Here is a 142,500-nt window from a genome sequence, read left to right as displayed (position 1 = left end):
TGGCTCGATGTTATTGAAAGTTTGGCCAGTTTGCATTTTTCATAATTGTGGATCAAATTAAGTTAAGCGTGCACAGTCGATCCTTTAATGAACAAATAGGCCTAGTCTACACCCTCAGTTGATCATTTGCTTTAATGCAAATTATTAATAATGAATCCCAATTGGTTTCATATTGAACAGAACCCAGGTGATTCTTTTTGACTAAACAGTCAAAAATTGCTGTCATATGAATCATTTTCCATCATTTTAAGTTTTATGGCCCTAACCTTTAGAAGAAGCGTCATATTGGAAATTAATTAAATGAATATAGCACCTTTAACGAATTAAACTTTTCATTTTGGTGGACAGATGATGATATTTAGGTTATTGTCAAGATATGACAATTTCTGCATTACTCCTTCGTGGCAGGTAATAAACTGTTATTAGTACACTGTCTCGGTATTCCGGAGAGCTGTTTATCCTAGGTCTGATTGATTTGTGTGATAAGAGAGCGTGAGTGGTAAGATGAAATCTCCTAAAGCCTTGGATAATGGCATTGCTTGCATAATCATAGCGTCATATCAACACTAATGGCTCCTCGCGGAGATTACATTTTTTCTAGAGGTCGGTTTATGTCATAGTGGGTTTAATGTCTCTGTTTTGTTTTGTCTCTTTTGCAGCTTTTGTCTCTTTTGCAGCTCGTGTCACCACTACTCCCTGCTAGACAGATCGCGAGCAGCCTGGACGCACCAAGCCCCCAGCGCACACAAAGCAGGCCACTTGCAACTCTTTATTCCAACGCTGTCAACTTTATGACCGAGGCCACTGTCGACCAGCGACCTGTTGCTCTTTCGTTGCAGCCAAGTTTGGGTGAATAGGTTTTGAGCAGGACAGTATGTCGCATCGCATTGCTTTACAGCATCCCTTGTCATACTTTGAGTTGTGACCCTTCAACTGCACCTATGGCAATCAACCTAATTGGTCGATTGGGTTGGCCTATTTCAAGTGGGGACGTGCACGACAAGGTTCGAGACGCAAATAATAGTGTATTTACAATAATCAGAAACTGAATATTTATCAAATGCTGTCACACCTACGTAATTTGTTAAAAGCTGACGTGATGCCCAGCAGTTAACCGACATGGGACAGATGAATTGCCTTAAATAGCGATTAATATGATAGGATGGTCATAGGTAGCAACAACAACAATATCATCAGCATCACCAGCTTCAGCAGCAGCAGCAGCAACAACAACAACAACAAAATTATACCAAATAAAGGTATTGTAGATTACCTTTGCGCTGCTACGTTAGCATCCACAACTCCGACATTACGCACCCAGGACCGGACCGGATCCATCTCCTCTCCGAGAGTTCTGTCTTTTATTCCGCTAACTTCTCTTATCAGGTGCTCCTGGATCCCGAACATTTAAAATGTATCTTAAACCAGACGGTGCAGTGTCATGTATTATTTTATTATTTTTTTTAACTCAGACTTAATTGGTAAGCAACACCACTTTGGGGGAAATAATGGAGGATCCGTTCCGGCGTTCCAGGATGCTACCGCTCCTGGCCAAGAGCGCTTGGACGATGAGGTGTCAGGGCTGCCCAAGGAAAATAAGAACCTGGTAGTTGTCCCCGGTCTTCTACGCTGTTTAAACTTGTTACTAATGGTAAAAAGAAGTCAATTTATATATCTTCTCTTGGAATGCAATCATTGTCCACGCGTAAGGTAATTTCCAGTGTCAGTTCGCTCGCAAATGATCACCTGTTCTTGGACATATATACGAACTCTTCGACAATTCCACGCACACCAATGGTTGATGTGCAGGCGAAGCAGCTCCAATGGAAAATTGGAGACAAATCGAATCAAACAGATGAAACAGTACCGTTTGCGCGAATGAGGGGACCAAAGAGCTTGCAAAACTGTTCCCCTGTCCTGGAGCATGAATGAGTCCCTCTGCTGGGATAGAGTAGCCTATGGAGGAGGGGCTAGACTGCCATATGCGAGACCGATTGTAGAAATGGATGCTGTTCATTGGTGTAAAAAGTATCCGTTGTTTGGACTTCTACCAGGTTTAACATCCAGTGTGCCATGATTTCCGTGGCTCTCCAAACTTTTCTCGAGTCAAGTGTGACTACTGCATATCGGACCTGACAAAGCATCTAAGTAAAGTAGCCGATGTAAGGGCCAGGCGTGCACCTGATGAATGATAATCATTTTAACCAAAGTAGCCTAATCAAGTCAAAAAGGCATACAGCTTAAAACCAGTTTGATGCTAGCCTTTCTATAGGCTAGTATTTGAAAAATAAATCGTGTAGCCTAAAAATCATGTCAGGTTAAATTATTTGTTTATTCTGTTTGTGTTTGAATATGCTATAGCGAGGGATATGCTATAAGAACCCAAGGCTTTATCCCTGAAATTGAATGCAATTCTCATTCAGAATTGCTGATTCATAGTCTTTAGTTTGTTAAAGTTGTATTTAATAAATAAATAAAAAACAGTAAAAAAAAAGCCTGATAGCTTATATATCGGTCCTATTCTTGGAGAAATACATCGATTTTAGGAAGTTTCCCAGATAAGAAGTCTGCTTGGAATTGTAAGGGTACCGGCAGGCTATCTATAATATAGCCTACATCGAACGTTTTAGTTTGATTCGTGGTATTTTTTGTTGATAGGCTAAGTGCTTTAAAGTTCTTAAAGCGACAATCCTGAAAATCCAATTTAGTGTTTTCTATCCTGTCATCTTTCCACACAAGAGCGCACCCGGCAGGCGCGTCTATTCAACAAGCCCGGCTCTCGCGCTCTGTCTGCTGGCTCTCTGAACAATGCACATGCAGTGATTGAAAGCAGGGATTCAACTGAGGAGGCATCGCATCACTGTCATGCTAAACAATTGTCGTCTGGTTGGTCTATCAATCTCCACTAGACACTGTTGCTGTGCTGATCGTCTTTCACCCTCATAGGCTACAGGGATCCGAGTCAAGTCAAAGCCTATTCAGATTGATCAACAAGCTGTTTGATTCTTTCCTAAAAGACCGACTATTATAACTAAATAACTTGAGTTTAGCCGGCTAGGTTAATCTATGATAGAATGTAGGCTAGGCGATAACCTATTCGTAGGCCCGGCCTATTGCATCTACAACTAGCCTATTGGCCTATGCAAAATATAGACTAGATTATCCGTAAAGATTGTTGCAAATAGCTGCCTGTTTGACTGACGGCAAGGCATTTTTCTGATTTTTATGCCTTGGCCCCATGGGTGATCTAGGTTAGGCTTTTTAGGTTCGGCTATTTGCATCTTAAAATGTAGCAAAATATTACTTTTCACTTACTGACATTTAAGCTTACATGAAGGCTATGCTTTATAGCCTACATATGGGACTAATAGGCTACATTTTCCAGAAACTTAAAAAAACAAAACATCCGTCGTTATATGTCTCTGATTCTGTAGCCTAGATGAAAAGGAAAGTTTTTTCAACCTTAGCTCTTTGCCCCTTGCCGAGGCTATTGTCTCTGTTTGGGGCTCGAGCGCCCGAACAATGAATGTAAATCTCCCTTCGATCCCGCCTCAACCGACCATCTGCCAGCACAGAGTCAGATGTTCTCCCAATTATAAGAACAGTCTTGCGGAATCCTTGCCCCAGAACCTCGAGCCCCATCCCAGCCCCTATCCTACCCCTGCACGCACGCTGGCTGTTTGATTGACAGCTCTGCTTAACCCAAAACCAAAAATCAAATAACCACAGATGCTGATGGAGGGACCACACATCTCATGAGAATAAATTCCTTCACTCCCAATATAGCACAACTTAAAAACATTTGGAAGCTATTCTTTATTCAGAGCTAGCTACTTCTTCAAATTATTTAAAATTAGGGCTATGAGCTTTAGTTTGTGTTCAATCCACTGTAGCTTATCATACCCGTCCATTGCTTGCCATAAAGCACCGGCTAAATTGACTATTCCTTTAGCTACTTATATTTGTGTAATATCAGAGACACTAATTTACTCTTCAAAATAGGTAGGCTAATTTAACATAATTATGCCCTTCTTTTCTCCACTTCCTTCCGGATAGTTTGGTGTGGTTTGCACATCAGGCACACTGAGGTCAGGCCTACACAGTTCTCCACAGGTTCTTAGCCTGAGCCAGCTTTTTATTGTTGGCACTTAGCCTACAATAGCCTAAATGTGACCTCACATTCACCAGTATGAGAACCAACTTAATGATGATGCCATATTGAGGAAAAAATGAATTTACGTGCTTTGAAATATTGTAACCGGTACCCAGCCGAGAATAGGGATTAGTCAAACCACCTTGAGCGAGACAAACGGCTTTCTAATCAATTTAACCCGCTGAGTCGGTCAGCGCGTGTTTATGGGGGGTGGGGCGAGGAATCAGTGACTGCTAAACCGAACAATAGGGTATCGTGTGCCACTCGTCCTCTCCAAGCATTCCCTCGCTCCCACGGGAGTACCAGCGCCACTCTCTGTGGATGGCAGTCGGTCTACGGAGGTCAGTAGGGGCGTGTGGGGGATGGCCTGTAGACACAGCAGCTGGTTCCCGTCCCTTCCTTCCACAGCTCAGAGAACAACGGACTAGCCTAATGCGGCCCACCACGTCCATATCGATCGCCATATATTGCGCTCATTTATTTGTTTACTTATTTAAGTATGGCAGCGGAGTCCCTGGGGAAAAGAGGCAACTACAATTAGAGTGGATCCACTGCATCTTCTGTTCTCTTCGCGTCTGATCATTAGACGGGTATATTTTTGTATAGGCCTGAAAAAATGTATTTTGTGCCGTAGGCTATTAAGTCCTTGGAGGCTAGGAGCATATCCAAATGTTTTAGGCTACCAAAGTGTGTAGCCAGTTGGCATTGTGACAGTGTGATTAGGCCTATTCAGTGTCATGTTTGATTATTTTGCTTGTTCTGTTACTATTCTGAACGAAATGCTTATTCAAATTTAAAAACATAATTTGCATGCGTGGCAGGTATTGAAAGAGTGGTAAGCTCTAGTCCTATTAGGGTAATGCGTTTGTCATATGAATGAAGCCAATCGTTTGCCTAGTTATTCTTCTGTTCGTGCACTGCTAAGATCAACACAAAAGGCAAGTCAAGCAGTTTGTTAGGACTCAAACAGTGCCGTCAGAACTTCAAAAATGTAAATGAAGTGGCATCATTATAACAATCTTGAATTGAGAGGACTTTATGTGATTTTTTTCTATTATGAAATGAATGATAGACCCAGACCCATACAGTTGCGTTGATGGAAACCCCGCTGTATCCCTCACTTGAACGCTAGAGAGGTGGGAGGTAGGCTAGGCTATATGTGAGGTGGAGCCTTATCGCCCCCGTCTGGATCAGATAGGTAAACGCTGTAGATTTACTCATGATTCAGATAGGATAAAACAACACAGTTAAATATTGCAGAATATGGAGTAGGCCTAAGTAGACTACAGGTGTAGGTAATTCATGACACAGAGGCAAATTGGTGCATTTGTGTTGACATAGCCTATGTAAAATAAGTGTGCTCTCAATTGTAACAACAAAACAAAACTTAATTATCGTATTGTCACATATGCAAACTTAATATGACGGACAATAATGAGACAGCCAATGAGATGCGCTGAGATTGACATGCGATCTGTGTGTATAATGAATCCTACAGACAAAGAACCATAGGCCTACAGTAAAGTCCATTGTTTCAACTTCTTATTTTGTACATCACATTATTAATGTTTTAGGCTATATTGAATATATAGAACACAACACACTTCTTTCTTACTGTTAGATTTGTTTTTATTTTGCTAAATGGGAAAAACGTTTTTAAAACGTATATATTTGGAATGAGGAAGAACAGTATACATTTCATGCATAATAGCAGTGTAATGGCATCCGTTTAGAACGTTCAAAGTATACCATAAATGAGCTGAAGGTATATTGACTTCACTCTGACTCGAATAACAGATGTAATCCGTTTCAAAAGCTTTAGTTGTAAAAGTTTCAAGATTACACAGTCACACGGTAGAAAAGATGTATGCTCCCATGCGCAGCTCTCAACTAAACTCTGCCATGCGTGACGTCATCACTAATTAATAACTAAAAGGGGAGCTTCTGGATAACAAATTCCATGTAGGCTATAACTAAGCACTAACTAAAAACAAAGAAATGTAACTTGCATGAAATATGTTCTAAAATGTACATATTGTGGCTTTTACAAACAGGTTGAACCATTTCAATTAAGACCCTATTATGTTTAGAAAGGAAATCTAGGCTAAATGCAATACAATAGATTACATCACAGTCATTTAGCAGACCCTTTCATCCAAAGCGACTTACAATAATTGCATTTAATGTAGTTAGTCAGTGTGTACTACTTGCCAGAACTCACAAGTGCATCTCCGTTCTAAACAAGTGACCAAGAGCATAATAATACAATACTGACTTTTAGATTAACATCACCTGAATGTATTTGGTGTGTAACATTCTCTTCATTGTACTAACATTGCACTATAAAATCAGCTACAGATTATGGTTAGGGTAGCACATAATTTATTGCAGAAACACAAATCAACAACACAAACACACACCGCCATTTCCGCTTTAAGAGATTCCATTAATTAGTTGACAGTGGATCTCAGATAAGCCTGGAGGCATTACTGTGCTAAAATCCTAGTGCATCTATCTAGCTAATGGAATGATTGTGTGGTAGGCCCACATTGTGTTGACATTAAGCCTATGCCAGGGATGAGTACACAGTATGTACTGTAGCCACGTGGTACAGTCTGGAAAGAGTGGTGTAGTAGTGTTCTGTTAGCCTGACGTGGTTTGTTCCACACAACAACCATCTAGGAACTCTTTGTTCTAGGAACAAACAACATCTAGGAACTCTTTGTTTGGAAATGTACAGGCACTTTCAAAACTAGGCCAGGCCCAGCCTGGTTTATGTGTGGGGCTGGCTTGTTTCTGTTCAGGACTGTAGGGCGGAAGCTAGTCATGCCACTGAAATAGCTGTAAACTGAAATGACATGAAATAATGTCTGATAAATGAAGATGGGTCTTGTCGCCTGGACACATCAGTTCCAATGCTTCCAATGGTAATCCAGCACAATAAGAGTGGGATAGCCAGTTAGCTCATGAGCTCACAACTAGCAGCAGCTTCCATAACATTAATGGTAGCGGTCAGTGGCTAAAGCAGTTACACTGATGATAACATAAAGTCATCCCCACCGGGTCTTAAACCCCGGTCTCCCAGGTGGGAGTACAATGCTCTGACCACTACTCTACTTGTGCAGTGGAGATTGGTGGGTTGGTTTTGGTGTCCTTTTTCCAGTCCCTAGTGTGGGTTGGGGTTAGAATAACGGTTGGGGTTGAGACAGGATCTGACCTATAAGGCAAGGGGTAAAGGTTGGAGTGAAAGGATGAACATGTAAGTGATGTGATTTTGGTGTGCTGGGACTGCTGCCTCTAGTGGTGCCAACAGAGAGATGCAGGCCAACATTGTCCGGAGTAAGGGAGGGAGGGAGTGATAACCGGACAAACGCTATACTAGGTGCGCTGGCTTACAGCCACGCACAAACAAAAACCTCAGTGATAAAAGGGCAAATCCTCCTGATTTTGTAGAGCAGGAATCGTCAAGAATGTCGAATGGATGTAATATGTGCAGAGAACGACAGTTAGTCATCCAGGGTCACACCCAGATTCCTCTCAGTCCGAGTTGGTGTCACCACTGTGTCGTCAATGGTGATGGCCGGGTCGCGGTGCGGGCAGCCCTCCCCTGGGAGGAGCAGCTCAGTCTTGTCCAGGTTGAGATTGAGGTTGTGTGTTGCCATCCACTCCGAGATGTCAGCTAAGCATGCAGCTATGTGTGCCTCCACTTGTGTCAGAAGGGGGAAATGACAGGACCAGTTGAGTGTCATTGGCGTAGCAGTGACAGGAGAAGCCATGCGAGCGAATGACAGAGCCCAGAGATGTAGTGTAGAGGGGGAAAAAAGGAGAGGACCCAAGACAGACCCTTATCAAACCCCCATAGTCAGATTATGTGGTTCTGACATCAACCCTCTGCATGTCACCTGGTAGGCCATCAGGTAGGATGCAAAAAGGGAGCGTGCATTGGTAATGTTTTCGGTGCCATGTATTCACTCGTTAGTTTATTGGTTTGTTAGCAGGGTTACGCAAAAAACTACCTGACTGATTTTCAGAACTTGTGGAGGGGTGTAGTATGGACCAACTTAGAACCCATTACATTTTGGACCGGATCCGAATCACAGGGCGGAGCCACGTAGAGACATGAGGTTTGGACTGAGGTGTGCGGAGGAAAGCCCAGAATGCACCGAACTGTACTCGGGACCAGGTTACAGCCAAGTATAGACGGGTGAGACTAACCAGCCTATGCGATAATCTTTCTAGAGTGAGGAAGAAACCTGTTTATTTAAGTGAATATGTATCTGATGAGGAGAGTGATGATCAGGTACAGCTTGATGTGTAACATACCCCTAACAGTCAGAGAAGAAATGGTCTAATGTAATGAATGATGAAATTAAATCGCTGAGAAAAAATGACACATTTACAGAACCTTTGAAGTACCGACTCCGTGGACGTAGTGGACCCATGTTCTGCGGCCTCTGTTGACTCTTTTAAAAGTCATCTAAAGACTCATTTTTTCAGACAAGCTTTTGTCTAACCTCCTGTGTTTTTTAACTGGTTCTTTGTCCTTGTTTTTTGTGTTTTATGCTTTTTGCCATTGTTTTTATTTATTGATGTTTTGTGAAACACTTTGTGACCCATGTCTGTGGAAGGTGCTATATAAATAAAATGTACTTACTCTGACCAACTTACAGTACCTGAGAATAGGATTGCAGGGTATATGTGATTAAGAAAAAAATGGATGGATCTGACAAATACAGTACAAGGTACATGTACGGAAGCTGAAGGATACAGTCAAAAATGTAGACTATGAGGAGACATTTTCTCCTACTGCTAACTTTACCAGGATCAGTGTGCAAAAAAACAGCACATAAAAAAACGGATTTCACATCAGATGGATGTCAAAACCACCTACCTACATGCACCAATAGATGTGAGATTTTCATGGAAAAAACGGAGGGTTATGAGGTGAAATCTAGTACAAATGAAAAGTTGGTGATGTACCGTATAAGATAGAAAACCCAGGACTGAGGAACCCAAATGCAGGACACAAGACAACCAGAAAATGCAATAAAATTAGTCTTTAATGTGGGGAGCCAAAGGGGTAGGAGGAATGCGGGCAAGGCAGGTGGGAGAGGAAGAGCTAGCCGGGCTGGTCAGCTAGGCTTTGCAAGCAGACAGGTAGGCTGGCTCCCAGGCTGGGAGGCAGTCAGGTCAGGTGGGTAGGCGGGAAACAGGATACTGGAAAACAGAGGAGAAAAAACGTCAGCGAGCTAAAAAAAAAAACAGAGCACTAAGAATACTCCGACTATCAGAATAATCTTGAGCTGTCGGGAGTGAGACCGACATGTAGCACAACACAATGAAATGGAAATGAGCAACTGGAGTCATGCCCACCACACACACACACACACGCACACACACACACGCACACACACACACACACACACACACACACACACGCACACAGGAGAGTGAGAGAGAGACTGGCCATGGGCTGAAAGGGGTAGCAGAAGTGGAGAGCATGACATTAAAACTGTTAAAACAGTCAGGCAGAAACTGGAACAAAATGTTGCAGAGACGTGTTTTGGACTGGGGTGTGTGGGGGTAGAGCCCGGAGTGCACCGGATTGCCCCCCGCCAACTGTGACCCGAGGGGGGGCGCTACAGAGCCGGCCAAATAAAGCCAACCATTCACCTCCAGTCATTTTTGGACTAGGATTACACAAAATTAAAACAAAACTCATAACGAAGCCAGCTACCTTTGTGAGGGTACCAAAGACACAGGGTTTGGACTGGGGTGTGCGGTGGGAGAGTCCAGAGTGCACCGCACTTCCCCCCCATTGGCTGTGACCCAAGGGGGGCGCCACAGAGCCGGCCAAATACAGCCACCCATTCACATCCAGTCATTTTTACCTCCGCCCCAGCAAATCACAGCCCGGACAGCCATTCATCTCCATTCATTTTTCGGACTAGAATTACACAAAAACTACAATTACCAGACTGCTTTTCATGAAACTCGGTGGAGGGATGTAGCTTGGGCCAATTTAAAACCCATTCAATTTTGGCGTGCACAGATCCATGAAATGGTGGGAGGTCTGTGATCTCTGAGCACCATTTCTAGTCTTGGTATCAATTTTATGTGCGTGAAAATGTCACAGAACAGGTATATGGAGGAACTGGTTCAACATGCAAGATTGTAAACCTAGAGCAAAAGTTCAAATTTTGGAGTGATTCCAGAAAATACAGTGAGGTAGCCTAATCTGCCTGACCATGTGTACAAGATCGACATTTTTGTAATAAGTAAACTGTCACAGTACTGTATTGAGCCAACAGAAGAGCAAAGGATTACTGTAAATCTTGCACTGAGATATCTGAAAGGCACAGCTGACAAAAGAGTTGTGTTACAGGAAATATGAGAATGAGAACTGTGTCTACAGAAGTTTAGTGGTGCAGAAGGCTGATGTAACCGACATTATTATTGTGTAAGCCTAAATGAAAATGGTCTTTTGGTATAATGGAAAAACAAAAAACAGCGCACTTTTGCACTACCCACATATGAGGTAGAGTACACAAATATTGTTATCATTGCAATGCAGATAACACAGAAATGTATATCACCATATCACCAGGGGACTATAATCCCATACGAGTGCTGAGTAAGTGCATCGAACAAATCAACGATTGGATGTGCCAGAACTTTCTTCAACTAAACAAAAATAAAACTTTAGTAATTGTCTTTGGAGCCAAAGAAGAATGATTAAAAGTCAGCGCTCAGTAATGCTAAAAATCACAAACGAAGCCAGAAATCTTGGTGTAGTCATGGACTCAGACCTGAATTTCAAGTCACATTAAGACAATTACAAAGTCACCCTACTATCACCTGAAGAATATATCAAGGATGAAAGGATTTATGTCTCAGCAGGATCTGGCAAAACTTGTCCATGCGTTTATCTTCAGTAGGCTCGACTACTGTAACGGTGTGTTTATAGGTCTCTATAAAATATCGTTCAGACAGCTGCAGCTGATTCAGAACGCTGCTGCTCGAGTCCTCACTTAGACTAAGAAAGTGGATCACATCACTCCAGTTCTGAGGTCTTTACACTGGCTTCCTATCTGTCAAAGAATTGACTTTAAAATACTGCTGTTGGTTTATAAAGCACTGAATGGTTCAGGGCCAAAATATATTTCTGATCTGCTGCTACGTTATGAACCATCCAGACCTCTCAGGTCGTCTGGCACAGGCCTGCTTTCTGTCCTCAGAGTTAAAACAAAACATGGTGAAGCAGCGTTCAGTTTTTATGCTCTACGTATCTGGAACAAACTTCTAGAAAACTGCAGGTTTGCTGCAACTCTCAGTTCTTGTAAATCAAGACTGAAGACTTATTTTTGCTGCTGCTTTATATTAAATCAAATAATTATTCATTCATACACTGCACTAACTTTTATTCCTGTATTTTATTTGTCCTGCATTTTGTTTTAAATTCCTTTTTTTACATTTCGTTTTATATGACCTTTATATACCTTTATATGACCGTTTTTCTTGCACCTTGTATTGATGCTTTTAATGTATCATGCAAACCACTTTGAATTTCCTTGTTGCTGATATGTGCTATACAAATAAACTTGCCTTGCCTTACAATAGTTTATGTATCTAACTACTAGAAGGTATTGACAGAAGTCAGAATGCACCACCTACGGTCTATGAGGATAGCCAAGATGTAATATCATTACAAAAGAATCATGTAAGGAAACAGAGCTGTGTACGCATCTAAAGTATAAAGTATCACTTTTTAAGGTCAACTGTGAATGATGGAAAAATAAGTCTGGAGTATTTCCCACAGACCAGATGGTAAAGATGTGAGGACAAAAACCTTCTTATGTGTAACATACCCCTTAGACTTTGTTACAGGTTATGTTTGGAGACTAACCATGTAAGTGAACATTTATGATACAAGGTTGAAAACCTTATGTTTTGAGTTAAGATAATGTGAGAGAAAGTGAGGGTGTTGACATATATAAAATAAGTGTTCTCAATTGTAAAACTAAATCTTTATTACTATATTGTCACATTGCAAATGAGTAAATGCAGGCCTGAATGATGGACAATGATAACAGCCAATGAGATGTGCTGTATGTATCAATAAAGTTCCCTTTTTCTACATTGATTCCAGTCAGAGCAGAACTGATGCTCCCTATGTGTGTCTATTCCTCCTTAACGTTATAGATATTCAATCCGGTCTAGCACTCGGCATGCACGCCAGAATCGCTGAACAATTAAAGACTAAAGAAACATACCATTTATTAACTTCCAAAGTTAAAACAAAAACAAAGACAGAATAATTTGAAGGGGGTCACATTCATTTGAATAATTTACTTAACTAGATGTTATCATTCACATTTATAATTCATTATTTCACAGAGGAGCTATAAAACAGGCCAGTTCCTGTTGTTAGTCTGAATTAGAATGTTTTAGATACTCATTCTCATGTTCATCTCTCTGTAATGTCAACTAACACATGCATCATTAATCTAGGTGAGTGATTTGTTTAAATCAAGATATCAATGTAAACAAATGAATACAAAGCTAAAGAAAACTAATTTCAAATAACTTAAAAAAATGAGTGTACAAAATCATTTAAAAGCTATCACAGTTCCCCAAGGTAAAAAAAAAGATTATATTTGTATTCCATCAGTACATTTGGGCGAAGTATTTATCATGTGGTATCAGTCCATACCAAATCTAGCTTCCAATTGTCAGGCATGGTGATCTGAATGTTTTTAAAAGAATGCCAAAGAGAATATGATGACAGGGAGGAAGGGACAATTGTTCCTTAGACCCTCCAATTCCTCTGTTTCTTTATTCAGTAGTTAGCAAGTATTAAAAAAAGAATAATCTGTTCTATGTTCATGGAGCTCTGCCCCATACGGAGGCTTGACTCCTAGTGGTTTACCCTGTTGCCTTGGCAACATTGACTGAATACATCTGTCAGCCAATAGAGTACAGGTGTCTCCTTCACAATGTCCCTTCTTAAATTCTTCTCTCCAAATTTTTTCATCATCGACTGTGTTAAAGGAGTAGTAAAGGGAAAATGCATGTTTAGCCCTGTTTTAAGGTTATTTATGATCATATACAATGGTTCAGATCAAAACATTGACAAAACTAGCACTTTTGAGAAAGTCTGATAATTGCTCTACCACCATTTTGGTCATACAATGGATGTTAAACACTAAATTTCAAAGACAAGAAACTCACCGAGGTGTTATTTGGCATTCTGACATAATTCGCCATGAAGTAAGATTCTAGTTCATCTGGAAAGGGTTTTTTAAATATTTAGCATAGAACTATTTAGTCGCAGCACATATGTGTGTAAACGTCCGCAAACTAGGTAGCCTAGCAATAATAAACAATAACAATAGCTAACGTAAGTAGTTCCCCTTCCTGAATCCCCTCTGCGAATTGATCTACACATCGGTCGCTTCAATACAAGTCAATGGATTTCATAAAATTATCAATAAACCCCTACAGGATTCATACTTTGCGGCGAATTTGATGTCAGAACACCAACGGACACCAATTACCCCCTCGGGTGAGCTTCTTGTCTTAGAAAGCGAGAGTTTAACTTGTTTTTGAAAGATTTTTCAAGTTGCCCACCCACATCCATTGTATGACCAAAACGGTGGTAGAGCAATTATCAGACTTTCTCAAAAGTGCTAGTTTTGTCAACTTTTTGATCTGAACCATTGTATATGATAAGTAACCTTAAAACAGGGCTAAACATGCATTTTCCCTTTACTACTCCTTTAAGATGATCATTGATTGAAGAAGCATGAAGAAAGCTAACTTGACACGCCAGATGATTTGTTTCACACCGTTTGGAAAAGGGCAGGCACTTAAAAAAAAAAAAATATAATAATAATACAGGCAGGTGATTGGATGAATTCTGTTTGTTCCCAAACTGATCTCTATAAAGCTTGTGCAGACTGATCTGTGGAGAGAAACAGATTGTGACCTCGCAAGATCAGGATGGTCTCACAAAGCTAAAAGAAAGCAGCGAAAAGAGCGAACCTGAAGAGCACTTGTCCTCCCCCTAAAGGCCGTTCTGAGGACCCGCTGCCACTGCAGATTTGTGAAGCCTTGACCAGCACAAATTCTGTGTTGCGTGCATGGGTTCCTAGCACTCCAGGAGTGTGTGCTGCCTGCTTCCTCCTTCCAACCAGCGAAGAGAATGTAGCAGGTGGCCTTCTTTGGTGAGGAGGATCTCCTTCCAACCAGTGATGTCTTATCGGTGATGACCTCCAACCAAGGGTTCTGATCTGACAATGACGAAGCTGAGGACAGCACTGAGGGTGGCAATGTTAGCGGTGAGCCTCGAGGCGATGCTGCTGACCTCCCCACCCACACATGTTCGACCAGGATCTCCCCTGTTCTGTGAGCATGGTAGGGGATCCAATGGTTGAACCACACCTGAGTGGGATGCCTTTCTTCAGGTGGGAATTTCCTGGCATTCTAAAGAGGGCGGCATCCTCTTTTGCTATCCCCCTTCCACCAGTCAGCCCCCCGTGGGGCTTGCTACATGCAATCAGTCCTGCTTCGTGCAGCAAGCTAAACTCCCTCAGCGCCGAGTTTCCACTATGCCTCACCTTGATGCATTTGCAGAACCTGGCTTCCTCCCTAGCCAAGATTACCGCAGAGCCCGGCTCCTTAACGGCTGCGGAGGCAGCAGATTTCCAGAGTGTTCCATTGTGCAGCGTTCTTTAGTCATCGGCGGGCGGAGAGCCATGACCAATGCCGTGGTACAGCAGAGGCACTTGTGGCTCTCCCTCATCACTATGAAGGAGGTAGACAGGGTCGATCTGCTCAACACCCCTGTGTCCTGCTCCACGGTGGCACTTCGACCGCCTAGACAAGGACAGAAAGCAGCTAGGCATCTGCTTCTCTGACATCTCAAGGAAAGTGGAGACCAGCGCCGCACCAGGAGGACTGCTGCCAGGCCCGCGGAGTCCAGTACCCCACAGATGGGTCCTGCTGCCCAGCCCAGAACTAAGCCCAGCACTAGGCTTGTCACGGTTGTCGGTGTTACGGCAGACACCGTGTATTCACAGAGCCATTACTTTAACACTGCCACACCGTTGTATTCCGCACCCACCATAGTTTTACCTATTTAGTTAATTTTCGCATATCAGCCGTGATCGAGCCTGCGATCAGACCAAGGTAAGATATAAACATTAGGCTACACTTGGTCCTTCTTTATAATCAGTATTTGTTTTTGCCATATAATTTTTCAACATACTAGGAATTTCCTTCGGCATGGTGCATATTCCTAGTAGACTATGTTGAAAAACTAAATGGCAATAAAACAAATTCTGATTATAAAGAAGCACAGGATTGAATAACGTTGATCTTACCTTACTCTGATCACGCATTTGCAGGCAAGCCGTGGAGACATACCAAATTCAAATTGGCTACACGACAGGGCTGTTCAACATAAGGCAAAGGACTAAAGATTAAAGTAAGCGATCTCTTATTGTAGGCTAGACGGTGTTACCGGTAATACCCGTGTTGGTTTTAGGCCATCAGTCGGTGAGAAAAAATCCACACTGTGACATCCCTACCCAGCACCAACCGTTGGCCCGTATTAGCCGATGTTTCTTCTGCCTGGGGGCAGAAGAAATGCAAACAATGACTAGCAACTGAGATGCCAGTCTACTGTTTGCCCCCCGCCCTTAGTTAGAAGTGACGGTGGAAGTGCTTGTATAGGGCAAGTACTCAATAAAGATGGAGTTCAGCTGGCGCTGAAAGTATTTGGTGTAACAAGCTTAGACGCTCATGAATGAAGAGTGATTACAGAAGAATATTGCAGGGGATTTTGGCGCTTTTTTTTTAGCGCTACCCACACTTTTAGCTGTGTTGCTCATTCCAAGAAGGTACACTCCTTACAAGTTGTACCTCGTTGTAAAGGTGACTAATCAGGCTTTTCAACGATATAAAAGACAATACCAATTGGTATCAATAAAGGGGAGAAATAAATGACCAAATTAACATTTCCGAACTATTTTTTGAGGAGTTTTAGAATAGTCTACAGCCAAACAGGAGCATTCAATAGTAGCTAGCTGCCCTGCTTGCCCCTGCTCCCGGCCTGGACCCTCAGCTCTGTCCCCGGACCTCCTGTCCACTCTACTTGCCCCTCCTCCCGGCCCGGACCCTCAGACCTGCCCCTGGACTCTGAGCCTCTTCTCCCCCAATCTTCCCCCTGCCTCTCCCCCCTGTGACTCACTGCCACTGCAGCCCTCCTACCCTGCTCACCTCATCACCCCCAGAGACATTTGTGCACACCTGTTACGTCCCCAAAGTAGTGTGTCCTGTGTCTTTTGTTCTCTGTTATGTTTCTGTTCGTCTCCCCCATGTGTTCGTCAACGGTGTGTGCAGTTCGTCCCCAGTTTCTTGTGTCCTGTTAATCATCGTTGGTCTACCTGTGTCCAATAATCCTGTGTCCAATCATCTACCTGCCATGTGTGCCCTATTGTGTCTAGTGGATGTCCATCCAACTGTCTATATGTAGCTCCTCCTGTCCTTTGTTTAGAGTCATTGTTCTAGGTAAAAACATCTCTCTTGGTCTTAGCTAGGAGACGCAGTTGAAAAAAGCTTGTCTTTACTATAGCACTGGGCCAGGTTTCCCAGAAGCTTCTTTCGTTAAGAGACTCTTGGGCCATTCATTTAGAGCGTTCTGAATGGTCAACTGGTCTGGGCAAGCTCTCTGATTGGTCAACTGAATGGGCTAAAGAGCCTCTTAACGAAAGAAGCTTCTGGGAAACCTGGCCCAGATCTGTTTATCAAATTTAAAATCACTGTCAAAAACTCCCCCAAGATTCTTCACAGAGGAATGAATGTTGGAGCTCAAGGAGCCCAGGGCATCGACAGAGCAGGCTGAGGGAGCGTGTCGTCCAAAAAGGATCTCGTCTTAGACTCGTTAAGATTTAGAAAGTTAGACCTCATCCAAGACTTGATGTCACTCAGGCCAGTAATGGCTGCATACAGTCCTTGCCTTTGGACCGTAGGGGCAGATAGATTTGGACATTGTCAGCGTAGCAGTGGAAGGAGATTCCATGCTTTCCAAAAATAGAGCCTAGAGGCAGCATGTAGAGTAAAAATAAGATGGGGCCTAGGATAGAACCTTGAGGGACTCCACAGGTCAGAGGGGCGGTAACGGAGGAGAAATGTCCTAACTGCACTGAGAAGCTCCGATCAGTCAGATAGGACTTGAACCAACTTAGGGCAGATCCTGCGTTGCCCACAGACTGCTCAAAATAAAGTGTTCCTACTGCATCACTTCTAAGTAATTTCTCATAAACAGCCCCTAAAATAAAGTGTGTCCCTACTGCGTAATTTTCATGTTATTTCTTGGTAATTTCTCATAACCAGCCCATTAAAGTGTTTTCCCTGCATGTCTTATTTTTATTTTAAGCTACAAAAAATTGCCAATTACCTATAAATGCAACTTAAAAACTAACAGTAATCATTATAAAACAATATACCATTTTCAAAATCTCAGTCCTACATTGCTTATGAGGTCTGATACCTAATGTATTCAAACCACTCAAAGTGCATCACTTTTTATATAGACAAGATAATGTTATATAAACACACAAACACAGCACACTAAAGTAACATTTATATAATGCTCAAATATCCTTGAAAAGGCATCCAGCCACTCCTTCTCTGTGTTTCCTTGCCAACCAGTGTTTCCACTCAATGAATTTCAAGTTCATTCTGAGAGCTGCCGGTGTGCGGTAACTGAACCGGTAGATCGTCTCCTTGTATGTGCGCCAGGCTCCCTCAATATGTTGGCTGTGTGCCCCTCACACTGGACAAAGTGCCGCCTATGGTTCACCTGGTAGTGACGTGACCGTCTTATCCCAGATCAACCTTTCTCATGTATCATTGTTCTTGCTGAGTCAACAGACATAACGTTAAGGCACGAATTGTAGCCAGCCAGCCAGCCAGCCAGCCAGCCAGAGAGCCATAGGCTAAAGTTAGGGCAACATTATCAATTAGCTAACTAGCATTAACTTACTAGCTTGGCTGCGTTTGTTACTGCGTTTACATGCGTTTCCATGGCAACAGGGTTACTAGTTAGGTATGACATTGTGTGTTCTCGAAATTGAATTTTTACCTCACATATAAACACAAAACTGCATTTATAGCTCTGTGTCGTTATAACTATCTATCAAAAAATTATAATTCCATGGACAAATTTAGCCAATACTTAGATTTAAAAACTCCTTCGCTCTGCCCCGCCTGACAGTCACCAGTGTCGGCCATGACAGCTGTCCTGAAAATTTTGCTGAACAGTGATGTAGCATGCTCCGATTTCCGGAATAGCATGCTCTGAACTATGCTACGTTTTCACCGTTTTTTTTCGCCAATATAGCAGGCGAGGTAGCAGGCGAGAATGGCAGGCGAGAGGTAGCAGGCACAGTTTTGATGTAGCATGCTGCATTTCGCCTGCTATATAGCAGGTAGCAGGCATTTCAGACACGGCCTGGTTCTATGATGCTAAGTCAACCTAGCAATGTTTGGCATCAGTCTGAAGCTAGAATCATGAATCAGTTGATTATGCATGTTGGGGAAATGTAATTAGGCCTGTTTTAAGGTTACTTATGATCATATACAATGGTTCAGATCAAAACATTGACAAAACTAGCACTTTTGAGAAAGTCTGATAATTGCTCTACCACCGTTTTGGTCATACAATGGATGTGGGCGGGCACCTTGAAAAATCTTTCAAAAACATGTTAAACTCTCGATTTCTAAGACAAGAAGCTCATCGAGGGGGTAATTGGTGTCCGTTGGTGTTCTGACATCAAATTCGCCGCAAAGTATGAATCCTGTAGGGTTTTATTGATCATTTTATGAAATCCATTGACTTGTATTGACGCAACCGTTGTAGATATGTAGATCAATCCGCAGAGGGGATTCAGGAAGCAGAACTACTTACGGTAGCTATTGTTATCGTTTATGTTGCTAGGCTACCTAGTTTGCGGAAGTTTACACACGTATGTGCTGCGACTAAATAGTTCTATGCTAAATATTTTAAAAAGCCTTTCCAGATGAACTAGAATCTTACTTTATGGCGAATTATATGTCAGAACGCCAACTAACACCTTGGTGAGTTTCTTGTCTTTGAAATCAAGAGTTTAACATGTTTTTTGAATGATTTTTCACGGTGCCAACCCACATCCATTGTATGACCAAAACGGTGGTAGAGCAATTATCAGACTTTCTCAAAAGTGCTAGTTTTGTCAACGTTTTGATCTGAACCATTGTATATGATCATGCATTTTCCCTTTACTACTCCTTTAAGTTTTTTTTTGTGGAGCTCTGCCCCATGGCTTGAGCAGCCGTATCTAACTACATTAACTGAAGAAAAAAAACATACACGCACCTGTGCTCAAGTAGGTCCGTTGCACCGCTGTATAAGCGGGCCTCGGCCACATATCTGCTCCTATAAACGTTCAGCTTTCGAAGACTAAGAAGAAAGAAAGAAGATGACTAGCTAGCGACTCACCCTCATCCCTTGGGGTGCCCCGGCCAACGCTGCCTAGTCTGCTTGAGAAGTGGTTGTGGTGCCCTCAATAGCGACGTGGGACATCCACTCTGCTTCCGCTGCATGGGGCCACAGCACGCCAGGGCGGGTCTGGTGCCGTCTCCCGACTGCCAGACCTGCGCTCAACTTGAGCCTCTGGAGAAGCTTTGCCGGGTGCACTTCTTCGACCTGCCCCCGAAGAAGCCTGCCGCTGAAGAACGAAGATTCTGTACCCACAGAGGGCGGCTCAGATGGGGGTGAAGATGTCGCCGTCTTGCTTCAGCAGCCAGCGCTGATGCTGTCCCTCACTTATACTTATTGTGTCCTGTGCGTGCGTTGATTTCTAATGTTCAACACACGGCTGTGGTCCGGACCACCCCCCCCCCCCCAGGTGCTGGTTTGTCACAGTCCTGGGAAGGGTGGTTTGCCGCTTTCCAAACAACGTCTTTCCCAATGGATTTGTGAGGGCATCTCCAAGTCTTACGAGACTGTGGGTCGTCCTCTGCCTGGGGCTGTTCGGGCACACTTTACAAGGGGTGTGTCCATGTCGGTTGCCCTGTTTAATGGAGCGTCTGTGGCAGACATTTGCGCGGCGGCGAATTGGTCGTCACCATCTCCTTTTGTCCGTGATTATCATTTGTCCACGTCGTCGATCTCTGTGGCATCGTCTGTGCTGAGCACAGCTGCCAGCAGGAGTCAGCATTAGACATGATGGTCTTTTGGCCCGGGGTAGGACCGTCGGGTCAGCGGCGGTCTGCTTCTGTCCCTTTTGGGTGTGGGAGAGGCTCGGATGGGTTATGTTCCGGTGCGTAACCGCTCCCGGTCCGGCTGTTCCCTCATGTGCCTTTCCTTGCCCTCAGCTGGGATTAGCTTGATTTGAAATCTTGTCTAGAAATTTATTTTATTGTAAATAATTATAATAAAATCACATTGAATTATGTAGTCTGTTATTCTCTTTTATGAAAATAAACTATAGTCAATTTGGCCTTTCTAATACCAATTACCGGTAGGCTCTCTTATCTCACAGTGAAAAAAACAACCATGTAGGCTATCTGACGCAGGCCTAATGCGGTGACAAAACGAGGAAGCCCCAGTTCACTCTAATGTTAGGGTTAGAGTTAACCCTAACCCTAACAAACAAAAAACAAAAAAACTTCAAGAACCAAAATGGTCAAAATAACTGATTGAATAGACTATCACAATGAAAATATAATGATTTCCAGACTCTGGAACTGTTTTTCACTGTTGTAGTTTTAGTTTTTAGGCTAGATTAGATCACTTCCATTATCCACAAGATACAGTAATGTGCCTTAGCCTACAGTACCAGTAAGAATGCCCTGATCATGTTTTTTGAGGCTGATACCGATCACAGATCTATGAGCCGTATCTGCCAATATACCGATACATCTTTGTTTTTCTTTTTTTCCTTTTCTTTTTCATAGCAGCTGGTATAGCAGTAGCCTACAGTTTCCATTGAAATACATTTCATCAATCAAATTGAGCCCAAAGTAGGCCTCCGATGCACATTTTATTTTTTCTGCCTCAATATTCACTTGTAACCACCATTTTTAGATGTCTTCTGATGTTGGTAGCCATGTAGCTATATAGTAATTCACTTCTGCCTGCATGCATGTCACACAGCTGTTCCATGTAAACAAATCAATTCAATAGTCAGTCGGTTTGACTTTGATCAGATAAAAAATAAAAAGTCTGCATGAAAGCAACCAGAGATGTTTCACGAACTAATGTACATAATGACTACTCAGAAATGCAAGAAAAGGAAAGAGTTTAAGTCTAAACAGGTTCTATGTTTAAGGACAGAGTTCTAAATGGACATGTTGTGTCCAAGTGAAAACAATAGCTCTTTTCTTCTGGTGAGCTAGTGTTTCCTCACTAGAAACAGGATTTACATGTGCCATGCAGCCCTCTCCTTATCAGACAATGGTGGCTATCTAGTTACAGTAGGCCTACAGTATGAAGATAATGTGCCATGAAATTCCTTAAAATGCGATAAAAATTGTTTAAAATGACAATCAATATTCCAATATTGATAGAATATGCATACAATATGCCAATATTCATACAACAAGCAAATTAATTAGATAATTACATGTTGTAAACTAGTGAAAGCATGCATAACCTAGAAATGGTAAGCATAGACCTCCACCCCTGAATGCATTTCGTGGCTCTGTGCACCCCAAAATTGAATGGGTTCTAAATTGGCCCATGCTACACCCCTCCACCAAGTTTCATGAAAAGCAGTCTAGTGGTAGTTTTTGGGTAATCCTAGTCCAAAAAACGAATGAAGGTGAATGGCCGCCTGGGCGTTGTTTGGGCAGTTTGTGGACCCACCCCGTGATTCACTTGGGCAGAGGTAAAAATGACTGGAGGTGCATGGGTGGTTGTATTTGGATGGCTCTGTGGTGCTCCCCTCAGGTCACAGCCAGTGGAGGGCAATGTGGTGCACTCCGGGCTCTCCCTCCACACACCCCAATCCAAACCCCATGTCTCTCGCACCCCCACATAGGGAGCTGGTTTCGTTCTAATTTTTGTTCCGGATCCTGCCCGTGATTCGGATCTGCTCCAAAATGTAATTGTTTTTAAGTTGGCCCATGATACACTTTGCGTAATCAGAGTCCAAAAAATGAATGGAGGCAAATGGCCGGCCGTGATTGGTCAGCCCGTGCACGACCCGTGCTTTGGATCTGCTTCAAAATTGAATGGGTGCTAAGGTGGACCATGCTACACCCTTCCTCCTCCACCACCACCACCCTTTCAGTTTTGTGAAAATCGGTCCAGTAGTTTTTGCGTAATCCTGCTAACAGACACGCACACACACACGCCACCGAAAACATTACCTCTGGCTCTGCGCTGTCCCTGGGGCGGAGGTGAAAAGCTACTGTCATTCAGCATAATGGGTGACGTTGTGGTATAACATGAAACTCTTGTTGTGCTCAAAGACTAAAGTGTGAGATCCTACATAGATTTCCTACATAAACATATTTAACAGGCAGTTCCTTGGCCACCTATATAAAGTATTGACCTTGACCTCTAAAGATTATCCTTACATTTCATATTTAACATGGCTTTTTATAAAATGTTGACATTAAAAGTATGCTTTTTGTGTTGTACTGAAGGACAGTGTTGTTACAAAGGTTACTAGAAGTTGAAAAGGTGAAATCATCACATATTTAAGAGATTTTTTCACCTCAACGACATTGATGGAGCGTCTTCAAAGCTTGTTCTTTGATATACCAAACACTGTCACATGATTACCATTATGTGATATGCTTTAAAATAGCTTTTTACCTTTGATATACTGAATGATATTGATGAAATGCAAAAGTCGGGACAAAAGTTATTCAAGTTTTAAAATATTTTTTAGATACAGTATGTTGCCCATTTTTCTACATTGCAAACACTAATACAATTATGCCATGTGTGTTCATTTATATTAAATTTAAGGATGAATTTCTACAGTTTAATATCACTTTTGTCATTACACATTTTTGACCGAGACAGATATACTGAATGACATTGACACTTTAGAGCTCAATAGCTCCCTTAATTTAAAGGTACCCAATGTAGCTTTTGACCACTAGTATGCGCTCTAGAGCAAATTTGAGAAGGTGGTCCCCGAAAATCGCATACTACGTCATTGCGTCAATACACGGAGCACATAATAGTGCCGTTTTACACATCTTTGTTGTTTTCAAAACATTAGCCAAATATCATTTTGAGAAAAAATTACAAGGTAGGAAAGACGTTCTAGTGATTCAACATGTTTATTAGACTACAAGGAACCATATAATCGAGGAATTTCTAAAATAAACAAAGAACGGATTGTTTTGATTCACATTTCATTGGGTACCTTTAATACTTTGCCACACGATTTCTGGGTCAAAAGACGGGTAAGAGTTATATTTATACATATTTATCTTTTTTTGTTAAATGTATGGCATCGGGACACCAAATTTACACGTCACGTCTTTGACCCACAAAATGCTTTTTACCTCAGTGTCAGGTGTTCCTTGGTTGGCAAGCATCCATGATGGTGTTTAGATAGTGAAGATCATGTGGCCAGAGAAGAAGCTGTCAGCGATGAGGCCGCCATTTCCACTGCCACTGTAGTTAGCCGAGAGCCACACCTGGTCTCCCTTCTTGAGCGGCAGCAGGGTGCCCCCAGTGGCGGTGACATAGCCATTCTCCGTTGTGGTGAAGGAGTGCAGCACACGCTGTCCATTGCGTCGGAGGTCCACATTGCCCGTGTTCTGGAAGATCGTGCAGTAGAATTCAAACTCATAGACGCCTGGCTCCACACAGGTGAAGATCCCCGTCTCTGTGTCATAATGGTTCTGTCCATTGTAGATGACCTCATGGAAGGGAATGGGTAGGTCAGGTTTGGGGTTGTCGTAACCCAGGCGTGTAGCAAAGGCTGATTTGTGACAGAGTTCGCAAGGGGGTTCATTCAAACTACGCGTTATTCTGGGTCCTGAATGAGGAGAGAAATGGTGTCAGTCACAATCAACAGCACTGTCGCCACAGTAACATTTAGGAACATGATGATACACGAGGAGTCCTGATGTTCAGTGGGAGGAGGAGTGGTAGAGAAGGGTTACCTCGTAGGGGTAGCCCTGTTGGTCCTAGTGCTTGTTTGTTTTTGTTTGCTTGTACCGATGGATCATCACTGGTCCCTGTAGAGAAATCACCTTTAGAGGTCAGTGTCATCTACCTAATGTTGACTGGAGTCCTGCAGTACTCTACTCAGAGGACATGAATTAGCCATTCAGTTGAAGAGATCAGTGAGGAGGAGTGCTAGGGTAATCCCACCTGCTACTGTTAAAAGCATGCATAAGTCTTTCAGCGTTGGCCTGGGAGAGAAAAGGTTTTACCGTAGCAATGTTTCTCAAGTGATAAAAACATGTCCTTGTCATATTCTTAATATGGGCCTCAAAATTAATATCTGACTCAAACAGGACACCTAGGTTTGTGACTTAGCATTTGATGTTCAATGGCAGTGTTTTTAGGTGCCCAGATAAGGGCTGCTGACCCATTTTCATTTAGCCAAGTTTCAGTTAAAAACATGCGGTCTAATTTACGTTCACATATAAGATTGTTAATGAGAAACGTTTGCCAGCTAGGGACCTGATATTTAGAATTGATATTGATATATTCTCTGGATAGAGGGACTGACTCTAGGCACAGATATCAAACTGTCCATTTGGTCTGATCAGAGGTAGTTACAATGTCGGAAATCCTGCCAGATCCATTTGTGTGCACTGGGTCAATAGGGTTGGGGAGATGGATCGGTAGAATTTTCAACACAATGTCAACGTCTGAGAGAAGAAGCCATGTTCTCAGAGAGCAGCCTGGCCCCCAGACGGTTTTGGTGGAGACGACATCGACATCACGTTTCAATAGGCTAGATCTCTCCCAGACCAGTTTGAAGTTGGAGATGAAGGGGACTCCTAGGGAAGCGCTGTAGTCCTGTAGCCAAGTGTGAAGCTTGAACAGTCTGGACCATCTCTCAGCACCCCTTTGGTATGTAGGGGCCCAGGGATGAGGATCGTATATGTCATACTCAGAGAGGACATGAATTAGCAATTCAGTTGAAGAGATTGAGCAATAGTGGTAGAGAAGGGTTACCTTGTTGCTCTGTTGGTCCTTGTACTTGTACTGATGGATCATCACTCTTCCCACTCCCTGCAGAGAAATCACCTTTAGAGGTGAGTGTCATCTACCTAATGTTGCTGGATACATGTCCTACTCTAGTCAGAGAGGACACAAATTAGCCATTCAGTTGAAAAGATCAGTATTATGTGCAGTAGGAAAATCAAAACATCCACTCACCATCTACCTTCCAGGGGCTAAGGTCAAATTCAGGGATTTGTGGACAGGGTGTGTACCCAGAACCGCGGGGGCGGTACAGGAAGGGTTTCTCTGGGACTTCGGTGATACCAGTGTTGTCACAGATGATGCGAGCCAGGGAGGCCGTCCTCAGTGACTCTCTCTGTGCCACGGTGAAGACCCCTTCGTTCTGCCACCACAGTCTGAAATGGAATTTGTATTGTTATTTAACTAGAAGTTATAGCCCTTAAAACTGGCTATAGTCCTTAAAATGCCCAAAGAAAGTAACCTACTGACTATGGATAGTGTGGATGTGTTAGAATAGGCTTCAGATTATGCTGTTCTCACTCTCCTGCTCACCTGTCTCCTTGACGGATTCTCTTAAACTGTGTGCCGATGATGCAGGCGAAGAGGGGCCCCACGCGGCCTCCGGGCACGAAAGGCTCAGCCACGCCGCCCAGCCACACGTCAATGTTCTCAGGAGTCCCATAGAGCTCCATCAGGTTGGTGGCCAACTCAGTGTTGTTCAGCACCACAGCCAGCTCCTCTAAAGTTCTGGGTTGTGACAGCCCGCAGAACTTACGCCACTTGAGGTAACCTAGAACAATAGATAAAGAATAAACAGAAAAATAGACCGAAAAAAAACAGTAAAAATTGCTGCCCCTCATGAAGAAGATCTCATTGTATTCAGATTCTGTTGTACGCAATTAAAATCGTGCTAGAATGTGTAGATGAAGCAGAGCCAGCGTCAGAGCTAGAGGGCGGTACCTGGAAGCCCATGGTCCCGTCCACGCTGCATGTTGAGAGAAGCCAGGTCTAGAGACAGAAATTTGGTGAACTGGAACAGGCGGTCCCTCAGCTCGTCAGACATCATGTGCTGCTGTGTGTTCAGCTTGGCGTTGCTACCCAACATTCCCCTCACGATAGGGTCCAATCCACCTAATGGACACAAGAGGCAGGTGAGGCCAGCTGTGGTAACAGCTTTTGAGGCTATATATTTATATATATAGACGATTCATTATTTGGAAATGAACTTGTGAATGTTGAGAAGAGGAGTTGTGCACCTTCAAAGACAATTCTCCAGGAGGTAAAGAAGGCCTTGTGCAGCAGAACGCTAGGAAAGCGAGGGTTCTCTTTGTATTCCTCATCCAGGCGGACAATGAAGGGATGGATAGCCAGGTGACCAAAGCGATAGGCGGCAGTTGCGAACACATTGGCGATACTGGGGTCGACATCCTCAGAGTAGCCAGGATAGGAAGACAGGTTCTGGGCAACAAAGTCTGGCCCCACAATTTTGGGCACGAAGTCCCGGTAAGCGATGACCTGAGAGAGGAGTGTAAGTTCCGTCATCCTACTGAGAACCATGTCAGGAGAAGTACGTTTATCACTGCAGCCATAATAGAATGGTTTCTGCGGCGTGAGACACCATAGCTCCTCTCATTAGCTCACCTGGGCGTAGGCTCCCAAGATCTTGCGGGCCTCAAGGTACAGAGTATCTCCATCCCACTCAGGGTTCAGCTTAGCTAGTTCCCGTGCTAGACGGTTGTGCTCGCGTACCATCATGGTGTGCATGGTGCTCAATTGAAGGTTCTCATTGGAACGTTCATCACCTGGGACACAACAAGAAAAGACAGTCTTCAGCTAGGGATTTCAGTTTTCTTTTTTTTTCTTTACTATAGTTGCATCAAACATAAAATCTACCATTGCTATGTCACTCATCTGAAGACTGGCTTAAAGTTAGATTGTGACTTCACCTGCAAAGAAGCAGGGCACCTCAGTGGCATTGACATCGTTGGTAATGCGTGCACGGCTGCCACACACGTTGACCCGCTTGGCGGCAAATTGCAGGAGCTCACGGCCATTGTCATTCAATATAGGGTTGACCTTCATTAGGCCCTTGTCGTTGGTGAGGTCCCGCAGTTTCTTGGCCTTGGATTCCTCTGAGCTGTACACCTGGTCCATATCGAGGAAAGCTGACAGGCCGTTAATCTGCTGACGCATATTGCTGCTGCTGCCAAACTGTTGGTCCGTGATGCCTGTGCCACAGGCTGGAGCTGAGCGGAAGAAATGGAAACACGAGAACTTGGCAGAACGGGGGTCACCCTCGGGGATCTGTTTCAGATGAAAAAGAGAGCAGTTCGGATTGTAGTCCATATCAAATCAAACTTTATTTGTATGGCGCATTTCATACACAGAGGCAACACAATGCGCTTTACAGAGAGAAATGGGAGGGTGGGCATAGGTCCCACCCCTACTGTACATATTCCAGAGGGAAGCAAAAAAACGGTTTCACTCGGGGGCCAGAAAAGTGTGTGTGTGTGTGTGTGCGTGTGTGTGTGTGTGCGTGCGTGCGTGCGTGTGAGTGTGTGCGTGCGTGCGTGCGCGCGTGTGTACTGTATAAAGTGGGGCAGCTGTAGCTCAGTTGGTAGAGTGGGTCGTTCAATGATGGAAGGGTCAGCGGTTCGAATCCCAGCTCCGACTGTCCACATGTCGAAGTGTCCATGAGCAAGACACCTAACCCCAAAATTGCTCCCAATTGGTGTGTGAATGGGTGAATGAGAGGCCATTGTAAAACGCTGAGTGCCGCTAAGGTGGAAAAGCGCTATATAAGTGCAGTCCATTTACCATTTACCATTAAAGTACTGACCTTAATGGGGAAGCAGGGCTCTGAGTTATCACAGCTCTGGTCACAGTTCATGCCAGTGCTGAAGGAGCGGATGCTGGGGGAGGTAGGGGTGATGGTCAGTTCGTGGTCGACCCACTGACCAAAGAAGGCAAACATCTGGGTGTAGAGCATATCGGTCTCCACATCACTATTGGCGGTGTGAAAAATACGGTTGGACACTTCCCTCACCTGGAGGGATAAAGAGAGAGATCACACTGGTGAGAGCCATAGTCAAGATGTATCGCTGCTTCCAAAGTCTGCCACCTCATCCTAAAAAGAAGAGTAGCTTTCATGAGTACTGGTCTATAAACTGACCCATTTCTATTCCTCTCTATTCATTTAGTCCTCATTCTCCTTTATACTGTATTTTGTATGTCCCTATACTGTATTGTATTCTCAATTGTATCGTTGTATGTGTGTAGTACTATAATGTACGCTCTATTCTATTTTGATTTGTAATTATATTGTGTCTCACAACTCATTGTGAGTGGTCCTTAACTTTTTATTATTGCACTTTTGTACTAATGTGATGGAAATGTTTGTTAAGGAGTGACACAAAAATAAAGATTTATCTATCTATCTATCCAACTTCGTGGACATTACAACTAGTACTGCTATGAAAAGGATATCGTACCAGAGGGAGCAGGTGGCCGTTGACTTTCAGCTCAGGGTCCCAGCCCTTCGGCAGAGAAGTGCCATCCTGGTACTCGGCAGGTAGCCAGCGGGCGAAGGGTGTGCTGGCACTCCCTCTACGGGGATTTTCCCTAAAGAGTGGAGACAGGATATCAATCAATCAAAGCTTTATTTGTATAGCGCATTTCATACCCAGAGGCAACACAATGCACTTTACAGAGAACAAGGGAGGTGGGCATACGACCCACCCCTACATATTCCAGAGGGAAGCAAAAAAACAGTAATCACCCGGGGGCCAGATAAGTGAGCTGCAAAAATTCTTCCCTGACCCCTCTCAACAAGGCGATCGAGCAAGCTCCTGGAGTATGTTTGAGATATGTTAGGATATGAATGATTTTGGTCTCAAGTGAGTTTGTTGGGAATGTTTATTTGATAGATAAAATGAGAATCCTAAGAATTGTTTCGATCTTAGAATTGCCACTATTTCCTCTCACATCACCAGTCTCACATCGGTGCTTTACACTGAGCCATTACAAGTGAGGTGAGGTGGTTCCTCTGGGGCTGGCTCACTTGTTGTTGCAAATAGCAGTTGGAGTGCGGAACTTGTGTACATTGGGCATCGTCTCACAGGAAGGACGTTCCACCCTGGCAGAGCAGCCAGTCATTTTAGCGATAGCCTCCATATTCTTCGGAGAGATCATGTCTGAGTGGAAGAAGCAGAGAGTCAGTGCTTGTAGGCCTGGGTTGAGAAGACCCACCTTCATGTAGTTTGTGCAGGTGTGGAGAATGTGAGGGAGAGAGGAACTGACCTGTGGCGTTGAGGGAGCGCTTGTGGATGCGGTGTTCCTGGAGCAGCCCCTCCTGGATCAGTCGGATCGCTTGCGCCATGTAGTCTGCAGAACGCACGGCTGAACGAGTGTCACCCGTCGGCTGCTTAAACAAACGCAGGAGGTCTGCGGGGCCGGCAGCATTTCTCTTTACTCGTGCTAGACTCCTGCACATCGTAGAGCCAGAGCAGGGACATGAGGACACAGTAGAACCTCTTCACTGGTGTGGAACCTGACTGACACGCATCTAGGTTCCACTCTAACGTGTCTACAGTAAAATAGACTAATGGGTCAGGCCAGCTGAAAAAGACACTCATGAATATTCTAATTCTACAGTGTACAAAAAGATAAGAAATCTGTTATCTCTAATTTACATATTTTTCACAGGCTTATCTTCTCTAGCCTGTCTTTGGCATCCTGATCATGAGATCTTACATTCTTTTCTCTCACTTGTGAATAACTGACTACCTCTCCTGTGGGAAATGTCAATGGTTCAGTCACTTACTCTCTTCTTGAGAACTCGTAGTCCTGGTCCACTTTTACCTTAGCGTCATTCACAGCCTTTTCGATTAATTGTATGCTCAGATTAATTTCTGAGGATGGAATAAGCAAAACGTAATAGCGAGAATTTATGTGATTCATGTGATTGTCAAAATTTGAAATGTGTACACTCAGTCTAATAAGTATTTTTAAACTTAAGAATTCAACTGCCTGCTAAAATCCACAAAAAGAATTGTAGTCTTCAGAATCAGACCTACATTTTCACATCGGGAGGAATTTGGCTTGATGGTCTTTCTACTACAACCCTTAGCTAAACATGTTTTAAAGTGTATTCATAGGCGAAATAATCTATGTTGTCTCCTCCCGGTGTGAAACTGCCAGTCAGTCTTTATGGCTTAAAAGTTTGAGAAATGGTACTAAGATCACTCACCGGAATTCACCTGGCTCAAGCACAGGCACATGCCCACGGCCAGGAGGCAGAGAAACACCTTCATCTCTGGACAAATAAGACAAACATAGACAAACATAGTTCTTAAGCACGCCTCACAAAATATACACTTTATAAGCACTAACCATTAAACAAGATATTCCATCAGCAGTAGGTTCATTCTAGATTCTTCACCAGATAGATTCGATATTCTTAGCCTATTGTTTAGTAGGTAATCAGGCTGGTCAAGGATCTGACCCAGTGATTGACAGTAATTTGTGTGACAGGCAAAGCCTGAATCAGTTATTGAGCACTTCTCAGTAGCTGGGCCAGAAGAGAAAAGAGCAGAGGAGGATATAGGAAAATAAACATGTTTTCGATTTCTGTCCTATAGCCTAGACCTACATCAGTTGCATATCAAGCAGTACTTTATATTACATGCTTCCCATGAATGTAGATAAAAGATTCAGAAATCAATTTAAGCTAGAAAAGGTCTATTTTCTGAAGAAAATGCTCCCACTATTTTCATATTTTCGACTGAAAGGAATTTCAAGACCACATAGCAGTAAAGGTAGGGCTATAAATGGTAGAAAGGTGGATTTTCACTTAATTGGTCACCCAGTTTCTGCAATCAGTTTGACACAATTAATTCATCTGCAAAACAGACTGTACATTTCCTTAAAAAAAAAAAAAAGTTTTGTCCCATGGGATCTCTCCTGTCCGCCTGAAAAAGGAGGCAGAGAGGAGAGGAAGAATCATGGCTAAAGTTCAAAAGGTTCAAATCAAAAAGGTTCATCCTCAACTCGAACCCTGATCTCCTGCTTGGGAGTCGCTTAGTCCACTACACTACCGAGGAACTTGAAAGTGTGGGATGTCATTGTGTTTTTGTTCCTATGGAATCTCTCCAGTAATTCCAAAAAAAAGGGGAAAGGAGAGTGAAAGGAGGGAGGGAGAGGGATGGAAAGGCCGAAAGTAAACGTAGGAATAAACCCACAGGCTAGCAGAGCATGTGGGTATGGTTTCCCAAAAACATCCCCACCGGGGCCTTGAACCCCGATCTCCCCGGTGGGAATCCAACACTTTCACCGCTACTCTACTTGTGCAGTGGAGATTGGCAGGTTGATTTTGGTGTCCTTCTTTATTTTTTCAAGAAGTACTACAACAATCCTCCCTCCTAAGCACTTATTATATTTTATTGTATTGGACTGTATTTTAGATTGCTATTCTTGCACTTTGCCTTCAGCACTAGATTATGCTCTTAGTCACTTGTTTTAGAAAGAAGATGCACTTGTGAGTTCTGGCAAGTAGTAGTACATTTGCTTTTCCTACATTAAATGCACTTATTGTTAGTCGCTTTGGATAAAAGCGTCTGCTAAATGTCTGTAATGTAATGACATTTTGGTGTGCTGGGACTACTGCCTCTTGTGGTGCCAACAGAGAAATGCAGGTCAACATTCAACAGAGTAAGGGAGGGAGGGAGGGAGGGAGTGACAACCCGACAAACTATGGTGCAGTGTCTTACAGCCACGCACAAAAATAGCACACAATGATGCTCTCTTGGACAGCATAATATGTAGGCTACCCCATCAACAGGCACACCGGCAAAATACAGCCACAGACAGCAACTCAGATGTGGAGCTTGAACTTGAAGGTAACCCCAGTTAGGCTATTTAATTAACCTAGCTATCTGATGGCCAAAACTGTTTTCATGCAGATTATGAACAGGCTTCCATCGTGGCTAGATGTAGTCGCAACCTGACGCGCCAGATGAGAGAAAGTAACAAAGTAGCTTAGCCTATGAGCTCAAGTGAGAATGGTTTTATGAGGCTAAAAAAGTTGTTTGTCTCAATAAATAGCGTACGTGTTTTTTTTTTTTTTTTATTAGCCTATTCATTTACGCCCATTTCTCTTGGTTATGACTCGCGTACGATAATTTTTAGCCTCTACACGATACTTCAACATTTCCCATCTGGCAACGCTGTTTCGTGCGAATAGGCCTCTTACCGCGAAACTAAATTGGACCAGCTGGGTAGACTTAACGCGTTCATAGCCACCATCATACCGTTTATCAGTTACCGCACGCATGGTTGACACCTTAATTGCGGTTGTTTGGTTTTACTCGAGCGAGCTAGCGAAAAGTTATCCTGGATATGTTGAACTAGCTTCGTAGTAGGCTACAGGGACCAGGGCAATGATTGCCAATATGACACTTTCATCTGGCTGGAGAACGCTTTATAAAATAACAAGTTGGCTAGCCCACACAGTAAACATGTCCAACTCCCCAACGCATGTTTCTTTTTGACAAGTGGAAACGTTAAATTCCATTTTTCAATGACAATAATCACACGTATGTTTGTGTAGCCCTAAAAATCGAGTAGCCTACTCTCCGAGTCTCCTGGGGCGTTGAAAGGAAACGATACAGGGCTACGAATGGTTAGGGTTAAACACCCAGTCCTTTAATAATGGTAAACCGACACGGGAGTCATACAACATCCAAAACGATCAGACCAGAGAACACGTTCTTCTCCCTGCCTAACAGATGTCTACCCCGAATTCAAGTCCCAAGGGGGACTCTCTACTGTATGAACTAACATCTCCAGAAGAGGAATAAGTGTGAATGTAACTCTATCCATAATAATAAAATATAAACTCACAAAATAAATACAAATGTAGTAAATAATCAATGACAGACAACACTACCAAATAATGAAATACAATAATTATATAGGGTTACATTTGTATAACTCTTGGTATTCTCTCTCAAAGTCAATATAAATTGCAAAGCTGCATCAAGTTTAGCAGCCAATTCTTCAGATTAACATTATTTTAAATATTTCATATATACCGTGTTAAACAAGTGCAATTATTCACACAACTCTCCTTCCAAATGACTAGTCCAAATGACTAATTTTAATAAATTATAGATATTGTTGAAGCTAAATCACCATAGCTGACAAAAAGGAGTCCAGACAAACAAAGAGATAAAGGGATTGCATGTTTACCTACAACTTCCAAGTCCGTTCTTTGCAGAGACGACTGATCTTGGTGAACCACATTCTGTTTTGGCATCATCCTTATATAGTCCATAAATTGCATGATTGGAGGCACAGCCCTCCAATCCTCAAGCAGGGCTTTTCAAGTAGCCTACTGGTGCTGTGAAAGTACATTTCCTCCTCCTTAGTTCCTCCTCCCTCTTCACCTGAAACATCTTTGACAGACAGGTTCTCCACTGTACCAAGAACAATTTAATCAGACAAGTCACAAGACAGTGCCGTGAGCATTCTGCGAGTGGAGGAAGAAAGTCTGAATATTACATTACATTACAGTCATTTAGCTGACGCTTTTATCCCAAGCGGCTTACAATAATTGCATTTAACGTAGGAAATGAAACCGCACACTCAAGCTCTCGATGCTGGGTGATTTAAACAAACAAACGTTTCAGCCTGGTGGCCCCCTGACATCACTAGTTGATCAGGGCATAGACGGATCATGAAAAAATGGGCCCCTGGGCCTGGACGTGTAGAGGGGCCCCCCTCCCTAGCAGCTCCCCCCCCGCCCTCCCTACCAGCTCCCCCCCTACAGCCTCCGCCGCAACACTGTTGTTCTCAGTTTGTTTTCTTTAAAAAACTGGAAATGTGAGGAACCTGCTGTAAAGCATCTGACTGCCTCTTTTTCTTTTCAAATCTTTCGTTTTGCTGCTCCGCTTAATACGTGACGGTATTCCATTGTACATGTACGGTTCTTTGTCAAGATCGAACAGATTGAGTCAATTGACCTTGTGACCTGCACCTGTGTGATCTGTCTCGAGTTCACAAACTTTAATAGTGCCCTCTATAGACTAGTTTTATAGCCTACTCATTTATCTATGGAAAGGTAGCCTACATTCCCACCCATTAGATTAACGAGTAGGCTATAGAAAATATATAGCCCACACAAGCTTCTCTTTTTTTTTTTTTTTTAAGACATGGGCCGATATAAACTGTTCAAAATATTAATGTTTTTTATGTTTGTGTAAGGAATCTCACCCTAAATTTCTATCGGTGTCCCTGCAACAAGAAATGCAAAGGGCCCCCTGAGGTCTTGGGCCCCTGGGCCTGGGCCCGGTAGGCCCGTTCGGTAATATGTCTTTGAATCAGGGGTGGGCACTATTTAAGGTGCGTCACCCATGGATGCGGTAAGACTTTGACAAAGTCTGCTAGGCCGAAACGTTGTCTATTTGATTAAATCACCCAGAATGGAGAGCTTGTGTGTGCAGTTTAATTTCTTTATCTAATATATTTGTTGACCTCATTTGTCACGCCGATGGCAATAGATTGCCTCATTAATATTATCAGGTTCCCTCCCTATTAGCATTTGATCTGACATGTTGACAAATAGCCTACTGTAGATGCTTTTGCCTTTGACACCAAATCCTCTGCCATCGTCTTGTGTAACCAACTCGCCTCAGCCCTATTTTCACTTTCCTTCACAAACTTTTGCAAACCATTTTAAACCTTTTTTCAGTTAGTTTTATGTTCGCCCCAAACGTCTGCAAACCTAAGCAAACGGTCTGAAAAGGTAGTTTGATGAATAAAAATGGACGCTGCACTGAGGGAAGTATGAATTGTATGATTGATTGAATGAATGAAGCCCTTTCACTTGTAACTAACCTTAAGGTTGAAGATTTACTAATGCTGGAGGAAGAAGAGGCAATCCTCAACAGCAGACAAGATGAAAAGGGGAAGTTTAACCTCGTCCGCCAAGAGACAGTTGATCCGAAGCAGCATATTAAATATAATCGTTTTGTGGTTGTCCACCGGCTAGTCAACCAATCAAATAATAATGGGGTGATAGACATTAGAAATTGCAGTATGGGCTAGGTACGAGCCAAGTGGCTCACAGCCAGTGAGATGTTCCAAATTACGTCAATGAACCAAAAATGTGTTTCACAGAGTATAAGCCTTAGGCTAGCAACGGAAAAGGTCATCTGAATATCTGTGTTGTGTCCAGTGGTTGTAGGTAAGAACATTTCCCAAGTCACACCTAGGCAGTTGTATGGCAGATAGCACATTTTGAGTCTGAAGTCAGTCCTTGTCAACAAGACAGACCAGGTGTACCTGTTACAAATCTTTTTAGTCTTGTGCCAAAAGGGTTTAAGTGAATCCCCTAACAGTCATTTTCATGCAACCAGTGGGTAAATCTTGCATGCCCCTTTGAAGGTCAAAAAGAGCTTTTTACATTAGAAAATATCCTTGTGAGTTGAGTGAATTTGAACCGAATCGACCCCAACCCCAAAATATTCTCTCAAAATGTATTATGCCGAAACAACGGTTACGTATTGTACAGTAACCCTAGTACTATGAGTGGAGAGAAGCCCCACAGGGCAAGCTCCTACTGACTTGAGAAACCCTAGCCAGCTACATTGACTGAAGAAAACCAGACCAGGTCAGGTCAAGCCTGGTTTATGGGCGGGGCCGGCTTGTTTCTCTTCAGGACTGGTTAGTAGGACGGAATCAGCTAGCCATACCACTGGAATAGCTGTGAACTGAAATTACATAAAATAATGTCTGATAAATTAAGATAGGTCCGCTAGTGTGGTGCATGATACAGAATAGTTACAAAGTACTCCTTCATTACCTTCATCATTACTTAATCATTATTTTGTGTACCTGTAAAGTCAGACATCATACAGAGTAGCATACCGTGTAGTCCTTCATTGCCTCATTACCTAATCATTAGTTAATCATTAGGATCCAGAGTTAATCAGTAACTACTCATTAACTAATCATTGGTTCCTCAGTAACTACTATAGTAGTCTCCAGTCTGTTCTCTAGTAGTAACCCATCATTATCTGCTATACAATGAGGGATTGAGAGTTAATCAGTAACTATACTCATTGGTTCATCAGTAACTACTATAATAGTCCCCAGTCTGTTCTCTAGTAACCATGTGTCTCTAGCCCTCTCAAAGGCCGAGTTGTGGGGTTCGTGGCATGTATAGTGGCGTGGAGGCGAGACACCGCCCGCTGGGGTCACAGCAGGTCGGGGGCAGTACAGTGACGTCTGAGCCACCCACCTGCACCCACCGTCAAAGACCGTTTGTCTCTAGCCCACTCAGGGGCCGAGTTATGGTGTTTGTGGCGTTGATAATGGCATGGTGGCGCCCCCTCGGGTCCAGTCGATATCTGACCTCTCAGAACCGATACTTGACATCAGACATCTGATACCTGACAACTGATAGCTGACATCTGACAACTGATACCTGACAACTGATACCTGACCTGTGACAACTGATACCTGGCATCTGATACCTGACATCTGACACATGACACCTGACACGTGACAACTGACAACTGAGCACATTTGCATGCACGCTAATAAACTGATCATTATCTGATTCATGGAATTACCAGATTATTCAAGCGGTCATGTAAACAGCATAATGCGATGTGCTTTATCGGATAAAAGACATTACCACACCTAGGCTTTTGCCCAATAGTCCGTTTTATTTGGTGCATGTATACTGTTAATCTGGTTTCTTTTCATTGTTTTATATCTGCGCGTGTGTAAATGGATGTAGATAGAATGCGAGAGGATGCAGTCACTGATATCTGACAATTGATACCTGACATCTGACAACTGATACCTGACCTCTGACAACTGATACCTGACCTCTGACAACTGATACCTGACATCTGACAGATTCTGCAGTTGACAGATTCTGCAGTTGCAGCGGCCTCAACAGTGACATGGGACATCCACTCTGCTTCTGCTGCATGGGGCCGCAGCACGCCAAGGCGGGTCTGGTGCCGTCTCCTGACTGCCAGGCCTGTGCTCTTCTTGAGGCTCTGGAGAGGCTTCACCGAGCGCACTTCTTTGACTTTGCTGCCGCCTCCGCCGGGGAATGACAATCCTGTACCCGTGGGAGAAAGAGCATGACTGCCGGATCGGCGGCACTGGGCGAGGGGGTATGCCGAGGTGATGGCCATGACGACTGTAGACCCTTAGCCCATCCCTCAATGGCCGAGCGTGCTGTCCCGGGCCGCTTTTGGCCTGGCTATTCAACGGTGGAGATTGTCTGGTAGAGGACTCTCTCCGGCAGTGATCAATACTATTCACAATGCGCAGGCGGCTTCCACTGCTATGGTCTACTCTGGCAAGTGGGGCTCTTTTACATGCTAGTGTGGCGAGAGAGATGTCGCTCCCGAGTCTTGCTCGAACGAGATGTTGGAATTTCTCCAACACCTAGACTGTAGATCATGAGGACGGTCTAGCAGCATCCACTATTAAGGTGTATGCGTGCTCTATTTCTGCGTGAGGGGTTTGCCAAGACTACTTACACTTGTGTCCTGTGCGTGCGCTTACCTATTATGTTCAGCGCACGGCTGTAGTCCGGACTACCCTTATGTGACTGGATCGCCCTCTGCCTGGGACTGTTCAGGCATACTCTACGAGGGGCGTGGCCACGTCAATTGCCCTGCTGAATGGAATGTCTGTGGTGGACATTAGTGAGGCGGCAACTTGGTTGTCACCGTCTCCTTTTGTCCACTGTTATCTTTTGTCCATGTCGTCTGTCTCCGTGGCGTTGTCTGTGCTTGGCACAGATGTCAGCGAGAGTCAGCATTAGACATGAGGTCTAGGTCAGGTCCGCTCCTGTCCTTTTGGGGCTAGGAGATGCTCGGACGGGTAATGTTATGGTGTAACCACGTCCGGTCCGACTCTCCACTCACATTCTTTTCCTTGCCCTCAGCTGGGATAAGCTGAGTGTGTGGGGTAGGGGTCAGTGCTTGGGCTGGGCCAACATTTAGTATGGTCTCACCTTGGAGCCCTGGCTTGTGTCCCGGATACAACACAGATATTCAGATGATCTTTTCTGTCACTAGCTTAAGGCTTATACTTGTGAACCCATGTGAAACACATTTTTGGCTCAATGACGTAATTTGGAACATCTCACTGGCTGTGAGCCACTTGGCTTGTGCCTAGCCCATACTGAAATGGCTAGTGTCTCACACCGTGTCATTATTTCTCACAGCTTTGAATGGCTGGCGGTTACACAACCACAAAACTACTCGTAGACATAAATAAATATTTAAAATGCTGCTTCGGATTAATTCTCTTTTGGCGGACAAGGTTAAAGGAGAATGCTCGTTTTTGACAACCTGGACCTTATTTACGGCATATTATAAGACGTTTCACCCATCGAGATAACTTTGGTGTAATTCGGAGGCCTGTAGAAGAAATGTAAAATCCAGCGCGAGCCAAGTATATCCATGTAATGGCGGTGGACGGGGCACTGTCAGCTGGAGCAACGCTTGCGCGCTGTGCGCATGCGTGCTGGAGCAAGTGGGGAAGCCATTTCGTATCATGACAATATCATCTTTGATGCCTTAGGTGAAACTGAGAACCCCAGAACGTATGTGGCACGAGCCTATCAGCAGTGGAGAGATTTCATGGGAAACGATCCTGAAGAGAACAAGTTGGAGCGTGCTGTGCTGAGACAAGCTCCAAGAAGGTATGCCTCAGTCCATGAGGAGTAAATTGGCGGAAGTGGTTGGCCTGGGATCAATGGCAAAGAACATCTACATTGATCATATTACCCATCAAGTGGAGCATTGTCGGAAAAAGGAACGTGCTTTGAAGGAACTAGATGCAGAATTGAAGAGGAAACTCACTCAAACCTAGCCCTTCTCAGTCCTGTTGTCGCATTCTGCTCGCTCATGCCAGACAACAGTCCTTTGCCAGTCCTTTGCCGGTCCATTCACTTTGCCGTCAAAATAAATCGGTGTCGGCCTAGTTAGGAGAGGTGCTCATATTGCTCATAGTGCTATATGTCAGATAAACATGAAACTTCACTTACCTAAGCAAAAGGGTCTATTTTAACAAATGCTGGGTTTTGAAGCCTCTGCGCTACCAGTAAATAACTTACTTAGACGCGTTCTGTCCGAGTGAAATTATTTTTCCGAGGTAGTCTTCTTCTGTGGTGGTGGCGGTGCTTTGAAGCTTCAATGCACCGCCATGAAAGCACTTTGAAGCTTCAAAGCACCGCCACCACCACAGAAGACTACCTCGGAAAAATAACTTAAAAATTAACTCTGACAGAATGCGCGAATGGACCGGCAAAGGACTGTTGTTTGGCATGAGCGAGCGGAATGAGACAACGGGACTGAGAAGGGCTAACTCAAACCCAGCTAATGGATGGAAAATGTTTCGTTTTGCAGAATGAACAACTACAGATTCGACAACAACTTCAACAATTGTCAATAATGCAACCTTCACTTTCATTCCCTGTTTTTCAACAGTCTCAGACATGGAGAGACATGGAACAGGCTTATTATTCATTCTGAAGAATTCAAAATCAATTCGGAAAAAAAAAAGCGGGGGGAGGTGAAGAGGAAGTCGATCACGTCATTGGACAGGCGTCAACAGCTCCAAGCAATGCCAAGAGTCATGTCATCAGATGATGACGACAGTCTACCCAGATCGATGTGAGCAGTTGAAGGAAAGGAGAAATCAAGCAGGAAGTGGACATGGCTTGAAGGTCAAGGAAGGACCTGTGCCGTGGAAATACGATGGACAGTGATGCAGGAGTCTACAGGTGCATGTAGGAAGTGAACAACAAGAAATCAGTGACAGTGGCAACAATAACCTTGACGGTGCAGAAGAACAGAGAGTCGACCCCCACAGTACAAACCACTATAAAGAGTGTTGACGGAAGATGTCTGGAAGGAAGTAATATGAATCAATTACTGGTGTGTCAACGATCCATAACACAACAAGTATTTCTTACTTCTCCATCATCCATTTTTGAGAAGAGTGATAACGGACTCTCCACCTACGTTTTCACCTCTGAGCCTGAGCTCATTCCTGAAGTTGAATGTTAAAGAAGCAAGCTAGTAGACTCTGGAGCATGAACCATCTTTTTGTTCAGATAAAAAATGTCATATTGTGTTTGGTTATTGATGCTTTTATGTTTAGTTATTGTGTTCTATGAATTTCATTCTCATAATGTTTTTGTGAGGAGTTGGCTTTTGGCCTTCTCTGCTATTGACCCCAGTCTGTGTTGAGTGTTATTTTTCAGGTGCCATGGACCCTGGGCACCAGGCCTTTGATGAGCCTGGATTACTCCTTCCTAGGGACTGCCTGACACCTATCGTTTGTCTATTAACCTTTTGTTTAATCTTTTCTCTCTTTCTGATATATGTTGGAACAGGAGATTACTTGTTGTTTAGCATTATATGTAATTTCTGTTTTCTTATTCAATCAAGCTTAAGGATGTCGCCTACATTTCACCTGTGTTATAGATTCAGGTGTGTGTACACGACTCCTTGGTTAGATTGTTCCGTTTTGTAATTTGGGTTTAGTTTCTTACTATTGGGGTTTTCCATTTTTTTGTGTGGAATTTTGTATTGATGTTTTCAGACTATCCTGGAGTGCATTGTGTGGGTGACCAAGGAGTGGTTGCCCCCACCAGCGCGAAGCTATGGACTGTGTGGAGTTGGATTAGGTCACGAATGACTTTGAGGGTCATTGATGGACATTCCTGGAGTGAACTCCCTGTTTCAGACGGGGTGAGCTTACCATCTTGCTACGGACATTGTTCTCTGGGTGTCAAAGAGGATTACGCCACCTGGGGGATTGATGTGTGAAGATTGCTCCACCATGTGACGGGATATGAGACAACGCTGAGGGCTGTTCTCTTTCAATAGGGGCTATGTGCTAGTAACCTCTGGCCCCTAGATAGCTTTGCTGCTGTGCGATTTGGTTGTTTGCATGCGTCTTTTGGATTTTGTTCTGTGAATTGTTATGTGTCGAGGCGTTAGGGCGCCTCGAAGGGGGGATATGTAGTATATTTTTACACTGTATTACATTAATCACATGTCTGTATTACTCTCATGTAGTAATCATTTTTATAGAATAATGAATAAACCTCAAATTAGTTTGAACTGTGTTAATTCAAGGCTCAACAGAGGGCCTTTGTCTTTGTCTCTGAGTCAGCATGACCTAATGGTCACCTCTGAAGTGATTACAGTTTGTAACATGATCCCAGGAAGTACCCCAGAAGCCCCCGTGTCTGAAGGGGGGCAAAGATCAGCTGATACATTGACCATTCAGAAGACTAGTTGATCTTTTGTGACCATATCTGGCATTGATGAACATCCCCTGTATGCAAATGTGTTTGTCATGCGAGTCCTGGCCTGGAGCCAGTTTAAAAGCTGAAGTCACGACACTATAAAGTTAGTATTGCTGAAGTTCTGACCCCATGTAATAACCGTTTTTTCTCCTGAAGTACTTTTTTACTCGAAATGTATTCATTTGAAATACACTGCAACCGCTACCATTAATGTTATGGAAACTGCTGCTAGTTGTTGTGAGCTCATGAGCCAACTGGCTATCCCGCTCTTATTGTGCTGGATTTCTTATTGTGCTGGATTAGCATTGGAAGCATTGGAACTGATGTGTCCAGGCAACAAGATCTATCTTAATTTATCAGACATTATTTAATGTCATTTCAATTCACATCTATTTCAATGGCATGACTAGTGATGTAAATGGATTCAGTTCCAGACAGATGTTTTCCAGAAGCCATCAAAGACGCTGGTGTTTGATAAACAATAAGCATTCTAAGGTTACAATAGCCTTGAGCCGTACTCTAAGGCAAAGAGAACAATACATTACATTGTTGGGTCTGTCCCAATTCAAGGGTTGCATCCTACCTAGGCCAGATTTGAAGGCTGCTACGTCACAGCGGGGCGACAAGTGCTGTCCCAATTCATTCAGCCTACGAAGAGTCCTCCGAATGCAGGATGCAACCCTTGAATTGGGACAGACTCGTTGTTGCCAAGTAAGCGGTCCAGACGGAAGTGCAGTCCGGATGATGCAGCTGCCTAACATTCAATGGTTCCGCCTTTTAAAGGGCTTAACACGTTATCAGAGGGAGGGGGTGACATATCAGATTGTGTAGACGACTGCAATCATGTATTGCAATAGCATCTAGGTCAGAATTAAACTGTTGCCTGGACAACCGCGGGTCCTGTGTCTGGTTGTGCAATTGCATCTGCTGTTTACTACTTAGTGAAACGACTGGTCGATCAATCAATCAATCAAAGCTTTATTTGTATACTGGTCAGTATAAATGCTGCCAGGAAACTTCCCTATATGGACTCAACTTCAGTGGGATCTATTTCTATGGCCTTGCAAAGGTCAGCAAGCGCAATCCAAAGGTGAATTTTGTATATACAGCACAAAACTACTTCACTAGCTTCCGTCCTACCAGTCCTGAACAGAAACAAGCCAGCCACGCACATAAGCCAGGCTTGACCTGGCCTGGTTATCTATTAGGCATATGTGCTGTGTTACAAAATGTATTTATCCAAGATGTCACATATTAATGAAAATGTATATGAATACTATGTATAAATAATATAAATATTCATAATTGAATCATTTCAACGTCTTTTTGAAAGAAAAACTGTGTAGCCTACAGTCTGTTTAACGGGCAATGTTGACATGTGGACTGAGCCTTTCTGGTTACAGGGGGGTCTTGTGGTAAGAGCAAGGGATATCTTTTTTATTGGCCTCCAATCATAACCACAGGTAGAATAAGGTTTAGGATTTAACCATAGATGTATTGATTTAACTCACCTTGAAGTAATAATCTCTGAGAACACTGTAGATGGCGCTGCAGGTCTCGGATGACATCGGTGGAATGGCCAACGTAGGCAAGGCTCTTGTAGCTGTCACCTAGTTGGATGGTTAATTTAATTAATAACTTTATTGAGCAATAGTAGCCTAACATTAATAGAATGTAGGCTATAATCTGATAATTTAGCAAGGATCTCTCAGCTGTTGCCAGGAACCGCAGGGTTATCATCAATCTCTCTCGTCCTGGGGAAATGCAGTCTCGGAAATTGGTGTTGATGTGATGGCGAAACAAGGCTTTCTGAAACTCCGATCCTATTAGGCACATTGTATTGCTCGAAGCCTCATCAAATGCTTTGTACGATACTGACACCTGCTGGCAAAGATAATTTAGAGCAGCCAATATCACTGTGCACCTGTTGGAGCGTTGAAACATTACTGATATAACTGATTTTGATTGACAACTTCATCACTGATTGTTTAGCTTTTTTTGTATTGTGGCAACCCAGGGGACAGGGAAGACCACACCTTCCAAAATGGCAGTGGAACACAGACCAGGGAAGCAAGTTGCAGAAAATATCCAGAGGTTATCCCTTTAATAAACGTAACTTAGTGTTACAAATGAAAGATCTCAAACAAAATCCACACATGAAGCAGCATGCTTTCTGCCTCACCCCTCTTCTCCCAGGCTTCTTCTGGCCTGGGTTTTCTAGCTTTTGGTGAGGGGACGTGGCTGATTGCTGAGGCAGGTGTGGACAATCAGCCCAGGTAGTCATTACTTTCAACTTTTGCAACACAGCTAAGATTCATTATTAGGCTAGTTAGCAACAGCATTGCATGTTGTAACGGAAGGTTACCAAAGAGTTTGAGTGTGTGGGCACCAAAGGCCAGGCAGACATAATCAAAATGCAAATATTTATTATGAAGATCGCAATTGGATACAAGTAGGCTACAACACCCTAGACTACCTAAGACCTCTTGGGCCTACTCCAGGAAACTGGGGGTAGGGACTGGCCTGATACCCTGGCCGAGGGCTAATCCGTTCCCTAACATATCTAGAACCTAAAATCGTCCCTATCTATCCCTGGCTAACAGCTGTACAGTCCCTATCCTATCCCTATTAATAATATTAAAACAATTCAAAAAGGGATCTCTATCATTCTCCAGTGCCCTCAACCAAACACACAAAGGAGGGGGGCAGCATCTCTGTGATCTCCCAGCAGCAACAGCACTTCCAGCAACCAACCCCCTCTGACCAAACTAACTTGCCTTTTGTAGTCCCCATAGGCGTAGTTTTAAGGTATGGACGCTATGGACATGTCCATACCAAAGCCACGGAAACACGAATTGTACCTACCAAAAATAATACAGAGTGAAAACTGTAGTTTTTAATTACCATTCACAACTTGCGAAAGCAAAACGGTTGGGAATTAAGGCCTGGTTGACAGCTGCGTTCAGCAAGCTATCCAATCAACAACGAGTAGCCTACTTTCCCGCCTCCCTCGCCTCTGTGACCCAGCGCGTGCCTGCCTCGCGTTCCCGCCTCCCTCGTCTCTGTGACCCAGCGCGTGCCTGCCTCGCGTTCCCGCCTCCCTCGTCTCTGTGACCCAGCGCGTGCCTGCCTCGCGAGCTCAGCAGCTCACAGCACATCGAGCATCGACTGTCGGCAACAGCGGGAATTTTGATTAGGCAGCAAGTACGATTGAAGTTATTGAACAATAGGGAATAAAATACGTTGACCGACAATTATTTTTCTGTACAGAGTTGTATCAATGATAATAGTTTGCGTCCTACTAAATGCCTATGTAAACTGTACTGTTAGTGCTAGCTGGTGGTGCAGCTAGTCAGAGCTAGCTACTAGCTATTAGCTATAACGTTAGGTCTCGTAACGTTTGCTGAGGCAGAGATAAGGTGCTGTAATGTTGTCATAACAGTTTTCTTTAGCTAGTAATAAATCAGTTTTGGTATAACCGTTGCAAACTCCTAGGTTTGAGCAATGACTAGCTAGGTTCATTCGCCCACTGAATTGCATAGTAGGCTAAACAAAGAGACGTACGTCTGGTTTGTTTATGCAATTCAGTTCAATAATACAAGTCGAGCGTAATTATGTTAATATTTCATATGCTACACAGAATAGGCTGTAGGCTACACGGAAAAGAGTGTTTCATGTCTGCAAGTAGTTTGATATTGTCAATCATTTCCCTTTTATAATAGATGGTGAGTGGAGGGCAAAATGCCACCAGAAAAAAGAAGACAAAAATGGACATTAGATTTTTGGGGGGGTCAAAGCAGCAGAAAGGCAGGACCAGGAGAGGCAGGAGATGCATCAGGGTAACAGGTGAGATTATAGTCTGACTCAAGAGATGTAGGTTTTGTGGATAAACCTTGTCATTCGTTGTCACATTGCCCAATCAGTGGCGACGGAAATTAATCTGATTCGGCCACCACCCAGATTCCATCCCGACTACGTGAAACAACAACCGAGTGTGTCCCTACCAAAGCTCAAATCAAACCTACACCCCTGGTAGTCCCACTCAGTAGTTTGGCCGGTTAACACAAGTGCTCTCACTCAAGTCATTATAAGCCCACCTCCCTCTGGGGTGTGGCAGATAAACAGTACACACGGCGCGGGGCCAGTATACTCCTTCCATGACACTGTCTTTGGCTGTTCGCATTACATAAGTCATTTAGCGGAAACTTTTATCCAAAGTGACTTACATAATTGCATTTAACATAGGAAGTTAGTTTACTACTATTCACCAGAACTCACAAGTGCATTTCATCTCTAAACAAATGATTTAGAGTATAATCTGGTGGATAATGTAAAGTGCAAAAGTAAATAGCTAAAAAAAACAATAGGTGCATAAGAGGGACAATCCTGGTAGTACTTCTTGAAGAGGTGAGTTTTGAGCCTATGGCGAAATATGAGCAGTCCTAATGTTGGTGGGCAGTTCACTGTGTGGCCAGGACAGAAAAGAGCTGTGGCCATGTCACAACCTCAAACCTTGTTCCATCTCCTAACTGTAGCAGTTAACAGGAGAACATATGCCTGCACCCGTTTTTGTATATACAGTATGTGTACACCTAGACCAGGGGTCTGCAACCTGTGGTTCTGGAGCCGCATGCAGCTCATTAGCCCCTCTACAGTGGCTCACTGGCTTTGACAAACATTATATGGAAATGAATAACTAAATAAATATATTACTATTAAATATATTTATTTATTTATTTATTACTAAAGATTCCCCAGGCAGAGCTGGTTGATGCTGCTAGGGAAAGGGATGTCTGGGGCCCCCTGCTGGAGCTGCTGCCTCCGCGACCTGACCCCGGATAAGCAGATGAAGATGGATGGATATTACTAAAATAAATGGTCATGTTGGCATTCAAGTTAGCTAACTAGCTAGATAGCAGCTAGCCTCGTGAGACCATCCTGATTTTGTGAGCTCACATTCTGTTTCTTTCGCAAATCAGTCTGGATACTCTCCATAAAGATCAGTTTGTGCCAGATCAGAAAACGATCTCGCCAATCAGCGTTGGTTGTGAGGAATACAAACAGGCAGAGTGGGTTTAAGTGTGAAGACAGTGAGGAGCAGTTGAAGTTAGCGCATGATAGATGGTGATACACAGATGGTTCATCCAATCACCTGCCAAGTAATTTTGGAAGTGTCTGCCCTTTTCCAAGCAATACCAAAGCAGATTTCCCAGATGATTACAGTATGCAAAGCAAACTATCTGGTGTCAGGTTAGATAGCAGCAGACTGCATAGAAATTCACCAGAATGCAGGAAATTTAGTGTTTGGTGCTCAAAATTTCCCCCTTGGACCCCCAGACACCCCTACCCCCCTTTATGTGTCCTCCCTGGGTGCATAGGCTACCACCACGCCTGAAAATAAATCTAAGGGGAAGCATTACCTTAATTTTAAGCTCAAATATGTTTTGCGGCTCCAGTCAGATTTTGTATTCATTTTTGGCCAAAAATGGCTCTTTTGATAGTAAAGGTTGCCGACCCCTGAACTAGACCCTCATTTTTTTCCATTTATCTCCTTCCTCCTCTTACTCCACCCGACCCCGACAAAGACAAATACAGACATGTTAGCATATAGACTAGAGGTAACAGAGGTGCATTGTTTCAGCTTTATTTATTAAATTACTAGAAACAGACACTGGCCGCGTTTCCCGATAAAGAACCTTCTTAAGGAACCCTTCTTAAACAACCCTTTGTATGGGAGTTAAGAAGTACTTTAAGTGCTTCTTAACTCGTTCGGGAAACCCGGCCACTATGTGACAGGCATAAGAAAAGAAAACATTTCCATTGTTCCTTCCACTCTTCTCCTTCTTTAGTCTCTGATCTCATCCTCCCGTCAGACATTTGATAGATGGTGCATTCTGGTACACTCTGAATTGCATGATGTGAACAGACACATAATGTACCCTACATTTTCCATCACTGGGAAATAATTGTTTTTTAATGTAGGGCCTACTTCTTTTTTTTTTTTACAGATGTGTTTTAGGTTTCGATATCTGTCTTTTATCCCTGTCTACACTCTTGTTTCTCCTTTGGTCTCACTCCTTCCTACTCTCTTTCTGTCCTCTTCTGGTCTCCCTTTTTCAAAAACATTTTCAGATGTCAGAATAGTAATTTGTCCTGCTGATAATGGATTGATCAAACCAAAGCCAATGTCAAAGTCAGATTTATTTGTCACATAGGCAGGTATACATTGTAAGTAAGAAAGAAGTAAAAATGCAGTAAAACACAATAAAAACAAGTTTTAAAATCAGTCAATAAATTTTAAGTTTTTAAATCAAGTAAAATGATTTTTAAAGAGTTTAGTGCAATGTAATCACATTATATTATTGTTAAGTTGCATAGGTCCCATACAAAGTCAAAGGCGAAATGTCTTTAGTTCAGTTATGGAGAATGTGTGCATCGCTACAGCAGCTCTGACCCATCCGTACACACATTTCTGGACGGATGAACTATGACTCTCAAGACTCTCAAATAATCAGCATTACCTCTCCCGCAAAGAGCTATATAGATAAATATTATATATAGATATACATTAAGTTTGTGAATAAGTTAAAGTGAATAAATATTATGGTGAATGAGTTTGTTTTTGCGAATACGCCCCGCATGATGTCAAGTGTTGATTTTACTAACGTCACCATGATCAAGAGATGGCCTATCATTTTTAAACCCGCTCACTCTCCTCACCTCATGATTTAGGATAATCCAAACGGAGATATCAATTATTTTTGCTAAATAGACCCTCAAATAGCCTAGGCCTACAGTTTAATTGGGAATCATATTTAGTTGGATCTGTAGGCCTACAATGCAGAAATTAGTTTCTTTAATGATAGGACCAACAAACTGCTGGGGTTAATTTGGAATACAAAATACAGTTGATAGCCTACTCGCAGTTATGACATTCTCATGAATAATAAGCTGCAGTAGGATAAACTGCATTTAAACTGATGCCGTTTTCAACTCTGCAGTCTCGCATGCCACAGTTTCATAATATAATATTCTATTCTCAGTGGCGTGGATGAGGATTGGATTTATGCTTTTTGCTTTACGAGACCATCTCGCCACTCAGCCACCACGCCAGTCTTGCCTTAATCCCTACAAGGACTTCTATTTCACTATGGGAATCACTCATTGTAATGGAACCTATATTAACTTCTTGAAAAGGAACATAATAGGTGACGTGTAAACGATAATCAGAAACGTCAAGAACCTCTAGATGTCCTTGATGATGTTTAGACAGTGAAGATCAGGTGGCCAGAGAAGAAGCTGTCAGAGGTGAGGCCGTTGCCACCATAGTTAGCGGTGAGCCACACCTTGTCTCCCTTGTTGAGCTGCAGCAGGGTGCCCCCAGTGGCAGTGACATAGCCATCCTGCCTTGTGGTGAAGGAGTGCAGCACAAGCTGTCCATTGCGTCGGAGGTCCACATTGCCCGTTCTCTGGTAGATAGTGCAGTGGAATTCAAAGTCATAGACGCCTGGCTCCACACAGGTGAACACCCCTGTCCGTGTGTCATAGTGGTTCTGTCCATTGTAGATGACCTCACGGAAGGGGATGGGTACGCCAGGTGTGGGGTAATTGTAACCTAGACGTGTAGCGAAGGCTGATCTTTTAGAGAGAGCGCCAGGAGGTCCCGGAGGTCCAGTCCTACCAGATTGTCCTCTGCGTCCTGAATGAGGAGAGAAATAGGGTGTCAGGCACAATCAACAACACTGTCGCCACAGTCACATTTAGGAACATGACGATACATGAGGTGTCCTGATATTCATAGGGAGGGAGGAGGAGTGGTAATGTGTAGGGTTACCTCGTGGCCCTCGTGGTCCTACCGGTCCTGCTCGACCTCCTGGATGGACACTGGACCCTGCAGAGAAATCACCTTGAGAGGTCAGTGTCATCTACCTAAAGTTGACTGGATACATGTCCTACTCTACTCAGAGAAAACAAGAATTAGCCATTCAGTTGAAGTAATCAGTATTCTATGCAATAGGAAAATCAGAACATCTACTCACCATTGACCTTCCAGGGGCTGAGGTCGAGGGCGGAGATTTGCGCACAGGGTGTGTACCCAGAACCGCGGGGGCGGTACAGGAAGGGTTTCTCTGGGACATCGGTGATACCAGTGTTCTCACAGATGATGCTAGCCAGGGAGGCCGTCCTCAGTGACTCTCTCTGTTCCGCGGTGAAGACCCCTTCGTTCTGCCACCACAGTCTGAAATGGAATTTGTTGTTATCTATCTAGAAGAGGCTACACTCCTTAAAATGCCCAATGAGAGTAACCTACTGAGCAGTTCTCACTCTCCTGCTCACCTGTCTCCCTGACGGATCCTCTGGAACTGTGTGGCGATGATGCAGGCGAAGAGGGGCCCCACTCGGCCTCCGGGCACGAAAGGCTCAGCCACACCGCCCAGCCACACGTCGATGTTCTCAGGAGTCCCATAGAGCTGCATCAGCTTGGTGGCCAACTTAGTGTTGTTCAGTACATTAGCCAGCTCCGCTAAAGTTCTAGGCTGTGACAGCCCACAAAACTTACGCCACTTGGTGTAACCTAGAAGAATAGACGAGAGGAAAAATGAATCAAATTGCTGCCACTCTTGAAGAAGATCCTCATCTCTTGAAGAGTCTCATTGTATTCAGATTCAGTCTGTTGTACGCAGGATGAATGGGTTTAAATCGTGTTGGAATGTAAAGTGAAATATAATATAGAGTACATAACATTACAGTCATTTAGAAGACGCTTTTATCCAAAGCGTCTAGCAGTAATTGCATTTAACGTAGGAAAAGCCCAAGAGTAGATGAAGCAGAGCCAGCGTAAGTGAGGGAGACTGACCTGGGAGTCCATGGTCCCGTCCACGCTGCATGTTGAGAGCAGCCAGGTCAAGAGCCAGATGGCTGGTGAACTTAAACAGGCGCTCTCTCAGCTCTTCAATCACCATGTTATCCTGTTTGGCTAGCTTGGCCTGGCGACCCACCAGCCCCCTCAGGATAGGGTCCACACCACCTAACGGACACAAGAGGCAGCAGACAGAAGGGGTGAGGCCAGCTGTAGTAACCACATTTGAGGCGATATATTGAATTAATTATCTGGAAATTAACTTGTGAATGTCGAGAAGAAGAGTTGGAAGGAGTCGAAGAGGAGTTGTACCTTCAAAGACAATTCTCCAGGGGGACATGAAGGCCTTGTGCAGCAGAGGGCTGGGAAACTGGGGGTGCTCGTTGTATTTCTCATCCAGGCGGAAAACAAAAGGCTGGATAGCCAGGTGACCAAAGCGATAGGCGGCAGTCGCGAACACATTGGAGATGCTGGGGTCGACATACTCAGAGTAGCCAGGATAGGTGGACAGCTTCCGGGCAGCAACGTCTGGCCCCACAATGTGGAACAGGTAGTCCCGGAAAATGATGACCTGAGAGAGAGGAGTGTAAGTTCTGTCATCCTACTGAGAACTATGTCAGGAGAAGTAAGTTTATCACTGCAGCCATAATAGAATGGTTTCCGTGGCGTGAGACGCCATAGCTCCTCTCATTGGCTCACCTGGAAGTATGCACCTACGATCTTGCGGGCCTCATGGTACAGAGTATCTCCATCCCACTCAGGGTTCAGCTTAGCTAGTTCACGTGCTAGACGGTTGTGCTCACGTAGCATCAGGGTGTGCATGGTGGACAGTTGTATGTTCTCATTGACACGTTCATCACCTGGGATACAACAAGAATTTTTTATTTTTTCAGCAGGAATTTTATTTTTTTACTATAGTTGTATGGAACATGAAATCTACCATTGCTATGTCATCTGAAGACTGTCTTAAAACGAGATTGTGACTTTTCACCTGCAAGGAAGCAGGGCACCTCGGTGGCACCGCTAACGTTGGTGATGCGGGCGCGAGTGGCACACATGTTGACCTGCATGGAGCCGAATGGTAGGAGCTCACGGCCATTGTCCGTGTACGCGGTGTTGACCTTCAACAGGCCCTTGTCATTGGTGAGGTCCCGCAGACTGCGGGCCTTGGATTCCTCCGAGCCGTACACCTGGCCCGCATCGAGATAGGCTGTCAGGGAGTTCATCTGCTCGCGCACGTTGCTGCTACCGAACAAGTGGCCTGTGTTCCCTGTGCCACAGGTTGGGGCAGAGCGGAAAAAAGGGAGGCATTCGTCCGAGTCATTACCAAAACGGGGGTCATTCTTGGGGATCTGTTTCAAATGAAAAAGAGAGCAGTTAGGATTGTAAAGTAAAGTCCGGTATGTCTATAATTATAGTGTGCATGTGTGTAGTAATAAGTAAGTAATACACATAATGTATATGTTTGTACTGTATGTGTTCTGAATGAAGTATGACACAGACCCCGATGGGGAAGCAAGGCTCTGTGCGATCACAGCTCTCGTCACAGTTGATGCCATTGTTGAAGGAGCGGATGCTGGGGGAGTGAGGGGTGAAGGTCAGATCGTGGTCGTTCCACTGACCAAAGATGGTCGTCAGGTGGGTGTAGAGCATATCGCCCTCCACATCACTGTTGGCGGCATGCACAATACGGTTGGACACTTCCCTCACCTGGAGGGATAAAGAGAGAGATCACACTGGTGAGAGCCATAGACAAGATGCATCGCTGCTTCCGACTTCGAGGACATTACAACTAGTACTGCCATGAAAAGGATGATGATACAGTTATCGTACCAAAGGGAGCAGGTGCCGGTGGACTTGCAGCTGAGGGTCCCAGCCCTTCGGCCGAGAGACATTATCCTCGTACTCAGCAGGTAGCCAACGGGTGAAGGGTGTGCTGGCGCTTCCTCGGCGGGGATTTTGCCTAAAGAGTGAAGACTTTTGTTTTGTTTTGTTTATTTGACAATTCAATTTAAAAGGACATCTACGTGCACAATTAAAAGAACATCAAGGATAACACCAAGGATAAATTCCTAGACTTGTTTCCGTTGTGGTCCTTGGTTGTTGGTGTGGTGATAGAGACTCCACGCACCTATTGTGTATTTTTAATTTGGTTTTCTTCGTCCTTTCAGCACGAGATTATGCTCTTAGTCACTTGTTTTAGAAAGGAGATGCACTTGTGAGTTCTGGCAAGTAGTAGTACACTGACTTTTCTTACAATAATTGCATTTAACGTAAGTCGCTTTGGATAAAAGTGTCACCTTATAACTGTAATGTAATTTAATGAGACAGGATATTTATGTTTTTTGTCTCAGTCTGTTTGTTGGAAATGTTTATTTGTTAGATAAAAAAAGATAATAATAGGAACCTAGGAATTGTTTTGATTTTTGAATTGTCACCGTTTCCCTTCACATCACCAGTCTTGCATCGGTGCTTTACACTGAGCCATTACAAGTGAAGTGAGGTGGTTCATCTGGGGCTGGCTCACCTGTTGTTGCAAACACTGTTGGCAGTGCGGAACTTGTCTAGATTGGATATGGTTTTACAGGAAGGAGGTTTCACCCTGGCAGAGCAGCCAGTCAGATCAGAGATAATCTTCAGGTCCTCAGAAGAAAGCAGGTCTGAGTGGCAGAGGCAGAGAGTCAGTGCTTATAGGCCTGGGTTGAGAAGACCGACCTTCATGCAGTTTGTGCAGGTGTGGAGAATGTGAGGGAGAGAGGAACTGACCTGTGGCGTTGAGGGAGCGCTTGTGGATGCGGTGTTCCTGGAGCAGCCCCTCCTGGATCCGTCGGATTGTTTGCTCCATGTAGTCTGCAGAACGCACGGCTGAACGAGTGTCACCCGTCGGCTGCTTCATAAAGCGCAGGATGTCTGCCGGTCTGGCATTTCTCTTTATCCGAGCTATGCTCCTGCACATCGTAGAACCAGGACAATTGGTAACACTTTAGAAAAACTACCCCTTATCAATAGTTTATAGATCATCTACAAACTGTTGGTTAATGAGTTATTAATGACTTATTAAATGTTTGATAATAGTTGGTTAATGATATAAAACTGACTTATGAACCACTTATGAAACTACGTACTAATGACTTGTTAAGTATTTGTTAATAGTTGATCCACCTACAGCTGCCCCCATCTGGCTTTTTATCAGGGGACCCATCTAAAGACAAATTAATAAATGTTTAGGAGTGAGTAAGAAATCATTATGTAAAGGTTAGTAAATATATTTGTTAAGACCATGCCAATAGTTCATAGACTGTATTGGGACGTTATTCTAAAGTTGCAACTATTCCTCATTTGCTAAGGTTTACAAATGCTATTTTATATTAGTTAAATACTAAGTAGTTTACTAATCATTTGTTCATGATCTATGAACTATTCATAAGGGGTAGTTTTAAATCATTAACCAAGTATTAACACACATTTAACAAGTCATTAATAACTCATTAACTAACAGTTTGTTTGTGAATGATCTATTAAAGTCACACTGAAATGAAAAAAGCATTCTGTCCCATTTTGGTTCACATAATTGGTCATAGTGTTCACCTATTCAACGACGTATGCCAAAAAAATTACAAAATTCTACTTTTGTTGTAATCTTATCTTATAAACATAGCTTGTTTGCGTCGGAAATACGTCAAACTACGGAAGTTAGATGATCTCAAACGTCCGTTTCAGTGCGACTTTAACTATTTATAAGGGATAGTTATTCAAAAGTTTTACCGGACAGGGACATGAGGATACAGTAGAACCTCCTCACTGGTGTGTAACCTGACTGACAGGCATCTAGGTTCCACTCTCAATATGTCTACTACTGTAGGCCTATTGTATCAAGCATTCCAGCAAATAGACATCCAAAAAACACAGCCTAGCTTCGCTATCCCGATCATGTGATCTCACATGCTATTTCTCTTCTATAGGCTCATGTGGGAGATGGCAATGGTTCAGTCACTTACTCTTTTCTTGAGAACTCGTAGTCCTGGTCCACTTTTACTTTAGCCTCATTCACAGCCTTTTCAATTAATTGTCGGCCAAGATTAACATCTGGAATGGGTGTAATAAGATCAACTTAATAAATAAGAATTTCTGTGATAGCCATTATGTCAACATTTGAAATGTACACTAATCTTGATAAATATGTAGTTAAGATACGCATTTCAACTGCCTGCTACTGTAAAATCACACTCAGAATCTGATTTATTAGCTAAGTAGACCTACATTTTCACATGAGGAGGAATTTGGCTCGGTGGTCTTTCCACGACAATGATTGTGATTAGCTAAACATGTCTCGCTGGCAACATTTTAATATATCAAATATTTAATATTTAATATGAAAAAAAAAAAGTTTTTGAAAATCTTTTTAAAAATATCTTCTTTTTTTTTTAACAAATCCTACATTCAATACTTCCTTAAAACTGAGAAATCTCGCTTTCTAGTAATATAGGAAAAATCCAATTAATATTTGGAATGTTGGCACTGTACTCACTGTACTAAAAGGGTAAAATACTAAAAGCATATTCATTTTTATATAAATAATCTATATTGTCTCCAGTGTGAAACTGCAGTCAGACTTGGTGGCTCAGGAGTATGAGAAATGGTACTAAGATCACTCACCGGAATTCACCTGGCTCAAGCACAGGCTCATGCCCACGGCCAGGAGGCAGAGAAACACCTTCATCTCTGGACAAACAAGACAAACATAGTTCTTAAGCACGCCTCACAAAACTTTATAAGCATTAAGCATAAAACAAGATACCAGCGTTGAGTTAACAAAATGATTTCTTCACCAGATAGATTTAATATTGTTAGCCTATTGCTGGCTAATCAGGCTGGTCAAGGATCTGACCCAGTGTGATAAGCAAAGCCTGAATCAGCTATTGAGCACTTCTCAGTGGCTGGGCCAGAAGAGAAAAAAGCAGAGGAGGAGATAGGAGAATAAAACATGTTTCTCATGATTTCTCTCTCATAGCCTAGGTTTATATCAGCTGCAAGCAGTATTTATTACATCATACATCCCATAAATGAAGATGCAAGATTTAAAAATCTATTTAAAACTAGAAAAGTAAAGCATGAAATATATAAACCCATAATCAATAAAGAACCAATCCACTTGTCATTGTGAGTGTCAATGTTTGAATGTAGTATCTAGCTTAATAATAGAGAAAAAGAATGAAAGGTACACAGTAAATGGTATTGAAATGATTATAGTGTATAGCATTAATAGCCTAAACTTGTCCTTGTCGTTTTTTCAAAGTTTGAATGTAGTAGGCAGCTTGAGGCAGAGAGAGAAAAAAAGAAAGAAAGAAAGAAAGAAAGAATGAAAAGTACAAATGTGACTGGTGCCAGTGTGATGTGCCACACATCGGCCACAGCCCTTTCAGACAAAATCATTTTGGGGTATATTATGAAACTCTTTGAAGAAGGCACACAATATAACAAACAACATTTGTAAGATCACCAAATACTCTTAATACGTTAGGCTGTAAGGCTAGGTTTTCAATGTTGTTTTTTTGGTTATACCACCAAAAGTATAAATCATATCAATAAAACGTAATAGCAGCAAGAAGCATGTAAGCATGTAAAGCTGCACTGAAAAAGTGTAAATAGTGATAATAGCTTAAATAGTTTAAGAGGAGACAGGTAGCAAAATATGGGCAGAATAATAAGAAGTAGGCCTATGCAGAGGAACAATAACATAATGTAACTATTATTTTAAATATACTGTGTTAGTGCAATTACTCACACAACTCAAGTCCAAATGACAAATTGTAATGAATTATATTGTTGAAGCTGAATCACCAGAGCCGACAAAAAGGAGTCATAAAGAGATAAAGGGATAACATGTTTACCTGCAATGTCCAAGTCTGTTCTTCACAGAGATGACTGATCTTAATGAGCCACGTCCTCCTTATAAGTTGCCCCAGATGGACGCACCGCCCTTCAATCCTCAGGCGGGACATTTCAGGTAGCCAACTAGTGCTGTGAAAGAACACTTCCTCGTCCCTATTTCCTAATCACCTGAAACATCTTTTTGACAGACAGGTTTTCCACTGTGCCAAGAAAACAACTAATCGTTGATGATCAAGAAAGATAACCACAACCATGTTAACATGGTGATTGTGGAGGATGGATACGACTTAATGGACAAAAACATTTACTGACAAATACATTGATCATGTCAAATGTGTGACATCAATTAATGTGTTAGTAATGTGTGTTTTTTCCTGATGAATGTAGTTCATCTTTGGAGTTATTCCAAGAAAATAGTATCTTCAAAGCTTTTCTTTCAATCATGTCTAATCTTTTGATTTGATTCACTTAATCATAGGTCTACAGTAGCCTGTCTCCGACCTTTCCCTTGAATGCATCCATTTTTTCTTGGGTCATTTGTCTTTTGTCAGACAATGGCAAAAAAAATTGCAACACCTACTAGCTAGTGAAGTAGACTGAACGGTGCCCAAGGCTTCAAGCATTATTTTGCAGAACTTCCTCATTATATGCATACAAAAGGTTCTGTTTGACAAGATGAAGTGAGCAGAAACTTGACGTTCAAATGCACACCCAAAGAATAAAAGGCTGCCTGAAGGCACTCCTCAACATTATGTCAGCAAGATTATTAGCGTGTGTTACTATTATTAAGATTCCACTGTTGTTTCAACTCTCATGCAACCTCAGAATGAAATTATTTGTCAAGTTTGTCAAGTAGAACTTGCGGGGCAATTAGTTTAACACCAGTAGAAACTCAACACACAATACACACAAACTGAGAAGAAAAACATAAAAACTATGTTTACCAAACGTGGGTGAGTGGGTGAGCTGGTTTGTAAATGTTGGTTTTCTCTAGCCGGTATGAGGCAGGAACCAGAAGGCAAGTGCAGGGGGTGCGTGCTGTCAGACCAGATGGATTCTGCTTTCCTTAACAACTGTTTATTAGATAGCCTATAAATCAGATGTTTCTGTTGAGTACCTGTGATACTGCTACAGACCTTGGTCACCTTGATTAATGCATTTTTCTGCTTATGATTTTTATTTTATTTCACTTTATTTAGACAAAAAAGCTTAAGAGAAGCATACCAACAGATAAAAGAAAAAAGAAAAATGGACTCAGTAGAAGATCTGTAAAATAAAATCATCAGAGACCTGTCAACCCCAAACTCCGTCAGCGTATAGTTTATAGTTACTTTATAGTTCAATATTCACCTTTACTTGCTATTAGTTTATGAATTGGCCTTAGCAAGACCCCGGGGCCGCCAAAGTGCTGAGATATCTCACGCAGCTTTAACCCAACCATGGTCCAACACTGTCCCAAGCTGAGCCTGTTGTTGCTCAATTTGTGTTGAACCTTTTGTTTGTAGGCCAATTTAGCCATCCTAGCCCTCTCACATTCAGGTTCCTTTTGTAAGACATTGAAAACAGAGATTAACTTAAATGCACTGTTGTGACTTATAAATGACAATTCCTGGGCAGGAGCGAGGTGGCCAACGGGAGCACCGGGAGTTTTTCCGGTGGACTGGCGTGCTAACTGGCCTGGACAGCATTATTGGCCTGACCTGCATCATCTGTCAGCACCCCCCCACCCCCGCCCATCAACAACTCTCCAGACAATTTATGATTTACAATCAGCAGACCAGGAAGTCCGCGCATTTCAGGTTTACAAAATGAAACTAAAAGTTTTCCATCTCACCGCGTCGTAAACCATGTAAACACCTAAAAATATTCAGATTGCGATACATTTCACAGGAGACTGGTAAGATTACACCCTGTGCTTCCCATCTCAGAAAAGTACATTCATCATAGTTTTTCAATGCATTTACGTATGCCCCCTTAACTTCCATTGTAGCCCAGTGAGAGCCTGCATAGAAACGGCAGCTAGCTCAATACTGGAACGATCAGTGAAATGATGGTCTCTATGTTTCAGGTTCATGGCACGGACCACAAATATGGCTAAATGTCCAAAATAGCACACTGACCCTTTAATAAAGTAGGCTTAAATAATGTGCATCATGTCTATCCTACCATCTGTCTGCCTGTTGATCATTCTACCCGTCTGTCTGTCTCTGACCTTCAATCTGTGCACCTGCACACTGAATGCTAGAGATGACGGTAGGCTACTTGAGAAGATTGCTAAACTGGGAAACTAAGTGACAGGAAAAAAAGATATTTGGGTAGTGTCTAGGGGCTGTAAGTAAGAAAATCACACCTAGCCAGCTGTATGGCGCATAGCACGTTTCTGAGTCTGAGGTCAGTCCTTATCAATAAGATGGACCAGGTGTACCTGTTACAAATATTTTGTTTAGTCTTGTCAAAAAAGTTTAAGTGAATCCCCTAATGTCATAATTTTAATCCATAAATCTTGCATGCCTGTTTGAAGGTCGAGAGCTTTTTAAAAACATTTTCATTTGAAAATCTTGTGAGTTGAGGGAATTTGAGCCGAATTAACCCCAACCCAAAATTTGTGTAAAGTGTACTGTGCAGAAACATTTCTCATCCTTGTCATGCAGTGATTCATTTAAATCTGTGCAAGCAATTTTGAGGTATGTGAACGAGAAAATTAGATTTGCATGTAGTGAGGGAGAATAAAAAGAGTCCTGAAGACAAACAATTATGTTTGGGAGGAGAAACCGGTCGAGTGTTTCAGTGAGGAAGTAGAAAAGATGCAGTCATGTGTGGCTCTTGAACCTCCTTACGTAGATAGAGGGAAATTCTTGTGTTTCTCAACACATCTAAAAGAAAAAGTCTGAAAGATAAAAGAGAATGTGGGTGTTGCCATGCTTTCTAGTAGGCTATCTTACATTTTAGAAGCATTGATGTACAGTCGTACTGATTCTTTCTGTGAACATCTTATTTTAAAACATGAGACAGGACCATCTTTGAATATTTCATACTATTACGTCTTTTTTAACATTTATTCATATGACTTTTTGTTAACATTTCATTTATGTGAATCATTCTGTCTCTATCTTTCTTTCTCCGAACTTTGGCTCTCTCTTTTTTCTGACGTTGTGTGAAGCACAGTCCAGGTCAGAAAGCATTATGCTCAGTAGACGAATCACTAAGCAATCACTGAGCACTCAACAGTAGTCCATACAGTATACAGTAGTATCTCCTGAGGCCTCATGCTCGAGCTGTTTTCTTTTACATTGTGATTTCGGGCTTCTGCCACGCCCATTCCTCGCTGTCCCTCACGCTATTCCTGCTCCTCACGCTCGTCACTAGACTGAGACAGACAAGGAATGTTGTCAGGAATGCCGGGTACCCTTATTATTTCTGTCTAAAAGCGTAGTGACATAATAGTTGATAATGGTGGAGCCTTTATTTATCCAGGGGAACCCGTTGAGACCAAGGTCTAATTTGCAATGGTGTCCTGGTTATAAAGCATTCAGTATTTCAAAGTCATAAAACAATACCAAAACATCATATAGGCTATCAATACATTTTACACATTCAAACTGATAAAGTCAAGTCAAATTTATTTCTAAAGCACATTTAAAAATGACTCATGTTGACCAAAGTGCTGTATAAGTCAAAGCAAGCAGTAAAAACACAATAAGAATCACAATAAAAAGGCTAAAAACAAAAACAACAGACAAAAGCATCAACACACAACACAAAATGACAGCACAGAAATAGACACTTATAAAATCACATAAAAAACAGTTGAGAATAAATAAAGTTTTGAGCCTAGATTTATGTTATGGCAACACTACTTAAAACATGCACAGAAATCCATGCATCACATTTGAATTTGCCCAGTGAGACTAAGGCCGCATGTCCACTAGGCACTGACGCACGAACCCCCTTTCGCATGCCCCCTGTCCCTCCCACGACTGAAGAGCTTGTCGGCGTTTCACTAGGTTTCACTTCCTGTCACCCGCCACCATTATTAGTTAACTCAAATGTGTCTGTAGGATTGTTAATATGTCAACGCCCTCTACACTCTGGTCATCACCTGCCTGGAGTAGCCCCAGCTGGAGCCACTCAGACAATCAGCACCCAAGTCGGGGGGAAAGGACAGGGGCATTGAACCCCTCTGGTCTGCTGTCTCCCCTCCCTAAAGTGTGTGACATCGCCATACAGCGTCTCAGGGTTGCCACACTGTTTATTGGATTTTACAATTTTCAACAGCAGGTGTAAAAAACAAACAAGTTCAGTCATCCAGGAGAGACTCGGAGTAGAGCCGCTGCTCCTTTGCGTCGAAAGGAGCCAGTTGAGGTGGTTCGGGCATCTAGTGAGGATGCCTTCTGGGCGCCTCCCTAGGGAGGTGTTCCAGACGTGTCCAGCTGGGAGGAGGCCGCGGGGTAGACCCAGGACTAGGTGGCGGGACTACATCTCTGCACTGGCCTGTGAGCGGCTCAAGATTCCCCAGGCAGAGCTGGTTGATGCTGCTAGGGAAAGGGATGTCTGGGGCCCCCTGGTGGAACTGCTGTCTCCGCGACCCGACCCCAGACAAGCGGATGAAGATGGATGGATGGACCCATCGACGCTAGTGACCAGGTATCTGTCACAGGCTCTAGACTTGTTCCGGTCACCATACAGGTACACAAGTTCGCCAGGCCGGATGGCGGGGGGCATGGCCACGCGACCAGAGGGCACCTTCGACTCCTCGCTGTATGGATGGTTAGTGGTGCGCTGTGCATGCTGTTTTAAAATGAGATCCTGGTCCTCCCGAGCAATTGCTTATGGGAGAACTGATCACGCTGAAACAGCATGTCACTGGCAGACGGGCCATGTGACCTCACGCAGCAGTTCAGACGGGCTGTGGCGACGGAGAGCAACAGGGTGGTAACAGCTCTACAGTTCGGCTCAAGATGAAGAATCTCACCCTGAAGCTCTTGAACAGGCCTCTCAGCCACTGGGTTCTTATTGACATTTTTGGAATCTGATAAAAGGCCTTGGTGAGGTCTGTGGCGATGATATATTTCCACTGAGCGATCAGGCGCAGGGTGGAGTCGATGTCAGTCATCAGGGAGGGTTGAGGCTTACTGTAACGGCCCACATCCGCAAACGCCGTGACCAGGCGGAAGCCACCGTCAGGCTTCTTGATTAGGAACGATGGATTGACGTACTCCACTGCGATGCTGACATCCTCAGGCTTCCTGAAGATGCCCATCCCCTCCAAGATGTCAAATTGTTCCTGGAGTTCATGCAGCATACCCCTGGAGTATTGAGGGACCCTCCCCTTGCGTTGCGGTGGTTGGACAGGCCCCATGTTCACCCTGGCTTGAAATGGGCCCACAGCGCCGTTATAGCTCTTAAACTGAGGATTGAATACATTGTCAAACTCCCTGTGTAGTGCATGGAACTTATCTCTGACATCAGGGGGCATTATGTTAAGGAACACTTTCTGTTCCTTCGAGCGACGTTGGGCGGCGGGGACGGTATCCGCGTCATCCGTAAAGCCCCTGACCGGGGAGGTTTTAGACTTGTTACTCCATACTCATACCACTCCACACCATCGACCAGGAAGGGAGCAAACTCTGTATCTGTTGACAATGTATACAGGAGATTCTGGCGCCAGTTCTCAAAGGAGTTCACAGTCTCGATTTTAGTTAAGCACCACTGTTTCGGAGTTCTGTGTGTATTCGCCATACTGCCCACTTAGCCTAGCTAGCTAATCCACTACGCCTCTGACGGCGGAAGTATCTCCACAGTGTGATTATCTTGAAGGAATAGGAACAATGAGTCCGGAATGTATATCCGTCTTCGGGTTGGCATGTAAGTCCTGTAAACGCTGTCACCACACCAGACATCAATTAATCACAACCACGTTATGGAATGCGGCAGCAGCCGTTTAGTGAAAGAATGAGAATCAAACCAAGATAGCCAGGAAGGAACAGAAACCCACTGTTACCTAGGCAACTAACAATAGCATTACTACTATACACATCATGGCGGAGGCAAATAGACCGAAGAGGAACATCCCAGAAAAAGACAAGAAACAGAGACCCCGTTTACACCTTGCATTAAAATGTGTCTCCTATCGAGATTGTATCTAGATAATGATTTAGCCTGATGACATTTTCACCTGGCATTAAGATTAATATGCGTTTCAATTATTTTCAACCCGATCCGTTTGAGATCTGATCGACTCTGTCCAGCTGACAATTGAACATCACATCCTGTTTGTGCTTGAATATGTTCATCTGACTAAATTGAGAGTAGACACTTTTGTCTCGTCTGGACTCCAACCTTTTAATGTTTTCTTGCTAGCTGCCATGGAAGCCTGCTCCTTGCTGGTCTGTAACCGGCGCGTTCCAACGGCTACGTATTTCCGCCCATGTTGTTGATATGTGGATTAAAAACGCATTTCCATTTACACTATTAAATGTGGTCGAAATGCGTCCCTGACCACCTCCGGGGGTGGTTTGGCCGATCGGATCGCAATCCGTCCTCAAAACGTTTCGGGCGCATTTACACCTGTATTTTCATGTGGTTTAGCATGATCAGATTGCAATCTGATCACCAAAAACGCATTTTAATGCCAGGTGTAAACGGGGTCAGAGAAAGAGACCAAGCCAGACACCAAACTAGAGTTATTGGATGCAGGCTCAGGATTCATAACGCCAATTGTGTTAGTGGACATGTGGCTCAAGGCATCCAACTTGAAGATCTCTTGAAATTCATTCCATGCTCTAGGAGCGCAATAACTAAAAGCTGTTTTTCCCAGCTTGGTTTTGACTTGAGGGACCTCAAATCTGTGGGGAGAAATTAGGGCCCATATTGCAGAGAACTCTCTAAAATCTTATAAACTGGGGGATAAACATTCACTTAAAATGACAGTTTAGAGTGCCTTATGCCAAAAAAGAGGTGGGCATCGGAAGCCCGTTCTACTTTGGTCCCTAGTCCTGGAATGACCTGAAGGCTACTCTCAAACGTGAGACTTATTTCCTTAAATTATTTTAAGTTAAGATTTAAGGGAGTTTTAAAGGAACTTGTAAAAGAGGCTTAAACATTGGATGTTGACTTCCTGGTTAAATAAAGGTTATATGATGGTTTCTTTCTTGAACTTTCTTCAAAGTGAATGTTTAGGCTATTCCTTCAGTTTTTCAGCAGGACATTTGGGGCTCTGTTATTGACATGAACGACTAGGCCCTTTGACTATGCGACAAGAAATGCCAAGTTAAACAGCGACTGCGCATAGAGGCTCTAGCTTTAGGGGGCCCCTGAACTCTTGCGCCCCTGGGCCTGTGCCCGGTAGGCCCATTCAGTAATACACCCCTGCCTGCCATGGTCATTAAGTAAAGGTGAGAATGCCCAAGGTCAAACCAACAAGTAAGGAATAAGAGTGAGTTTAGGTTTCCAACTTAATAATCAATGCAGTGACCAAATATTGCAATTTTGTGTCAATGAAATACCGTATATTCGGTGTATAAAAATGAAAGAATATGATTTCAAATCACCCATGACCAATGTAAATGATGAAAACTGCTCTCTTAAGAAAGACAATTGCTGGTTGCCTACTCAAGTAGAAAAAGCACCTAGGAGGACCTGTGGTCCTGTGATGTCACAAGAAGGAAAAGGTTTATGGAATGTGTGTGTGAGACTTGTGTGACTTGTGTTTCGTGACAATACAATTGTGTTTCGTGACAATACAATTGTCAGGAAATATGTATTCTAGAAAGAACCATAAGCTTATCAGGAAACAGAACTTACAAAGAAATGGGGATGTTCTGCCACAATTAGTTTCCTAACTGATGAAGACATGAACCAGACATGATGAGCATGAGGAAGCACTTAATGGCTGGACTTCCCCATACTACAGGTAACAATTGAGAGACAGGTCATTGTAGAGATCAACAAGGACACAAGGAGGAATGTTAACTAGCCTATCTGCTACAAGAAAAGAGGGGTGACACCCGCTCACTTCTAACCTAGAGTATATATACAGAATGGTTACCTACGTGATGTAGTGTAAACCCCAGGGTATCTTACCTAGCCTTCTCCCTAGACGAGGCAACAACCAGGGACCACAAACATCACGTACAAACACCAAACTCAAACAACTATTTTAGAACAAAGCATAACAGACTCAACACTGAAGAAAAAAAAAACTAGCATGTACCAGAACCAAAACATCATCCCCTTTCCCTCTAACCCACACATGTAACAAACAGCCACATATATAGGAGACAGGTAGACAGGTGATTGGACGACCGGACCAGGGGCACAACGGGACACAGGTGGACTTGATTGACAGATGATTAGTGGGGCCAGATTGACGGATCACGAACACCTGGGAGGGGGGGAGAGACAGACAAACACAGAGCAACACACAGGGACGTAACACACAGGTGCATCCTTTCAGTTTTATCTTATAGTAAACTAGAAATGGTGCTCAGAGAGCACAGACCTCCTCTCCTGAATGCATTTCGTTGCATGTGCATGCCAAAATTGAATAGGTTTTAAATTGGCCCATGCAACACCCTTCCACCGAGTTTCATGAAAAGCAGACTGGTAGTTTTTAAGTCATCATAGTCCAAAAAATGAATAGAGGTGAATGGCCGTGATTCACTGGGGAGGAGGTAAAAATAACTGGAGGTGAATGGGTGGCTGTATTTGGCCGGCTCTGTGGCGCCCCCTCTCGGGTCACCAGGGCACTCCAGGCTCTCCCCCTGCACACCCCAGTATAAACCCTGTAGGGCGAATTCACAAAGAATGGATTGCGGCCGCTAATAGCACCATAAGCTGCGTGTGATTTGCGCCTGCTATGTGTTCCGTCTGAACGACCTATTCACTAAAGATTTTGCGCTAATGACATTCTAACGCAAACACGCCCATACGGTGTTGCAGCTGAGTGCAATTTGCTCCTGATATAGTAAAGTACTATAAATACTGCCCATGTAACAGTATGCATGTCCTAGGACAATGGCAGAGAGAAAAAGAAAGATTACATTTTTCAAGCGTTAACTGGAAGTCTTGATGGACGAGGTCCACAGGTATGCCTCACAATTACAAGCAAAAAACATCACACTCACAGCTAAAAACCATCCCAGTCTGTGAGCGCAGTTGGTGTTTCCAAATGCAATAGTATGAACTGCAAACGGAGGTGGAATGATTTGAAAAATAGAACAAAAGAGAAAATATCATTCAATAACTCCCAGGCAACAAAAAAAAAAGTGCATCCTTTGTTTTTGTCACTGTATCTTTTGTCATTGCATTTGTTTGTCATGTCATGTTTAGGGGGCTGTTGATGAATAAATGGGATCAAACAAAAAAGTTTTACTTTCGTCCCGGCTCCTCCCTAAATCTAAAGCAGAAAAGCCCTCTCCACTTATACGCTCAACAACTGTACTATGCTGATGACATGCATCATGGGTGGAGGAAGACAGGTTCACTGTGCACTTATTAGTTATAGTAAAATCAAATAAGATTTTATTTATATAGCGCTTTTGTGCAAAAATGCAATACAAGATGCTTAACAATAAAATAAAACAAAAAATACAATAAAAAAATACAGAAAAGAGGGTAGATTAAAATAAGATAAAATGTAGATTAAAATGGATTAAGAGAATTCTTAGCTAAAAAGGTATGTCTTAAGATTGCTTTTAAACGTGTACAGATTGTGATGTCCTCTGCTCCTCAGGCTGCTTCAGAGGCAAGCACCATAGCTACTAAACGTCGCCTCCATGTACTCTCCATGTACTCTCAATGTACTCTCCATGTACTCTTTTGTCCTTACCTGGGGAACAACTTTGCCAGAGGGCTTGAGATGTCTGGAAGGAGCATACGTTAAAAGCACGTCTGACAAGTATTCAGGTGCTAGTGATGAGCTACAGTAGGCAGGGTGCTGCCTCCCCTCCTAGCAGACAATTACTGTAATGGTGCTCATCCAGGCTCTTAATGTCATCTCTCGCCGCAGGCTCAAAACTCACCTCTTCAAGAAGTATCTTCCTCTTAAGCACCTATTGTATTTATATTTTGCTACTCTTGCACTTTGGCTTCAGCACTAGATTAGGCTCTTAGTCACTTGTTTAGAAAGGAGATGCACTTGTGAATCTGACAAGTAGTACACTGTATGTGTACTGCATGATAAAATGCAATTATTGTAAGTCGCTTTGGATAAAAGCATCTGCTAAATGACTAATGTAATTTATTACTGACGTGAGAATCAAAATTCAAATCAGGCATTGGCATTTTATGCCAGGGATTTTAAATTAGTGTACAGTGTCCCTTTGCATTCATCATTTCAATGTTTGTGTACGATCCTGGGTGACCAGAGACTCAAACGCAGAGAAGCAAAACTCCAGACAAAGGGGTGCCAAAAAAGTACTTTACTTTCAAAATCAAAATCTCTCCAAGGCATACAAAAACAAAAGCACAAAAGCACAAGAGAGACAAAAGTCCCTAGGCCTACCAAACAGATTAGTCCTGAACCAGTCTAAAACTGAGTCAGAGAGGCCGACACAATGGGTATGATCGATCAACTATCGAAAGCAGCACTTACATGTAAGTCCTTTTATTTCATAACAGATGACTCTTGTTTAGGTCGTTCAATTATGTTGGATAGATTAGAGATGAGTATGTAGTAAAGACAGCCCTTTGGTCTATGGGGATTGTCTGCAACGCAATAAATCTCTGAAGTCTGACATCACACTGTCGTGCAAACTGGGCAGGGTGTTTTCACCTTGTTTCTGGGACGCGATCAACTTGGGTATGCGTCACTTCAAGCTTCAAATTCTTCAACTGGAATGCCCCGTAAGCAGATCGCTCTGCATGAATTCATATACGACTCCTTTTGAATTGCAGCCAATACTTTTACTAGCCTAGTAGTGGTGAGGTTACAGATTGCCACCCGCTCAATACAATTACATTGAATTCAACTTGGCGGCCCCCATGGAGGGACTTGCCACCATGTTAAGGAAAATGCAACAATTCTCATTTTCACATTACACACTAATTCAGACAACCTTATGAAAATGAATTCAATTTCTGCCAAATCCGTTAACTTTATTTTAACCACTAGATGTCGCCACACTGCACCTTTGAAGTGACTGTAAAGTGAATTCTGAGATTTGTTTTTAAACACGTTAGAAAGTAGGCTAATTGCTGAAAATATGTGGAAAGCTTTTACTATTTAGAACGGGTCGAGCCTGCACACTGAATGGTCATTTGAATAAAGACACCCGAAAACCACGGCAATATGAAATGCAAGTGATTCAGCTTTCATTCTATTTTTTTTTTTTTTTTAAACGTCCATATTGTCTCGCCACTCTGACCACAAACAATTTATTCCCGTCTGTTATGTAATAGGTACATATGGGTGTATGTAGGTATAAATGTACATGTCAATTGCCTGTTCATTCACATGCTCCGCCCCAAACACACTCTATATAAGCTCTCTGTTTGCCAGGACTCAAGGTTCCACTAGCCAGGAAGAATGGAAGAAATAATTTGTGCGCTCTGCTGTGGAAATTCTAAACAAGGACATACTGTAATACAATAACCCCCCACACACACACTCAAAGCCCAAGAACACAGAACACTGTATAGATTAATTTTATGTCTCCTTTTATGCACTTTTTTATTGTCAGTTTTTATACTGTTACCAGAGTGCCAAAGACAAATTTCCATTACATGTAAATTGAATGGACAATAAAGTTTTTATTAAATATCTTTTGTTACAACAAAGCTACACATGTTTGTTTTATTGATTATTTTCTGTTTTTCTTCTGGTTTGGCTGAGAGATACGTCGGTTTATCTCCAGCAGGATGTGATGGATTCTGATGCGTAACGAACTCAACCATGTAGATGAGTGCCTCTTGACACTTCCACTCCACTCTTCCTTGCACTCACTCAGAACCTTCATACTACTGGTAAATAACTTCTCCCCCAAGCCATCTGTGTGTTTAATTGATGTGATATTTTTTCTAAAATTATTTTCCAGGGCTGTGATTAGATCAACCTGTGCCAGGCTGGGCACTTAAAGGCCTTTTTCTCCTCGGTTGAAATCAGAGTACTCTTCACAGTGACTTTACTTCTCTACAACCTTACTACCTATACTGTATACCCAGATATGTAAACTAGTACATTGCCATCATGGTCAATTCTGTTTACAGGCGCTGATATCGGTGGCGTCATCACACTCAGCAGGTCCAGCACACGCTGTGGAAGGACACCTTCAGTGGGGTTAACATGAGACAGCAAGACAGCATCACTGCTCTGAAAAAACAAAATACATACAAATCAAGTCAAAATTCAACATATCACCACATCTATTACAAATTAATATATTATAAGTTAATTGAATAATAGCACCAACAGCAAATGAATAGCCCTGCTGTAGGAACCCCAGGTTGCTACTCTTAAGTCATAATTGTCAAGACATGCCGTTCCTCTCACCTGATATCCTGGATAGCTGGTCCTGGATCAGCTGAGCGCTTTCCCTGACCACGCAGATTCACACTCTCAGGTTTACTAGAGGGGGTGATGGAACAGTCAATTGGCTCTTCTTGATGGGTGATAAAACACATTGTGTTTTATGTTTTTGTTTTTATCATTATAATGCATATATATACACTGTATGGTGTAAAAAGTCATCTGAGTAACCTCTCCATCAAAGTACCCTAAAAGTACAGAGGTACCAAAACTACCTTACCATGCAACATAAACATGTTGTTGTAGCTGGCACTAGCAGGCATGTTTACGGGGACGTTTCATCATCGCGTGGCTGTTATACAGTAGAGGGCGTACAAAAATTCACAACTATACATCAATATACATACACATCAATATTATTACGAAACATCTGTGCCACAGATAACAACCAAAAACACCCACTTTCACTTCTGCTTCACACATTATTTTTTAACCACAATGTGTGTGACATCTGTGGGTAGGATATTTATAGGCTGCCCAGGTTGTCAGTATCTGACCAGTCCTTTGGTTCCTCCACCTGGTCACCGGCAGCTCCACCATCAGAAGTCTCCCTAGCAGAGTTGTGCTCGTCCCTGACCAGCTCAGTGTTGATGGGGACCTGGCTACTCTCCTGGGAGGTGTATATGCTGACCTGCAGCAGGAAGGTATCTAGGCCCTCCTCACAGTTGGTCTTGTCCCCGAGTTGTTGGACATCACAGCTACAGCCTGGTATTCACACTCAAACTATACCGACAGAGCTGTCACGGTGACAACCACAAATTGAAAAACACACAAAAACATAAAAAAATATAAAGTATTACAGAACATTACTTTACATCTATGTGATAGTACAGTACCCCTTATGTTTGAAGGAAGAGAGTGAGCAGTGTCACCTGGGACTGTCTTGTCCATCTGTATATGGCTGTGATGTGATGCCTTACTGTGTACAGGACAGATAAAAACCATCTCAACCCGAAACAAGTCTCTGAGCCATTCCTGCTAGTTTACAATACCTGGTTAACTGTAAACTAGCAGGAACTGTAAACTGTATTACAGTGATTACACTAACTGTATAGCTAGCACTGACAGGTTTAGTCAACTTCAATCTCTACACTTTTGTGAACAAGTTAAACAAACAATTACCTGTCTGGATCTTTTGTGAACAGCTAACATTAACTAGCTAGCTAGCTAGCTAGCTAACACTGACATGGTCCCATAGACGTCAATTTCTACACTTTGTGAACATGTTCAACAATTCTCAGAATCTTTGGGGAACCGGTGAAAGGCAAGCTGGACAAGCATTCTGATAGTTCTTATAATTTATTGCAGAACACTGTTTTCGTTTTTTTCCACACAACTCGTTTGTAGTCTTCATGTTGACCTGACTGGATGAATTTGGCAGCAGATGACAGTCCATAATGGCGGCAACGCCACACGGGCGCCCTCTTCAGGCGGCTGCCAAAGATTCACTGAAGTGTCTCCTCTTGGCATTCCATACTCTTTGACCATCATATTTGACCGATCAACCTTTATCGCTCTGATTGGCTAGTATGCTTCCGGACTGAAAGGCCACTGTCAAAAACAAAATCCTTGAGACAGATACGCACTGTCACTTTTATTATAGAAGAGACTGCTACTGCAGTTGATTTTCTATCCCTTCTGTGATGGCGGTTTTGGAGTGTATCCTGATGATCTGTATTGCTCTTTGTCCGGGTAAGTTAAATATCTATAAAAGGCTTAGCCGTAGGTCAAGAATAATAGATAGCGTAATAATGTTAACTGACAAACTAAAAGTCTAGGCTGCTTTCGATTAGGCTACAACGCATTAGGACTGATTATTGTTGTTTTTTATACGGTCCAAAGGTGAAACTAGGGTGGTCAACGGACCTGTCATCACTAGGTGGGGCATCAACACGGGTGTGGACATGACACAGAGGTCTACGGTGAGATGTGTTGTAGCTGGCACTGGCAGGCATGTTTACGGGACGTTTCATCATCGCGTGGCTGTTATACAGTAGAGGGCGTACAAAAATACACACCTATACATCAATATACATAAACATCAATGTTATTACGAAACATCTGGGCCACAGATGACAACCAAAAACACCCACTTTCACTTCTGCTTCACACATGTAGTTATTTTTTAACCACAGTGTGATATCTATGGGTAGGTTATTTATAGGCTGCTTAACATCATTTGTCAATAGCCTACTGTTATATGGTTTCCACATCAAATAATGTTCCTTCTAGAATCTAGATAATGCATGTAGGTATAAAAGGGCGAACATGACATGAGGTTATATCTGACTTCTGACCTTTTTATTGTACTAGACAACCAGCATCTGTACACATTGCACCCAGATCATGGAGCTGTTCACAGGTATGATGTCCAACGCTGACTCTCAGGTGAGATCTCCCACTGATTCTGTGACATACTATTGTAAATGTCTTATAATACTCTTGGGATTAGTGTTGGTGTTATACCTCTCAAGTCCTGAGAAGATCATATCCAAATTACTCATCTTTTGATCCCAGAAACATAGAAGTGAAAGTGAAAAACCAATGGATAGCAGCTTTCTTCTTCCCCTTTTTCTGCTTCTGCTTTCATACACACAATGTACACTCACTGAGGACGGACCCAGTGACCTGCACCTAGAGTGAGAGGATCAGCTTATGAGGAGTTCATAGGAAATTATAACACGTCGATCCATTCTTGTGTTTATATAAAGTGAGCCACATCAATGTAACTTTCAGGATATGATGTATGAAGCCCTGCATGGACTGTGCCAGGGCCTCCCAGGCCCAGAAAGGTTGCAGTGTGATACCCGTCTGCCCCATGTCCTTCAGCACCAGACTGGCCTGGTGAGAGCGTCAGCAATGTACACATGCAGACAAGAGTGTCAGAATGTCTTCATTGATTTTTCTGTATCTAACATTCCTCCCTTTTTGTAGAAGCCACGTGAGACCTGTCTGTTCCTGGGACTATGTGCAGTCCAGTTTACAAACTCTGTTTTTGACAAAGTTGCGTCCACTGCTATACTTGACACCGTTGCCAACCCAGAGGTGAGTGCAGGACCCCTTGCAGTGGAAGGCAATTTGTCACGTACAATTGCTTATGAATTGCTCAAAAGCTGCTCTCTCTCTCTTTAGGTGCAGGTCAGTCCCACTTGCACCTTCTGTGTTTTTGTCATCAAGAAACTGGAGAGCATGTTGCCGAAGGAGAGAACTGAGGTAACTTTCCTATACATGAACACACGGTGACATGACTCCTGGAGGTGTGCCCGGATATATAGCCCGGTGACCCTTCACCCAGGCTCGGGGTGGTAAAAGGATAGCCCCTCGGCCCCGAGCCTCGGGGGGAGTGAAACATCTACACCCAAACAAAGAAAAAGAAGAACATGCTCTGTTTTATATCATACTCGTCTACCCTTCACATCTGATGTCTTCTCTTCTGGCTCTGACAGGATGTGGTAGTGAAACTAATGGGGGAAGTGTGTGGCCTGCTGCCTACTAGCTACAAGGACCAATGTGATGACTTTATTGACAAGTATGGCAAGCAGCTGGTCGACTTCCTTCTGTCTTCCGTTGCCCCCCACTCCATCTGTACCCTGCTGCACCTGTGCCTGATAGAGGAGACGCCCAGCGTGGGTGAGTAGGGGAGCGGCTTCTGGCAGGCAGACTAGTCATCTTAACTCATTTGTTTGTGTTGTGCTGTTTCTGATATTAGCCTGTGCCTTGTGAAAACCTCTCCCCTGGTTTTTCCGTACACATCCTCAACATCCTTAACATCCACTTGCTCTGGGGTCAGTACATTGATAGCTCTGAAGCAATGTAGTTTCTTTCAATTGACCTTATTCCATGGATGTATTAATAGAACTCCGATTGTTTTTCACCATGGTAGTTTTCACGTTATGAAATACCCTACATAGGAGCGCATGAGTCATCAGCTCATTCCCATCCATGTATTTCTTAACGTGAAAACTACCGCGGTGAAAAACAATCAGAGTCCAGTAATCATGAGTTTGTAATTCCAGCAGTGTATTCTGACTGTTATTTCTGATTATTTCGAATCTTGAAGTGTTATTTTTATAAAAAACTTGTACTATTGGTCTTTGGACACTTCCGCATTCTCCCACCCTGAGCGTGACGTAAGAGCGAAATGGCCGCCGTGTGAATAAGGTCAATGGTGATTGGGGCTCTGTTTCCCATAGTAACTTGTTTTCCATACCCTCCGTAAACAGAACCCTCCATTCATTTCCCAGAGGTGTCCTCCCTCCTCTCCGACTGTGATTCCTGCCGTACTCTGCTCAGTCTTAGCCCACTTTACATGGGTGTCAACGCCACTGAACCCCAGACCTCCTCTTTCCTCCAGCTTGTCTGCGTGCAGCATCCCTATGCCATCCCCAAGGTCTGTCCCTGGTCTACACCCTCCACTTCCCATTCCATCAGCTTTCCATGCTGTTCATTAGACACCAGACAGAAAGCACAATAATAAACCAGCTTTTACACGCTGCGTGAAAAGGATTGAATGCAGTACACAGTGTTCTTGTCCTTGTGTTCTTTGCAGTGTGAGGTGTTCACCAAATTGTATGAACTTCAGCTGAAGAAGGTTCTGGGTAACAAGATGGATGCTCTAGATGCATGTCAGGTAAAACCCCATTAGTCCACTCAAACTTGTTTATCTGCAATTTACCATCAACATAGCAAAATGACAAATCTACTCTTTAAGGATGATGGCCACAACACTGTGACTATGTGAAAATAGTATTACTACTGTAGTGGAATCAGTGTGGTGAGTCTAGTCTATATATATAGAAAACAATGATTTAGATTAATATCTCTTCATTAATTGTGTCTTCCAGAGAGCTGATATGTGTGTAACTGTGAAAGAGCAGAGGCCTCTGGGAGAAGACCACTGTACCTGGGGACCAGGTTACCGCTGCAGGGACATGAAGACTGCCCAGGAGTGTGGAGTAAGTACACTAAATCAGTCATTCACAACAACTTCATGCAACTTTACTTATTGCAACAATATCTTTGTATCTAATCAAATTTTTGTTTTCAACCCGACCAGAGTGTAACGTTCTGCCAGAAATTCATATGGAATTAGAATGGAGACTAAAGTCATGTGACAACCGGCTGTTCAAGGACTTAACTGGAATTTTCTCTGCAAAAAGATTTTTGTATTGCACTTGTTACAAAATCCATGCATTGTTGATTTATGCTTTTCTTTTGCCATGAGTGTATTGAAGCACTTATCTGATATTGCACTGATTTCTTGCGGGCCTTGATTTTTACTGTGATGTTGAAACTAATAATAATAATACATTTATTTATAAAGCACCTTTCATTGTCAATCTCAAATTGCTGAAATAACTGCTGGTTAAATGCAGAGGTGCTGAAGTACAAAATGTACTTAGTATAAAGTGTATTTTATTGCAGTTTTTGAGTTTTACAGCACATGGTGTGTATACAAAAATATCAAAATCGAATAGAATGCAGTAATTTAATTCACATTAATCCAAAAGTACCATATATAGCTATACTGTAGTATATACAGTACCATATCCTTCCTGCATGCTTGTCTCCTGAAATAATTGAATTTAACTGTTCGGTCTGATCCTTTTCCCTGGACATGTTCTACCTGGTTTTTACAAACCTCCAATCAGACCAGCTCTATGTAACTTGTTGGACAAGGTGTCATCTGAACAACAGTGTATGGATTGTGCTGTTGTACTGTTATCTATGGGCCTATGTTCTAGAACTTGGGCCTTTGTTCTAGAACTTGCCGTCTTGCACTGAACATTCCGCTCCATTTCCAAAAAATAAAATTGTTTACAAGTGTGATTAGCTGCATCTACAGTTCTTACGGAGATACTCAAACACGCACATTAACAAACAAATGCTAATACTTCAATAAAATCAGTGACTAAAAATAGATGTTTTCAGAGCAGATTTATTCAACCATTTCAAGACAGATAAAAATGAAAAGGGGGGAGTAGACATCATGGTTTTCTGTTTCAACAAATAAAAATGTAGCAGTCATCTTCAGACAGTCTTATTCTGAGGTCATCTTCAACAGGGCTCTCTGGGTTGGCATCACTAGCCCCTCACCATGGCCTCATTCACGCCCCTGTGTGGTTATTTGTGTCATCTTCACTCTCTCTTCTTTTCCATATCTGGATTGGAGATTTTTTTTTACAAAAAAAATACAAATAAGAATACAAGCAAATAATGATTTTCAGAATTACAACAATAACATACTTTATTGCAGAACAGTTATATCTGACATCAGTGCAGCATGTACCTGGATGTAGGCCTCTGACAAGGTGATCATCTGGGGCAGGATATCCGTTACCTGCAGGTCCTGCATCTCGTACCATTTCCCAGTGCCCTTCAACAGAGGAATACACATTCTAACAGATAGTATTGGTGTGGTATCACTTAGAAGCTAATAGGCACAAAAGGCTAGAAATATTTGTAGGGTCCTTCTCTTACCTGGCAAACACAAGGGCAATACAGACTATTCAATTAACCATGGTGTATTGAGACCCTATTAATTGCCCTGTTAAATAAAATTGTATTAATGAATGTGAATCAGATACTTACGTGATGTAGAACATGTATTCTGTAGGCTCCCTCAGTTGGCTTCCCGTCATGCACTACGTTGGCCACCAGGTCATAGGTCGTGTTCTTCTCTGTGACTTGTGACTCCTCTGTCAGGTACTCCCGAAGGTCCACATGGCTGATGATGGAGCAGAAACGAGGGACAAGTCAAAATCACAGATAGCCAATCGGATCCAAGACAACAGGACTCTGCAAATGAGGCTCAAACAGGCTTGTTATCCATAGAACTTAGCATTCAACAATCAACACTGATGTTGATACATCCTGAATGCCAGGATGGAAGATACAGTATATAGTCCAGAAGAAGCATCTAGAAACGGCTGAGAACGGCAGACGCTTACGTGATGGGGAAGTTGACAATGGTGGGGTTCTTCTCCACAAAGAAGTTGTTCTTGGTGAATCTCTTGATGCAGAAGATGAGGTATGGAGGCAGCTTGGTCAACTGAAACCTTTTGAGGAAATTTTCCTTGTAGGTTTTATACTCCTACAAACATAAGGTCCAGTGACAGATAGAAAGAGAGGGGTAAGAAGAGAGAGAGAGGGGTAAGAAGGAGAAGAGAGGAGGAGAATAAGAGAGGTGGCATCTGTCTCACAGTGATACACAGACACAGTGGTACAGGTCTTATAAAGATCAAACAGGATGCATACAAAATATTGTGTATATTTTATTCACTATTTAGTGCTGATGGGGGGGGGGGGAGATGATAGGTCGACTGGCTGAAGGAACCTCTATCCTAGAATGGAATACATCGTTTCCGAGCTACGTGCTACAGGATATCGTACCTTCTCTGTGTTGCCGTTGAACTTCCCCAGGATGCTGAAGAGAGGCACCTGTGGAATGATGAGCTGCTCTTTCTCGTCCTTGTACAGTGGAGCTGTGGGCAGGTCAAGGGTCAGGTACAGGAAGGTGGACTCGGACATCTCCTCCTGGTACTCCTCCTTCAAGAGCAGGGCCTCCTTCTCCTCTGCCGGCTGGGGCAAAGTCACAAAACTTGGTTAAGCGTCTCACAACATTATATTATTTCTGAACTGAGGTCACATGATACAGTAACAGGCCACTCACCAAATCAGGGTGGGGAAGCTTCTTGGAGAATATGCGCATGGAGCCTTGAAACACTTTGGTAATGCTTGCTGAGATGGCAGGAAAAGATAGAAGTCTTTGTTAGTTCCATATGTTACATGTTAAATCAACCTGACTTTCCTGCTTCCACTGGCAAAGTGCAAGAGCTGCACGCATTTCCATGAATGGAAAAACAACAGCCCAGCCAGACTATCAGAGGAACCACTTCCCTCCAGCCTTCTCATCAGTACAATCGGAACAGAAACTGTTCTGTTCTACAATGAATCCCCGAGTGGCATTTTTGACCTTCACACCCCCATCAAAACATGGGTGGTTAATTTAGAAAAGCTTTTTTGTATGTAATATGTATTTTAGATATTAATTTGTGTCTCTCTTTTCTTCATGACTTTGTGATTGTTTTCTCAATGAAAAGTTCTTTATAAATAAAATGTATTATTATTATTACAACATAGTGAGCAGGACAACAGACAGACAAGACAAATCCCTTCCATCTTTCCACTGACTGCTACTCACAGGGCTTCTTCTTGGTCCCACCCAGAGCACCATGCAGAGCGTTCAGGAACCAGGACAGGAAGTCCACCGCATCCCCTGCCAGGAACAACACGGCAACATGTCCCAGAAGTTACTGCCATATATTCAACTGTGATGAGTGCAAATTGTTCTATCTAGGGAATTTCCTGAAATATTCGCTATATAAAGCCTGCCCTTACCCTGCTTAGTGATCTGGAAGTTCTTCTTGCTGCACAGCACCACAGCCTGCAGCATCTCATGGGGCGAAACGTGGGCCTTGAAGTTCCTCGGGTTCCACAGCTTGCGCATCAGCTCACCAAACCGCTGTACTAGCAGGAACATGATGTCACCGGGCGGCCGGCGAATCCCCCGGTAGTTCTCCTCCTCCAGGAAGTAGTTCCGCAGGGGAGGCACATTGGACAGGGCCTGGCGGGATGACGAGAACAAAGGAAGATGACAGTGAGGTTAAGCAGTAGGGTGTTGTTAGCGACAGTTAGGTGAGGTTGTTGTTAGGTGAGAGGTCCGAGCTTCACCCGAAAGGGTATCAGGGCACCTGTACAACAGGTTTTATACAGTGACCCAAACTGTTAATCATGATATGTGAAACTAATGTCTTCAGATCTAAATCTTTGCCGTATTACTATAATGAAGACAGTGAACCCCCCATGAATATTATAACGTATGAGTCATACCTGCAGCACCACATTGGCATAGTCATTAGCCTTGATGTTGTTGAGCCCAACAATGCCAGGTAGGTAGGTGGTACCGTCATAGGCTCGATACAACTTGCCCTGCTTGTCCAACCCGGAGATGTGTTGTTTGGTGAACGTGGGCTTCAGGACATACTAAAGACAAAGACAACAGAAAAGTTACAAAACAAACACGCATCTTTATTTGCCACATGGTGTAGGCAAAACATACTTTTTAGCTTCTTTTTTTTTGCCAGAACATCAACAGACACCAGCGACCACTCGGTGAGTTTATGGTCTTTGAAAACGAGAGTTTATGGTGTTTTTGAGGGATTTTGTCTGTGCAGCTATGGATCCATTGAGTGGGTTAGCAGTGACGGGCTATATCTTGAGAGTGCACCGTTTAACGAAACATTGATATCAGCCGTTGTATATGATCGTAAATAACCTTATAACATGGCTTATAATACTAAATTACGAACCTGTCCTTTAAGTCTCCTTGGTCTAGCAACATTGTATTACGCACTGAGAAGTTGATCATGCTTCAGCTCACCGGTAACTAAGATGTACACAACAGGATCTAAACACTCACTGTAATGTCTTCCAGTGATGAATCAATGATTTCATAGTTATCCGGCAGACAGTAGAACTTTAGAGTGTGCAGGTTGAGGAACACATGGTGGGTGAACTGCACACTGTGAGTGTAGGCATGTGACTTCAAACCTCTACCTGTGTGGGGCAAATAAGTTACAGGTTAGGTCATGTTGGTTGATAGTGACTATAAGGGATTCTCAATGCTCTGCAGCCAAAAGTGGACAGCTTACCTTGGAAGTATTTACCACAAATAAGGCAGGCATAGACGTTGATATGGGAGAGAGAGATGGAGCACAACTTCTCGAAGTCAAAGTCCAGGACACTCCTATAAAATAGATAATTAATGATGTATCCATAAATGAAATAAAACAAGTTAATCGGTCGTCATCTTCACTAAAGATGCCCACGACTAACGTTATAGTGAGCAGAAGTGAACGTTACCTGTTAATTGTGTCAAGGTATGGACAGTGGCGGCTTCTACGGTCTTCCGCGTCTTGTGTGCGGCCAACCTTTGATGGTGCTGGAACACAGTAATGGTGCGTTCGTTTCTAACTGGGAGGTGGCAAATTGCGACTTGCTACTAGAAATGATTAAATAAAACCGCATGAACTCGCACTTCCTCGTCGCAAATTCGGATATGTTTCTCAGCCCCCAGTTGCTCGAAATGCACTAGATATAACTAGATAACTGTGATATAATGGTATATAGATATAACTAGGTAACTGTGATATAATGGTATATAGATATAACTAGGTAACTGTGATATAATGGTATATAGATATAACTAGGTAACTGTGATATAATGGTATATAGATATAACTAGGTAACTGTGATATAATGGTATATAGATATAACTAGGTAACTGTGATATAATGGTATATAGATATAACTAGGTAACTGTGATATAATGGTATATAGATATAACTAGGTAACTGTGATATAATGGTATATATCTGAATGCACACAGGTCGGAGGTGGGTATTTTTCCACCTCCGACCACAAACGAACGCACCATAAACACCACGAGCTAACGTTGGTTAGATTGGCTAACGTTACCCGTCAGATAGTGCTAGTATTTAGATAACCAACTAGCACTAGCTAAGTGAATTGCTGCTCTTCGTGAATTTCCAGTGTTATTTAGCAATATTTAACATTAGCTAACCATTTTAATAAACTCAAAAACGTGCAAACTAACGTTAGCTAATCTAGTTAGCACTGCTAGCTACTAGCATACTAGCTAGCTAACGCGTGAGTTACCTTCGTCGTCGTCGTCGTATTCGTCCACTTCAATCTCTCGTTCTCTCTTTATAGAGACCATTGTGCATTTACTAATACGAGTGCAAGTTAACTGTGAAATTAAACAATGAAATCAACACAAGGTATCTAGATAAACATCAGCTAGCAACAGTCCAAAGTAGGCGTCTGGTCAAAACACCCGTGTCCCTCAAAAGACCCGGTTAGCAGCATTCTGCATGGCCGACCGAAACTTAACCCGGCGTTTCACAAGTCGCTATAGGACGTCCATCTTCGCCATTGTCCACAATAAATATCATAAGAATTTGCATCTACTCCATAAGGAAGCGAGTACATTTAACATGGAAACGAATGTATCAGAGGAGCAGTTTTTGCAGCTAGAACAATCAGAAGAATAGCAGGAACTCTGCGTGCATTTCTGAGTGGACAGCGTCCCTGTTTTAGACGGCTTGATTGATGTTAGCTAGCTACGGTGCAGCTTGTCGCGGTGCAGATGTCATAGAAGTAGCTAATAATACACCTTCTCAATACTGAACATATTGTTCTGCCTTTTACGATGGATATTATAAGGGATGACGAAGCAGAGGAGCTGAAATATAAACGTGGGGGTCGTTTGGACATGAGCCATGGTTTCTTACACCACATCCGAAGGAACCAGATTGCCAGGTGATCCCTGATTTGTATAGTGAGCCTGATAGCTAGCTGGTTAGTGTATAAGCTAGCATTAAGGGCGTATTATGTGGTATATATTGTGGCTGTATCTAGTCAAATATTTAATAATTCTAGCCATAAAAGAACAATTATTCGCCAGTACGCTTATTGACTGGGCGCCTACCAGGCATGCGCATAACGGTCATACCCCCTCCCTCCCAATAATTCATATTACAACGATTTCCCCTTTTTTAATTTAAAGCACCCTTACGTAGGTACATGTTATATTGATTTTTCCATTCCAGCCAGTGGATTGCATATTAACATATCCTCCTCTTGTTTGCCATAGAGATGACTATGACAAGGAGGTAAAGCAGGCTAAGGAGCAAAGACAAAGGCACGCCACAACTCCTAGACGACCACGTCGCCCAGACATCCAAGTGTACCATCCTCGAAGAAGTAGTAAGAACACCTGAGTTTCTTTTTCAACTTTCCACCTGCATGATGCAGGACTTCCTCAGTAATTGTGTTTGTTTGTTTGTTTGTGTTTCCAGATGGATCAGAGCCAGGTGTGGGTGCAGAGACTGAGGAATGGAATGAGAGTGGGTCAAGCTCAGAGCCAGAGAGTCATGGAGCTGAACTCTTCTGGTTGGACTACCAGGCTGACTCTGGACACGTCACCTCCTTCATTGTACACAAGGTTTGCACATCTGTGTGTGTCTAAGCATATTCACAACAAATCATATCATTTTATTACATTCATATTTGTATGGTGTGTCCTCATGCTCTCTATTCCACTCTTAGGGAGACAAGCCAGAAAGGGTAGTGGAGCGCGTTGCTGAGAAGAATGTCCTGGACTCGGCCATGAGGGTGGCACTGCAGGCCCGGGTTCGGAAAGAAATGGACAAACGGCGGGACAAACGCTGAGGGATGAGAGTCTAGTTAAGAAGACTGTTACTGTCCAAGGTCGTGGAGATGGAAGGGAAGCTCTCCCGTATTCTCCTGGCAATCATCTCCCTCTCTGCATAATGTCAGTATCAGAGGAATAACAAGAAACCAGTCCAGAGGTGCAGAGTGACTGTTAACCAGGAGGAGTGAGATCCCACAGCCAAGCTGACTACAATGTGCTAACCGCTCATGGAATATAGATTAATAGAATTTAAGAGAACAAGAGTGGGGCGTGTCTCAGTTTCCTATAGGGAAGCCATATTGTGACTGGGTGATAAGACTGTTGGGGCTTAGTGGTGCTCACTTTGTCTTGTGATTGACTGGACCTGTGGACCAGTAGGTTTTTACCTGATCCAGAGAACAGAGTGCAGAACAACATGGACTCTTTGAGCTGAGTCGGTCACGTCTCAGTCGGTCACATCAGGCCTCATTTCACGTTTTCACAAAAGTGACATCCTGTGTAGTCCATGGAAAGTGTGTCTTAACAAAATTATTTTTGTTTGTTTAGAACTGTGAATGGGATGCCATTATATTTAGTTACATTTATTCGTTTTTCCAAAAAACTGTGACATTTGTATTTCTCCTGGATTACATGTAAGATCATAGATCTGATTGTATTCTCTGTTTCATGTCTGGTTTGACTGTAGAGGAAATGGTCTGCAGCATTTTTGTGTGTTTGTGACTAATGGTATTCATACCGTCCTCTAAAATGTATTTATGATTGGCCTATATTTGAAAATACTTTTTTAAAGAAATATTTTTGATACAGTTTTCCTGAGAGTCTACAGTTTTTGGTGTCAATATTACAAATAATAAAGTCATTGGTTATTTTCCAAAGGTGTGGGGGGGATGTAGCCTATGCATATCAATAATGCCACCGCCACTGTTAAAGGGCGAATAAGGGTAAATATTTTTTTAATGGGGCAACAGCATTGGGATGGGATACAGGGTAGTGCTACTATTCTTCTACACTAGGTGGCAGCACATACCTGCATAACATTTAAAGAATGTAACCGTTTTTGAAGTGACAACTTAAATCAGTCAGAATATAACAAAGAAATACTGAAATTAAGACTTTGCTATGCTGTTTGCTTAAAAACAATTAACTTAATTAACTAGACTCTTTTGTGTGACACTTTAAAGCATGATTTTGAATGGGAAGGACACTGCTATAGGTGACTACACTGAGGAGCCACTTGGGTTGTTCCTTCCTGGGCGCCCTCTGATACTAGAGCTACAAGCTTTGTAGTCCTGACGCAATTTCCTAGAACTACGGTGTAAAGTTACAAAATGTTCTTGTAGATGACACAGATATACCCACACACAGGATACAAGGAAATAAGTATGACGTTGGAAAGCCCCAATTGCTTAATCGCACCATGCCTGGATATTCATTCATTCATAAGCAAACGTCATTTCGGGAACACATGCCTGGGCAAGGTCTATTATGCAAACTTTTACTAGGGGGGAGTTGCTTCTTTGATGCTATAGGTGGGACAGACTCACACCCCCTTCTCCAGCTGCTGCTCACTCCTCATTCCACTAGGCCTCCTCATCATGTGACTGCTTCTCCAATATCACGGTGTTCTAATTGGCACTGGGGAAAACTCAACCAAGACTCTAGCTCTCACTCCTTCTCTCATCCCAGTTTCACATGGACTGTAATATAACAAGACATTGAAGATTTGTTAGCAAGACAAAACAAAATGGGTGTGAGAAACATTTCCCCATCCATGCCCATCTATGACCCACTTTGATCTTTTGGTTTGGTTAACAGAAGGGACTGCTGTTAATAGCAATCAGATCCATCTACAATGAAAGACATCTGTGTCCAAAGTCATGTCATTGATGGTCTGACAATATTAGTTTAGCAAAAGGCCAGGGCAGTCTGACCACTGGGCTATTCATTGCAGAACTAATCTATCCATTTGTTGTTTGTATTCATTCTTCAGACGATACAGGAAACATGCCAAACATTGTGATAGAGTCCAGATGAACAGTAATCATGTTGTCCCCCACCCATGATCTTTCTTGTGGTAATGAAGGAGTGGAAACGTGATGTTTTCTTCGTTACTCTCGTTTAAGAGTTATTAGTTGTATGTGTATAACTCCTAGAGCTCTAAACTATGTGAAAAGTAAAAGGGCCCCTGAGCACTTTCTCTAAATTATGGAAATCCAGGAAAATGCAAAAATGACTACTCAATAGCTTGGCCAAATGTGCACCAGTCAGTTTTATGCTTGTGTCGTGAGACGTGCAGACGCTGTTCCCTTGCAGGACTGTAGCAGACAAACATGAGTATGAGTAAGAGATTATGGTATGGTGGAAAGGTCATTTAATGTGTGAATGTGTGTGTGGACTTTGAATGGCCCTTTTAGACGAAGCAAGCCAACACGTGCACGTCCTTTCATTGTTTCTGATTATTCATGCAATGTTTAAGTTTATACATGTACGCCTGTATTATAATTATATGGTTTATGCCAGGTTGTAAGCTATCTACTTTTGAACATTTGTCCACTAAACTGGTTGGAATGACTGTTGATCAAATGAGTACCTTCCTGAGCCTTAGGGAATCTCTGCTCTGACACATCTTTGGGATGTTAAGAACACTAAAGGCTATTGTACCTTAGTTGTACCTTGGCACAATGACAATAAAGACATTCTATTCTAGAGGGAGATTGGGAGAGCAACTGTCATCTCTGTCTCAGACTTTGTATTATTGGTTATCCATTATCTGACATAGTTTATTTTCTTTTTTTTGCTTCCAAAAATATTTAAGGTATCATGTTGAAGATATTGATAGAGTTCATAATCAGAACATAATCATGCACAACTCAACATCTCTAGCCTATATGAAGTAACAGCTCAATTACATTACATCATGCACTTATCCATTGTGAATATACTGTCTACCTTGCACCTTTGGTTGGCAGCATGTGAGTGAAAAGGGCTGATGCAATACAAACCAGAAATTGGGTCAGATGACATCAAGACTATACATAGGTTATCACATTTCCATATTTCAATACCAAAATAAACTATTCATTTGGATCTGTATTGGTTTAATTTCCAATATTCAGCTTTTTCTGCTTATCCTGTTTTTCCTGCTTATCCTGCTTTTCCTGATCCTGCATGATTTAAATCCTAAGTAAATAATGTTACATAATGATCTAATGTCTAATGGCAACAGTTGGAGGATAAAGGTTTGGTTATTTTGCTCACTTCTGCCTGCAGGGAGAAACGGCAACTTTTTGTGCTACAGCACCTGATGCAACACTGGGCTGATGTTGAGGCAGTAAGGAACGTGGCAGAGCCATTGTGTTTCATACACATCCATGGTCCGTCCTAAAATGCTTTGTCATTGCGACTAGAAAGGCTGACATGAGGCAGAAATCAGGATGTTTATAATATTAACACATTACTTAATTGTACCTTGGCCCCTGTTATGACTAATGACCACAGGGTCAGCGGTTTGAATCCCGGCTCCTTCTGTCGAAGTGTCCTTGAGCAAGACACTGACAAGTGATAATTGCTCCCAACGAACAGGCTGGCACCTTGCATGGCAGCTGGCCAACATTGGTATCTGAGTGGGTGAATGAGATGCCATTGTAAAGCACTTTGGATAAAAGAGCAGTCCATTTAGTATTCTACTACCATCTTGACTAGAATAGAATAGAATAGAAAGTTTATTTTACCATATATAACCAGAACAGGTACATGTACATTGGAATTCTTGTTATCGCTGTACTGGTTATACACAGTATGGCAAAATATATATGGACTAGTCTATTTCCGGATATTTAAGGAGATGAAAATAGAGACTGGTAGCAACTCATGCATGGCAAGAGTTTCATGTGGCCCATGAAGCAATGTGGTAATGTTAGCTCTGAAGGGTTGACCTAGTATTCCAGTTAGGTTGTGCTTCCGGAGTTCTACAGCCAGCTGTACTGTATGTTTCATTTGTCTGTGAGGTCTGGAGGTAATTCATTTGTATGAGTACCACCAGACTACCATGTCATGTCGGTGTTGTCTGTGTACAGTGATTGTTTTATAACATAGTCTTCAAATCTACTGCACAAAGTGCAATTGAACGTTCTTAACCTAATTTGAAGATAGACTGAAGTATAACAGACCTAAAACAGCACACGAAATTAGATTTATAACTGCAGCAAACTAGCTTGATCACAGATGCCTGACAGCAACAACCTGATAAAACCTGGAAATACATTTATGACAAAGTTAAAGCTGGTCTAGTACAGAACAGAGCCTGAACCGTGTGTTATCGCATACATTACTCAAAAGCCCCCTTCCAGGCAAGACTGATCCACTTTAGGCTTTCTGTTTTGTAACTCGTTGGACATTGAGTACCTTTTGGGGGCACAGGAGATAATACTAATCTACATAGCTAGGCTGAAAATACATTTAGGCCTATGACAAGTAAAAGCTGTAGCCTAGGCTACTAGGCCTATAGAGCATGGCCGTCTTATCTCTCATATTACTCAATAATCTACTGATTCTCACAAAAAACTGCCCTCCAGGCAAGACTGATGGACGGACTTAGGCTCTCTGTTTTGTAAACAAATACAAAGCTTTGCACATTGAGTAGCCTAGTCCACCTTTTGAGGGCACTACTCGAGTGCACTTCTGTGGCTAGACTACTATCAGGTTCAATTAGGCGAGCTGACTTCTGTGAAAGTTCAAGATTCAAAATCCGTTTTATTTGCCATCATAGGAATTTGACTAGGGTTAAGGCACACGCTGTTGCAGACGACGTGAGAACAAGCTGATGAAGATAAAAGGGTTTAAATTCGCTACAGAACAGGCAGACAGAAAGAACCACGCAGACCACTTGCTGATAGAGCAAGACAGACAGAACTAGCACGTACCTACGCAATGTATTCACCCCCCGAGTTCGATATGGTATCGCCCACTGATAGGGACAGTGACGTCTGCGCTTCAGAGAATAAATACAGAAGACCTGCGCTAACAAGCGCGTGAACACTGGAATAAGCCACTGCAGGGTAGCACAGGGCACGAGCATTAAATAATAACTGCGTTTTTAAAAGAACCTTTCTTATATATTTCACAAAGAAACATAGCTATGATGAACGGACAAATGAACGGCTTTCATAATTCTCTTATTGAAGAAGAGGACTGCTTCTTGTTCACCTCGGAGTCTGTGGGAGAAGGGCATCCCGGTGAGACATTGGCAACACTGCTAGATATCTGTTAGCCTCACGTTAGCTAGGAGCTACTAACCTAGACATGATGCTAACTAGTTTAGCCACACAATAGTCATTTCCTTTGTCCGCGGAAACGATTATTTTGAGTACATTCCTGCTAGCTAACGTTACTTTTAAGGGTTGTCAAGTAACCAGCAGCTAGTATAACGTTATCTACCAGGCATCACATGCTAGCTGGGCTATGCCGCGTGTTAGCTAGCGTCTTGCCGCATGGTATTATCCAACGTTAGCTAATTGATCTATTTAACGTCAGTGTAAATCGTAACAGCGAGTTACCGAGCTGCGTATCAATTCCTTAGATTATTCTGAAGGAGCCCCACGATTTAGGCTTGAACGTGGAGGTCCGCTAGAGACAGTCTCTGTTGTTGGGAGGTGTTCATACATGACCACACGATTGGTGCGCAGTAGAAACACGAAAGCCATGTCTTGGAAAACAGCCTATTACAAAACTACAAAACTTACAAAATCATAGCTATATTATACGTTTAGAGCGGCATGTTGATGGGATAGGATTGCCCGTTTTCATGGCCACTCCAAACGTCAATATGTCAATTTCAAGACTCAAGATCTGTTTATTGCCATGTATATGGCTCACACATACTAGGAATTAGACTAGCGTTAAGGCATAGGCTGTTGTAGACGACATAGGACAGGGTGCAGGACATGACAGTGAAAAGACATGACAGTGCAAAACAGTACAAAAATCAAAATGCATAATTGACAGCACCTTTCTTATTTTACTTTTAGATAAGATTTGTGACCAGATCAGCGATGCGGTGCTCGATGCTCATCTCAAGCAGGATCCAGATGCCAAGGTTGCTTGCGGTAAGAGAAAAGTACCTCCTCAATCCCAGCTGATGCAATCTCTCCCTGCCCCAAAGGCTCTGTCTGTCAATACTTGTAGTGCATGAAGTTTGTGCATTGCCGTTCATTGTTTTAGTAATATGGCAGCACTCTGTGCTCAGATTAGAATGACATTCTGTTCTTCCACAACTCTTACAGAGACTGTTGCCAAGACCGGAATGATCCTACTGGCAGGGGAGGTAACGTCCCGGGCCTCGGTGGACTACCAGAAGGTCGTCCGTGACACCATCCGCCACATCGGTTATGATGACTCTACCAAAGGTCTGTTACCAAAGGTCCAAATGACCCTTTTTCTTCCAACTTGGCACCTAGAATCACCATGATCTCCCAGTGGCTTATCTCCCAGCGGCTGACATGTTTAACAATCCTCCTTGTTTGCAGGCTTTGACTATAAGACCTGCAATGTGCTGGTGGCCCTGGAGCAGCAGTCACCTGACATTGCCCAGGGTGTTCACATCGACCGCAATGAGGAGGACATTGGCGCAGGCGACCAGGTCAGTGTTTTGTGTGCTTGACCAGACGACCACCACCCTAAAGGAACACTATTGGTCGTTCATATACCAGTGTGCTAGCAATGCATAATTCATTATTTTGTTGTCCTTCTCCAGGGCCTGATGTTCGGCTATGCCACTGATGAGACCGAGGAGTGCATGCCCCTCACCATCGTTCTCGCCCACAAGCTCAATGCAAAGCTGGCCGAACTGCGACGTGACGGTACCCTGCCGTGGCTCCGGCCCGACTCCAAGACCCAGGTAACCGGCCTCACTGAAAATGGAGCCTGTTTTGACGTGATTAAAAAAAAAAAAAAAAAAAAGCCAAAGCTTCTCCTTAGGTCCTGTGTTGTACGGTCATCCATGAATTCTTGACTTCATTAACTCCTGCCGTGTTTCGTGAAACAGCAGGTGCATCTTTAGCTTGTAACCGTATTTGTGTTTTCGTGTCCCTGTGCAGGTCACGGTCCAGTACCGCCAGGACCGTGGCGCCATGCTGCCAGTGCGCGTGCACACCGTCGTTGTCTCTGTGCAGCACGACGAAGACATCTGCCTGGACGAGATGCGCGACGCCCTGAAGGAGAAGGTGGTCAAGGCCGTGGTTCCCTGCATTTACTTGGACGACGACACCATCTACCACCTGCAGCCCAGTGGCCGCTTCGTCATCGGGGGACCCCAGGTGGGTGTGAGGGGAGCCCAGACAGACAGGCAGGGGGAGACGGCTTTGTAGCTATTAGGGAAGCAGGAAGTGGTGGCCAATCAAATGCACTTATTGGATAACATTTGAGGTTGATTCCACAATATTTTGAATATTTTGAATATTAAATATGTATTTGACAATATTTTGACCAGTTAAAAAAATTACATAATTTTGACAATATTAATGAACATTAAACATAATAAAAGTAAAAATTTAATTTCAGAGCTGTTATATCAAAAACATGTTTTTCTTCTCGCAGGGAGACGCTGGCCTGACGGGGCGTAAGATTATTGTCGACACCTATGGAGGCTGGGGGGCCCATGGGGGAGGGGCCTTCTCTGGGAAGGACTACACCAAGGTGGACCGCTCCGCGGCCTACGCCGCCCGCTGGGTCGCCAAGTCCCTGGTGAAGGCCGAGTTGTGCAAGCGGGTTCTAGTCCAGGTGAGCGGAGGGTATATGATGGGCCTTCCGATACTGACATTGCTACACCTCAGGAGCAAAGGGCTGCAACAGTGTCCAACCGGAAGACTGTTGTGTATGTGGTAATGCTTATGTCTCCATATGCTTGTGTGCTGTATCAGGTGGCGTATGCCATTGGAGTGGCACACCCCCTCTCCATCTCCATCTTCCACTATGGGACCTCCCAGAAGAGTGAGAGGGAGCTGTTGGACATTGTGAAGAAGAACTTTGATCTCAGACCTGGGGTCATTGTCAGGTAAAATACTGAATATCTCACTGAGGCGGTATGGCTCACTGAATCAATCCCCTGGCTTCCTCCTTCTAATCATGCTTCCTCTTGAGCTGTCAGTCACAACCCGAGTTGTGATTTCACCCTTTTCTGTGTGATTATGAATGGACACCAGACAGAGGTGTGACTCATGCCTTTTGCTACTCCTACTGCTTTGTGTGGCTTCTGTATGTATGAGTCAATCAGTCAGGGCTGTGACTTCATGTCAATCCTGATACTTGGGCCCCCACCCCACTGCCACTGAAGTGCCAAAGGTTGAATTTAAATTGGAGGCTGATGATTTTTTATTAGTGGAGGCTGAAGTCCGTTTTTATTATTTAGCAACCCAGCATGAGAGAGCATTTTCCAGTTCCCATTCAACTGCAGTTCATATAGGGTTCGCATATTTGTTAAGTTCAGTGCCATTTATAAATGGTATCAGTGTGCTTTCCATCTCCAAGCTGCAGTCCCCACACTGCTCAAGGATAAGTTGATTGGCAAGGTAAGTATGTTTACCCCCTGTTTACCAGCTGGCCTATTGAACCACTCTGATTATGGTTTGCTTGTGTGGCTCTCAATCCTCCCCCATTGGCTGATTGAAGCATTATGGCTGGTTGAGTGTGATGCTTTCACCTGAGGTTCCTTTCTCTTTGACAGCTGCTAAATTAGTTGATTGTGTATTCCAGGGATCTGGAGCTGAAGAAACCCATGTATCAGAGGACCGCTGCCTACGGCCACTTTGGCCGGGACTCCTTCTCATGGGAGGTGCCCAAAAAGCTCCAATACTAAACCTGTTAAGCTTTTATCCCCCAGGCCTGTTGGTGTATACTACAGAGAAGCCCACAAGGCCCTGGGGGAGAAAGGCCCCTAGGACATACTTTCCTTCATAGTGGCATAATTAAACCCCTTCCTTCTACCACCCTCCCTACCCACATTTCAACTTTCCCCCCCATCTGTACTGTCTTTTTGCTATCTTTCGTGCTTTCTTGCCGCCTAGCATTTTTCATAATCTCTGAAAGGGGATTTAGGGCGAATAGTTGAATAGTTGCCAGATAATCAGTGAATTATGCACCTCGTGCTGCTACATGATCACTTTTCCCTCAGTCCTTAGGTGTGTTCAAATTCAGTGAACGTTTAAAACTTTTTCCCATTAGATTTTGTTCGCCGCAAACATAAGCAAACGGTCTGAAAAGGTAGTTTGCAGTGAACAAGAATGGACGATGTCAGTTGACATACATTTATCTCAAATTATTTGCAGTTATTGGTGTTCATTGGCATACAGTGCATCTTCGTTTGTGAGATTTATGGTTAAAGGTGGCAACACTTAGTTTCAACCGTATTAGTACATCTGATTACAATGAATGGTAGCTTCACTTGCAGCTAACGTTAAGTGTACTAGCGGGACTACATCCAAAACATGATCGACCAGAAAATCATGGAGAATGACTGACAGAAGTGGCTGTGAGTACAAACACTCATCGCCATGTCAGTTGGTTTTAATACAAGCCATTTGGAATGTTATTAACAAGCTGTTCAAATGTAACTGTTCAAAGAAAACCTGTTCGCCACAAACGTTCGCCTCTGTTCACTGAATTTAAGCACACCTTCCACTGAAGCGCCTTCTCAGCTGCAGTTGGGATATTCTGGCTGAGCTTTTCCATACATGCCCTAGCGGCATCGGAGCTCCTTCTCCGTTTTTAGAGACTACATAGGCTACGCATAATATCTTTGTTTATAAACTGGTGCTATCTAGCTATGTAAGGGACCTTTGGGCATCAATATGGCAAATGTCTGTCTGCCCACAACAAGTGGAATCAATCAAACCAAATTTAGGGACGCAATGTCTCTCGCCCCACTTTCATTCTTTTACTGGTACTGTGATCATCCCTCTTTTTCTCTGTCTAAGCTTTATTTCCTCATCTTTGTGGAGGATGTAAGAATGGCACGATTAAGGAGAAATGGTTGTTGCTGTTTTTCCAAGGAAATGCTATGCATTGCAGGCTGAGGTAGGAGCTCAAAGCTCTTGGAGATGAGAGGTAAAGTCTCAGATGCCCCTACAGAGACCTTTGCTGTTTTCTGACGTAATACAGAAAAGTCAGAAGCTGCTATGCCACTGCTAAGGTCTGTAGGGGTTTTGGGTTATACTTGATAGTCGGAAAAACATGTTTGCATTGGATTGTCCGTTACTAACCTTGACATGGTTAAAGATTTGAGAAACTCCTTGAGTTGGGTATTGATGGCAGGTGTAGCTACAGAGAAACCTGATTCCCATCTTTATCCTCAAGGACGTCACACTTTGCCGCACTGAAGAGCTCTTTTTGTCAGAAAACGGACCTTTTGACTATTTATTTGTTCTCTGAAACTCGGCGTGGATACAGAGAAGCCGAGAATTCAGAAGGCAGCTTTAATCATAAAGGTTTGGTTTCTGAATCCTCTTTTTTTTATTTCCCTGAACAGAATTATCTTTCAGTGTTTCTCTCGTGGTTCCAAAGTGTCCTACAGAAAAGCTTTGGTGTGCCTCCACAGAGAATTGTCACTGGCTGATGTGATATCGCATATTTGCTATGTTGGACCACAGATTTGGTCTGATGTACTGTTTTTCCAGTAATGTCCCATATCCCGAATCCTTACATGAAGGGATGGCAGAAGTTGGCTGGTGTTGTACAGAGAAACCAGTTTGTTTACATGTCATCTTCTCTCTGGATAGGGTTTGGGGATTCGGTTGTTTCTTTTTACCACTCAGAGGTCAGTCTGCTGGCTACAGTGAGTGTAGGAGTGCCTTTTCCATTTCCTCTACCCCACCCCTGCACTGAGCCACCTCCCTCCTTCCTGTCCTGTCTACATGCGTCCAACATCTGAGGAACAGGTAGCTTATACTGTATATGCTTAAATGTCTTCAGAGTTTGATACTTATTCCTCCTGTCAAAAGATCTGAAATAAAGACTACTTTCCTCCATGAACCATGAATCTGGTGTCCCATTCATTGTGATAAAATAATTCTTTATTAGTGCAGTAGTTAAAAGTGCTCTTATTTCCGGCTGTTCCATGTCTATTTTAACGTTTGTGTTAAATGGGTTGAGTTTAAGGACTAATTTAGGACTTGCACACTAAATTGCTTAACAACTAGAAATATAGTTTATTTTCATATTTAGTAGTTGAGACCTGAGTCCCTTCAGAAAACGCTTTGGGCACAGCAACAGGGAATACACGTGACAAAGCAATGAAAGTCAAAACAAAGCTGTGCATTGCATTCTTAGTTGTTAAGAAAAAAGTTAATTTTGTTGACGAAACTATGGCAAAAATTATTCGTTAACAACCTTTATTTGGTTATCGTCATGAGACGACTAAATAAAAATGAATTCATGACAAAAACCATGATGAAATCTGATTAAGTCTCACTGAAAAAAAACTCAAAACAGGCAAGGAGAGTGCATAGGAATGTAATTCAGTAGCTTTGTCAGTCTAATAGATGCTTCCTCTAGGAGTTAGGAAATTCTAGAGAAATGGTTGAATAATGCATTTCACTTTAAGCCCATTCAATGTCAGTCGACTAAATCTGTAGATTTAGATCTGTAGATAATCTGTAGATTTAGATCTGTAGATAATGTAGATCTGTAGATAATCTGTAGATTTAGTCAACTAAAATCGTATTGCTATTTAGTCAACTAAAACTAGACTCAAACTAAAACAATTCAGATGACAAAAATATGACTAAAACTAAATAGCATTTTGGTCAAAAGACTGACTAAAACTAAATCAAAATTTGCTGTCAACATTACACTATAAGAAAGTACGACTGAGTAGGGAGCCTACTGGCAAAGTTTTATTTCAACGCCGACGTGTTTATATTCACTGCGCCAAAAAAGTTGTGTGTGAATACATGCTTTGAGTGTGTGAATAGTACATACTTCAGTTTATTAAACAAATACAGATACTGTTGTCAAGGACAAACGGTATTTGTGTCGTCTGTGGTAGATTAAAGATTTGCCCTAGAAAGGGTCTTTACTTGAAAAGTACATTCTCAGGCTGTTTTGAGACTAGTCCTCTTACGGCCTTATTCTTGTAAGAATGCTGACCCAATAATGATCTGCCTCATATGTGCCAGTGCTTCAATGCTCACTGCACTGATTGGCATTCTAATTAGCATCCTGATTAGCAAGGACTTTCTCAGGCGGAGCCTTGAGCAGCAGCCTAATACTTGTTTTTTTTATTTGAAATCTAAAGGATTGGTTTTTTTAATTGGTAATCTTATGAGCTGCTTCATAATCATTACTTATTACTTTGGCAGTCTCTACCTTGCATTGCCACACATCTTTGCCAGCTTTGAGTGGATTTTCTGTTCTGTTTTACCCTTCTTATAATGTGTAAGGAGATTTGGTACATATTGTAAATTGTCTTTGTGTAGAATCCAGATTTAATCAGACTTGGTATGCCATCAATCAAGCATTGTTGATTGTATAAGGGGTCGAATACTTTCAGTTTTGACTTCAAACTTGCTGTTGAAAGAGCAGTGTGTGTGTTACACGGAGCAGCACCCAGCCAAGCATGGAAGCTGTGTTTGGACAGTAGCAGTCGGGTGTAGTTGGTGGCACAGATAAGATGTCTGCTTCAGGACACGCCATGTCTAACCTTTAGGGAAGCCTCTCAAACTTGGCTTTCTTCTTTGTGGACATAAATATCCAGTTGACACCTGACTCCTTGGGCCCAGAGTCCATTGGGCTAACTTGGTCCTGGGGATATTAGAGGTAAAGGAACAACTTGAGGGGGACCTTTTTTTAGTCTGAGTGAGGATGACATCTGCTGGCCTTGCACATTTTTCAGAATACTCTTGCTTGTGGCAATGGAATGTGTCACATGGCTGCCGAGCAACACACACCACGCTACGTCTATCCTGACCTCATTCTTCAAGTTCTTGTAAAAGGCTCAACCAGGCTGTCCATCAGATACATTGAGTTCATCTAGGTATGGTCATCTAATAGGCTGCTGATTTCAACATTTTTACAGTATGTAGCAATTCAATATTGTCCAAAACATAGGACACCCCATGTTATTATGGTAGAATCCCTTTTGATGCTTTCTCTATGCATTGGTTTGATTCCACTTTGCCAAAGGGTATCAGTCTCCCCATGATTGACTGCTGCTTCTCCCTGAGAGTAAATACTGTAATTTGATGTAGATGAATCAACTGAACTTTCAGCTCATGATCCATAACATAAGCCCTGAAAGTTAATTTCCTCAGATCAACCAAGAACAACACAAAGCAAGTTTACATACTCAAGTAACAGATGAACAGTGTCCAAACAGAACATTCTGCCACAGCTGTCCATTTTGGTCAAACCTCAACAAATTTTTGTTCTGCGGTTTGCACTGTGCACCTTGTAGTGATCTCGTCCACCAGTCAGGAACGAGGTGGACTGTTAAGTGCACCAAGAGCTGGCACATTAGACCCAAGAGTCAGCCATGAGAGACGAGAGCTTATCAGCGCTTATCAGAAGGAACAAAGGGATAGTATTGGATGAACTGCCTGAACTTTCCTGTATGAGGTTGCAAATAATAGATGTTAAAAGGAAAAGGTATAATCAACACTGTTTAGAGTGAATATCATTTATTGGAAATGTAATCACTTAAAGTAGAAGTAGACATTTATAAGTCATGTATCTGTTCTTAGTCAAGATCAACTATGTAACCTTGTATACGTGTGAGACTAATAACAATGTAACGATTAGATACGATGTATCCATGTATCAACTGTTTGAGTACATAGGTAATGCTTAAAGTATGATATTTAATAAGATGTTAATTAGACATTTATTCTGTGATGTCCTGCTTTGAGTGAGATTGTTAATCTGCCAGGGAGGAGAGAAGGAATGTTCATCCGAAGAGACGTGACGTCAACAGACTTCCTGGAAGGGGGTTCAAGAAACAGCTTGTGAGGAGGGAGTGGCACTTATTCTTTCCATCAACAGGGATGGAGTAAGTCACACTTCTTTCCATCAACAGAGGGATGGAGTAAGTCACACTTCTTCTTTCCTTCGAGGAATGGAGGAAGTCAGACTTTTCTTTCCACGAACAGAGGCGTGGAAGAAGTCATTGACTGGAAACCTGGGAGCTATTCTCTTTCATGTTTTTCTTTTGTAACCTGTATTTTTCATGTAACTGGATTGTCTGTATAACTTGTGTATAACACCAAATTTTATATAAAGCTTTTTACCCTTGCATGAGATATTTTCTCCTCGCCTTTATTGGTTTGGTGAGTATTGATATATCTTGCTTGAGTCATTGAGTTGATGATTGAGATTTAGCTTAAAGGTCTTACAGCAGGGAGATTAGGCCCGTCCGCCAGGTCGACTAAAGAGGGTCTAACCTGGGCCTTTCCTCCGGAGAGGGAGGTTGAAGAGGAATGTGTGTGTGTGAGTTGACACTAAGGAGTTGACCTTTGAGCTGTGAGCACGAGCAGAGGTCTAAATCAAGTGGCACCGCTCTGTTGGAGAGAGCGCATTGGAGCACACACACATTTGAGAGAGAATTGGGAGATGCATTTTAAGAGAGGCTGTGACTGATGGTAGTTTAAGCAAGAACATATTAGATTCATGAGCCACGGATAACAATAAAACCTGGTGGTGAGGTTCTATAAGCCGTGGTAGCGACTTCACAATAAGCCATCACCTTGAGGTCAATAGGTCAGTAGCCTACTCTTCAACACAACTCACTGTGAATCACCAGGCTCAATTATAATCATGGATCATTCCCACTTATTGTACTTGCAGTTAGTGGCCAGTTGAGTTAAAATCAACTTCAGTCACTAGGAGGTTAGGGGGGGTATTTTGTTCAGGCCACCTGTCTTTTAATGATTGAACTGTAATAGTCTGATGAAGACTAATGCACAGTGTAAATATGTAATACTTTAAGGAAACCGTTAAGACAGTACACTCCACTGTGTGTCTATTCCCAGTGTGAGATTGGTGCACGAATAGACACACCATTCTCACACTTACAGATCAGGCAGATCAGAGAGCTCATGAGTTTACAGCCCTGCAGACAGCACTCTAGGGACTGGAGGGGTGGATGCATCCTGATATGATATGACCATATGTGTACATGTAGGCCTATATAAGCCATGGTGGCTGTCTGGGAGTAATGCACACCGCTGACTGGGCGTGCTGGAGTCAGTGTACAACTGGGCTTCGACAGTTGCGACGTCTTTATTTGTCGCACAGAACATGACTCCAACACACGTACTGTATGCCATGGGCGAAGCATAGGAACACATATATATGTCACAATTAATTCTCTGCTTTTTGACCCATCATACACTGGATGCTGACCTTCCTCCAAGGGGGCGGGGCCTGTGGACCAACCCAAGTGCTCTGTCCAATCTTGTGATCTGTTCTTCTGCATGTTTTTATATTGGGGTTCTTGGGTGGAGATGCTCGAGAACACGGGGAGAACATGCAAACTCCACACAGAGATGCCTGGGGATACTCCGTCTGAGTACCTGACAACCTTAGGCTGTATTCGAGGTGGTTGAGCTGGTAATCCGGAGTCAATGGTTGGCACAACACATAGAAAGTTACACCTAAATAGAGGTGTGAGAAAGATTTAATCTGTCCCACAGAGCAAATGAAAAAGACTGAAAAACCAGCTTGAGGATGTTTTATTTTCTCTTTGGACAGTGGCAGTAGTATTGAGATGGAAATCAGAGAGGTTCAACCTCTGTGCTGTGTCTCCCAACCCGACAGCCACACACCCTTCAGATGCCAACATTCAAAACCAGCTTATCCAAGCCTCTCGCAACGTTGCCGTAAGTCATCACAATTCTTGCTGACAGATGCTTCCTGAAAAACCAACATCTATCCAAATCGCACACCGTACAAGCTTGCAGAGCCAGTACAATCAACACTGAAGACAGTTCATCTGTAACTGGATTGCAGATACAAATTTAAAGAAAATATTTTACGGCCACATAAAAGTATGCAATGTACTTGGAAAAAATAAACTTAAAAGTTAACGATGTAAAATGAAATACAGTATCACAACATACTATACCCATTGATTTGAGATGACTCACTGGCCAGCAGAATTCAGGCTTATTTGACACAAATAAGAAAATAAATACATAATCTTAATCTTTTTGGCATTGATTGTCATCTTTTCTATATTTGATATTTGTCATTTACATACATATTTTTGCCTGTTTTAAACACAATAAACATATAACATTCTTTAGTTACAGTATCTATCCATATCTCTTGCACATATCATATAATGTTGTCCCAAAACATGAGAGAACGGGATTATAGAACATAGACCAACCTTTCTATCTACCTATTTATCACCACAATTTGTACTTTTTTTTTTTTTTTTAAACACCAGTTGTTTTTTTTCTTGCATCTTGTTCCTGGGATGAACTTCACACAATATTTTTCTACACAGCGGCAACATTCCACGGCAGTATCTACTGTTTTGATTCTGAAATGTGTGAAATACAGAAAGAAATGGAATAAAATACACAAAGTCCTTCCTGTTTCTGCAAGCTTATCCTACACTTTCCTTATTCGGTCATCAGGGTTAAAATTCAGAGTCCTCATCACATTTTTTCTAATACTTCTCAACAGCCAAAAGTATTTTACAGAGGGGTAAAAACAGCACTTAACGGCACAAAATCACAGTACCAGTGACATCACATTTCCAGAAATCCAAACACACAACTACTTTCAAACAAACCCATTCATACAATGCATATATACTGTACATGAACACACACTTAATGAGGTTACAGTACGACAGCATTCACCGTCCTAAACTAACAGACTGTAGGTAAAGAGTCTAGGATGGTGCATTGGAGGTCACAAGCTAACAATCCAACACATTACTACTAGTGACAGAACAGTGTCAGCTATTCACCATGTCCATCCACCAGGAGAGGAGGTGAGGGGATGGAAGAGGATGAGAGAGAGAATGGTAGAAGTGAGGAAAGAGAAAATGGAATTATGGGAAACGGGGTTCGTCAAAACAGTTCTTACAGCAAAGTACCCTGAAGGTGTACAACTGTTGTCATGGCATTTCAGTGTCACCAAGGTGGAAGGGCACAAGAGAGACGTCCTTGCTAAGAGGACCTGCAGTACAGAGTACAGCAGGTTCAATTCTAACATAATCAATCAAAGCTTTATTTGTAAAGCGCATTTCATACCCAGAGGCAACACAATGCGCTTTACAGAGAACATGGGAGGTGGGCATACGACCCACCTCTACATATTCCAGAGGGAAGCAAAAAAACAGTAATACCATAACACATTTTTAGGTTTGATCACACTTTTTAGGTTAGTTGCCATGTTTCCTTGGTCCAATCGATGTGGGGTCAAACACAGTCAAATGGATATTTCCATGGGGATACAATGCTCTATTGAAATGTAGGACAGGCGTGTGCAAAAGTAAATAGGGCTTGTTCCTATTTGTGAGGATTGCTCCCTGTGAAAGTCGAACTAATCGCTCAGCTCGTCACGAGACCCAAACGTTCTCCTGCTCACACACATGCTAATCGGCTGACTAAACCACAAGGGAAAAATGGCGACTATATTGTTTCAAAATGTCTGAAACAACCAGCTTTGAGGCGATGGAGTGGTAATGACTCTGGATCTCAGTCACGAGGCATATTAAAAACAAACCTTCCCTGTATCGTCCTCGTCTGAGGGGGAGGAGTCAGAGGTGAGAGAGAGGAATGAGAGAACATGAAGGGATGAGCTATGAACAGCTTTTAATGAAAAGATAAAATTTTGTCCCCTACAACCAGAAACCTAGCCCTAGTTTGGGAAAAAAAATGGCATCAGAGAATGCCCAGATAGCAAGCGGATCTGGGCCATATACAGGCCAGATCTGGCCCTTGTGGCTTAGTTCCGGCCCATATATGGCCCAGATCCGCTTGCTATCTGGGTGTACATTTTCAATAAAGGAAACATACAGTACAGCACAGTGCATGTATAGAGTAAACCACACTCAGCCGTGTGGCTTGTGGGACCGGACAGACAGAGGCTCCATCACAACAGGACAGACAGAGGCTCCATCACAACAGCCCCGCATCTCTGGCTTCAGCAGAGGGCTTCTCCCCCGGGCTGGAGGCCTGTCCGTCGGCGCCCTCTGCTGGACCATCGGTGGTGGAGTTCTCAGCGGACTGCAGGTCGAGTCCCTCTACTTTGGGGACGGCAGGGCTTCCGTTACGACTGCGGCTGCGGTTCCTGCGCTTGCTGGGACTGGGACTGCGGGAGGTGGTCTTCACGAGGACAACGGTGCTGTCGTCCTCAGAGCTGAAGTCGGAGCTGTCCGAGGGGCTGGGGTCAGGGCTGGCGGTGGGCAGCTGGATCTGTACAAGGAAGGAGAGGGCGAGAAAAAGGAAAAACACAGTGAAACAGCGAATAAAGTGGACCTGAGAGATCGGACTGAAGCACGGGGTACTTCTCTCCCACGCGAAAACGACAGAGCGCTTCACTCCAAGCACCTGAAATGGTTCCGTCACGCCTACGATGCTGCTCATGTTGTTGCTATAGTAACCCAAGATGAAGTCACCCGAGCCCTTGGGCAACTCTTCTTCAGTAAAAGTGACCTGCAGAGTTAGGAGACGGGGCGAGAGAACAGAGGAGACGAGTTAGAGAGGAAGTGAGGTCGTGCCAAAATTCTCTCATGGTTTCTATAAAATGTTATTCTGTATCCGCTGTTATTTCCACACAAAACAGTGGAGGATAGGGTTCCCAAAAAAGGCAAGAGTCCAAAATATAAAAAATGAAGAGGGAAGGCACTGTATAATGCAAAAGTTGCATGTGTGTGTGTGTGTGTTTGTGCTGTCTCCGCTCACTATGTAATATTTGTGTCACTGTGTCGCGAAATAAAGACCCCCCCTCTCGAGTCCTGTAATTTAAAAAAAAAGTGGTCTGCATGTACTAATTAAGCCTGTGTGTTTTCCAAAAGCCTACTGAGAACGCTTTAATGCTTAATGGTGTGTATTTTAGGTATAAAATAATTATTTTTGCATCCCTCTCAGTCACTGTATGACTGTGCCAGGACAGAATACTAATCTACTTTGTGTGTCATCATGAGTCTTCCTCACCTCTTGTTCTTGTTTATGGTAGTCAGCCTCCTCTTGCTTGGCCCATACGTACCCCACATAGTCCTTGTGATGTTTAAACCCCACCTGGGGAAGCACAGGCAAACACCCACATCTTTATTGATGAAAATCACTCACGTCTCAGTCGTCTCCGTTTGACCGTGGTTATCTGCATTTCTAGATCACGTTCGCTGATCAATCAATCAAAGCTTTATTTGTACAGCGCATTTCATACCCAGAGGCAACACAATGCGCTTTACAGAGAACAAGGGAGGTGGGCATACGACCCACCCCTACATATTCCAGAGGGAAGCAAAAAAACAGCTGATAGCAAATCGGCACCAGTGGAAAGAAGGTGATACCTTGTAGAGCGCGATCCAGTCCCAGGAGCTGCGGGCGAAGTTAGGAGCAACCTTGAATCTGGCCGTGGCGTCTGCGATGCTGTTCCACTCGTCCTCCACCATGATGGTGACCAGGGGGATGTCCACCTTATAGGGGAACTAGCCACAGACGTCTGACTCAGCATCATCATTCTATGCAGTGAACATAACGCACAAAGCAAAGCTACCGAACAAACATAATTTGTGATATGACCTCAATAACCGCCTGGCTCAATGCTTATTATCCAAACCAACACGTATCAGACATATTGTAAATACGTGAAAGGTCAGTTATAACAGGTTTGAGCGTAGTTGTGTTGTGGTGAGTACAGATATGTTCAGGTGTCCAGTGGGCGCATGAGACCAGGTGTGGTTAAGAGGTTAAAGTCCCAATGATTGTCACACACCTGAGTGTGTGAAATTAGTTGTCGGCATTTGACCCATCCCCTAGGGGAGCGGTGAGCAGCAGCGGTGCCGCGCTCGGGAATCATTTGGTGATCTAACCCCCCAAATTCCAACCCGTGTGTTTCTGACCTGCAGGGTGAAGATGGAGGAGACGGGCTTGTGGTCGCTGATGGTGTACTCCACGAGGCTGCGGTAGAAATGCTGCGTCACCTTGGTCCCACTGGTCAGCCCAGACATGGACCCTCTGTTGCCAGCACCGGGGCTGGGGCACGAGGGGGCAGTGGCCCTCAGGCGCCACAGAATCCTGTCCGTCCAAGCCGGCTTGCGCTTTTTCCCACTGAGAGAAAGAGAGAGAGAGAGAGAGAGAGAGAGAGAGGGAGGATGAAAGCTGATTCACTCATTACATTAAGGTTGTTATCTCAAACAGATCCGACCTGGACACCCCAGCCATTACAAACCTTGTGTCGTATGTGTCCGTCCCAACATCAAACTTGTATGTGGGAGGGAATTTGAGAGGCCCCTCCTGGAACCCCTCAAGGACCGTCTCACTGTCTTTGGCCATGTTCAGCTGCAGAGTCGGGATCGCAGTGAAAAAGGTTAGAGGAGGACGAAGAAGAGGAATTGTTTTGTAAGCTTGACTACTATTGACTACTACTACTGTTTTTTTGCTTCCCTCTGGAATATGTAGGGGTGGGTGGTGAACCCTAGCCCACCTCCCTTGTTCTCTGTAAAGCGCATTGTGTTGCCTCTGGGTATGAAATGCGCTATACAAATAAAGCTTTGATTGATTGATTGAGACTTCATGTGAAGGTCAGTACTAGGCCTCTAGAGGTAAACACTACACAATGCAATTTTTTATGCAAGATAGATGTAGGTCAGTGGTCCCCAACTGGAGGGACTCATACTAGGTTCCTAAGGGACACGCAAAATAAATATCTAAAATGTGTAACTGTAAAACAAATTTGGGAAGGATAAAGTTTGAAATTATTCTTTTTCAACTATGGCAAATTCGTCAAGTCAGAATATCATGAGCTTGCTGCACAGAATGTCCTCTTCGGTTTTACCTCCACGACCACAGAGTCGTCTCAGTGGTCGTGATGAAGAAGTGCTTTCTATTAATAGCATGAAACCAGGCCATTTACAATGTCACCTCAGTACCAGACACCTCTCCTCACTAACTGGTGAGTCTGAGTCTTCATGTCTCACACACAAGTCTTATACACATAAGTCTATAGACAACGATGATCTATGAAACATCTTTTGGTTCAATTAAACACGATTTAGCGATCAACACTGGTTGCACGCATAGGGGTACTTCAGAAAGGTGTGACATGTTTTAGGGGTACAGCACTCAAAAAAGGTTGGGGACCACTGATGTAGGTATAGAATAGAATAGAATAGAATAGAATAGAATAGAATAGAATAGAATAGAATATACTTTATTGTCCCCTCAGGGAAATTTGTCTTGGACTCGCACAAATCAACTCTATACATAAAAACAGAGGAGGACAACACATCACATGTCTCACATACATATACTACACACAACATGTTGTCCACAACATAGTGCACATACAAAACCCATTACACATATTACTCACAACACATTGTACATACACAACACATTGCACAAACACAACACAACACATTGCACATACATAGACTATTGCACACAACCCACATTGCACTTGCCCCAGTGAAAAAAAGAGAAGAAAGCACAGGTAGATGTGCAGGTAGATGAAGATCATCTTGAGAGGTCTCACCTGGTCTTTCTCCCACAGCATGGCCAGCTTGCTGTTGTCAATGGCCGATTTCACCACCTGCATCTCCAGTTCGTCAATGCGGAAATTCAGATCCCCAAACCAGAACACCACACTGTAAGGAGAATAAAAGCATGCGCCTCTCACTGACCAATCAGGCTGTGTGTGTGTGTGTGTGGTTCTATTAATACATCCATGGGGGGAACTCACTCATGGTCTAGAACCCCTGTGGCGGCCTGGCCCTCGAACTGCTGCTGCTGTAGGATGCTCTCGAAGTCCTCCATGCGCTGGTCTGAGTTCTCCATGTGGGCCGGCAGGTGGCAGTTCAGGAAGCAGACGGTGTGACCGTACACGGACATGCGCGCACTCACGCCTCCCTTATTCCCCTAAAAAAGAGGTCAGACACTGGAATGTATCAGATTAGGGGAAACGAGTACAGAACAGGTGAATGACAGGATTAAAGGGAGGAAGAGAACAAAATGTTTGTTTGGGTTCCGTAACTGAGGACAGGAGGCTTCTGAGGACGGATACTGCGCACTAACCGGTTGTTTACCACAACATTATTAATATTTAACATGGTGTGTGTACGGCCCAGTGTGAGGGCAGGGTGGAGCTGTGTGCTTCCTGTATCACCGTGACCTATTAAAATGTCATAAACGCCACCGTGGAAATGGAAGTGCAGTGTGTGCCGATGTTTATCTGGGTTCATACAGGAAGGACAATAGAAAGACTTACACAAGACTGCACACTGCATTCCGACATGGACCTCTATGTATCCCTAAGGTATGAAGGCATACAGACCAGTCCTATCTCTTTGATCAAGCTCATAGGCTTTTGTTCTTTTATAGGGCACTTTGCACTTTTAAGCAAATTCCTTATGGCTCTAGAAAAGCATCTGAATCAAAGAGGTGTTGTCTCCATATCTAAGGAAATATAGGGAGGTGTTATGCACTGAGTACATAAACTAAAGGTAGGTAGTTAGGTAGGTACTTTATTAAAGTTATATTTCATTTCACATCCCCAGAAAAACAAGTGGGGGCTCTAAGTCTTTCTAAGACTGTACAGATCTCCCTCTCTTAGGCGTGGAGGAGGGGTTGTCTCCTCTAGTTTGAGTGGGCGTCTGGGTGAGGGTCAGTGAGGTGGGGTGTAGCTTGAGGGTGAGGGTCAGTGAGGTGTGGTGTAGGGTGACGGTGAGGGTGAGGTGGGGTGTAGGGTGAGGGTCAGTGAGGTGGGGTGTAGGGTGAGGGTGAGGGTCAGTGAGGTGGGGTGTAGGGTGAAGGTGAGGGTCAGTGAGGTGGGGTGTAGGGTGAAGGTGAGGGTCAGTGAGGTGGGGTGTTGGGTGAGGGTGAGGTGGGGTGTAGGTTGAGGGTCAGTGAGGTGGGGTGTAGGGAGAGGGTGAGGGTGAGGGTCAGTGAGGTGGGGTGTAGAGTGAGGTTGAGCAGGTCAGTGAGGTGGGGTGTAGGGTGAAGGTGAGGGTCAGTGAGGTGGGGTGTAGAGTGAAGGTGAGGGTCAGTGAGGTGGGGTGTAGAGTGAAGGTGAGGGTCAGTGAGGTGGGGTGAAGGTGCTCACCCAGTAGCCCCCCAGGCCGGTGCGAGTGGTCTCCGTCTGGACGCCTCGGAGGAAGGGCAGGTGGTAATACTTAGAAAAGACCAACAGCAACACACCCTGCATCCGCTGGGACGTCACCTGAGAGAGAGAGAGAGAGAGAGAGAGAGAGAGAGAGAGAGAGAGAGACACAGAGAGAGAGAGCGACAGAGAGAGAGAAAGAGAGAGGGAGAGAAAGAAAGAGAGAGACAGAGAGAGAGGGAGGGAGGGAGAAGGTGACGATGCTGGTAGAGCAAAGCATCAAACACACTTACAACTCACAATGGTGGGGAGAGAGAGAGAGAGAGAGACATGGACAATACTCGTGTAGTGTAAAATAAGCTGAGGTAATTACCCCTGACAAAATGTGCTTTTAATGAGCTGAAAACCTCATTAGCATTTGCCTAAAGCCCACTGATGAATGGACGAGAACAGAGAAAGCCTTTGTGGGCTGTTTTCCTTTGAGTCAGAATCTTATTATAATACAGTACCATTCAATGAGATGACTGTCTTCTAGGTAAATGAACACATTTATTGGACAGCCCAGGCCCCAGATACTTTGCTTATTCAAACTCATACTAGTCCCGGAGCAGCCGGGATCTGAACCGCCGACCCTATGACCTTTGGATGACCCGCTCTACAACTGAGCCACAGCTCCCAACCACAGCGTTTTGGAAGCGTGCTCTCTCTCTCCCTCTCCCCTGCCTGTGAGGCCCTCTGGCCGGTGATGGAGGCACACGTCTCCACGTGAGAGAAGGGCCGCTCCCTTTATCCACTCGCTGGCTATGTGGACGACTGAGTTGCGTAATGGGGGTCTATTGAACCGGAAACTGGTCGGAGTTTGTGTATTTTTGTTTGTGTTTGTATATGTGTGTGTGTGTGTGTGTGTGTGTGTACAATTCGGTGTAAATTTGTATGTGCTGCCAAACTACATTTTGGGCCAAAAATAGAAGTCGTTGAGACCCCCAAAAAAGCATGAGAATGTGCGTAGGGGGATGAAAGGGGGAATGAATGGGGGAATGAATGGGGGTGTGCACAGTGAGAGTAGTGAATGAAAGACACACAGGGAGCAGTGACGTGCGCTGACGCCTGGTCACTACAATATGTGTACAGCATGTGCAGCGCCGGCACTAGGGTTTAGGGGGCCCCAGGCAGGAATGGGTTTGGAGGCACCCCCATAGGCTTGAGGGGGCCCGGGGCCATGACTCCATGGGGAAAAAAAGTTGTCATTTTTCAGCAGTCGGCAAGACAACCCGATCTCACAGCAAGAATGTGAGCTAGTTCCCTAGCTTCGCTAGCTAGTAGTGTTGTTTGCTAGTTGCTAGTAAAATGGTGTTGTTTGCTAGTTTTGCCGTTGTTTGACCCACTCAACCCACCCTCAAAAGCGCTCGCAAATCTCTTGTATCACGTGTTCCAAGGTGAACAACCAACCACACTTGGATTTCGGCGTATGTATTACACGCAGAATTGTGATTTGGCGTATTTTGCACAGTGTAAAAGCGTGTTATTTATACTCAGATCTGCGAGAAAGGGCTGGGCAAGCAGTTGGATCTTGCAGCCGGCTAGCTGCGGGCCCCACACGTATGGTATGTGTGTAGGTAGTGCCGGCGCTGTGTGTGTGTGTGTGTGTGTGTGTGCGTGTGTGTGTGTGTGTGTGTGTGTGTGGATGACTTCAGCCTAAGATGAGCTGTTAGCTAAAGTGTTAACAGGGCATCCCTGGAGCTCAGCAGAGGTAGTCAAGCGAAAATGGAACCAACGTGGAAATGGAATCAGTTCTAGGCTACTGATGACTCTGGAAATGGTCATGTTTTTAAATCTTGTTCAGTTAAGGGATAATCAACCCGTAAGTGTACGTTACACCTGCTGGCCAATCAGAAAACAGTATTCACCCAGGCCATGGTAGAAATAAAATTAATTAGACAATTATCTCCAGTAATGTGTCTATAAAGCCTTGAGTGTAACAAGACAGTGAAATGCACTGCTGAGGCCAAATATCGATTGAGGCTCTGCTAACCACTGCACTCCTGGGTTGGAAGCGTCCGACTGACAGCGCTGATTCAAACCGCTGTAAAGATGCTGCTGAATAGGGCTAAGTGGGTACCGTATTATTGATTTGTTTCCAGGGAAGGGAGATTCTAAGATTGTTTTGTGATTGGTCTCCAGGCGTCCTGGCTCTGATAGTAGGTTGTGAGAGGGCCATCACTGCCAGTGGAGAGGGAAATGGGGTTTCTAATTACAATTCTTGGAAACCTCATATCCGTCCAACATGCGCTGACCAGACTATTACGGACATGCTGTCATGTTTCCACACATAATAGACATGCAGACCATGCAGTAGCGCACGCTGTAGACTAGTATACTGTAGGTCCATGATTTCCATAACGACCCATGCATGCATGCATGCGCACATGCATATAAAAAGCTCCGATCATTTGGAAAGTTGGAAAGTCAAGCAGACCATGAGATTGCCAGGGGACAACATCAGTCTCACTGTCAGAGAGCCATCAACGCTGAGCATCATGGTCCAGAAATACAACAGCACCCTGGGAGACTTGTTAAGGTCCCACATTCATGATCCCTGCCTCACCACACTAGCAGGGCCAAGGTCTCTCTCTCTCTCTCTCTCTCTCTCTCTCTCTCTCTCTCTCTCTCTCTCTCTCTCTCTCTCTCTCTCTCTCTCTCTCTCTCTCTCTCTCTCTCTCTCTCTCTCTCTCTCTCTCTCTCTCTCTCTCTCTCTCTCTCTCTCTCTCTCTCTCTCTCTCTCTCTCTCTCTCTCTCTATGTGAATGTATGAGCATAAGCACATTGGAAACAGATGAGAAATGTTCCCTGACCAATTGTGTTGCAGTATGCAGTTGGGTGAGGGGCTCAAGACAAGCAGTGTGTGTGTGTGTGTGTGTGTGGGGGGGGGGGGTTGGAGAGAGAAAAATAGAATGAGAGTGGGGGAGGAGATCGAGAGAGGCTGGTGAAGTGTGTCTTGTTGTGTGTGTGTTGCGTATGTGTGTGTGTGTGTTATGAAAGCCTGACAGATGAGATGATAATGGATAAACCAATACATGCACGCATGTTTGAAGTAATTAGCCCATCTACGCCACTATGCCCCCACACATCACACACATGGTGCATTCTGGGAAGGACCGCGCAGTTCAGCAGGGCCCAAAAGCTCCCATTCTCTCACAACACCACCATGCTAAAAGGCTTGTCCTGTAGTATTTTACATGAGTGCCTGACCCAGCATGCTTGTATAGCTGCCTTACTGACCAGTATATATCCGAAGGGGCTGAGTCTCTCCATGCAGACGTCACTCCACTGGTCTGTAAATAGAACGTCTTTGAGCCTTTTGTTGATCATGGAGTTCACTTCCTGTAGCCTGAAAGAGCAGCGCCAACATAGTCAGCATCTGGGGACTGGATAGAGAGATACGCTGGGAAATTAGATTTATAAAAGATATGGATTAACACAGGCAGGACGTAAAAAAGACGTAAACAGCTGTAGGACATGGCAGCTCAGAGTGGTTCAACAGTAAAATTAACAGCCCCAACCGTACGGATAACTGCCTGCGTCCGAACGACAGCTCACCCGATGATGTACATGTCTGTGTTCCCATCACCGATGTTCAACCCCAGCAATGCGGTGATGTCATCGGGTGGCATGGCCGACCCAACGTTCCATGTGATTATGTGCACCCTGTCGAGGAGGAGGAACATTTGATACCAAGACCAGCCAACCACAGACGAAGTGTCTTCAATCACAACGGTTAGCAGCGGTCCTCTTAGAAGCCCTCTGGGCCCCATCTGACAGAGTAGCAGGCTAGACTACAGTATTGCTAATCGCTACGATACATCTTTATTCTCGGATCGATTCTTTTTCTTTTAGCGGCAAAGAAACTCATGTTTCATGCCGAGCGCTTGAGAGGGAGAAGTCCCAGTCATTCTCTGCTGGCTGGACTCTGTCTGGTTAATAATCCCCCTTCACTGTGACTGGGTAATGGAAAGTGAGATTCTAATTGACATTTAGTTAGTTATGGTCCATTGCACTTTCCACTGAAGTGCTTACATCTCTCAAAGATCTCATGGCCTTTTCTTTCTTATTCTCGCTGTGATAAAAAATGCTTTGGCTTTCAGGGAGCTTACCTGAAGTCCTCCACCGTCTGGGCCTGGGTGTCTGCGGTGCCCGCCACGGAGAAGGCCCTCTGGGCATGAGCGTCAAGGTGGGGGTGCACAGGCCTGGAGGGCGGGGGTTGGGGTACTGAGGCGGCCCTCATTGAGATGGGGCTCCGGGCCCCAGGAGGTTGGCCTGGGAGCTTGGGGCGGGCCCTCAGGGTGACCTCGGTGGGCTCTTCAGGGTGCGGGGGCTTGGTCTGGTCGGCGCCCGCTGGAGCATCTGGGGCATCTGGGGCATCGGGGGCAGCTTGGTCCTGGTTGGCCCCTGCTGGTTCAGGTTTGTGTTCAAAGACGTCCACAGAGCCCTCGACCCTGGGAGTCCTCTGAGGCCTCCTGGGCCTGGTAGGGGGCTTGGGGACAGGGGCTGGTGGATTGGGGACAGGGGCAGGGGGCTCAGTGACAGGGGCAGTGGGCTTGGGGACAGGGGCAGGGGGCTGGGGGACAGGGGCAGAGGGCTCGGGGACAGGGGGCTTGGGGACAGGGGCAGGGGGCTGGGGGACAGGGGCAGGGGGCTGGGGGACAGGGGCAGTGGGCTCGGGGACAGGGGCAGAGGGCTGGGGGACAGGGGCAGAGGGCTGGGGGACAGGGGCAGGGGGCTGGGGGACAGGGGCAGAGGGCTTGGGGACAGGGGGCTCGGGGGCAGGGGTCTCGGGGACAGGGGCAGGGGGCTGGGGGGCAGGGCCAGAGGCTGGGGCTGCTGAGCCTGGAGGGGCAGGTGTGGGTGTAGATGCCTCTGCTGGTCCAGGTGGGCTGACTGGGTCAGACTGCGGCTCACTTTGCTTCTGGTGTTCTGGATCCATCTCCCAAAAATGCTCTGGAACATAAAACCAAGAGGCACATTCAAATATTTTGAGTAAATATACCCATACTGTACCATATCCCTCAGTAAGTGCAACAGGATATTGAAACGTTTTCCGTCTAGGATATCATGCGCCCACAGAGCACCCCATGGGATCGAGACCGCTCATATTCCCATCATGCACTGGGTGTGGGCTTTGGCAGCAGAAGGGCAGCCCTCTCGTGGGCGGTTAAGAGAGTCTGAGAACCGGCCATTAAGTCCTCCAGGAAGATAAAATGATAGATAGAGAGAGAGAGAGAGAGAGAGAGAGAGAGAGAGGGCATGTCGAGAGAACAAATTGCTGAGAGGAATAGGAGGTGGGGGGAGGGAAGAGAGGGAGGGAGAAAGAGAGAGAGAGCGAACCCACTTCACCCTCTTATTCATGCTCTCTTTCTCTTCACACCTCCCACGGCTCTTGGGCCGACTCATAAATAGCAGCAGCCAGAACGGGCCTGTTTGGCGCTGGAGAGCCGACCTGCCTGCCGGTCCCCTGGTGACCCCAGACACGCAGTCAGGTCATATCAGCTCAGAACACCTGCTACTGCTGTAGACCCTGCAGCAATACTATCCATCAGCCTGGAAATACACCACCACCACCCAACAACAATAACAACAACAATACCAACAACAATAACTACAAGAAGAGAAAGACAAGGAGAGGGACTGGGAGACAGACAGCGAGAGAGAGAGAGACAGAGAGAGAGAGAGAGAGAGAGAGAGAGACAGAGAGAGAGAGATAGAGGTGAGAGATAGAGAGAGAGAGAGAGATAGGTGAGAGAGAGAGAGAGAGAGAGAGCGCGAGAGGTGAGAGAGAGAGAGAGAGAGACAGAGAGAGAGAGAGAGAGAGAGAGAGAGAGAGTGATGGGGCGGCTGTGGCTCCGGAGGTAGAGCGGAACATGTTGAAGTGTCCTCGGGCAAGACACTGACCCCCGAATTCCTCCAAATGAGCAGACTGGCACCTTGCATGGCAACTGCCGTCGTTGGTATGTGAATGTGTGTGAGTGAATGGGTGAGTGACAGGCCATTGTAAAGAGAGGAAGGTACAATAGCAAAGAAAGTGAGAGAGAACAGAGAGAGGAGGAGCGTGAGAATGCGAGAGAGCGAAAAAGGAGCGCATCTCAGGGCATAACGAGGGGGCAGGTGGGGCCTCGCAGCCTCGCAGCCTGTGAGCGTCCCCCGGGGCCCAATGAGAGATGAGTCAGGGGCGGTCTGGGAGCCCCGCCAAATTCCATCACACCACGGTGCTGCCGGGGCGAGAGAGATGTGAGGAGAGACGCGAGGAGAGACGCCCAGCTGGTTGTCTCGCGTCTCTCAGGCTGGCTGGGTCAGGAGAAACAGAACACCTCGGACCGCCAGGCCCGCCTGGAACCCACATCCCACGCTCTGGCTCTGCCTCTCTGTCTTTATAGGACCGCGCAGTGCTGCCAACATAAGCTCTAGTCCACAGTATACCTCTGTCCGTGTCTATCTCCATGACCGTGCAGTCTGTCCGTTTGCTAGGTTAGCTCACAATCTTCCCTGAGAGGAAAGAAAGAATATAAAAAATAAAAAAAAACTAAGATGGGAAAAACAAGAGAGGGTAATCTCAAAACAATCTGTGTGACCTTCAAACGACGAGTTCATGACCTTCACGCGGAGAGCCCTGCGGAGAACTATAGCTACTGGACGGTCTGTCCAAGTCACATGTTCCCCTCAGCTGTGCATGCATGCATGCTAATGTCGTGGTGTTTGTGTGGACCAATAGCCTGGTCCCTGGGCACATGCCTACAGGATAGTCCATGTATGGTGTTTTTTTTGCGGAGGAATTGGGAGGAGGGTGGGTGGTGATTGGGCACACGAGGGAGAGGGTGGGTGGTGATTGGGCACACGAGGGAGAGGGTGGGTGGTGATTGGGCACACGAGGAAGAGGGTGGGTACGAAACGGGCTTGGGGATGAGAGGGAGGAGGGAGGTTAGACTGTTCCCTCGGTGACAGCAGGCTGGGTCTCTCTCTGTCTGCATACCATGGCTGTTCCCCTCTCATTCACACACACACACACACACACACACACACACACACACACACACACACACACACACACACACACACACACACACACACACACAAGGCTCACCCCTGCTACTTTCTGAATTTCTCTCTACCTCTTCATTTCATTTCCATCACTTTCACTGTTTTTCCTTCATATATCGAACATACTAATAACATACTTTACTCCTTTTTCTCTTGTCTCTCTTTTCAGTCTCTCTCTCTTCCCTAACATGTTGTCCAGTTTTCTCCTCTACCTAAAATTAGCTTTCAGCCAACTATCCCAGAGCCCCTGGAAGTGACGTCAATGTGCCACAGTCCTGGCAGGCTCTGTCCCATTATACAGTAGCTATAGACACATGGGAAGGCCTCTGAGATTCCATACATCTTCATGTACATAAAATACCCATCAATCAATTAAATAGCTATATCTCTTGCATTATGAGTTGGGAGACTGCTTATTAATCCTGAGCAGGACTGACAGAGCTAAGATCACACATGACTGGGATAGGCTGACGGCAATCGCTTCTCATTTCACTCACATTCCACAGGGGAAAGCCGAGTATGATTTGAACAGCAAATCTGCCATGATGTTTACATGTGCCCCCATGAGAAAGAGTGAGAGAGAGACTTCTGGCAGCAAACACATTAAACAGAGAGTACCACATCTGTAGCATAATGTTATAAACGGTAGTAAAAAATAAATAAAAACAGTCAAAGCTTCACTGAGGTTTACCTCTAACGATTCCAGGAGAGCAGAGAGAGAGATCGTAGAGCAGATTAACTCTGATTTGCATTTCTCATTGCCTTCAAGGTTATAGCGAACAGTGTCTCACCTCTACGCCCTAATGCAGCCATTATCTAAACCATGGGTTCCTAAACTCCATCAATGTGGGCCTCCCCTCTGAAAACAGTGACACACCCGCGCCCCCCCAACCCCCCAGATTTGGCCATTATGCAAGGCAGCGTTAGCTAGCCCATAACGTTACACAGCTAAGTTAGCTCGGTGGCACCTGCTGCTAGTTAACAATATGACGTTTTCTCACAATACATTCATGCCTGCGGGGGGAGGCTCTCTGCACTATCCACAAATTTAATATAAATCTCTCCCATTATTTATTTCGATTTTCTGACCTTTAAAATCACGTTTCATTCATAAAAACCATAGAAAATGCAAAAATAAAATAAAAAAATTCCTTCTTTTTTTTTTTCTAACCATCCCTCCGCACCTCCCCTGAATTTCTTTGGGGTCCCCCAGGGGAGGCCCGCCTCACAGTTTGGGAATGCCTGATCTAAACCATATAATTCAGCCTGAACAGTCGTGGTCTACAAGGGTTTTCATTAGTCAGTCTCTGCCAGTATTGTTCAGGCTGGTCACATTCACTCCACACCTCCAGTGTTCATTGTAATTGTAAATTAAGCTGAGGAGCCTATTGGTGTGCTACCTTCCAGGAACCTCCTGACAGGGATACAATGTAGGTAGACATAAACACAGCTGGAGATGCTCCATCTAGGTCCTAGTGGTTGGCTGCCTAGTGCCTCTAGGTAGGAGGCGACAGAGTTCCCCCAAAGTCTACACACCTCTTTAATTAACAGACCTGTTCGACCGACTAGGCCACATTCTCAAGTCCTGTGGGTGAACTCACAAGACACAGCATGTGTTGATTCCAGTTAGCTAGCTAGTTTAAACCTGAGTAATAGGATTTGGTAACATGCTAACTGTCCTTTCTGGAAACCCATGCAGGCTGTCAGCAAGCTGCTAATGGGATCCAGGAAGCACACATCCTGACAAAGAGTAACTAGGGATATATTCAATAACGACAATGAAAGCAGACAGAACACAAGGGATGCTGTGTTAAGAAGACTGGGACATCACACAGGCCCCATGGATCTGAAGCACTAATGCCTGCATGTGCCTGGAATTAGGAGCGTATTATGCAATCTGAAAGGAAAGTCAATTAAGTGATCAAGCGTTACTTTCTGCCCCGCTGCTATCTTTTTAATGAGAAATATGAAATCCCTTCAAAAGGCCTTGCCGGAGCTTGTGTGTGTGTGTGTGTGTGTGTGTGTGTGTGTGTGTGTGTGTGTGTGTGTGTGTGTGTGTATGCGTGTGTGTGCGTGCGTGTGAGAGAGAGAGAGAGAGAGAGAGAGAGAGAGAGAGAGAGAGAAAGAAAGTGTGTGTCTATGTTGCTGATTTCATAATCAGGGCAATGGACTATAGAACCAAACGTCAATGTTTAACCTGGTGCTATGATCATCATATGAGCTGAAATTGGCTGGTTTTCCGAGAAGCTGAGGTCCCCCTGAGAGCCAAGAGACAAGGTCTGTAATTTCTGCACATTAAAAGAAAAATCTGAACCAATTTACATTTTCTTTGATCCCAATCTGAGCGGGTCGCTCCGTCAGCTGTAAGGGAATGACCTTATCAGAGGCCTGGATGTGTGAGATTCACCAGCTGGAGAATTCCCATGACCAAAGGGCTGTCTTCTCAAAGAAGCAGTGAGGTACTATTTAGCAAGCATAAATTAGCATAAAAAATGTTCTAAAAACATTTAACAGGCTACTATAAATTGATCATTTAAGAACATAGTGCTTCTTCCATTTTGGTGCGTTCAACTCCTTAACTTCTGCAAACAATGTCGATCAACTGTACAACTGACGTGTAGCGAAACAAAAGGTAAGCTCTAAGATAAGAGTGGTCTCATGAGGCTAGAAAAATCACACCCAGATGGTGAAGCAAGCGGTGCCTCTCCGTCAGAGGGCAGGTAGCGTTCAAGTGGAGTAGGCTATTGCGAGGTTCAACAGATGCATTTCATACAAATAATCCATGTGCCTATCATCCGATTTGGTTATAACCAAATATGCACGGAAATTGGCTAGGATTCTACTCCTGATTGGTCTAAATCTCATCGCTACGAATGGACACACACACGCTCGGACTCCACACGTCACATACTGTATAGAAGAGGCTGTAGCTCTTAGTTGTGTGAGTTATAGGCAGGCCTCTGTCTAGCTAATAGGGTGACAATGGCCAGGAAGGTCCAGGTCAAAGGGTAACAATGACAAGCCATTGACTAACAGCGATTAAAGTGGAAAACAGCACTACCAGTACTACAGCGGCTTTTCTTATGGGCTAGGAAATATTTTCAGCCACTGTTTTCCTAGCCCTGATGAGTGCATTCCTTTACCAGGTAAAATAATAAATAATAAATGAAGAATCAGGTGACTGAAACCTTAACTGAATGAGGTCATTAGCATTCTGGGGGGTTGATTTCACTCATGTTTCAAGGACAATTTCTGAAGGGAGAAACCCATGAAACCTTAAGGACATTTAAATTCAATGTCCTGTAGACAGATCTTATCACAGCATGTGTGTGTGTATGTGTGTGTGTGTGTGTGTGTGTGTGTGTGTGTGTGGTCTGTCTGTCTGTCTGTCTGTCTGTCTGTCTCAACGATACTGTGTGTGTGTGTGTGTGTGTGTGTGTGTGTGTGTGTGTGTGTGTGTGTGTGTGTGTGTGAGTGTGTGTGTGTGTGTGTGTGTGTGTGTAGTACCATCATAAACATGACGTTCTTGCTGAGTTACAATGGAACGTCTTCATGACATAAACAGACAGGCTCATGTTCCACCGTTCTGATGACATGAAAGTAGCAAAGGAGAGAAAATTGCAACACCGATTTCATGCATGTAGGCTATGGCTCATTATGCAAAATGAATAGTATAAGATGATTATAGAGCCCATTAGCATAGGCTACAAATAAAGACAAAGTGCATTTCACTGTTCGATGTAGCCTAAATAAGAGCACATCTCTCAAATATTATTTAGTTAAAACACTTGCTAAACACTGCCCAAGTAGTGGTCATATTTATTAGTGCAATACTCAAAAGCAATAGGCAGGCTGTCTGCGACCAATGACATGACGAGGACTGCTCGCTCCATGATAGACTTTAGCAGCATCATAGGCTGTTTCAACAAATTCCATTTGTAAGTTCTCATAAGAAAAAATGCAATTACCTACCTCTCTCAAGCTTCCAGATTAATTGAGGACAGACGGCGAGGACTTCCGAATAAAATGGATCCCGAGTTAAACCGCCCGTCGTCGGCGCAACCTTTCCAGAGGATGATCGGGTCTGAGCGTTGCAGTGTTGGCTACGTGGCCTCTGGATGAGTTGTTTAAAGAGCCTTTCCCGATGCAATGTTCTTATATCAGACCTGACAGCCTAATGAAACCATCAGCATCCCATCCCGACGTGTTTCACACCGACTCTGTCAGAGAGCAGGTGCGGCTGGCAACAGATGCATTTCATACAAATAATGCACGTGTCTATCATCCGATTTGGTTATAACCAAACACGCATATTGTCTGGTTCCGCTATCGACGCCTAACCTATATGCCCTTCAAATTATGAAGCCGCACTCTACTGCTTCCGTAAGCAATGTCCATGTCCGATTCGGATGTTCTGTTGACAGTGAAAAGCCTACATTTACCTTGAGAAGTGCCTCACTGCCGCGCAGTGGTCAAGTTGGGAAGTCCCTCTCACGAGAGGTAAAGTCTATACTATAGACTTTACCTCTATAGGTAGGTAGACTCTATAGGGACAAGCGTGAAGGTTGCGCAATGACGCGTAGCCTAATTGGCAAGGAGCGTCTCGGCAAATAGACTAATAATTGCTTGGAAAATCAACATAAAGCAAAATTGGCATGTCTACGTGGCAATACAAAGACCTGTAGCCTACTCTGTCAAGATTAAAAGCAATGCAAATCACTCTCAGTGACAAAAGAAAATTAACACCCAACAAGTTTCCTCCTCACCCATTTTGAATGGATTCCTGAATGACTGTGGCCCCTGTAAAATGAATGAACCCAACCAGTGGGTGAGACTTAATGAACAATGAGTATGTCCTAATCTACATGTAATTGCAACATTCTCCCCTTTAAACTGAATATGCCCACAGGGCCGTGGTCTGAGACTTTTGCAGTCATAGATTGGCATTTGGTGGTAGTTATGTAAGATGATTATTATACATATTTATGCAGATTGTATGTATGTATGTAAGGCAAGGCAAGGCAAGGCAAGTTTATTTATATAGCACATTTCAGCCACAGGGCAATTCAAGGTGCTTTACATGAGACATTAAAAGCATTAAAACAAAAAGCAAGACATTATAGACATTTAAAACAAAAGGCAGGACAAATTAAAAGCATTAAAACAAAAAGCAAGTCATTATAGATATTTATGTATGTATGTATGTATGTATGTATGTATTTATGTATGTATGTATGTATGTATGTATGTATGTATGTATGTATGTATTCTATATTTTATGCATACTGTAGGATATAGGCCTATTTATTGTGCTCTATTATGTATATTCTCTAATATGTTTATTCCCTGCGACATTCTAGCATCATGTCCGGTGTGTACTTGTGCATCAAGCTGTATGATTCTGTACATGACTGCACTGTACCCTTTCGCCGCTCAGCTTTTGGGGAAGTAGCTTTCTCCATTAAAGCCAGTACACAATGGAATGCAATTACTGATGACATAAAGATTAGCGGTTCTTTTAGCAGCTTTAAAACCAACCTAAAAAGTCATCTTAGGCTCGAGAACCATTGATTCTCAAGACTACTTAATTACTTACTTACTTACTTACCTACTTACTTACTTTGTTTATTCCTTACTCTAACCTTTGCTGTACTTTCCCACTGCTGAGACACCCAAACAAAAGTAGTTGGGATTTCTGTCACACACTACATGCATCTACAGGCTGAAAGGCTCATATGACTGATAATCACAATCATCCATATGGTCTGCTCTGACATTCCCAAACTGAATAGACTGGTCTGAACTGGAATGGATCTGGGCATATTTCTCAATCTGGCTCTGCTCCATCCCTTTAGTCTCTCCTGTGGACAAGCCTCTTGAGCTGAAAACATTATGCTCTGACCTTTCAAAGAAGCAGAGTAAACACCGACTCAGTGAGACATTACTGCCAACCACAGAATGCAACGACATCACCCTCTTCAAGTGATAACAGAATTAGAGAGAGAGAGAGAGAGAGAGAGGGAACCCATTTCACCCTTTTTGTGTTTTATCTACTCAATTACTCACCTCCCTCTTCATAGGGCATGTTTGATCTTCCCCTCTGTTGACTAAAGGGATTTTGCAGAGAGCATATCTGCAGATTAGAGGGCACATATTTCCCTGTGTCTTTGTGGAGGATGTATATTCATATAGACTATTGGGTAACACTTTATATTAAGGCCCCCTTATTAAGCATTAGTTAATAAGTAGACACTTATTAACATTAACGTGGTAGTGCGCTATTATGGATATTAAGCCCTATTTGTGGTCTGTCTACCATGAACCTGAAACATAGAGACCATAATTTCACTGATCATTCCTGTATTGAGCTAGCTGCAGTTCTATTTCGTGGAGCTCCACCCCACAAGGCTCGCTCCTATTGGCTTGACCAATCGTAGCCAGCAATGCCCACTGAAAAAAAGAAACATATCCACACATACGGCCAATCAGAGTCAGGTGCCCTACATAAAGGGGCCATGTGAATGGCAATCTGCTCCTAAAAACTTTCAGCTCGCGTCCAGACATTAGAAGATGAGCAAGTTCACCGCAGAGCCGGCGGCGTCTTCGACGATGAAGAGGATGCCGGCGTTCCTGCCAAGCAGAAGGAAACGCCAACTAGACCTACTGCCGCCACTTCTGAGGACGAGGGCTGAGAGGCCGGAGCTGGTGACACTTCAGACATCTTGGAAGCCAGCGGCTCCGTCGCCAGTGTAGCAGAGTTGTTTTGCCACAACTTCTCAAAGCTCTTCTCTTCAGCTGGGGATTCTCCTCCCGAAGGTTGAGTCCAACGAGGGTGTGCCCTTGTGGAACCTCGTTTCCTGCCCGGCATGGCTGCTTGGGACGCCGACTGTGCCGGACTCCAAAGACAAGACGACCTTGGCGTTGGCTGAGGAGAGCTACAGTAAGCTACGCGCTTGAGGCGCAGGTGGCGCCGGCAAACACTTGGATCACTATGCACGGGATCTACATCGAGCGGCTGGTGGAGGAGGCCGAATCTTGTCTCCAGAGCAGCAGACAGCGGTTGCCGAGGGCACCGAAGCCGTGGTTCAGCTGGTTCAGGCCTCCGCTGACGGTGTCATGGCAACTTCAGTAGTGCAGCAACGACACGTTTGGCTGACTCTCACCGGGTTCTAGGAAGAGAACAAGGCGCTTCTCATCAACTCCCTGGTGAGCAAGACTGGTTTGTTTGGCTCAGCTCTCCTAGAGCAGTGTGAGAGCCAGGAGCAGGACCGGCTCCTCCTCGCTTGACACCTCACTGCTCCTGTGGGAAGTGGTCAGCCTGCACAAGCTACACCAGCTGTACCGCAGCTCGCCGCAGGCCACGCAAGACCAAGCAGGCAGCTGCAAAGACGCCTCAGACGGTGCCATGCGTCCGGTCCTGGCCCGTTACCCAGATCCCCCGGCGGCCTTCAGAGAGACCGGTCCTGTGTACCGACCCCCGCCTCACCCTGCCCAGCCGGTTCAGAGTGCCCAGCCTATCCCGGCATGGCCCGGCGCTACAACTGCCTACTCCTAGACATGGGGAAGTGGCGCTCTGTCTATTGACAGTGTGCCAAGATGCATGACTGTTTGTTTGTTCCGTTGTCTGCTAGCTCCCCGGGCCTGGGTAGGGACGATGGAGTGAGCTAGGGGTGGGTCCAGTTAATCGATTAATCATTCACTACGGTCAAAATCGATTTTGGTCAAATTGGTCATACATTTTTTTCCATTCAAATAAACACGTCCTTTAAAAAATATTTAAATTGAACTGAATTAATGTCATATAACATCCCTTCAATGGGGGCTAAATTACAGCATGGTCTTTACTTTTTTTCATTCAAATAAACACTTCTTGGAATCAAATCTTTCGAATATCAGCCAAAAAACGATTAATTGATTAATTGTTCATACCACCCCACTGATTGATGGACTATGAAAAATGTGAGTTGTGCACATCCCTAGTGTGAGCTGTTGTAATAGGGACAAGGCTAATAAAAGTTCTTTGTTTCAAGGTTATACCAGTTGTCACAAGCCATGTTACAAGGTTATTTACGATCATATACAATGACCGATATCAAAGTTTCAAACGGTGCACTCTTGAGATATAGCCTGTCGCAGCTAACACACTCAATGGATCCATAGGTGTATACCAGCAGTTAATATTGCTCAGTTGCCCTTGACGTCAATCAGTTATCACAAAATAATTGACTGGTAAATAAGAAATTTAGCGGGTGGATTTGAACCCAGTTCTCCCGCAGAGAAAACAGTGTACTTACCAGCTATGCCACTGACAAGCTGGTATAGTATATTTTAACCATATGTAGTATATTTTAACCTTTCCATATTCCTAGCATAATTGGGTAACACTTTAGAATAAGGGTACATTAATAAGCATTAGTTAATGCATTATTAAGCATTAAGTAACAGTTAACTAATGTCTCTATTAACCATTTACTTATGTTATTTATGTTAACTAAGGTTAACTCACCTCACCCTAACCCTAACTAAGGTATTAATTAACATTAATAACCTAACCCTAAATAGGCATTAGTTAACAGTTAACTAATGTTTTTTGTGACCCTTATTGTAAAGTGTGACCCATAATTGTGTTCACTTTGTACAGTAGTTCATTCATGAGAAGAGCAGAGGCCTACTGTAAGGACAGACAGTTCATTCAGGTTGTTTGGGGACAAATCTGAACGCAGAGAAGATAACAGTATGCCAAGTTTCATGCCTTAGAGAATAGAATATGAAAATAACAGGATACTGGTTTAGAGAGTTATCCACCGCACGCACGTTGACACACAAACAATGCAGATAGTATTCTACAGCACACACACTGACACACAAACATGCAGACAGAATTTTGTGTATCTGAAGGAAACATCTTGTTTAACTGGAAATGTGTCCATCCTTATTTATTCATGTCAAGTTCAATGACATGCTCTCCAGGATTAAATGGACTAGAGCAAAGTGTCTGTGGATCCATCATGGTCTGTCTGTCTGTCTGTGTTTGGGCGGTCTGTGGACCTGACCCGTGATTCAGATCCGCTCCAAAATTAAAGGGGTTGTAAGTGGGCTCATGATATACCCCTCCACTGAGTTTCATGGTAGTTTTGGTAGTTTTTGCGTAATCCTGGTTCAAAAAATGAATGGAGGCGAATGGCCGGCCGTAATTGGGCGGCCCGTGGACCCGACCCGTGATTCGGATCCGCTCCAAATTGTAAGGGGTTCTAAATTGGCCCATTGTGTTTACACCTTCTTCTTCATCTTCCTCATTCTCCCATGCCTACAAGCAGAGCATTAGGAACATTAGGAATTTGTCAATCATCATCTATAGCGGCCTATCCAAAATTTTGGTCCATAATTCATGAATTGAAATGTGTTTGTAATTAATAAAATAAAAGTATTTTTCTAAGTCTAATCTAGTCTAGTCTTCATTTTTTGGTCAACAATTCACCTTTTTACTTTTTCATTTTAACAATGGACCAGTGTACAATGTGATACTATTATACTTTTCAAGTATGTCAGGAAGAAAAACAGAAATTTGCAACTTCATTGTCTCTCACCCGATGAGACCAGGGGGAGGACATTAGAATGACTCCTGTAAATTAGTGCGTGCGTATGCGCGTGCGTTCATTCGTTTGTCCGTCACACATGTACTTACCAGAACCCACCACTTGGTGGCGTTTGACACAATAATTTTTTCCCACTGCCAAATATTTTGCTTTGTACATAAAAATCTATGCTTGGTGTCTCAGTAAAAGTATAGTCTATTCTACTCAGGAGCCTGTCAACTTTCTGAATCCACAGAGTTCAGTGCTTGAGTTGTTTAGTAGCTCTTTTAGTGCTTGTGTTAAGCGTTAGGATTATCATAGGTTAGTATCGGGGCGAGGTGCATCGTGGGTAGGTTGGGAGTCTATGGGGTTTGATCAGAGAATGCAGAACAGTTCCCTCACTTTCCACGATTGGACTTTCTAGAGTTCTGTGTTCATTGTCTGAAATTGCACCCTGAACAATAAACTCAAAACAGAATGAGCAATTTTCATGAAATGTGATTTCGGGTCAATGTGACTCATTAAAATGAATTAGGTCACATTTCATAATATAGCCAGACATTTTACTAGTGGAGTTATTGTAGCGACTTCTAAACAAAACAATATAGGGTCGCTGAGAGGCTTCGATGGACTCGTTGCTGTTTGACTCGTTTGAGAGATCCATGTCCAGACAAAATGACGTTTAAGGTTTTATTAAATCAAACTAAATAGCACTTAAACTTATGAGGAAGAGAACAATATGAAACTAAACTGAAAGAAATTAATGAAAACGTAAATATGACGGTCAACAGAAAATATCCCGAGCCAACTAACCCCCTCTCTCTCTGTCTACCTGTTCTAGGCCCTCCCTCCAGTTATATAGGTAGAACCACACCCTGTAGGTAGACACACCCACACAACAATTAGAGAAACCCAATGACAAAATAATAGACAATAAACAAAGGCAGTTATGCAGGCTCATAAACAATAAACCAAATATAAACATACACAAACAAAATAAACATTAAAGCTGCTTCGCAGCGATGAGGCGGGGCCAGGCAATTTCCGACAAGTTTAGGAGCAATAAGCGAGAGAATAGGACAACAAGAAAGTTGACATTCCAATGTTCATTTTGTACATTCGTATCGTAAAACATTTGTAAAACATTTTGATGCGTTGTAAGCTCGATTTTGATAATTCAACAATGGTCAATGAGTTTGTGAATTACAGTCTGAAGATCCAGTGTAGCAAGTTTGGTGTTAATTGATTGAAAAATGTTGGATGAGATATGTTTATTAATTTTTACAGGTTTTGTTTGCTTTTCTTCATAATTGAACATTAACTTCAGCAGCTGTGTACTCAGTCAGTTGCCAATCAATCAATTTAGTCATTGTAGTCCTCGGCGGGGGTTGGGTAGGGTTGCCAACAGCGATGTCTCCGATTCGTGGAGCTTGTGTTGGATTATGGGTAACGTAGTTTTCTCTGTATGAAGTGTTGGTTTCAGAGGACAGAATTAAAAATATTTTAAAAAAATCAATTTTTGAGATAAAATTCTCAAAAAAAATCATACTACATCTTGGATATGTGGCTAATGTTGTCACTTTTTATGAGGACAATCAGACATTGATTTGGCGAGAATTAATAGGAACTATATACAGAACTGTTAACAGTAAAAAAAATTGATGTGCTGTGGGCTCAATTTTTCATATTTCAAAAATCTGTGAGGATCGTTTGGTGAGGACAGTCTGAAGATACAGTAGATCAATTTTGGTGTCAATTGAACTAAAAATGTGGGAGGAGATAGGTTTGATAGGTTTTACAGTTTATGAAGAAATCAGAGTGATGGACTTCAAAATTCCTGCAAGGTCAAAGCGTATGAAAGTTTTGTCTCACTTGGGCCTACATTCACGTGGTGGTTTTACAGTGATAGCACCTATGGCTGATTTGTTATGATTTTTTTAAGTTTTAAACTTTAGACTGTTGCTGTAGCGCCACCTTCAGGTTTATTGACCTACAATGCAGGTTGAGGACTTTGGGTATACTACTGGAGCTATGTGCAAATCTTGGTGATTTTTTGTCCACGGGAAGTTAGACTTCAGTGGAAGATGGAGAATAATAATAATAATCAAGATTCCTGCAAGGTCAGAGTGTATGAAAGTTTTGTCTCACTTGGGCCTACATTCACGTGGTGGTTTTACTGTGATGGCACCTATGGCTGATTTGTTATGATTTTTTAAAGTTTTAAACTTTAGACTTTTGCTGTAGCGCCACCTTGAGGTTTATTGATCTACAATGCAGGTTGAGGACTTTGGGTTTAGTACTGGAGCTATGTGCACATTTTGGTGATTTTTTGTCCACAGGAAGTTAGACTTCAGTGGAAGATGGAGAATAATAATAATAAGTAAAACATTTTAATGCATTGTAAGCTCAATTTTGATAATTCAATAATCTGGTCAATGAGTTTGTGAATGACAGTTTGAAGATCCAGTGTAGCAACTTTAGTATTAATTGATTGAAAAATGTGTGTTACAGGTTTTGTTAGCTTTTTTTTTTCATAATTGAACATTAACTTCAGCAGCTGTGTACTCAGTCAGTTGCCAATCAATCAATTTAGTCATTGTAGTCCTCGGCGGGGGTTGGGTAGGGTTGCCAACAGCGATGTCTCAGATTCGTGGAGCTTGCGTTGGATTGTGGGTAATGTAGTTTTCTCTGTATGAAGTGTTGGTTTCAGAGGACAGAATTAAAAATATTTTTAAAAATTAAATTTTTGAGATAAAATTCTGAAAAAAATCATACTAAATCTTGGATATGTGGCTAATGTTGTCACATTTTATGAGGATGATCAGACATTGATTTGGCGAGAATTAATAGGAACTGTATACAGAACTGTTAACAGTAAAACTTTTTGAAGTGCTGTGGGCTCTATTTTTCATATTTCAAAAATCTGTGAGGATCGTTTGGTAAGGACAGTCTGAAGATACAGTAGATCGATTTTGGTGTCAATTGAACAAAAAATGTGGGAGGAGATAGGTTTGATAGGTTTTACAGTTTATGAAGAAATCAGAGTGATGGACTTCAAAGTTCCTGCAAGGTCAAAGCGTATGAAAGTTTTGTCTCACTTGGGACTACATTCATATGGTGGTTTTACAGTGATAGAACCTATGGCTGATTTGTTATGATTTTTTTAAAGTTTTAAACTTTAGACTGTTGCTGTAGCGCCACCTTCAGGTTTATTGACCTACAATGCAGGTTGAGGACTTTGGGTATAGGACTGGAGCTTTGTGCAAATTTTGGTGATTTTTTGTCCACGGGAAGTTAGACTTCAGTGGAAGATGGAGAATAATAATAATAATAATATAGGCAAATACAATAGGGTTCCGGCAGCTACGCTGCCTGGCCCCTAATTATGGCTCCTACAGGAGTGTTTATACAATTCAACTGGGTTACACGCACCCCCTTACACGCTGTTGCCTTGTCTGTTCAATCTACTCGTTCAACAGCCAATCCCCTCTCGCATATGGCGGTTCTCTCTCTCCGACAGCTGATTCACAATGAGCAGCATCTGAGCCTCCTCACATAGGCTATACTCACACAGGCCTAACCCTCGGATACTCCCCCGCCAGACAAAAAGAGGAAGCGTTTGACGTGGCAAGAGACCGGACACGACTTGAGCATCACCTAAAACCAGTAGGGGTATTTTATTCAGCAGATTGTTCGTCTAATCTAACACACCGGCTTGCAGATCAAGCGAAGGACCTGCACAAGACAGGACACACTGCTTTTTCGTACCGTGCCCTGTGCGAATTAAGGGAAAACATAATGTGGTTGTTCGTTTTCGCCAGCTTAATTCACTGTTTGTCGGCCTATGATATAGATTTGAAGAAACTGGATGGTCTCGCGAAAGCGAAGGTGGAGGTACAGTATTGAGTTTAATTTCTACATCTTTTGATTTTGATTTAGTCTACCCTAAACCTTAGGCTACGTAATGATAACCTATCTATTCGGCTACACAAGCATGTTAGAATGTTGGATAATATAGCCTAAGCAATGCATATTATATTTGCACTGTATTTTGTTAGTTTTTTGTATTGCATTTGCACTGTCGTGTCTTTGCACTTCTCTGTCCTGCACCCGGTTCTATGTTGTCTCCATAATGCCATTGCCCTCGTCAATTCCTATGAATGTATTCGCCATGTAGTCTATGTGTAGTAGCCTATGTGTAAACCATGAAGCCTGCATGGCGAATAAACGGATCTTAAATCATGAATATTTGATATCTCTCATAATGGTATGGACATCACTCATCAAATTCACAATGTAACTTGCACTGCACAGACGAATGTGCAATTCAAAGCGCTATAGACCTTTTTCTGGTGAGTCCTATTCGCGCACGGGCTTACGTGCGAAGATGAACCCGCACCTGCGCGCGCCACCAGACTGGGTTGAACCGTCAGCGTTTGACCCCGCCCTCTGTCTGGGACATGCGGATAGGGTGGAGGAGGTTAGATAGAATACTGTTATCTGACTGTAGTTGTTGCCACGACACAGGAAGTTGGGGGATACTTCCCAAGTATCTCCCAATTATGGGAATCTAGATCTTTATGTTGATTATTCTGTAGCCTAGCCATCCATCAATCAATCAATCAATCAATCAATCAAAGCTTTATTTGTATAGCGCATTTCATACCCAGAGGCAACACAATGCGCTTTACAGAAAACAAGGGAGGTGGGCATACGACCCACCTCTACATATTCCAGAGGGAAGCAAAAAAAACAGTAATCACCCGGGGGCCAGATATGTGAGCTGTAAAAATTCTTCCCTGACCCCTCTCAACAAGGCGATCGAGCAAGCTCCTGGAGTATGTTTGTCTACCGGCTAAAAACTAAGAATCCATGGTAGGCCTACAATGCACAAGGCGTGTCTGTAAGATGAAACCGGTCTCGAATTTCAGTTCCAACAATGCCTCTCTTTGCAGAGACCATGTACATATTATCTCCAGGGTGGCTCTAATGGATCACACCTAGTATCACTGAGTGAAAACAGTTTTGACCCCTCCCTCTGTGACAATCGGTCATTACCAAGGGGTATCCTGACACCAACGGAACTCCCGAAATCCCCCAAACCCTATCCAACCCTATCCAATACTGTTCTATGCGTCTCAGACAGTGAGAGGAGGTATAGCAGCCATCTTGTGGTGTGGCTAGGCGTTGTTCCCAGACTCCTCACCCAAACCACCTGCTGCTGAAGACTCGATTCTAGATGAGCCAGAGCCAGTGATGATGGGAAACCAGGGGCGTAACCAGGAGGGGATCAGGTGGATTGAGCAAACCCCCCCTCACGGCCAAAGGTCCAGAATTTAAGACAAAAGGTCCGCACTCCCCCCCCCCCCCCGCGGTCAACAAATCGCCTGACAATCAAAATAACCTGTCAACCCCCCCCTCCTCCCCCTCCCTGGTCAACAAATAGAAACGATACGGTCCACTTTTGGAAAATAACGACCCCCTCCAGGCCTGGAAACTGGTCCTGGTCCTTATCCTGGTCACTCACTCTACTCTTTTCTCTCTCCCTCTCAGTCATGCGGTGGATGACAACTGAACAGGCTGAGAGAGGTAAGCCTTTCCGTTTTGACGCTGGCCTACAACCACCGACATGTTTGTTCTGTCTTCTGTTTGTTCAGTCTTCTGTCATCTTCAGTCATCTCTAATACATGTGAAAGGAGCATTTTAAACGATTCCTGAATGTGGACCTCACTACTTTTTGAAGCCCTTGAGTTTTAAAATAATTTAGATTTTCATGCCAGACCTGTGCTAAACTACTGTGCTCCCCCTGAATAAGCACTGACTGAATTTCACTAATCAACTTTTTTTTATTTTACAGGTCAAAGCCTTTGTGACCCAGGATATTCCTCTTTAGTATCCTTTTCATAGTCTAACTTTACACTCACTGTAGTCTGACTAGAACAAAGCCCCACATTCACTCACCAACCAAGGAAGTCAATGAAGCTGCTTCTACAGAGCAGCAATTCATGTTTGTTCTGAGACGGTTCTTCTCTCTAAAGATCATGCCTAAATACTTAACATTGTTTTTACCGATATGCTTTTTGTCCAAAAATTGTCTCACCTCAATAGATTCAAGATAAAAATGCCAGATCTGTTTTATTAGCCATGTATAGGAATTTGACTCGTGTTAAGGCATACGACGTTGTTGCAGACGACATAGGACAGGGTGCAGAACAGGACAGAACAGTGCAAAGACATGACAGTGCAAATGCAAAATATATTGCAAATAAAATTAAGTGCAATACACAAAATACAATATACTATTAAAAAGGGAGACACAAATGTCTCTCTAAAATCTGACCCAACTGGAAGTGCTTCTCTCACATGCCTCTCATCTGATCCAAACCCAGAACTAGCCCAGGGGGTCAGGGGCATTTTTAAAATTCTAAGTGTTAGTGCTTCTCCCACGTGTTTCTCAGCTGACCTAAACCCAGAACTAGACCAGGGAGTCAATGGTATTTTTTTTATTGTACATCCTTTATTCTGGTGACCCTTGACCTGTGTGACTCCAGCCATAACCTGGTAATGAAACACATCCCTGGGGCTGACCCTGAGCTCGTCCTCCTCAACCACTACTACGAAGAGCTGGATGTGAGTTGTGTTGCACTAGCTTTAATAATAATAATAATAATAATACATTTTATTTAAAGACACCTTTCAGGACACTCAAGGTCACAAAGCAGGATAATACAGTAAAAAGTACAACAGTAAGGACCATTAAGAACAAAGACAGTACAGCTTTGTGTGATCTGGGATGGGAATGCTCAGTAGCCAGCCATAATGTTCCTATTGTTCATATTGAACCACAGGCTGTGGGTTAGTGAAACGGAGATCTGGGAAAATGTTTTATATGTATGAATAATATGGTGAGTGAGATTCTATGAGGAAGCTGTTCTGTGGGATGCCATATCTTCTGTAGTTGCAGAGTCTGATAGCTTTTGTGAGGAGAGGTGCATCTAACCTGTGTTGTCCCCCCTGTCCAGCGTATAGCCCTGTCCGATATGACCCGCTCAGAGATCAACGGGCTGCTAGAGGAGCTGGGCTTCTACAAGAAGGCTCAGCCTGAGGACGAGGTACCAGAAGAGTTCCAGTTCTCCCCTGCCAAAGACAGCCCCTTCAAAGGTGCCCAGGAGACCCCATCCTCCACCCCTCCCTCAGAGGACAAGCACACTGACTTGTAACCATGTCAGCCAGCAGTGAGCGGTCGGTACGGACAAACAGGGCTGTTCTCCCCTAGTGCTGCTCCAGGGCCAGCTTGTTATTGCAGCCCATAACAGATGTTTGGGATTCGAATCTCTGGCAAGCAGGTCTGGGATCAGCACTTAGGGGGAGAGTCTTGGCCTTCCTGGGCTCACTCGGGGAATTGCACATAAAATTTGTACGGTTGTTAATCAATTCATTTCATAGATGACAAATATTTTCCACTAAGTGTCAAGTGTCTTATGCAGTCTCCCTTCTACTCACCTCTCTTGTGTGTCTGACTTCCTGTCCACTGGGAAACTGAATGACGCTCCTGGCTGTAAAATCGTCTGATTGGCTAGGGGCTGATGATAGATGTCCTGCTGGGTGGGGCTCAGTCACTCAAGAGGATTGTAGTGGAGGGGATGATAAGTGTGGGGTTATCATGGTTGTTTTAACAATTAAAAAGTCCAAAAGTATGTGTTGGTGCCACATGACTGTCATTCTTCATTCAGATCCTGAAACTCACACTACAGGCTACACACTACTGCATGTACAATATCAACTTCTGCAGATTTTTAGTGTATCAGACATTACATAATGGAGATAGACTACATTACATTACAGCCACTTAGCAGACACTTTTATCCAAAGCGACTTACAATAATTGCATTTAATGTATAGGTAGTCAGTGTACTACTATCTGTACTCACCAGAACTCACAAGTGCATGCTTTCTAAACAAGTGACTAATCTAGCGCCAAAGTACAAGAGTAGCAAAAAACAATAGCAATAGGTGCTTAAGAGGGAGGATCCTGGTAGTACTTCTTGAAGAGGTGAGTTTTGAGCCTGTGGAAAAAGGGGCAGCGACTCTGACGTCAGAGGGCAGTTTATTCCAGCACTGTATAAACACTATGGCATATGCAAATACTTCACTAGCCATTTATCAGTGAGTATACTAGGTCTGAGGGTCAACAGCTGAAGTAAACATTACAGAGATCAAAGATAGTTGGGAGGAGGGGACCCTGGTGAGGTCTCCTGCCATAAAGGGTTGTTTAGGCCTGGAGATAGAGGGGTCAGGGCAATAAACAGAGGACAGGCTCTCTTTATAAGACAGGATTCACAGTGTAGATTTCCTATGACAATGTCTTGAGCAGAGAATACACTGATTTGAATGTATCTATTGCACCTTCCCCGGGAGGAAGTGTAGGAAGCTCAGTCTTGTCCAGGTTGAGATTGAGGTGGTGTGTCGCCATCCACTCTGACACAAGATGTCAGCCAAGCACACAGCTATGTGTGTCAGAAGGAAGGAGGGGATAGGGTCTAGAGAGCACATAGTGGGGGGCTAGATGTAACATGGTTGAGGACCTCATTCGGGGAGAAAGGTAGGGTAAGGTGGGACGTGGAGAGGGGGAGGGGGTGGCGGAGAGTGGAGGTGTGGTTGGTGCAAGGAACATCGCCCAGGGGATGGGAGAAAGAGGATCTAATGACGTTTACTTTCTTGTCAAAGAAAGTAGGCGATCGTCAGGGAGAAGGGAGGAAGTAAGGTAGGAGTAGAGGGTGGGGGCTGGAGTAGTGAAGATAAAGTTTCAAAGAGTTTTTAAGGATTGGAAGCGGAGGTTAGAACTTTAGAGCAGAAGGAAGCAGCTTTAGCAGCCGATATGGAGGAGAAAGTGGAAAGAAAAGATAGGAAGTTAAGAAGGTCCTCTGGGAGTTTGCCTTTTCTCCATTTACCCTCAGCCATTCTCCGGTTCCCTATCAGGACCCACTGATAAGACGGGCAGGTGGAGTTGGCCGTGCCGGCCTGGAGGTGAGGGGACAAAGATTGTTGAGAAAAGAGTAGATAACACAAAACTCCATTATAGTCCACCATTCAAAGCAAAAAAAACAAGTGACAAATCAGATTTTCTTGAATTGGTTTTAATTGTTAATTCACATTTTGCTTTGTTATACAGACGTTATGACAATGTGTCCAAACTTATGTACAGCATTCACAAGTGCGTGGAAGCCTTTTGCTGCTGAGTTGGCAGGACAGGAATATTTCAATAATTTGTACAGTGGCTGAAATTATCCTTTTACTGTAGACTTTAAAATGCCCTAAGAAGTGAATTACAACGAAACCAGTTCTAAAACCAACTAAAATGTCTTAAAATTCTTAATAAAGAAATCATAATAATACATATGGAATAAAATTATCTCCTTACACATTCTCTTCTTTTGCTAAAGTTCAGAAAATATACACTGGCAAAATATATTCAGACTTAATCTATCATGTTTAGCTGTTTGAATTGACGGCTTTGATGGCTTTCATTAAACTGCCGAGAAGTGAAGTCCATAAGTCCCGTGTATTTATTCTTAGACATAATGACATTGTCAAGAAGTCTGAACTACATCGGACTCATATACTGACCTTGGAAACAAAATCTCAGAGCATACAGTATGGTAATGAACACCCACAAAATAACAATTTTAAACACACTACTCAAGCATAAATAAAGAGTTCGCTACAAAAAAAAGCTGTGTGTTTGCGCTGTGAGGGAGTGACTGCAGTGTCAGTGTGACAACACAATGTGTGTGTGTGTGTGTGTGTTTTTCTACATGTGTAAGTGGGTTAATGAAGGGTGGACCTATCCAGGAAAAAAAGTGAGGTCCGCACACCAGATTTAAGCTCCCAAAAGTGATTTTATTGACACCTTGTCAACAATGTAACGTTTCGGGCAGAGGCCTTCGTCAGACAAGGCCTCTGCCCGAAACGTTTTTGACAAGGTGTCAATAAACTCACTTTTGGGAGCTCAAGTCTAGTGTGCGGACATCACTTTTTTACTTGAATTATCCTTCTCTGTCCAGCACCCAGACACAGTGTTAGGATGTCCGTGCCTCTATGCCTTTTTCATGGACCAATCAGGAAACAGAACCTTCAGTGTTAGAAAATGACCTGGTGGGACTCTGAGGAGTTCAGGTCAGCAGTTTACACTGGTGTCAGGTCAGTCCTACAGAGAACAACATCCCAGTGCTTATGGGTTATAACTTAAATAGAAATACAGATATAACAAAATAAGAATAACTATTTAAAACAATTCAAGTAAATGTGTTTGAAAAGCATGCAGATTTGGTTAAAACCTTAAAACAGTACCAGGGTGGAGTCTGACACAATATAATAAGATGCTTCAAGAAAGCTCTTTGTTTTTCTTCATAATTATCATCACCAACAGCTTAAGTTATGTCTAAAATTGCTATAGAAGACAAGGCAGACATTCTTGTGGGACGGGGGATTCGATGCTTTTCTTTTATACACTTCTTTTGGGGGGGTTTTCTGTACACCATCCAAAACATGTACTGTAGCTACATATATAGCTGTATTATTGCCCACCCACATGTACATCACTGAATTTCAATTCAATACTGAATACCAACGTTTAAAATAAAAGTTTACTAAAAAAACAAAATAACTTTGGTGTTTCTCTTTCCGCAAAACAGGGGAATGTGTGATTCCAGAGGAAGAAACTCCATCCGTCAAACATGCCACCACTATCGACAAAGATAATCATGACACACACACACGCCATTTCCCCATTGGCCAACAGAGATGTGCAAATCCGTGACTTCCCTTCTCCTGAGTCTTGGCGGCAGTCAGGTGAAGGGGGGGTTTACAGTAGGCAGGGCGTGGCTTCAGGGAGGGAGCAGGGGTACTATGATCCTGCTCTGGGCTGGGAGGGTGAGCACACGCCGGGGCACAGGGCCAGGTCAGAGGTCAGAGCGGGCCAGGTCAGAGGTCGGAGCGGGCCATTTTCATCTCGTACCTGCGCAGGTGGTTGACCAGAGACTGCACGTAGGTGAAGACGCACTTGGAGTCCGGCTTCCTCCCCATGATCATCATGTCCTCCACCTCCAGCAGGGGCATGCAGTTGGCGAAGGCCCTAGAGGGAGGGAGACCCGAGACACAGTCAGGCCGGCAACGGGAGAGACGGAGGGGTGAGATGGAGAGGGAGAGATGGAGAGAGAGAGAGATGGAGTGATAGTAAGGTTGAAGGATGGATCCTCAGACGGTACTCCGCTAGCTTCATACAGCTGAGACATCCACTCACACACTCGCTAAGTCTTAGGGGTTTACTGCCCTCTCCCGTTAAAAAAACAACTCCCAGTACGAGAAGTAAACAAAGCTCATTCAAACATGGGAGGGAGACATGGAATTCAAATGCAAGTCATGCATACAACCACAAGGTGGTGCTATTCACTCATAAACCCCACAGCGCTGCCTACAGCTGACTGCATAGTAGTTGTGGGCTGTAGTGATCAGTCTGACCTGCCCATCCAGGCACAGAGAGCAGGAAGGAGAGGTCAGGGAAACGGCTGCAAGCGGGGTGGCAAGAAGGAGCAAAAACTTTGACCGGCAGACCATCAACTTGTCCCTCCAGTAAAAACAAATGTCAACATCGTGAAAATCCCTTGTTGTTTTCAATGTGATTCCTCTAACTCACAGTTACACTACGATGAAGCTATAAAAGGATTTACATTTTCCAAAGTACATAAATACTTGTAAATCCCAGGGCTATAAACCAAACATAATATGTCCACAAGACCAGTATTTCTTTCCTCCTCGTCTTGCTTTCTAAGCCCTCGGTCTCAAACACAGTGGAGCAGCAGCTCCTTTTAAAGTGTGGAGCTATAGATGGGATTTGCTGAATGCTGGCTCTCTGCCTGGGCCGTATGCTTGCACGGCTGACACACACACACACACACACACACACGCACATACAGAAAACCACAAACACCCTCTCACACGCAACCCCACAATCATCAGAACAATCCCACCCCCCACCCCACCCCTCCCATTGACATCTCTCAGCACCACGGCGAGCTTCCTCCGTGGGCCTGTCCCGCTCTCACCATGGGTGTAATTTGGGGTGGGCCGCGACTCTTAGGACGAGTTTTTGGTTTTAACCAGGCCCTTGGTCACCAGCCCCCTGTAGAACTCCTGCAGGTACGTGTACACACACTTCCAATCCGGCTCTCGCATCCGCACCATGTCCTCCACGTCCAACAGCTGAGGGCAGTCTGCCAGCTTCCTGCACCCGCCCCCAGGAGAGGGAGGGGGGGGGGGGGTAGAAAGGGAGGTGGACAGAGAGAGGGAGGAGGACAGAGAGAGAGAGAGAGATAGAGGGACAGAGAGAAGGAGACCGAGACAGCGAAGAGTGCATGACAGGAAGAGAGAAGGGGCGGGACAGAGAACGGGAGAAATGAAAAGAGAGATGAGGTGAGAGGGGGAAGGAGAGAGAGAGAGAGAGACAGAGAGAGAGGACAGAGCGGTGAGCAGCCATACCAGGGGTTCAGGGTGAGGAGACAGACAGAGAGAGAGAAAGACACAAAAAGAAACGATAACATTACATTCTCTGTGTTGACAGACATATCCATGAGTTGACATGCTTCATGAACATCACGACACATATATGTGCACACACACACGCAGAAACAACAAAATGTCAAATGGCGCATCGGGTGACGTCCATTTTGATTTTTTTTGTCTGTTTTGTTGTTGTCAAAGACATGAGACTCGGGTGGGGACATCAACAATAGGACATGGCTTTGTTTTGTCCCATACAAATACAAGAGACATAGAAAAACACAACAGGGATTCTACAAGTACATAAAGACATGGATCACAGAGTGACCCTATAACAGAAACACATGACTGATGCACAGGGGGGGTGTGTGCTTGCGTGCGTGCGTGCATGTGTGTGTGTGTGTGTGTGTGTGTGTGTGAGAGGAGTTCCAGATGATGCACACTGTCAGAGGGGGTGTGGGGTGCCCAGGGAGGGGAGGGGGTGACAATGCACAGTGATGGAGGGATGGATAGAGGAAACACGCGAGTGCCAGTCCGGTGACATCATCATCTTCGTGATCGCCATCATCACTACAGTTGCTCTACGAGCAGGTGGCAGACATTGGTGGGTGACACGTCAGAGGGTGAAGGGCAAGAAGACCCCATAGGAGGAGAAGAGGATGGGAGAGGTGGAGTGAGAGAGGAGGAGAGGGATTGATTAAGGGTAAGAGAGAGAGAGAGAGAGAGAGAGAGAGAGGGAAGCAGAGGTCCGAGCCGCAGTCCAGTGCTCTTACCATTGTGATCTGATGGGTTGTTTAGGGAGGGATGATTCTCAGACTAGGGGTGTTTGATTTATAGCATGGTTGAGATGGAGGGGCAACACAACGGAGAAAGGAGGTTTAGATAGGAGGAGTAAATAGTGCAGCTGTAACACGCCCGTGAGTGAGCAGACCTCCCAGACCTGGGGGAGGTACGGTAGGACAGATGTGTCTGGGCCTGAGTGAGGGGGAGAGCGCTGATTGAGCCACAGCTGTGGGGAGACTCGGACGCCGACCTCTTTCGCTACCGTGAAAGAGAACTCCGCTTTTCACCACCCGGGTAACTTGGCGCCCGCGTGTGGGGCAGCAGACGCCCGCGCCCGCCAGCGGCGTCCAGTTCATCACGACAGCGTCAAACAAACATGTCTCCTGTCGATGCACGTTCTCTCGTCCTCCTCCGGGCGCTCTGCCATCTGCTCCCTGGGCCCCGAGCGCCGGGCCGACACACCTGCATGAGGAGCAGGTCAGCGGGAAGCCCGGGAGGACATGTGGGATCCCAGCACGGTCCAGCCTTAAGAATCCACTGACCGCAGCCTGATTGTTGATCTTACTGGTCAGGTCAAACTAACGTAGCCAACAGAGGGAACGGGAGAAGGACGGGATAAGATCTGAGGACTGTTTGGGCAGGGAGAAGTGAGGAAATAGTTTATATTTGGGATTAAATGTTTGACTGTGGTTCTGGGTTGGTGGGCATGGGGAGGGAGGGGGAGGGGGATGTGATCTGGATCTGGACAGGATGGACCCATGGCTTGTTGTTGGAGGATCTTGGAGAAGCAGGTTGTTGTAAAGATAGTGACCACGCGCACACACACACACACACACACACGTCACACACACACACACACACACACACACACACACACACACACACACACACACACACACACACACACACACACACACACACACACACACAAACACACACTCTCTCTAGGCTGAACAGACCCTCTTTCCCTGGAGCGCAGAACATCACAAACACTGTTGCTGTTAGTTCACATGTACACAGGACACCATTTCCACATGGCTGGTGTGTGTGTGTGTGTGTGTGTGTGTGTGTGTGTGTGTGTGTGTGTGTGTGTGTGTGAACTCACTCTGCCGTGCTGAACGCCACCTCAAAGTTGTGCCGGCGGTTGCTGGGGCTCAGCGAGGAGTAGTCGAAGGCCTCTGGGAAGAAGTTGTGCACCAAGGCGCAGAAGGCCATACCGTCACTCCAACTGGACGAGAAGTTCTGGATGTCCACGTTCTACAGGGAGGAAAGGACAACAGGGTTCCCAAAAGTGGAAAATATGACGAGAAGACACTTTTTGTGCCACACGGGCGCCGAATCACGCGTTCGCTCGGCGTGATTGGCACCTAATCTAAAGAGACGTCGGAGCAGAGCAGAACCGCACAGCGGGTTGCCAGAGCGGCTGGTCTCACCTCGTACGAGCGCGTCTTGGCGCGACACCAGTCGAGCAGCATCTGTTTGATGGAGTTGGCGTTGGGCACGCCGAAGCTGGTGGAACGCTGGACCTTGTTCACCTTGGCGACCGCCGGATTCCCGAGTCTGAGGGGGAGGACGCAGAGGTTTTCAGCTCAAACGTTGGCGCGCTCTCGTTCGTTCGTTCCGCTCTCGTTCGTTCTCCGGACGTTCTCCGGACGTTCTCCGGACGTTCTTACCCTCCGCCCTCCTTCTCCAGCTTCTCGATCATGGCTCTGCGCGACTGCATGGCCGAGGTCTTGGGCAGCGTCTGCGCCCTCATCAGCTCCTTGCGTCGTTCGGCCTGCCGGCGCTCCACGGCGGCCAGGGCGCCGCCCCCGCCGCGGGACGACGAGTCATCCTCGCGGTCGAACACGCTGGGACGGAGAGAGAGGGGGAGGGGACAAGGTGAGAGGTGAGAGGTCTACTATTACTAGTCTCTCTCCAGACTCAGATATTACGTTAAATCGCTGCGCTCCGCGTACTACAAAATACAGTCTGTTCTCCGCCCAAGCTGGTGTCCTGAGGGTGTGAAATTGAAAGAGTGACAGGTCGTAGCAGCCAATGAGAGACGCTAGCCCAGGTTGGATGGGCGGGGCATATCTACAGTACGGGTGCCTGATCGCAAAAGTCGTTACTGATTGGTGTCGCAGGGATTCCTGGGAAACCAATGAATTGCCAGGATTTGAGCACCAGATTTCTGTGTCTCAGACCCATAGAGAGATCTGCAGCATGCAGTAGGTAGTTAGCATAGCTTACGTAGCGTATCAGCGAAAGAATCCTCATGGGTCTGGTGTTGAGACTTTATTATTATTAATGATACAAGTCCATGACCACCAGGCACAGAGATATCACTCACCTGCCCACCTTCTTGGTGGAGCTGGAGGAGGAAGAGGAGGAGGAGTAGCTGTAGGATTTGGTCTGGACTGTCCCCTCTACAGAGCGGAGAGAAGGTGGTGAGACCAAACACACTCATACAAACACGTATAGTTATAGTATAGTTATAATCCTCCACATGATCAAAACAAAGACCAGCTGATGAGGAAGAGCAGGCGCTGGGACTCACGGTCTGTCTTCTGAACGTAACTGGCCTCCATGATCGTGCTGCGGCTTGACCTGCTGCCATTGTCTAAATACACAAAGAAATACATGTGAACAATTTGTGAACAAGCCTTTAAGGGTATTGTACTGTACATAGCCAGCTACACAGGAGCTGTGTACTTGCTCCTTCAGTACATATACAGTACTCCATGTTGCCAGTCTGAGAAGCCGTGTGTGTGTGTGTGTGTGTGTGTGTGTGTGTGATGTGTGTGATGTGGCCGGTACCAGTCTGAGAAGCCGTGTGTGTGTGTGTTTGTGTGATGTATGTGTGTGATATGTGTGTGTGTGTGTGTGTGTGTGTGTGATGTGTGATGTGGCCGGTACCAGTCTGAGAAGCCGTGTGTGTGTGTGTGTGTGCGTGTGTGTGTGTGTGTGTGATATGGCCGGTACGTCGGGGCCTACCAGACGTGGCGTAGCGGTCCGACTTGGTGACCTGGCTGAGGGTGGCGCCATCCGCCGACCTCTCCACCTTCTTTATCACCACCTCTCCGGCGCCCCCTCCTGGACGACCCTTCTGGGCACGCTCCTCCCGCTGCTGTCGCAGCTCCTGCAGACGCGTCTCTCGCTCCTTCTCTCTCTGGTCTGAGACGGAGGAGAAGAGAGAGGGATGGAAGGAGGAGAAGGAGAGAGAGAGAGAGAGAGGAGAAGAAATGTCAGTGGGGAAGAAAAACGGCTGAGGAGAAGAGGAACCAAACAAGCCGAAGCAAACATCAGCGGGAGCCGAGCCAGACCAAACAGGGCTTTATTATTTGAGGAGCTGCAGTATGTTTCAGGATTCTTTCCAAAGTGCCATAAAAACGCCTTCAGACACACAAACCAGCTGCTCACGGGTTTAAGACTCACACAAGCCACCCACGGGTTCGACTAACACCAGCCACCCTGTGGAGGAGCATGTGGTGCGCAAACATCAAAGGCGAAAGAGTGCACACAAAGCCTCGCTAATGGCAGCCCGTACCCAACGAGACCCTGGCCAAGACTAACCAACGCTGTCCAACACACTGATACCCTAAACACCCATACTGCTTCCGCCTGAACAGTCTCACTTGTCCATTTACCTCCCTGAGCTCAGGGGTACGGACAGGTTCTACGGACAAGCTTAACACGGACAGGTTCTACGGACAAGCTAAACACGGACAGGTTCTACGGACAAGCTTAACACGGACAGGTTCTACGGACAAGCTTAACATGGACAGGTTCTACGGACAAGCTTAACACGGAGAGGTTCTACGGACAAGCTTAACACGGACAGGTTCTACGGACAAGCTTAACACGGACAGGTTCTACGGACGAGCTTAACACGGACAGGTTCTACGGACGAGCTTAACACGGACAGGTTCTACGGACAAGCTTAACACGGACAGGTTCTACGGACGAGCTTAACACGGACAGGTTCTACGGACAAGCTTTACACGGACTGGTTCTACGGACAAGCTTAACACGGACAGGTTCTACGGACAAGCTTAACACGGACAGGTTCTACGGACAAGCTTAACACGGACAGGTTCTACGGACACGCTTAACACCTCAGCTCCTCTTGTAGTTGAGTTTTTAGTTGAGTTAGTTTCAGTTTTATTTCATCACACAAGGGATAGAAAACAAAGGCGTGCAGGTGAGGTCGGAACCCCAAGAGGGATTGATGACGGTAATAACAAATTAACGATAAAACAGATGTTACTACCCGGACCTGCGGCGTTTAAGGCGGTTACCGCTACGAACCGGGGCTCCGCCCACTGTGGAGGCCGCTGAGCTTCTCTCTGAATCTCGTGAGGGAGTCTCGACAAACAGTCAGCACTTCCTCCCTCCCTCCCAGACGCGTACTGAGGCGAAGCCACGTGCGCTCGTGCTGACAGAGACATTGAGCCGAACCGCTAATCGCATAATTTTGACACACGGTACCGAGGTGAGTGCAGGGCTCTCAAACAAACGTGAAGACTCATGCGTGTTAACAGACGTGTAACGTGTCCCTCAACGTCAGCTGGGTGCTCATGGGAGCTGCTTCCACACACAGTTTGTCTGACTAAAGCTGGTGTGTTACAGGGAGAAGACAAGACAAGACGATGGCTCTGGTTTGACTGTGTGGTTGACAGTGTGAGGACGTGAGGACAAAAAACACACACACACAGGTGCAGCAGACGGCAAAAACTGAGCACACACACTGACTCTAGCCATGTTTCCATCCACACGTTTTATGCGAATTAAGTTATATCGAATTAAAAATGCCTTATGGAAACAGTAAAATTCGATTAAAAGTCATGAAAATCGACAAAATGTTTGTACTGTCGATCTCATCGGATTTTCTCTTGTTCGATAAAAGTCTTTTGTGATAAATGCTTTATATTTAAAGCTCTAGATGGAAACGCACGTTCACCGGCTTTATTCGCATTCATATTTTTAGCGATCCTCACACAATTCGATTGACGAGTGGATGGAAACATGGCTACCGACACGCAAACCCGTCCTACCTAGGTCGTCCTGAGTGCAGCCCAGCTTGGCCTCTGGGAGCGGAGCGAGAGAACGTGGGAAAAAGAGCAGAAAGTGAGAGAATGGAAACCGGGGGAGGGAGAGGCAGGGTCAGGGAGGGATGGTCGCCGGTGTGGCTGGATGGGGAGGATGAAGGAAAGATAACGACACCACGGCTACGAGAGAAAAAGGAGAAAATGAAAAACAGCAGAGGAGGAGATCAAGAGAACGAGACACTTAAATCACGGGGTTAGAGGACTGGAAGGGTTAAAAAAGAGTATATGAGAGAGATATATAGAGAGAGATGTTTGACATTATCATAGAGGAGGAGGAGGGAGGGAGGGAGGAGGGGTGTGGTCTGGCCTCAGAGAGTGATAGAGAGAGATGTTTGACATTATCAGAGAGGAGGAGGAGGGAGGGAGGGAGGAATGGAGGGAGGGAGGGAGGAGGGGTGTGGTCTGGCCTCAGAGAGTGATAGAGAGAGATGTTTGACATTATCAGAGAGGAGGAGGGAGGGAGAAGGGAGGGAGGGAGGGAGGGAGGAACGGAGGGGTGTGGTCTGGAAGGAGGAACAGAGGGGTGTGGTCTGGACTCAGAGAGGCGGAGTAGGGAGGGAGGAACGGAGGGGTGTGGTCTGGAGGGAGGGAGGGAGGAACGGAGGGGTGTGATCTGGCCTCAGAGAGAGATAGAGAGGAGGAGGGGAGGGATGGAGGAAGGGAGGGGTGTGGTCTGGAGGGAGGGAGGGAGGAACGGAGGGAGGGAGGAACGGAGGGGTGTGGTCTGGAGGGAGGGAGGGAGGGAGGTTGGAGGAACGGAGGGAGGGAGGGAGGAACGGAGGGGTGTGGTCTGGCTGTGGCCTCGCTCTCACCTCTCTTCCTCTTCCTCAGTTCCCTCATGGCCGCCCGGATCAACTTCCTGTCCTCAAAGTCTTTGGACTCGTCCAGCTGGAGGAAAAAAAAACGCAACGCAGACGGAAGGAATGAGAGAGGTCAGGGGTCAGAGAAACCAATAGTGACTTTGCTCCCTAAATAAAGCACACAATGTCGTTTCCACTTGAACACAAATAAACACATTGACACACAAACTCTTCAGTGGGCCAGAATAAGCATCTCAGTGATCACATACAATTACGAGTACATAAAAGCAACCACCCTCACTGCTAATTGACGCCAATTCATGGACTGCACTTATATAGCGCTTTTATCCCAAATTAAACTGCATTTTTATCCAAAAATGTACTGCACTTATATACAGTAGCGCTTTAATCCTCTCATTCACCCATTCACACACACATTCACACACCAATGGCGGCAGCTGCCGTGCAAGGCGCTACCCTGCTCATTGGGAGAAATTTGGGGTTCAATGTCCTGGCCAAGGACACTTCGACATGTAGTCAGGAGTAGCCGGGATTCAAACCGCCAACCCTACGATCACTGGACGACCCGCTCTACCTCCTGAGCTATACAGCCGCCCCATATGGTATGGTATGCTATGGTATTCATATGGTACGGTCTGTAAATGTGACTGATGTAGCAGAATGTACCATTTTGTCCAGGACCTCCTCATCCTCGATGGCCGCCAGCTGCTCTGCCGTGAGTTTTCCGGAGTGTTCCTCAGCTTTGGCCCGAGTGGCGAGGGAGCCATTCGGAATGGCTGCGACCTGATTGGCCACCTGGACTGATGGCTCCACTGCAAACACTGGCTCAGAGGCCACAACGGGCTCTGTCTCCATCTGCGCGCACACACACACACACACACACACACACACACACACACATGCACACACACACACACACACAGACGCACACGCACACACACAGATACACAGACACACAGACACACACACAGACACGCGCACACACACACACACACACACACAGACACACACACACACACACACACACAGACACACACACACACACAGACACACACACACACACACACACATACACGCGCACACACACACACACACACTCGCACGCACACACACACACACGCACACACACACACAGACACACACACACACACACAGACACGCACACGCACACGCACACACGCGCACACACACACACACACACAGACACAAAAAAAAAAAATTACAGTCAACACACACACATTTTTTTTTACAGTCAACACATTTCTCTGGAGGATTTCTATCACATTCCCTGTTTCACATCAGTACCGATAACCTCGGCTGGCCTCGGGGATCCAGCGCTGGGCTGTCAGCAGCAGCTGGAGGCCGATCCGACTGAAACACCATTCCGCAGCTAGTGAGAAACCGCCAGAGGCGCCGGGACGCCACGCCAGGGGAGGTGAGATAGCGCGCTACAGCTGTGTTTATAAGACCGACGCAGACTTGCTGACATTTAGAAGAGAACGAACGCCGGAAGATTCCGCCAAAACATTGGTAACATTGCAGGACGAGGGTGTGAGTGGCAGAGGGGGTCGGGGGGAGTGTAGACTATCGGGCCCCCTCTTCAGGAAGTAACAAACAGTTAGCTCAGCCGTCAGCGAGCGCTTCTGACCGACGAGGCTCTCGGTCAGTATGAACAGAACCAGGCCCCCGGGAACGAAGGATGAAGCGCCGCTGTGGTCATGTGACTGGGGAGGAGCCGTCTTAATGTAAACTCTGTAGAATAGCAGCCAGACTCTGGTTCTGACAGGATACAGCAGGATGAGCAGGACAGCTTGTTCAGGGGACGATCAAGCTGTGACAGATATGAGAGAGAGAGGAGCGAGAGAGAGAGAGAGAGAGAGAGAGAGGGGGGGGGGGGGAGGGGGGAGAGAGAAGAGGGGGGGGAGAGAGAGAGAGGGGGGGAGAGAGAGAGAGAGGGGGGGGAGAGAGAGAGGGGGGGGAGTGAGAGAGAGAGAGAGGGGAGGATGGGGGGGGAGAG

The 142,500-nt window shown here is 44.3% G+C and overlaps 10 protein-coding genes across 13 annotated transcripts in view; 4 read left to right on the top strand and 6 right to left on the bottom strand.

The window, feature by feature from the left end:
• Positions 1-1,407, bottom strand: part of ebf2 (EBF transcription factor 2) — a gene marked incomplete at both ends in the record, with an annotated part of 32,511 nt that extends 31,104 nt beyond the window's left edge. For both annotated transcript variants that reach the window (XM_084457703.1, XM_084457704.1), the window contains one exon: positions 1,274-1,407. In XM_084457703.1, coding sequence (XP_084313829.1) covers positions 1,274-1,407 — 134 coding nt within the window. The remainder of the gene's footprint in view (positions 1-1,273) is intronic.
• Positions 1,408-23,773: 22,366 nt separating this feature from the next.
• Positions 23,774-37,582, bottom strand: LOC311324823 (eosinophil peroxidase-like; the record flags this gene model as incomplete). The annotated part of the gene is made up of 14 exons (XM_084457417.1): positions 23,774-24,207; positions 25,566-25,765; positions 25,923-26,160; positions 26,331-26,501; positions 26,627-26,885; positions 27,012-27,172; positions 27,317-27,674; positions 28,210-28,416; positions 28,862-28,976; positions 29,431-29,563; positions 29,670-29,854; positions 30,193-30,280; positions 30,619-30,684; positions 37,282-37,582. The coding sequence occupies 14 exons, from the start codon at positions 37,580-37,582 to the stop codon at positions 23,774-23,776; spliced, it is 2,916 nt and encodes a 971-aa protein (XP_084313543.1).
• An 11,407-nt stretch (positions 37,583-48,989) lies between these two features.
• On the bottom strand, positions 48,990-61,835 carry LOC311324822 (eosinophil peroxidase-like; the record flags this gene model as incomplete). Its single annotated transcript, XM_084457416.1, has 14 exons — positions 48,990-49,339; positions 49,764-49,963; positions 50,062-50,299; positions 50,582-50,752; positions 50,897-51,155; positions 51,284-51,444; positions 51,576-51,936; positions 52,088-52,294; positions 52,418-52,547; positions 53,112-53,244; positions 53,351-53,434; positions 55,241-55,306; positions 61,156-61,282; positions 61,449-61,835. 14 exons carry the CDS (start codon positions 61,833-61,835, stop codon positions 48,990-48,992), a joined length of 2,874 nt encoding a protein of 957 aa, XP_084313542.1.
• An 8,735-nt stretch (positions 61,836-70,570) lies between these two features.
• On the top strand, positions 70,571-74,819 carry sftpbb (surfactant protein Bb). Of its 2 annotated transcripts, none has more exons than XM_084457111.1 (11): positions 70,571-70,694; positions 70,845-70,924; positions 71,316-71,390; positions 71,739-71,846; positions 71,937-72,047; positions 72,135-72,215; positions 72,449-72,632; positions 73,247-73,392; positions 73,552-73,632; positions 73,847-73,957; positions 74,059-74,819. In XM_084457111.1, the coding sequence occupies exons 1-11, from the start codon at positions 70,646-70,648 to the stop codon at positions 74,092-74,094; spliced, it is 1,062 nt and encodes a 353-aa protein (XP_084313237.1). In that variant the 5' UTR covers positions 70,571-70,645; the 3' UTR covers positions 74,095-74,819. The 2 variants fall into 2 exon arrangements, with proteins under 2 accessions (XP_084313237.1, XP_084313236.1); XM_084457110.1 differs by having other exon boundaries at positions 73,226-73,392.
• A 93-nt stretch (positions 74,820-74,912) lies between these two features.
• usp39 (ubiquitin specific peptidase 39) lies at positions 74,913-79,916 on the bottom strand. The gene is made up of 13 exons (XM_084457109.1): positions 79,743-79,916; positions 78,927-79,005; positions 78,716-78,810; positions 78,484-78,620; positions 77,895-78,047; positions 77,403-77,628; positions 77,206-77,280; positions 76,675-76,742; positions 76,395-76,583; positions 75,953-76,095; positions 75,594-75,729; positions 75,292-75,378; positions 74,913-75,163 (listed from the first exon to the last, which is right to left on the bottom strand). Exons 1-13 carry the CDS (start codon positions 79,801-79,803, stop codon positions 75,110-75,112), a joined length of 1,503 nt encoding a protein of 500 aa, XP_084313235.1. The 5' UTR covers positions 79,804-79,916; the 3' UTR covers positions 74,913-75,109.
• Positions 79,917-80,295: 379 nt separating this feature from the next.
• Positions 80,296-81,799, top strand: cUnh2orf68 (chromosome Un C2orf68 homolog; the record flags this gene model as incomplete). The annotated part of the gene is made up of 4 exons (XM_084457133.1): positions 80,296-80,405; positions 80,740-80,852; positions 80,945-81,090; positions 81,195-81,799. The coding sequence occupies 4 exons, from the start codon at positions 80,296-80,298 to the stop codon at positions 81,315-81,317; spliced, it is 492 nt and encodes a 163-aa protein (XP_084313259.1). The 3' UTR covers positions 81,318-81,799.
• A 4,567-nt stretch (positions 81,800-86,366) lies between these two features.
• Positions 86,367-92,212, top strand: mat2ab (methionine adenosyltransferase 2Ab). 2 transcript variants are annotated; one of them, XM_084457737.1, is made up of 9 exons: positions 86,367-86,534; positions 87,327-87,404; positions 87,582-87,704; positions 87,825-87,937; positions 88,052-88,195; positions 88,395-88,613; positions 88,894-89,076; positions 89,217-89,350; positions 90,049-92,212. In XM_084457737.1, exons 1-9 carry the CDS (start codon positions 86,438-86,440, stop codon positions 90,149-90,151), a joined length of 1,194 nt encoding a protein of 397 aa, XP_084313863.1. In that variant the 5' UTR covers positions 86,367-86,437; the 3' UTR covers positions 90,152-92,212. The 2 variants fall into 2 exon arrangements, with proteins under 2 accessions (XP_084313863.1, XP_084313864.1); XM_084457738.1 differs by having other exon boundaries at positions 89,217-90,179.
• Positions 92,213-99,422: 7,210 nt separating this feature from the next.
• inpp5jb (inositol polyphosphate-5-phosphatase Jb) lies at positions 99,423-109,548 on the bottom strand (the record flags this gene model as incomplete). Its single annotated transcript, XM_084457415.1, has 12 exons — positions 99,423-99,719; positions 99,855-99,959; positions 100,461-100,544; positions 100,820-100,957; positions 101,372-101,579; positions 101,701-101,810; positions 103,006-103,117; positions 103,213-103,388; positions 104,572-104,688; positions 107,847-107,955; positions 108,165-108,272; positions 108,719-109,548. 12 exons carry the CDS (start codon positions 109,546-109,548, stop codon positions 99,423-99,425), a joined length of 2,394 nt encoding a protein of 797 aa, XP_084313541.1.
• Positions 109,549-125,009: 15,461 nt separating this feature from the next.
• selenom (selenoprotein M) lies at positions 125,010-128,451 on the top strand (the record flags this gene model as incomplete). The annotated part of the gene is made up of 5 exons (XM_084457414.1): positions 125,010-125,125; positions 126,785-126,820; positions 127,089-127,123; positions 127,783-127,861; positions 128,254-128,451. The coding sequence occupies exons 1-5, from the start codon at positions 125,030-125,032 to the stop codon at positions 128,449-128,451; spliced, it is 444 nt and encodes a 147-aa protein (XP_084313540.1). The 5' UTR covers positions 125,010-125,029.
• Positions 128,452-131,127: 2,676 nt separating this feature from the next.
• smtnb (smoothelin b) overlaps positions 131,128-142,500 on the bottom strand; it is a 62,245-nt gene continuing 50,872 nt past the window's right edge. Inside the window, exons 12-20 of the mRNA XM_084457413.1 lie at positions 141,150-141,338; positions 140,475-140,550; positions 137,549-137,728; positions 137,112-137,174; positions 136,905-136,980; positions 136,246-136,422; positions 136,006-136,132; positions 135,678-135,829; positions 131,128-132,365 (exon numbers count right to left, since the gene is read on the bottom strand). Of these exons, the coding sequence (XP_084313539.1) occupies positions 132,215-132,365; positions 135,678-135,829; positions 136,006-136,132; positions 136,246-136,422; positions 136,905-136,980; positions 137,112-137,174; positions 137,549-137,728; positions 140,475-140,550; positions 141,150-141,338 (1,191 nt within the window). The 3' untranslated portion in view covers positions 131,128-132,214. The remainder of the gene's footprint in view (positions 132,366-135,677; positions 135,830-136,005; positions 136,133-136,245; positions 136,423-136,904; positions 136,981-137,111; positions 137,175-137,548; positions 137,729-140,474; positions 140,551-141,149; positions 141,339-142,500) is intronic.

This window comes from Borostomias antarcticus (genome assembly GCF_949987555.1).
Source record: "Borostomias antarcticus genome assembly, chromosome: 23".
NCBI classification, from domain to species: domain Eukaryota; kingdom Metazoa; phylum Chordata; class Actinopteri; order Stomiiformes; family Stomiidae; genus Borostomias; species Borostomias antarcticus.
The sequence above is the reverse complement of the archived record's forward strand: the minus strand, read 5'-3'. Positions and strand labels throughout refer to the sequence as shown.

Coding starts and splice junctions, on each gene's coding strand:
- mat2ab (XM_084457737.1), top strand. CDS start 86,438: ATGATGAACGGACAAATGAACGGCTTTCATAATTCTCTTATTGAAGAA. Junction 86,535..87,326: donor TGTGGGAGAAGGGCATCCCG/GTGAGACATTGG, acceptor TTTTACTTTTAG/ATAAGATTTGTGACCAGATC. Junction 88,196..88,394: donor GGCCCGACTCCAAGACCCAG/GTAACCGGCCTC, acceptor GTCCCTGTGCAG/GTCACGGTCCAGTACCGCCA.
- usp39 (XM_084457109.1), bottom strand. CDS start 79,803: ATGGTCTCTATAAAGAGAGAACGAGAGATTGAAGTGGACGAATACGAC. Junction 78,811..78,926: donor TACCTTGACACAATTAACAG/GTAACGTTCACT, acceptor TCTATTTTATAG/GAGTGTCCTGGACTTTGACT. Junction 77,281..77,402: donor CTTCCAGATCACTAAGCAGG/GTAAGGGCAGGC, acceptor TGTTCCTGGCAG/GGGATGCGGTGGACTTCCTG.
- sftpbb (XM_084457110.1), top strand. CDS start 70,646: ATGGCGGTTTTGGAGTGTATCCTGATGATCTGTATTGCTCTTTGTCCG. Junction 72,633..73,225: donor AGAGGAGACGCCCAGCGTGG/GTGAGTAGGGGA, acceptor CTCCGTAAACAG/AACCCTCCATTCATTTCCCA. Junction 73,633..73,846: donor ATGCTCTAGATGCATGTCAG/GTAAAACCCCAT, acceptor TGTGTCTTCCAG/AGAGCTGATATGTGTGTAAC.